General features: G+C 45.5%; 1 long non-coding RNA gene across 1 annotated transcript; it reads right to left on the reverse strand.

Annotated features, from left to right (window-relative positions):
* Window positions 1–27,497: 27,497 nt before the first annotated feature.
* LOC107309254 lies at window positions 27,498–81,304 on the reverse strand. The gene is made up of 5 exons (XR_001553131.2): window positions 81,086–81,304; window positions 80,001–80,052; window positions 35,165–35,313; window positions 30,197–30,284; window positions 27,498–28,219 (listed from the first exon to the last, which is right to left on the reverse strand). It is a non-coding gene; the product is annotated as an uncharacterized LOC107309254 (long non-coding RNA).
* Between the last annotated feature and the right edge of the window lie 54,348 nt (window positions 81,305–135,652).

Consider the following 135,652-nt stretch of genomic DNA (forward strand, 5'->3'; position numbering starts at 1 on the left):
ATATGGTTTCTGAATGAAAAATAGATAAGTAAATAAATAAATAAATGGGGGAAAAAGAAGAAATTGAAATTTGGTGGATCAGAGCTAGAAAAGCCACGGAGTTAGAAATAGTAGTGGTGGAGTGAGAAATACGCAGAGCATAGTAAAATAGCAAATAACACAGGAAAAGTAAATTGCTTCAGAATATCACCCTTAAAAAGAAAGAGTGGTGTGGTGAGGACAGAATGTGGTGGGAACTTCTTTGTGGTTCAGACTGACTGAAGAAAACATGAAGGAACATCTTCAGCTGTACTCTTAGGGAAAAAAGTACTTAAAAATCCTTGAACTTTGGATGGTGACACTGATCAATGGCAAACCAGAATCCAAATCCGAATCCTTATTAATCTTGCTGCTGGACATTGAACTAACCTCAGTGACTAGCTCCTAGCTTCAATTTCTTGTACTCTGGCCACCCATTAAGACCTTACATTGAAGTCTACTTAATAATGTCAAGGTGGCTGACATACATGGAGCCTTACAGTCAGAATAGCTGTCTGTGTCTTTTTTTTCCCCTTGGACGCTTCATCCATAATCATCAGATCACTCCTCATCTATCAACACATTCTACACTCTGTATTGCTTTTGAGCCTGAGGAGTTTATTTGCTGTTACTATATGTTTTCAGAACCTGAATGGGACTTTTTCTGAGCTGCAGATCAAGGAAATGACTGCTGCTTGCCTTTTTCTCTTTGGAGACAGTATTACTCTCTAACAATGAAAATACCTTTTGCAGTTGATGAAACATAATTTTTTCAGTCCTGCTGACTGAATTGAGCAACTGACTGATTATAAAGCTTGCCCCAACAAAAGCAGCATACAACCATTTTAATGTGCTGATTTGACCCCTAAACATTACCCACTGGCACAACCAGGGTAAACTATGGAAAGAGATTCTCTTTCAAAAGTTCCCTCTCAAAAGCTTTCTATTCAGAAATAAGGCTGGCAATAAGTGATTACTATACGTTAATAGCAGTGTCACTGCTCAGTAGACAAGTCAGAACAGTAGGACAGTTAATTTCTTTCTTGTCTGCAGTGCTGGTGTTGCACTCGGTATATGTGTGCCCATTTATTTCAGTCATTCCTTTCTGGTTGCTGAGAAGGTACTGAACGTTGGGCTGTTTCATCTACATCTGACTACGGTGGGACGGAGATCACAGAGACTGCAGCCTTCCAGTACCTAAAGGGAGCCTATAAACAGGAGGGGAGTCCACTCTTTACAAGGCTAGATAATGACATGACAAGGGGAAATGGTTTTAGGTTGAGGGAGGGAAGATTTAGGTTGGATGTCAGGGGAAATTCTTTACTAAGGGAGTGGTGAGGTGCTGGAACAGGCTGCTCAGAGAGGTTGTGGATGGAGATACTCCCTGGAGGTGCTCAAGGTCAGGTTGGATGGGGCCCTGAGCAGCCTGGTCTAGTATCAGATAGGGAAGTTGGTGGCCCTGACTATGGCAGGGGGGTTGGAGCTTGGCGATCCTTGAGGTCCCTTCCGACCCAAGCCATTCGAAGATGATATGATCCTTGTGGCCAGAGGGCCCTCAGTGTTGTTGCTAAGGGTTTCCTGATAGTTAGGGGTTATCCTGCTAGGTCAGGATAATAAAGTCCTGGATAGCAGCTGCCAAATTACATTACTCTTTGCAGCCTGATTAAGAAGTGTGTCTGTTTTACTGGATTTCTGAGGAAGCTGTGAGGATGTAAAGGTATCTCCCCTTCTGGTGGTAACACTACTGCACCTGTGGTTGCTTCTGCATTTTTGCCACTGAAATTTGACATCAGCAAAGTAACCTCAGCTTTGTGGAAGGGATTTGAATGAACTGGCTGGTACTGCCTTGCTCTGTGCTTTGCTGTAATCTTGGAGCAGGCTGAAAGAACATGAGGATGCAGGGAAGTGATGAGATTTTTACAATACGGTTTTTTTTTGTCTTTGTTTTTAGTAATTTCATGTTTATCCCCACTACCATTAAAAAAAAAAAAAAATTGCATATGCTCCAAATGTGTGAAAGGTTCCTTGCTTAATCAACAAATCCCTGTGTTACTTATTATATTGGGCTCCTCAGTTAATCCAGATCTGACAGGAAGAAATGCCTTGCTTTGTAGCTGGAAACACTTTAAAAGTGGGGAATGGACACTGATCACAAAAAGCATAAAGACAAATCTAACTTGGAGCTTGACTCCCAAATTTGCATTTAAGGAAGCAAAAATACAGCTTCATCTGAGACAGTATGATTCAGTGCTAGTTTTACTTACTTTTGTATTAGCATGTAGCTGAAAGAGCTGCTTTCTGACCTCTGTTTCCTTCTGAGCGTCATGGGAGACATCTTTTATTCTGGCCACAATTCTTCATCCTTCCTGTCTGCTTTGACCTCCTAGTAAAATTGTTCCTTCCAGTCTCTGCTGATTGGCATTAACCTGCCTGCTGGCTGAGCTGCTGTGAGCTCTTGTTGCTCATAATCGGCCTGCAGCTGATGAGGACGCCAGGAGGGGCACTGTTAGAGCGCTGAATAATTTTGTCCGTCTTGTGCTCTTGCTACCAAAACGCACTGTGCATTAAGAATATGGTACACTGTCTTTGTGTCCTTCTGGAAGCACACAGAAATGTTAATAAAACAAAGTAATATCTCCTGCCCATTTTTGCTAGTCAAATCTTATTAACTGCAGCCAAGCTAAGCTGGAAGATAAGATGAATATAATGTTCATATTCCAAGAAATCAGAATTAAGATCTGAGATATTGGAAATGAATTGTTGAAAACGGGAACAATTAGAGAAGAAATATGGTTTCTAGTTTCTGTTGTCTTTTAAGCTAATGAAATATATCCGTGCGAAAGGGAAGATGAGGTTAGTTTAGTTTCCTCACTATTCTTTCCATTTTAACTTACAGAACTGATTCCTTTGGAAAATATCTCAAGACTTGACATCCACACAAATTTACCATCACAGTTATTTAAACCAACAAACTGTCAACAAAAGCTGCATTCCTTACTTAGGCTTAGAAAGTAATAAGTCTGAAAGTCATCAACTACAAGTCACATGGCCTTGGGAATTCTGGGGAATCACTGCTCAAAGTTTTACCTGAACCCAGCTGTCAAGCTTTTACCTGTTTAAGGGCACAGCTTGCCCTAGCAAAGGAACAAGGATTTCTATAGACTGAAATCCAAGTTGTACCTGTAAACTAAAGAGGAAAGCAACACAGCTCCAAAAGATCTAACATTATTTCTTGTCTGCAGCTAAATTTGACATCAAAGTCGAACATCCAATAATAACCATACATGATGTGTCTGAATTTTCAGAATTGTTCCAATAAATGAATCTCCTCCTTGACCTGTATGGATTTACAGCAAAAGCATTCTTATATGTAGTTTATACTGTGTGGTAAAACTTCAAATAAATGTAAATAACATCTTATTTACATTTTTTACACGTTGTTCTTGTAAATATAAATGTCTTTAATAGCAATGTATGTTTGCAGCATATGTTTGTTCTTCATATTTTGTTCTAAACCTTGAAAAGAGCCAGGTGATGGTTTGCATTTGTATTGCATACTCAGGCATCTGAGAAAACATAAGTGAAATCTGCTTGTTGCCTTCTGTGAGCTAAGAACGATGCCTGAAATTATTCAGCTGATCAGGGCCAAGCCAAAACTGGCCTGAAAGCACTACCTGTGGTGGGATATATTTGCTGCCTTGTCTCTCCCAACACTGAATAACCCTTATATCTCATTTTCACATAGCAGTTTGCTTCTTAAATGTGTACTATGGTCTCCCCATCTTGCCATTCCTAGCCATTGAGCAAATTCAAAGGTATACCCACAGTCAAATGATTATTTCTAATTGTGATTCTGTTTGGGTATTTCTATCTTTAGAAATTTTACTTTGGCTTAATTACAGACTTCTGTGAACACACAGTATTCCCTTACTTATTTGTTGAAATGGGAAGATGAATTAACACATTGCTGTCTCATTTGAAAGGTTGGACACTGTGCAGTATTTATTTCTAACACTGCTTTTTCAGAGGCCTGTTTTCGGACATCCTTGTCCTCCCTTTTGCTTAACTAACTGTGGAGTGGGAAAGAGGTAGATGTCAATACTCACCCGCCTCCCGGCAATCGGCTGTGCAGATTTCAAAATGACCGTAGAGCTGCCTGAAGTCAGTGGCAATTTTCATAACGCCCATGTCATCTACTTTACTGTGAGAATAGATGCTAAAGGAACGCCCAATGTGAATGAAAACTGCAGTTCATACAGCAAGCCCCAAACCTTAGTTTAAACTCCCACCTCAGGTTTTGTGTCTGTTGTCTTTCAAAGCAACACCTACGTCCATCTTTTGGGCACCTTTTAAACTGGAGGTGTTGGGGTCAGGAACTGCATTATGGCTGTCTGATTCCCACAGAGCAGCACCGACTAGTGGAGACTGCAGGTTGCCACTGTGTACTTTGTGTGTGAAATAGCAGCAGGAATGTGTGCAGGGCAACCGAAGGAAGAATTTAATCATACATGGCCTTTAAATATTGACTAATTGATTTAGCACTTGAAAAATATTTGGGGTGTGCAGTTCTGTCTTCTAGTACTGTAAATAGCTACTGCTGGTAGTCTCCAGCTGGATTCAGGGAACACTGTTGGTCAGAATGACCTTCCCTCCTGTTTGCTGGAGCTGGAAACAGAATTAATCAGAAATGTCATTCAGATTATTCAACTATAGTAATCTTAATATTAAAATGTACCTTCTATGAAATGAAACCATTTTTATTTTGAGGAAACTAAACTATGTTGCATTAAAATGCCAGAAGCTCTTACAGTTAGGAATGCATGTGACTGATGTGCTCAATTTCTCCTGCTATTTTATGAAATTCTTGTGATATAAATTGTTTTCCAGAATCATAAAACATTTTAGGAGAAATGCAGGATGTGGAGACTAGATTGGATTTTTCAGGAGTGAACAGCAAAGCTGCAGACAAATAGCGTTGAAAAAGTAATATTTTGATATGATAATAACTCTAGACAGAAAGTATTTAGCTGAAGAACATAATGGGTGACACTTTCTTGATTGCTCGAAACTAGTATTAAGTTAGTTCTCTCAGAAAGCCTGAAGACACAAGCAGCTCTGTCTGTTCTAACTCAGTCCACTGGGGTAACCAGGAAAAGTGGAAAATGGTTTCTTTAACAAAGTGAATTAGGTCTCTTAACTACATCTGCTCTCTCTGTCATCTTGAACTGCTTTATGGCGTGCACAGCACTTAGCTGATACCAAATAATGCCTGCAACACAGTCAAAGGGTCAAGGGAGCCTGTGCTAGATCTTTCAGTCGGTATACAGCTTATACGTTAGAATCATAGAATATTTAACCTTGGAAAAGCCCTCTAAGACTATCTAGTCCAGCTGCCAACCCACCCCCCCATGCCCACTGCCCACGTCCCTCAGTGCCACATCCACACGGTTCTTGAACACCTCCAGGGACGGTGACTGCACCACCTCCCTGGGCAGCCTGTGCTGCTGCATCACTTCTCTTTCTGAGATTTTTCCTACTATCCGGCTTGAATGATAATAAGATAATATTGTTTAGTTCATCTCTCTCATATATTATTCAGGGATCTTTAGTTCTTGCAGATCTTGTTTTGTTCCTAAAAGAGATCTAAGAGGTAAGGTTTTGCCAAACAAACAAACAAAAATCCCACTAAACCCAAACTCTTGAGAGTTTTACTAAATAACCGCATTTTGTTCTGCAAGCAAAAAAAAAAAGGCTAATTTTTCAATAATGTCTTTCAGGCCCTGCCTGTACCACGCATAGGGTGAGGAGATCCCTGAGGAAGGACAAATGGAGGTGTTTCCCACAGCATAGAGGTATGGTTATCTCAGCATGTTGCCTGTGTTCCTAGCCTGTGTTTTTAGGATGCAAAAATTCTGTCCTGGACTACACTCAAGATTAAAGTTTTCCCAATTGTGTTAAAAGTTTGGGCTCCTCCAATGGATGTTTTTCTGAACAGACAATAATTTCTGGGTGAAAAAACCAGCCTGCCAAAATCTTCCAGCTGGCTCTTGCTGTTCATGTGGAGAGGAGGCATGAAGTTTTTCATAGCTAATAAAGATGTTGATGTCCTACTTTATCAGGAAGCTTAGTTTTGGCTGTGGGAATGTGGCTAATTCTTCCATGGATTTAATGCTGGCAAAGTAACACAATCTGTGCTAGCTTGCTAGCTGAGATCTCTCACCTAGCACCACCTTCTGCTGAATTAACACTTGCCTTCTCAATAGCCTAAATATCACCTGCAGGCCCCACCTCACATTATCAGGCTGGTTTTAGCATCAGAGGCTTCTTGAAAATTCCTGCCCATGAAGTCAGCCCACAGAGATTAGAGTTCATTCTAACAAAATGACTTTTTGGATTGGACTTTAAATTGAAACTTGCATCAGGCTGCACTCTGCTTTTTTGCCAAGTACTCCCAGCTGCCAATTGCTAGTGACTTGCCATGATTAATCACTTTATTTCAGCTGAAAAGAAGAGAGAAGGAGCAGAAAGGTGAAGTTTTTCAGGGTGTCTGTGTTGAAAAGGGTGGGTCTGGCCATTGGCGTACCTTGTTCAAAGTGTGCTTGTCCCCAGCAGCTTGTGCTGCACTGGTGGCCCCAGATGAGGGATGGAGTTTGTCCAAGTCCTTTGAAAGGACTTGGGCTGGTTGTCTCTCTGGTACTTGTCCAGTAGTTTGTGATATACAGGTCCTTGTCTGCTGGCACATATATATGCTCTCAAGGGAAAGTGTTAGAAATACTGAGGACACTGCAAATTCAGCCATGCACATGCAGAGTGGAAGTATTCTGTTTGCACGTAAGCATAGGTAGCGGGCAGTCTGAATTTCCCTTTGTGGCATTTTGTTATGGTTGCTTAAATCTTTACACTGCTTTTTAGGGCAGCCTTCAAATCATCAGCATGTTTTGTGTGCCTTATCTAAACTCCCTTCACAGTGCTTAATCTCTGAGCTTTAAATACGTGTGAGGAACACATAGTATATGCAAGACACACTGGATTATTCTTTGCTTTGAAATAGGACCTGATTTTAAAGACCTTATTATCAAGGTTACAGTAACAATATATTAGAACTCTAAGCATTACTTAGTAGGAGAATTTTAACCCTGGAGTCAAAAGACCTGATTATCAGTGTTGAGTGTAATCAAGTAGAATGAGCATATAAGAAATCTTTGCAAGCAACGCAACAAAGCAGCTCAGTGTTGTTTCCCTTGCAAGGCCATGGCCTTTTCATCACATTGACTGCACAGATATAGCTGGGCTTGCAGTGTTTTCTTCCCCGCCTTTGTGATTATCACTAAGCAACTGGCCCCTCACTGTTTCTCCACTCAGCTATTTTATAGAGATTTGCATCATTTTGAACTTTTTCTTTTTTTTACAAACTGTATTACAAATTAATGGGCTAAAAGGAAAGTGCCTTGGATGAGTGACATTGCTTTGTAGAAGAATTATGGATTATATTATCTTCTCCAGCTCTCTATGGAGAGAACATGAAAAGCTTCTCCACAGCCCCCACAGTCCCCTCCTGCTGCTGAAATCTTGCAGGTTTGGAGGTGTTTCAGAGGTGTCTACTAAGAACGCATCAAATGGATGTGCTTGTACATAAATCTAGACATCATAATTCAACAGCTGAGCAAATCATATGCTGCCAGTGAAATTTAAGACCTGAGATATTCCTATGCAGAAATCCAATTAATACGACCCATTTGTCCTCTGAGGTTGAAATCTACTGCAAAGAAATATTTCTGTGCTGCTTCTTGTAGCTCATTTCCTGAGAGAGGATCTCTCTACAATCCCAGAGTACTGGGTTGAACAAGAGCAAGCACTGGATTCTGCACCTGCCCCAGGCCATCCCCTTCTCTGAATCCTGATACCCTCAGCCTGCTTGTCTGCTCCTGAAGTTCTGTCTGGAGGCTGAGCACTTCTCCCCCCAGGCTGCGCTCACTGTTGCCATTGAGCATTGACAGAGAGCTGGACCTGCCCTGCAGACGGAGGCCAGGGCTGGGCCCTTGGATGTTGTGGCAAGTCCCACTGCAGATTCTAAAGTATCAGGAATGTAGAAGAACTTGCTTGTTTTGCTTGTATTATATATATATTTTTTATTATTGTTTTGTGGCTATTTTATGTTGTCCTTTTCAACTGTTTATTGTCCTGACTTTGAAAAGAGTCCAAACGGAGCAACTGGAATGGACCTTCATGCTGAACTCGAGCCCTTCTTCCCATCCAAACCGAAGTCTTCTGCTTCTCCAAAGGCACAGCTTGCCCTGTAGCTTCTCATGACACTGCCTGGAGGCTGCAGGGAGCTCGGGGCTGTCTGCTGGACTCCTCCTGATGTCCTGGTTCAGCAGCTCAGAGGATGCCAGTCCCTGCCCTTCCCTCTTCCTCAGGACTTGCCTGGAGGTTGCAGGGAGCTTGTGGCTGTCTGGACTTTTTGTGTTATCCCCGTGCAGTAGGTCAGAGGGTATCAGTCTCAGTCCCCATCTTTCCCTTTTCCTCAGAGCTTGGGAAAGAAGAGGTGAGAGGTCTTGGGGAAGGATGAGGGATGGGGAAGAACGGGTGACAGAGAGCAGCAGCTGGCCCAGGGGCTCTCTGGCAGATGGTGACAGTTCAACACCAATATTAAAACTGAGAGCCCCTGGCACACCACGGAAGGATGTGGCAACGTCTTCAGGCAAGCATGATGTTATAGTGCTTGCCCTGCCCTGATGGGTGTAGCGTCACCTCCATCGGCTCTGCCTCTGGAGGCGGATCCACCTCCATGGGCGAAATGCCGTCTTCAGGTGGATCAATTTCCATCGGTTCAATCTGGCTGCTGCTCCTCTGAAGCTTAAGCTTCTTTAGAGGAGGAGGATCCATCCTCCTCCAGAAAGGCTCCCACAGTGGGAGGGAAAGCCACTCTCCAAAGTGCTCCTTGTGTCAGTTATTGCTGCCACCAAGGTGCAAGTTGCTGTGCAACTGGTATTTTGTTGTCAGGGTCCCCTTATGTATAGGGGTCATCAGGGAGGTAGCTGGTGACATACAGCCATGGCACTGTGACCATAAGAATGTCCCACCATGACCAAAATATGGCTGTGCCGGGCAATGGGAGGCTTTGGGCTGAGAGTTGTCTTGATTGTGACTAATGGGATTCCATAGGGCCTCCTTTTCAAACCAGTATTGTTTAATGTTATTACTGATGACTCCAATAAAGACCTGGAAGTTACATTAAATACATTTGTGGAAGATGCTAAAAGGGAGTACTGACAAATTAGGGGGTGGTCACTGTCTGCATGAAAAGCAGGCGCTGGTTCTGCACCTGGGATGGGGCAGCCCTGGCTCTGGGTACAGTCTGGGGGACAAGCAGCCCTGCAAAAGGGACTGGGGGTTCTGGCTCGCTATAAGTTGAACCTAAGTCAGCAGCATGCCCTGGCATCCCAGAGGGCCAACCATACCTTGGGGCAGTGCGTCAGGCCCACACTGCCAGCTGGGAGAGGGAAGGGCTTGTCCTACTCCACTCTGCACTGTGAAGCCTCACCTTGAGCACTGTGTGAAGTTCTGGGTGCCACAACATAATAAGGAGATAAAATTATTACAGACTGTACGAAGAGGGCAACAAAGATGGGGAAGGTCAGTAGGGTCTGTAGGGCAAGACATATGAAGTGTGGCTGAGGTCCCTGAGTTAGCTCAGTGCAGAGCAGAGGAGCTGATGGAGTCCTGATGGCAGCTGCAGCTCTGAGCTCTGTGCTGTGTGACAGCGACAGGGCCCGAGGGAACAGCGTGGAGCTGTGACAGGGGAGGGGCAGCTGGGGGTCAGGAACAGGGTCTGCACCAGAGGGTGGTGGGCATGGAACGGGCTGCACAGGGCAGTGGGCATGGCCCCAGTGCTGGAGTTCAAAGAGCATTTGTACAGCACTCTCAGACACTGGGTCTGGGTTTTGTGTGGTGCTGTGTGGAGGTGGGGTTGTACTCATTGATCCTTGTGAGTCCTTTCCAACTCAGGACATTCTGTGATTTTGCAAAATAGACCTTTCTGGCACACTCACTAATTGTGTTGCAGAAATTGAACATCACACATCAGCTACAGGAGTGGTAATTTTCAGATATATACCTAGATTTCCATTCTAAACACTGGGTGTAGAAATGAGAGTAGCAAGCAGTGTGTGCCCATACACTGTTCCTGTCTTATGCTTGTTGAATCTGCTTAGAAAGAGTGGCAGCTTCCTGTAAAGATCTAAGCTCTTAGTAATTACAGCTTAGATTGTTTCAGGATATCACAGGATATCATCTGTATAAAGCTCTTTATTCGCTGTATCAACAAATAGAGGCAAGAGAAAAGGATGTCCTGGAGATTTTCCAGTGTGGATTCCATCCCTTTTTATCCCACTATGAAATTAAAAATTTTCCTAGAAAGTCTGAAGCAACTTTGCTACAGGAAGCATTGAAATGATTTTTAAGAAAGCAGCAAGATGCAAAAGAGATATGCAACCTTGCAGCTTTGTAATGACATGTACCTGGTGTTTATTAAATGGCTGTTGGAGACATGAGTTACTTGCTCGATCCCTGGGTGAAGCTGACCACCTTCAGCATCAAATGTCTTCTGGGATCCAAGAAAAAGCGAGTGATTCTCATCTCCCCCTTTTTGTGTTTTAATCCACTACTGAATGTCCTGGATATACTGGTGGGTGTGTAGCAAAAGTCTGTATTTCTAATTCAGGATTTAATTCAGTAACTGGCCAGGATTATGTTTTTGTCCTTATAGTGCACCTTCCTGAATAAGAAGCTGGAAATTATCACATTTTAGTTGTCTTCACAACTTCCGATAGTTTCATTTGAAGAAACCTCCTTTTCCCCATGGACAGGAGCCATTCTGCAAAGACTGTGAGAAGTTCCAAGTCTGAGCTACAGGCATAGCAGAAACACCATTCTCACATCAAGCAGAAACACCAGGGCGAGCATGCTCCTGCCCCAGACATAATAATAGCTTTGAAGCTCCTTCTTGGAGCCTACGAGGTGATTTTCTTCTATGTCACATGCTTTCAGTATCCAGGTCTCTCCCTCTTGCCATTCCCAGTGCTTTGTGCATGCCATGGACTAAGGTAGCTGCGCTCATGCCTGGAGTGGCAGAACTTCCCTTCCAGCAGCGCAGCAAGCCTCCATTTATTTTTAATTGCTCCCCACCGTGTAGGCCAATTAAGGATGAAGCCAGCAGGGCAAGGATCACTCACAAACACTTTGAAGGGAGCAGACCAAGCATTTGCTTCGCCGGAAGGCTGCCATTCACACATTTGTGCAAGAATGCAAACAATTGGGCTCACGCAGGGGGATGGAGCTGCCTCGTTCAGCCTGAACCACTTGCTAGTGCAGATGGCAGTGAGAGTGGCAGCACCGCTGAATATTATCCCCGGGGTTAGAAACTTTCCAAATGAGATTTACATTTGTGACCCTCCCCGTTTCAGCAGGAAGCACTGCTAGGGCAGCTTTAGGAAATGCCTCTCATTGTCAGCTTCTGTTTGAGCTCAGGGTTTCATAGCCCTTGAGGTTCAGCAGGCTTAAGTACTTGATCTTTTGATAGTATGAAAGGGGAAATGTTCGAGGATAGTAAGCACTGCCTCCATTTTTGCCTCATGTGTCATGCTCCCATAATTATCCCTTTAAAATTCTTGTCTGCATTTATTTTCCTAGCTTGAGAACACGGCAGAACAGGGACTTGCTGGGTATCCTGAATGGGTTTCCAGGAAATCCTGGATGGGGGCTTTTCTGGGTAGATAGGAATTAGCAACCAAATGTTTTAGATGCTGCTGGAAATGTGTCTGCAGATGCAGCTGGTGACGCTGTGAGCTCTGAGCCCTGTCCTGGTTGTGGAAGAGAGCTGGTTTTCATTGCCAGGTTTGCTCAAAACTGGGAAATAACAGCGTATGCAGTATCAAGATGTGATGGTTAAAGTGGGTCTGCATCAGCTTCTGACCATGGCTCGTGCTTTATTAGTTGTCAGTTTGTAAATTATCTTTGTAATGTTCATTTGTTTGTTTATATGGAGGGGAAGACCCTAGAACAGAAATTTTACTAGCAGTAAGCCTCTTGTGAATGGGTTAGAAACCGTGGCTGCAGCTCATATCCATCTGCAGAAGGCTTTTCTAGGGAAAGACTTTCTCCACAAATTTTCATGATGCCTCTCACTGGGCATTTGTTTGGGGAATCCCTGTGCGCCCAGAAGGGCTCGTCCCATGCTGCACATGCTCTTCTTTGCACAGCAGAAATATAAAATGATGCAGCTTGACTGAAGCTGCAGTTCCAGTGTGTGTGGCTGGCTTCAATTTTACATGTAAGCCGTGCAGCCTTGTTCTCCTGCATTACAGAAACCTAGCATTCTCACTTGTGTGTAAATCCTGTTTTTCCCCCAGAAGCTCCTCTAGATGCCTGTGAGGAGGTGTGAGTGGGGCCATTCCCAGGTGTCGGGTCACCCCCAGCTCCCTGACCCCGCTCTGCTCCTCCTCACTCCTCTCTCTGCTGGCAAGGCAGCAGAAAGGCAGAGTGCCGATATTGGGAAGGCATTTCCCAATGCGTGGAGCCACAGGGTTGCACTCCTTAGGGGGAGATGCTGGTGCTGCAAAAGAGAGAAAGGCTCTGCTGCTAAAAAAAAAACCAAGGGAGTTTCTGCTGTTCCTTTTGCCCCGATCCCATTTTGTTTCTTGCTGTGTGACTGCTTTATAAGATTTCCCTGCATACAGGTTTCTGGGGACACTGCAGCTTCCCGCAGAAAGTCGTTGTGAGGATCAGGGAGCTGAGAGCTGCTACGGCAAGCTACCTATTAACGTTGCTAAGGGTATGAGTTTTGTTACGTTACACATATTTCAGCAGCCAAGTACAATTTCAGTTAAATTTCATCCTTCACAGCACCAAGAAAAGCGCTGTTATTTTACAAAATATCCACATCTCTGATGGGTGCAGCTTTGTGCTGGCTTTTAGGGAACTCACCATTCTGTGCCAAATATGTATAACATGAATTGCTGCTTTTTTGTTTGCTCGGTGTTTCCCTTTAGATGCCCACAACATTACTATAAGTACATAGTAATTAAAAAATCAGGATTCGTAAGCTGTCTTTTCTGGAAAGAAAGGCAGTATCTTAAATAATGTCTGAAAGGAGGTGCATCTGTACATCACACATATTTCATTCGTGTAATGAAATCATATAATGCCTGCCTGTATTTTAATCTGGCATTCGGTCACTGTACCGCGTTGAGATAGAGCGGTTTTCTGATCGCAGAGCTGGGATTCTCCAGCAGATGCAGAATTGTTTTCAACGCAGCAGAGAGCTGTAGCTGGGGAAGAGACAAAGCTGTTCATTGTCAGACAAGGGTTTATCTCTCTGGTTGCCTGTAGCGTATGGTTTGTAAGTTCGGATATGACTGAGTGTCTGTTTGTAAGGCTGCTATAGAAATCTATGCGTGCGCATTTGGAGTGCAATTTTTCATAAGAAAGCTGGATGTGCGCTCCCATATGCAGTTAGTCATTTCACTATGATGCTTGTATCGTGAAAGCTCAACAACTGTGATACAAAAGAAACAGTATTATGATAATTTGTCTTGTTTTCCCTGGGACTGACAAATCTGTGGTGTATCAATACATCAAAAGAAGTTTATATGGTAGAGCGGGAGACTCTTACATCAGAGGAAAAACAAAACATTAGATAAAAGGAAACTGCTTACCTATATTCATGAACACCTAATAGCGTTTAGGGAGACAGCATCCAATTTAGACCAAACCCTATAAACCGTATTGTATCACCTGTGTTATCTCACACTGGGGATTTGGCTTGTTATATTTGCTTCCCATGTTTTTGCAAGCTTTGAAAGACAAGTTCTGTTCAGATTTCTTAATAAGATGAGCATCACATTTCAGTGGACAGAGAATGTCTGGGTTTGTAGTTGTTACAGCAGTCCGAATATTTTTATTGAGAGAAAAAAGCTTTTGTCTGTGGTTTAGAAAATGCTCCGTTGCTTTTCTGTAATCTTGAATATTCTGTGTAGTAGTTGACATGAGAAAGCAGAAGAGCCTGCCTGCCAAGACAATCCATGCTGCTTAAACAGCATGGAAAACACAAGACTGGCACCGAGCTTCAGAGCCACCCATAGCAACTGGTCATCTAGGGAGAGAGGATGGTCCGAGCATGTAGGCAGGAGTCAGTTGGGAGAGAGGATGGCCAGGCTGCAGGAAGGCAGATGGAAAGTCAAGAAAATTTGGAAACTTGTGATGGGAAAAAGAGATGGCTTTAGCTGAAAATGTGAGCTGGGACTCTGAGGACCTGGGTTCCATATTCACTTTGGCTTGGAGTCCCAGCATCACTGTAGGTGAAGCAACCTCAATATTTATGTCTTTCTGTTGCCTTAGAGGTAGCAGTTTATCTGTATGCAATAGCCAGTAGATGAGGTGTTATGCAGAGTTGGAAATACAAGTCAGAGTACTCCTCCAGACTGTCTTTCCTCAAGATGATCATAAAAGGTCTTTTAATCCACAAGCTGCAGAGGTCTTTGTGGAGTTCTTTGTTTAGAGAAAAGGGTCATGGAAAAGTGGTCATGAGAAAGTGGTTTAGGGAAGTGCTCACAGCACTGAGCTTGCCAGAGTCGAGGAAGCATCTGAACAGCACTCCTAGACACACGGTCTGATTTTTGGGTGATCCTATGTGGAGCCAGAAGTTGGAGATTGTTATGGGTCTCTTCCAACTCAGGATATTCTGATTCTATGAAATTTCCATGGGAAGTTCCCTGGTATCATTTCTGCCTGCTTGAGCCTCTATTACTGTTCCCAGAAACTTTTGTCCTGTCTTGGCACAAATATTTTCCTTTTATTTTTCATCTGATTTCAGTATACACGCAACATCCACTATCCAAGAAATGTATGTTTTCTATTACAAGAGGAATTGCTTTTCCTTCCCAAATTGACATCAAAAGATGCAAAAGTCTTCCTTACCCTGTGAGGGCGCTATGGAGCTGCAGAACCAGCATTGCAAAGGGACTAATGGTGTTCAAAGTCTGTATAGACTCCAGCGAGCACAGAGGCACTCTTCTGCTTTCATTTTCACTCCATACTGAGGGGAGAGACCACCAAACTGGAACTACCACACCTCAGCAAGTACCTGGAACAGCATAAAGGAGGATGTGTGTTTCAGAGGGGACCTGAACACCTAAAACTCCATTGTTTTGGGATGTACAGATATTTCGATTACACTGAAAAACAGGCATAGAAGGGATGGTCTCATCTTCATGCTATGCTGCGGGAACATTCCCATGAGATCTTTTTTATCTGTGTATTTTGAATACACACTTTTATGGTCCAAACTCAAAAATAGTGGATGTCTTCTCAAAAATCACTGCACCCAAAATGCCAGCAGAGATGACTTCTTACCAAAATTATGGTGTGCTTTATTCCTCTAGCACAGCCCATATTATCAGCCCAAAATTGCAATTGAAGGAACAAAGATTTTGACACCAATTATCATTATTATCAAGGGAGGATGCTTGTGATTTGGGCTGAAACACGCTAATAACTGAAAACCCTCTACAATTGAAGAACTCAGCACTTCATCCTCCTCCCCACCCCCCAGGACCAGGCAATGTGATACACTGCCTACCAGGCACTTGCAGAGGTAAGGTGGATGTTCTACAGCATCCCATGGAGAGAGCGATGTGGGTAGCAAGGTGCTGGAGGACGCGATGCTGCTGCTGCCTTCATATACCAAGCTGCCTGGGGATGTGGGCTGGAAGGAGCTCTGCTGCTGATGTATGGAGCAGCTCGGATCAGCTCTGCAATGCTTCCATACCAAAGTGAAATAGTTTGCTTGTGGATTTCTTTGTTTCTTTAGAAATCTATCCTTGCAAAACAGCAGCTTACACACACGCGAGAATAACAGAATTATTTTCGTAGTGCTTTAAAAAGATTGATAAAGAGGGGGACTGCTGACTGCTAGAGTGATGCAGAGCTGTTGCAACCTATTCATTTCATTCATCCCAAATACCCAGTCGCAGTTTAATTCCTAGATGCACTGTATTCCCTTTCCTATATAATCAGCCTAATTTGTCTTCAGCTGCAAGCAAGCGAACCAAGCTTCATTTAGTTAAGCAAGCTAAGCAAAAACATTCTTTGCTCACAGATGGGTGAGCCAGCCGATATCTTAAGATAAATGACGGGAATTTTGTGTCCTTTTTCCAGCGAGTGGAAGGAATCCTACGGACGGAAGAATGACAAAACAAATTCTGTCCCTCTCTGTTTTTAATTAGTTAAACAGAGAAAGACTAATAGATCTCATCCTGGAATCTGGAATCCTAATTTGCAATATTGGATGTTGTTTTGACTTAAACTGGCACTTTTAACAAATAGACTTTTCACTGGAGGTTTTCAGAAAGACCATGTGTAGTATTAGATGAGAAGTACTTAATTAACGTAGGAAAGCGCCAACAAACTATCAGCCAGCTCTGACTTGTCTTGGATTTGAAATAAAAGGTATTTGCTCTGTGCAGCCTGCCTGGCAATTACCACTAAATGTGTATGGAGTTAGGCCAATTCTTAATGAAAAAGGGGCCAGCTAACAATAAATGTCCCCCATGTTGCCTTGGGTTGCACTGATAGAGCCGTGAATGAATCAAGCAAAATGCAAACGTGAAATCTGGCTGACCCCAGGGCACCCAGGGGAGGCCGAAGGTCAGCTGTGGCCCCCCCTCATCCTCATGCCCTGTCCTAGGACACCTGCAGTACTCAAATCTGCTGTCACTTATCACTTCCAGATAGCCAGGAGATGTGCAGAATAGCTGTGAGAAGGCATCATGTTGTCCAAATGAGCATATGCAGAGGAAAGCGCTAAGAATTCAAACCTTTAACCCCTGCAGTCACAGTGAGCACTAGCAGAGTGAGATGACCATTTTTTAGAAATACCCTTGCTCCTGATTGAGTGCAGGGGAAAGTGGGCAGCAAGTGGAGAATGACGCGCCTTGCCAGGCTCTAGCATTTTCCTGGTGAAGCAAATGCTTCAGAACTATCCATTGTGCCTAAGCACTGCATCCCAGTGCTGTGCTTCCCCAGCAGCAGAGCAGAACTAGAACCACAGAATTATCCTGAGTTGGGAGGGACCCACAAGAATCACAGAGTCCAACCCCTGGCTCTACTCTGGACCACTCAAAATTCAAACCAAAGGACCTCAGCCACCCCTCATACAACTTGCCTTCCAGAACCTTCACCATACTCGTAACCCTCCTTTGGACACACTCTTGTAGTTCTATGTCTTTCTTATATTGCGGTGCCCAAAGCTGCATCCACTGCTCAAGGTGAGGCCACACAGTGCAGAGTGGAATGGGACAACCCCTGCCCTCGAGCAACCCCTGCTGCTCATCTCCATCTTCCCAGGAGGAATAGAAGCAGGTGGAGCAATTAGGGACAACTTGTTCCCCCTGCCCTCAGCCCTGGGATACCAAGGGCACAGTGATCCATCTGCCTAGGGCTGCAGAGAAAAGAGGCAACATTCACTTTACAGCCTCTGGAGAAGAAAACTTTGCAGAGATGAAGTTTAGTTCTTCCAGAGGGAACACAAATACTGTGAAATGCCCAAACATCCTGCCAGCCCTTGGGGAAAGACTTTTGGTCATTAGAAGGAAGGGTGACTGCCCTGAGACTGGTGAGGAGCCAGGCAGCTGGATCTCCCTTTTCTGGCTCCCACTATCTGTTATCATGATCTCCATCTCCACTGCAAGCTCTTCTGGGACTTTAAGCAGCCAGAAGCCAAAGTGTATCATATCAGTACATACTGCTCCCCCCAAAACACAGGCAATGCCTGAGCATGTTCTGAAAGGGATAAAGGGAAGAAAGGATGGGTTGGCAGCTCACAGTGGCTGCAAGGAGGGCGACAACTGCTTGCCAAATAAACCAGCACATGGCAGGAAATAATGGCACTGGAGGAAGTGATGGCATCTTGCGCTGGGAACGCCTGTCTGAACGTTACAGAATGTTTGTTCTCATATGATGTAAGGGATCACTGCCTCTTTCATTTGTCTCTGAGATTTACTTCTTCTGTTTCTGTCATAAGTACTGAAGTTTCCTAATGAGTCCCATCACAGGCATTGAATGAAAGCAAGCAAACAATGAGTCTATGCCTTCGGATGCAAATAGAGCTTCTTGCTCCTGCACACAACTCTCACTGCACTTCTGAGCATTTGCTAAAACGTAGAGGTCGTGTCAATACAAAAATAGAGTCCCAGGAAGAAAAATGGGTCTTGTCAGGCTGTTGTGTGGTGTGAGCGAGTCCTCCTGTGAGGATTTTGTCCAGGCTCACCCTGAATTATCTACTTGGAAAATAAACTCTGGCTAGGTTAGCTGAGCATGGCAGCCAAATGAGGATTCTCCTGCCATAATCTTCAAGACCGAGGAGTGGGATAAACTGCAGGCCTGGGAAGAGCTGGTGATGCTCCTTGCTGGCCGCATAGTGGTGGGATCATAACATCACCTGCAGCCCTCAGCTTTGCCATGGTAGCTGAACACAGCCAGCAGCCCTCTTACTGACTGACTTGAGGTGCTCCGGGGGAGCATTGTTCTGCTTCCTGCCCCTATTAATGCCCCCTGTCTCAGTGCCAAAACTCAGCCCACTGCCATTTGGACCAGCAAACTGCTCTTCTTCCTGTTTTGTTTTTGAAGAAGCAAACTATACAAAATGACATTTTCAGGTGCCAGGTAGTGTGTGTAACTGAAGGAAGTGGTTAATTTTTGAGCACAGAGTATTGTGCACAGTACCAGAATTAGTCTTGCTTTTTCAAACCAGACATCCAATCGGCACTAACACAGTGCAGGCATGAAACAATACTTACACCAGAGGAAAAAAAAATAAAAAGCATCGATTGACCAAAACCTTCTGTGCCTCTGAACACCATCAGCATTATCATAGCATTGGAATTACACACACGTAGTGGGAAATTCTTTTTTTTGTTGTTCACAAAAAGACTTGATCATATGCCATTAGCTGAAATCTCTGCAGGCCTTTGCCGTGTAATCTAAAAAAGCCCTTTGCTTTATACTGTCGCCGGCTTTGGCAGCTACAAGAAAATGCAAAATGATGGCTGTGCTTGTATCGATTATCATCCTAATTCTGCTTCCAGTGAAGTCCATCACAAACCCGCTGCAGCCTCCCATGGGAGTGAGCGCAGGCTGTGTATAATTGCGGTTACTTTAATATAAATTTACTTACTTGACGCTTGAAATTCTGCATTCCTGCTGCAGTTATGCTGTGAATGGCATTGGATTAACTGACTCTCAGGAAAAGGCTGAGACCCCTCTCACTTCTATGCTCTGATTTCTGCCCGAAGCGGGTCCTGCAGCCCTGCAGGAGCTTTTCTCTACTCCCCCTGTGCCCTCTCCATTCAGTCACCTGTGAGATTCCTCTGAGGCGTCACATCTGTGTGATGGATGTGCTGCCCGCTGGCAATTGCTCATTTTGATGCTCTGCATGACGTCTCTGCTTCATGTCTGGCTCCTTACCCTGTTATTTATTTTACAGCTTCTCTGATGACTTCAATCGTCAGTTACTCCAAGTTCTCTTTGCTGCCCACCACCTCTTTGGCCTGATTTGCTCAGCTTCTGCCCCTGCTTCTGGTTTCTGGGTCACAGCAAATAAGCATTCTTTGGTTGGATACCTCTATTTTCAGGAGGAGGAAAAGGTTATGTCTCATATTCCTAAAGCTAATCAGTGCCCTTTATCAGTTTCTTCCATTGTCCAAACACAGTAGGTATGGCCATTTAGTCTTGCCAGTAAGGCACTATCTGCTGTGACTTTCATTCAGTTGGCACAAAGGGTGGCTGCAAGGCCATGACTTTATGCAGGGCCTATTTTAGGTTTGTGGGCTGGGTGAAGAAACAGAAATGGAGATGTTTCTACCATTGCTAAAACCTGGAAGATCCCAGTGCTTTGTTGTGCAGAGGAGCCCAGACCAGGGAAATACACTTCCTCCCAGCTCTCTTACAGAGTGTACCCTAGAGCACAGCCTGTGAGCAATAACCTGCACATTACCTACTTCTCCTGCAAACCTGGACAAGCTCAGAACCCCAGTGAAACCTGACATGAGATCCTAGGTGCCTCTGCACACCTGCTAATTATGAACTGGAACCATCAACCTATGCTGCATACAGAATTAATTCTTCTGTCTGCAGATCAGCAAGAGCCAGTCACCACAGCACCCAAACTGGGCAGAGCTGCTAAGGGAAGAGGAGGAGCAACACATCATCTCTGCCTTGCTTTTCCTTGCAGAGAAACAGTACCGCACTAGAAGAACTGGAATATTTCAAAGCATCACTTGCAAACGCTGAAGTAGGGAATTATGGGTGCTGGGTGAGTGCAGGTGTCCAGGTAAGCCTTTAGAAAACACGTATCCTCAAAGTAGAGAAGTCTCGAATTTGAGTTTTAGAATAAGGCTTTTCTCTCAGCTGAGCTGTTGCAAATAAATACATGAACAATCTCCAGCTAAACATCAGAAAGTTACATCTATCCCTGCAAAATCAATGGTAATGTGAGACCGCTCTGGGGGAGGGCTGTGCAAGCCAGCGGATAGGGATGTTCAAAACAGTGATCACAAGGCCTCCCCTCAGCTCCTCTGCTCTGGGCTGAGCAAACTAAGAGACTTCAGCCACTCCTCATACATCTTGCTCTCCAAATCCTTCTCCATCTTCCTTCCTCCCAAACCAACCTGCTGGAGGACCAGCTGCCCAGCGGGGAAAGAGGCACTGACACTGGGGTAGGCAGGGGCTGGAGGCACAGTGATCAACCGTTGGGTCCAGAGAACCTTTCCTGCGTTTCATTCCACTAACAAGAGATCTTGGAAGTTCATTTGCATAGCAAGCATGCATTAAAATGCATGAGGCATGCAGGGCTGTGGCTGGAAGAAGACAGACATGTGCAATTTGTGGAAATCGTAGATTGTTATGACTCCAGAATTGGCATATTTATATGCTTGGCTGTTCTTAGATTTGTTATTTTCTATTTGTCAAACTGAATGCGTGTGACATACATATCATGACAGACCTTCCTCCCTTTCACTGAAGATCTTTCAGTGCAACCGATGCCACACCATTGGTTTCAAAGCGATGACTCCCAGGCAGGGACAGGATGCCCCGAGGGAGATCCCATCCAGCCTGAAGGAGGAGTACACTTGCCAACCTAAGAGATTTCTTGAGAATTCATTGCACCACAAATCACAGCCAGGGAACGAATACAAATCCTCTGTGACGTGTCCAACTGAGATGGTATTCTTAATCCTTTTGCAGTTGTCTAAACATAGACAAAGAGAAAGCAAGATTAAGACCTGCTATGCAAAGGATCAAAAAATGCTTACTGAGGCACAGCATAAAGAAATGAGCCTTGTGAGTTTGTCTGCACAAGGTTTTCACTGGCCAACAGCTGGTTCATTGCAAGACTCAAACCATAGGGCAGGTTCCGCTCTGCATGAAGAATGAGCTGATGTAACATCCTGTTGTTTCAGTCCCACAGAGGATGGGACAAGCTGCTAAAGGATGCATTGATTAACCACCTTTTACAGTTGGTGTTACAGCTGGAAAGATTAACATGGGAAAAATGGGAAAAGAAACAAATGGGGAAGGAACACTCACCTGTATCAGAAGATGTAGGTTTGCAGACAGACTCCACAAAGGAGCAATCCCCAGAAAGGGATCCTTCCCCATTGGCAGTCAGCCCTTAAATGGGGTCGAGGAGAGGTGCAGCCAGGCTTCACCTCTTCTGGTCACACAGCTGAATTGCCTTCATCTGTGCTCCCATGGCTGACTCAGTGCTCACCTCAGGTGGTCAATCAGTGGTTCAGGCCGTGACACAACAGTTCCCATACTGATGCTGTCAAACATGAGGCATGGGCCTTCAGTGGTCAGGAATGTGGTGGGTGGTGGGTGCATGGGAGCTGTGGATTTTTGGGGAGAAGCAGAGAAGTGCCTTTTGTCCAGAGTATGAGGCCACAAACTGACAGCCTGTGACTTGGCAGAGGTGTGATAGAAGAGCCTCATTTCATGTGTGGGATAGTAGAAAGAGAAGCTGTAACAGCTTCAGGCAAGAAAGAGCTCGTTCTGATAACAAAACAAAACAGAAACACACAAGAAAAATGCTGTGTATTTTTAATGTTTGTGTGGCAGTCGGAAGCTGGAAATTGTTATAAGTGCCAAATATTATGTTCCCTAATGTGTAAAACGGTGACTAATGCTATTACATTCTGTCATACAGAAGCCCTTGGGATGAAAATTCAAAGAGATGCAACAAATAACCATAAAATAAAAATTAAAAAAAGAAAAAAAAAAAAAAAAGCATAGGGAACAAAATTCCGCTTTCCATTTCAGTGTGGATGTGCTGACTGACAGCTGGCTCACCTGGGCTCTTCTCCCTGCCTTGTCCTATGCTGGAACTGCCCTTTCAAGCTCACCTACTAGCACCGCTCTCAGCATCACTCTACTCCAGCACCTGCCGGGCTCCATCCCAGGGATCCTTAATGTCTCCCACAGATGGAGGAGCCTTGACAGGCCCTGGCGGAAGGAGCTGGAATGCAGAGTGGTATGAAAAGCCCACACGACGAATAGGAAAAAAAAAGCCCTAGGATTTTTTTCCCCTAAGCCCATGTATAATAAGCTGGGCTTGATGAAATGTGCTGGATGAATGCATCCTTCGTGTGGCTGTTTCTAGGGGAATGCATTTTTATTTTTTTTATTTCTCCTTTTAATTAGCCAGGCTTAAATTAGCAGCATCTACTGTTGATATTCCTCCGTGAGCAGCGAGAACATTTTCAATCAGGAGCCTTATTAATATGCATAAATGTGATTTGTTTTGATTTCAGTCTGGAAGGGCCTCTTTCCCCCCAAGTTTCCATTTCTGCTCTAAACAAAGGTGGAATCACAGTGCCGTCACATACGTGTACACATGTATGAGAGCTGTTGTTACCCGGGGAAACCCTTTGCAGGGAGCTTCAGGAACTCCCACCTAGGCCAGCAGTTATTCTGTTGTGTTTTTCCATGCTGAAACAACCTCTGTTGGGACAGAGTAGGCTTGCCCCGGCTGCTGTGCTCTGTTGATGGGTTATTAATATCAACACAGTAAAACTTTCTTTTTGTTGTTGTTGTTTTTTTTTTTGCTTCCCAGCAGCTCTGGGACTCTTCTCAGTGACCTCTTCCTCTCCCAAATGGTGGTTTTGAACAAGAGGAAAATAAATATGAGTGTTTTTCTATTAATTCCTGAATTGCTCCCCCAGCATTCATACACTGACGCTGCAGAGGACCGATGCAGCTCTGTATGTAGAAACACACCCTGTGTCTTAAACAATGGAGGCCCCTCACCATGCAAATGGAAACAGGTCGTGGGTGCAGACCACCATAACGTCCCCAGGTACGGGATGTGGGTCCCACTCCCTCCTGGCCCCATTCTCCTTGCCTGGCCCCAGGCTCATGTACAGAAATGCCTGTAGCACCTACCAGTGCAGCCGGAGGATTTGCTTTACGTTCAACAGATGTACATTTTAATTTCAGTTCATCAGAAGTTTTCCGCACTCACAACTCATGTCAGTTTTCATGTGAAAAAATAAAATGCAAGTGGCTTTGATGTTTGTTTTTTTTGTCCTCTCTGAGCAAATCCCAGCATTTCCCACTGTTAATCTCAGTTACATTCAGTAACAACGCCTGATTCTTTTTATTTATTTGTCAATGAAAGTGTTTCCAAGCCTGGACCTTTTCTTCCAGGAATTTATGGGAAAAATTCCACTCTTATTTCCTAACTAGAAGACTCATTGGACCCTGGTCACATGCTTAAATCAGAAGACGTAGGTGATGTAGATTACTCGGATTCATGCCAGGTTTGACCCACACGGGTTGCACACAACAGTGATTCACACTGTGTAGATCTGCAGTAGGCTGGGTGTACCATCAGGAATACACCATGGCTCCTCCTCTGGGCCAGTGGTGCATGGGCAGAGGGTGCTGCCTTTGGGGGTTCCGTTCCATCGCCCATCACTGCAGAGCAGTTGTGAGAGACCTGAAGACAGGAGCAATGGATGACAGGTCATAGAATTAGAATATCCTGAGATGGAATAAACCCATGATGACCATCAAGTCCAGCTCCTGGACTGATGAGCTGCCTATGGACAGAGCAGTGGTTGTTGGTTGGCACAATGACAACACACTGTGGTGCTGCAACCCTTGGATGTGGTCAAAAAGCCTGTGAAGGACGGACTCCCCAGACACTGCCCTCAAATGGAAGAGTCTTGTGATCATGAGGACAAGAGCACTGCCTCCAAGTGACATTTGTTTCCATGAATTGGAAGGATAGGCTTTTGATGTGTGTTTCCAATGTGCCTTTCTTCTCTTGCATCTCCTGCCCCCAGGGTTTCCTGGTGAAGGAACTGGAGCCCTGCGTGTCCCCAGAAATTAAAACAAAAACTGGCTTCTATATATCATTTCCTGAAGTGCATTTTCATCTTACGGAATCTGTCCTAACAGCAGCCCTGAAGCAGCAAAGAATTCATTTTCATCTAGTAGTGATCAGAAGCAACATCAGCAGGGAATAAATACACAAAGCCACGCCGCAGGGATATTAGCTCACATGACAAGGCGGTGCCATTTGGTTTATTACAAAAGAGAGCTCATGTGTGGCTTTACTCCATCGCTGTGTTTTGGGCACTTTGTTCTACCTGTGGAGAAGCAAGACCCAGAGCTGCCTAGGACAGAGCGGCCTACTGAAACCCAATGGGAATCTTATTTGGGCTGCCCTGGCTCCCCTACCTCCAGCCCACACATCTTCAGGCTCACTTTCACATCATGGGGGATTTCAGGGCTACGTCCACCAAAACACACACATTCACCCCCACAACAGGACATACAATGCTGTTTCATCAGCATGGGAATGCGCAGGAGCAGCCATCAGCACTGCTTCCCATCCCCAGCGATGAATCCAAGGCTGGAGGACAACACGCCTATAATTCACACAGTAAGACTAGAGGGGCTTTTTGGGCACCACAGCTGTCAGAAGGCAGTGAAATGCTGCTGGGTGCAGACTAGCTCAAAGGGGGGAGGGCTCAAATCCCACTCCTGGAGGAAAGCAGCCGCTGCTGTCACTGCGGAGCTGTCATGGGAGATGCTGCCACTTGTGCCCCTGAGGTGGGACAAGGCAAAACAAAACAAGTTCAGGTGGAACAACCAAATAATGAATGAGATTTATTGGAGTTTAATAAGGAGCATGGCTGTGTGGAGTGGGAGTGCTGGCCATGGAAACGAGCAGTTGCAGCACAGGGGCTCCTGGGGCACACAGGGTTTTTATTCCCAGGGGTTTTCCATAACGCATCTCTGGAGTTGAGGTAAGTGCTGCACCACGTGGATGTCACTATGGAAACGAGTATTTTTACATGGTAAAAAATAGTCCCATCAAACTCCTGTAAGCTGTTGGTTCTAAAGCCACTTGGCAAGCCACGTGGCTATGGGAGAGCAAACCTCTTCCAGGAGGGTGGTGATGGTGGCACCAGTTCTGCCACATGTGCTGGAGCAAGCGCAAGTTGTACAGAAGGGACTGTGAAGTGCTGGCCTAGCTCTTGTGCTAGAGTATGTGAACAGGAGTTTCTTAGGATATCTAATCTGATCAGCCTATCAAAGCCCTGCTTTGATTCTTAAGATGGTAGCTGCCAACAAACCCTTCTTCCTCCCTCATGTCACCTCAGGGTCTGTTAAGATGCCTGAAGATAAGTCTTTGTATTTTCTCCCTCCTACTGACATGCGCATACAGCATTGAAACAAAACCAGACTCAGGTCTGTGGGTACAATTCAGTGCCACCTCCTGTTTATTTTCCAATGCTGTGTTGGTCTGAAATTCCATTTTTATTTTGTACTCGTTGGCAAAAGTGGGTGCCCAAGGAAAGAATTGAAAAATAGATCTGTTAATGCCCTATTTCATGAGAAACCCCACAAGGAGTTGGACCCAATGATACACAGGGGTCCCTTCCAACTTGGGATTTTCTATGACAACAAAGCAGCATGCATGTGAGCACATACTGTGGAGCTGCATTGCCCTCCTGTGCTCATCAGTGTGGCTTCTACAGGCAGGAGGAGAAAGAGAGCAAAGCACACAAGGATGTGGCGCTCTGAAGCACTGCATGCTCTGCCGGTGAAGGGGGTAAGGAATGGAGCCAGCCCTTCCATAGAACCCAAGGGCAGCTGCAGTGTTGAATGGATGTGCTGAGACAATAAACCCATCAGGTCTGAATTTTAAAAGGGGTGAAATGAAGTAAATGAAGTACCATTTTCTTAAGCATAAAAACACATCCAGAGTAACAACCCCTTATAAATAATACAGTCCCCCACCCCGCATGATATTACAGATTGTTTCAGTTTTGATTGGCTTTGCACTACTTCTAGATGCTTTATTGAGGGATATGGGTTAGGCAGTAGATACTGGTGGTAGGTAGACAGTTGGACTAAATGATCTTGGAGGTCTTTTCCAACCTTGGTGATTCTGTGTTATGGTATTTTTGGGGGAAACTACCCAAACAGACTGCAATATTGAGCAGTATCCAGAAGGCACAGGAAGGTCTCTGGATGTACCCCCCGACTCCAGCTTTATGGCTGCCAGAAGCCTGGTGCAGCACATGTTCTCCATCCCAGCAGCCAGAACTCCAGATGAACAAGAATAGCAGGCACTTGCTTAAGCATTAACGCTCACACGAATATAAAACTCAGATTGAGCCATTTATTCTGTGCATTCACCTTTCATTGCAGTACGTGCTAAAATTAAGTACTTCTAACTGCTGAATGGAGCAAACAGAAATTGCTTCCATCATCTAAAGCTGACAGCCAGCTATTCAGCCCTCCATCCTCCCTACTGGATGGCCAGGATGATCGGGTTCCTTAATGACGAGCAAGAGCATTTGATTTTCAGCAGCAGTGCCACATTATGGCATGCATTAATTTTCTAGGAAATCATTTTAGAAGAACATAAAGTGTGATGGATTCCAGTTAGAAACACAGAGTACAATAAAGGCCCCCTCTGACATGTCACATCCCAAGAAATTCCTTCACAAAAATAACTGAAAATCAGCCATCTTATCCATACCGTATCTCCACACCGCATAGTTAAGAGAAGGATGGAGATCATCCATCAGGTCATCTGTCAGCAGATATTAAGCATTAACCTATTTCAAATGTTATGTGTGTTTGTAGACAGAAACTGAATAGGTCAAAGAGGCTTCTGGTTCACAAAGGAAGATGAAATGGTATTTAATGCTACATCTGAATAGCTGTCCATGTAAATAGAGGATGTGTGCAGGGGTTACATTCTTGTAACCCTCTGCTTCTAAAGGCTTGCATTATTTTATCCTGTGAAACAAACCTTACAGTGAACAAACCTTGCAGCCACCTTACAGGTAGTGAGCTTTAAAACAAGGTTACAATAAACACAGAGGCCAGGACACAGAGGACACATTTTCTGTTAGCAGAAGACAAGTTTAATAAAACAGACTTCTTACATGTCAGGTTGACAATGTCATACTCATTCCTCCCATGCCCTTCATGGTGTTGGCTGAGAGCTTTTCACCATGGACAGAACTCGGGGTTGCTTCTGTAGGAAGCTTTACTGAAGGGGAAGATGAGGATGTGTGATGCAGCCACCCACATGTGTCTGTGCACGTGCATTTCCAGACTGTCCCATGTTATTTCTGATCTCGTGTGTATTCTGACTCTCCGACTCTCCCCTCCATCTATCTTTCTGCCTGCATCACATATTCAGGATGAGACTGAGGTAGTTTATAATAATGGCTTCAACCATCTCTGCTGGGAGATGTGCCTGGCATACAGAGACTGCTCACCCCACTGCCTTCCATACCTCTTCCCCATTCACACAGCACACAGAAGCCTAAGGATTGGACCCACAGAGATGTTTAGAGGGCCTATTCCAGACTTCCACGGGAGGCTGGTTACCTAAATAGGAGTAGAGCACATGATTTACCTTAGCAGGTCTGGGCTCCTGTGGCTGTGCCCATCTGGGACCCTCACTGCTCCTCTGGCTGGCGATGAAGTGTGGTGCAGTGCCACCCTGGTGTTGTGAAGTAGCCGTTCTCCAACTGGTGACGGCCTGATTCACAACACCAGCTGCTGCACGGCACCTGGCAGGGCCCTGCGTCCTCTATGCTCCATCTTCATCCTGGAAAGCAAAGAGAGGGTTAGATCTGTCCTTCCCATAGGCTGCGTGCTCCCACCTGTTGTTTACAATGACACCGAAGTACTACAGTGAATTTCTTCCCCCAGAAATGGCAGACAGGCGCTGCGCTTGAGATCTGCTGCACTGTAGCACTGGCTGCTGTAGTGTGATGCAGGTTCAGCTACATCCTCACTATCTACATCCTGTGGATATTCATCTCAGGAGGGATGGAGGCTCACAGGCAGGGGACGTAACCTAGAAACTCAGCCAAGCCCCAGGAGACACAAAGAAAGAGGCTGCTGCTTTCTCACTGATGCCAGGATGCTGTTAGAAGGAGAATGGGGCCATAGGGAGCTTGTGGCCTCCTGGGCACTGTGCTGCCATTCAGCCTCACACCCCTCCGCATGTGCCCTGCCTGGCGTGGGTAGGACACCAGCACGTGCATGGCCTTTTCCCAGGAGCTTCCCAGGGTGGTGGCACATGCAGTACTGCCCACTGGCTTAAGGGTCCTGCTGGAACCCAGGGAGACCCAGTCTGCAGGCCCTGTACTTCCCTGCATGGCCCCATCCATCAGGGATGTGTGGAAGCTGAGAGATGCAATTCACTGCTGACCAGCAAAGATGGCATGTAAACTTCAGACTGATTTCCCTCAAAATGCTACACCTGAGGTACAGTGACTCACTTGCAATGGTCAGGTCATTCTCAGTGGGATACCAGCATCACCTCATGGGCTGCTAACTTGTCTACACACAGGCAAACAAAAGGCAAACACTTGACTTTAGTATGTGCATTAAGGACTTTCCTCAGCAACCAGAGCTCAAAATGAAGCAGAGTTTCTGCCACCCAGCTTGGGACTGTCTCTGTGATGAGGACCAAATACAGCAGTCTTGAAGGAAAACAGGGATAAAGCACACAATGTGGAGCCTGGCACATCTCTGGGGAGAAACCCCTCCTTTGATTAGCTCTGAAGCAGGTTTGATGTGGAGACAAAACTTCCCCCTTTTGTGATGAAGGGAGTTACCCCTATGCTTCCCTATTTAATCCAACGGAAACCTCGTGCACTGACTTTCCACTGAGATGGGAGATGGGGTCACGACCAGTCTCTAAGCAAAGAAACTACAAACAAGTGCGGTAAGGAGAGACCTCCCAGGTCCTACAATGTAGCTGCCGCATGAAATGGAGATGAATCTGACACTTCTGCACGTGCATGCACTTGTAAAGTCTCAGCTATGTCACGCTGACAGAGCTTTTCTTTAAAGAGCAGTTCCTGAAATTTTAATACACCATGCTACAAGAAACAAAACAGCGTATTCATATTTTACGCAAATCTATTATTCAGCTTCAACACGGAAAAGGAAGAGCCATGCTCTGGCTGCTCCTGAACAGCAGTGACTCAGCAATGCTGACTGAAGGTGACCAGATGCTGCGAGGTCCCCCCCTGTGTGCTGCAGTGCTGCACACACCGGCAGGAGCACACTGTGTCGCACCAAGAATAATGCCAAATGCATTCTGCACATTCCCCGTTCCATGGGAACGCTGAAGTCTGACAATGGTACTGTGGGTGGGAACAGAAAAACAAATGATACGAGTTTCCTTCAAGGTTGTTTAAATCCTTATGAAACCTTTCATGCAATCTGCATCCAAGTACAGCGGAGTTCTAAAACGAAATCAATCTCCTGTATGCATCGCTTGCTGCCCAGAAGCCAATTTAAAAGCCTTTTCCACTAAGAACCAGCATTACGCACTCTGCAAGTGAGAAATGAACACTTAACCCAAGCCTCTCTCTCCACTCGCTGCACCAGAGATGGATGCTGCCTTTCTGCCTTTCCCTCGCAGTCAGACAGTCCAGCACGTTCTTAGAGCACATCTGATTTGCAATTTCCATACTCTCCCATTTTCCCTTAGTACAGTTTTACAATTTTTAGCCGCCTATATGGCTATAGTTTTCACGTTCTCTACGTGGTTCAAAAGCTTTCTTACCATTTCCAATGGTGCCCAATTTCCTCAGCAGCTGAGTAAGTGGCAGAGCAAGCGCTGCACTCTCCCGTGCCGGCTGGTGCTGCGAGCCCTGAGGAAAGACAACAGAACACATATTTACTTTGGGATGAGGCCAGTATGTGTATGTTAGGAGAAGAATCTCACCTCCTATAAACAGGAAAACAAACTTCTTTGTTTGGTGGGGGGTGACGGGGGATGTGAGATTCAATAATGCACATCACCCTTTCTAGGAATTAACATTTTTTTGGGGGGGGGTTAGAAACAGGAAAAAATAAAGAGAAACCAAAGAGCTGCTTTCTTCACTCTGAATTGCTGCCTGGTGAGCCCGGTCCCAGGTCCGCATAGGACAGTAAGTGCAACTCCTCCAGCACAGCTCTGCTCTCACTGCTAATATTCCATGCAAATAGATTTCCTTGCTTTGGTCACAGCAGTCTATTAATTCAGCCCGCTTGTCTGGTACATCTTTATCCTCCGCAGGTTAATCCTGCCAAATTCCTTTGCTGTAGTACATGTCACACAGCATATAATATCCAACAATGCAATTTTGCTAATCCTGTTTTATCAGCTTTGTTGCTCTGTCTGGTCAATCCAACAGTGAAAAAAAAACACCTCACTGAGGGTTTTTTGCCAACATCTCCCCCTCTTTCGCCCTCCCCCCTCCCCAACTTTGCATGGTTTCAATTAAATGGTTCGAGAGCAGAACACACTGTTTGGATACCCGCCAATGTCCTTCAGACGCAGAATGTCAAGGCACTTAATTATATAGGTCTCCAAACTCTTTCAGCCGCCCCACCTACCCAGCCTGCCGCATTTACCGAAGGCAAGTGTAAAAAATCAGCTCAAATCTCTTTTTAAAACACTCTCCACGCATTAAGGACTGGAAGATGGCTGAATAGCGACGTATTTATTGCCCATTATCTTACCGAAAAGATTACACAAATGAGTAAAGACTGTCTCATTAACAGTTCTTTGTTGTCTTGTTTACTGTTTAGTGGACTCATTAACATTAATTATTAGAAGAGGAACATCAATTATTGCAATAACCTTTGTCAAGCCCACTAAACTGACTCAAACAGCCAATGAGCCGCGCTTGTCAAGCAGGATTTGCATGTGCAAAGCCAAGAGAAAGGACAGCCGAAACGAGCGGCCAACGCGTGTCAGCGTTCATTGGGGCACCAGCAGACCTCGGGAGGAAAATAAAAGGCGAAAGCAATGCAGGGCTGGACTCCAGCAGGCCCAGCTCCACGGGGATAGATGCAAACCGAGACATCCCTGCTTCCTCTTGCTCTCGGCACGCCGTATTTATTACGCTAATTATTTTAGTGCGGGGACTTTCTGGCCCCCGGCAGTGCAGCCCTATGCTGTGTAATGGGGAGGCAGGATGCAGGGTGGGTGACAAGGGACATCCTTACACCTTATGGGATGCTATGGCTGGGATACCCTGCTGGTTTCTTCTTCCTTGAGGAAACCAGCCCCAGGTGAGGATCTCCTCTGCATGAGCCCAGTTGCGGGAATACTTCAAATCCTCCATTTAGTTCAGCAGCTCTGGCACGAGTTAAATATCAGCAGTAGCACATCTATAACTCAAAATACTGCCAGGATAGGGCTGAGTCACTAAGCTGGATCCAGCACCTCTAACTCTGTTTCTCAGGCTAACTGCAAGCACTCGCCTGTGCCCAAGAACGAAATGAGCCTTTTCGGAAGGACCCTGAGCCAAATCCATGGCTCGTGAGATTGTATTTGTACACAAATAGAAACAAGGGCAGCTAAGCACCGCACTCCTTGCAGATGCTTCCACAGCTCCACGCTGCGAGCTGCTGGGAGGGAATAAGCTGAGCGTTCTCTGCTCCAGCTGGGTTTTAAAGGGAAAAAAGCTTGTGATTTCGGAGAAGTTGGCCCGTGACAGTCACACTGTGTGCACTATAAGCAGGAGCCTTCCTCTGGGTCTCGCAGTGCAGCCCCACCTGGCCCAGCGCTGCCCCCACCAGCACCGCTGCACTGGCTGGCTTCGTGTGGGTCTCCCTGCTAATGGCTGCGTGCAATAATTAAGCTGATTGCTAAATTAGCGATTCTGGCCTCGCAGCCCCGTGGGCAGGGGGAGGTCCGCAGGGATGGAGCCGGCCCTTCCCCCGGCAGGAATTGTGCTGACAGGACAGTCCATCCGTCTTGGAGTCTTTAGACAGCTGTGCTTACCTAGCAGAATGTAAACATCTCTGAACTTTGCTTACTGGATAAAAGGAAGCATTAGTTTCCTATTGCATTTCCTCCCGTAAGATCAATCATACATGCAGGCTAGACAGAGCATCCCTGTGTTTGTAATTAATCTCATGAAGGAAGAACATCTCCCCTCCATCGATTGCTATATTTGTATGCAGCCTTCCTGCGAGACAGAGAGTAGAAGAGGAAAATAAGGGCCGGTAGCAGAATAATAATCAGCCGATCCCTTACGAAGGGCCTCGCCTAGTGTGCTATACAGACACAGCAAGATGCTTTTGTGGCCAGCCAGTTCTTTGTTGGAAAAATCACCTTGTAACAGAGTGACTGGGGACCTCAGCATTGTTTCTACATGTCCTGAAGCCAGAGGAAGGTGAGGTTCACAAAGAGTTTGGGGCTCTTTTTCTCACTTCTTTTTCCCAATCCCATACAGGTTTACTGCAAGCAAGTCCTCTGCCTCCTGGATGTTCTGCTGCCTCTTGCCACGTGTCGCTGCCTACACACCACAACTTAAGGCCACAGCGGTTGTACACCAACCTCTCTGCACACAGCAGACTCCCACCAGCAGCTGTTCCAGAAACAGGTATTATTCACATTCTCCTTTGAACATATAGAAATGTTTAAACCCCAAACTAAGGAAATATTAGCTAAAAAACCAAAACCAAACAAAAAAACACTGCAACCTGCTAGATCACAAAGAATCACTTCCTCCTTTCTGAGCACGTACAGGTGCTGCACTCCTGAGGATGACGGCCTTGAGCCACTCAGATGCAGATGGAAATGGGGCAGCAAGCTCTCTCCTGCAGCTCCTCAGCTCCGGATCTGACCCACTGCTGCTTTAGATCTATCCGTTTCATTGCACAAAACACACTGAGCTCGCTGACATTTACAATGGGCCAGCACACACCCAGTAATGAGACAACAAATGGTCTCCCAGACATGGTCAGAGCGAATGTACTCTTCTGGTAGGCGCCATGCTAGTCTGGGCTGTCACTGCCTGTTGTGATTTAAAGGAATAATACACACATTTGCTTTTTGAGTGCAGCACTTGGACGAGTCGGAGCCTTAACATGACTAACAGCAGCAGGACAGTGCTGTTACAGTTCACTGCAGAGCCCACCCTGTGGTACCACAGGGAATCTTGTCTTACAGGTTGGGAGATGATGGCCTACTGCCCGTGTCATCAAATGTGGAGTACTGAATGGCGCTTCCTGACAATTCTCCTCTCCATTTGAACCACTCTTTCTCACACAACACTCTCATCATATGCCAAAACGAGCTGGCTTTCATCATGGAAATCGACAGCCCATTACAAGATCGCCTGTTCACTGTTCAGAGGAATCATCCTCAAAATCAAGTGACAAACGACCAGTCTCAACCTTTCCACCTCCATCTCCCTGCTGCCTGCATGGCTGTGCACCTCACCTGAACGAGGGGTGCCAGATGAGCAGAAGCAGGGTGCCTTCCCTCTGCGGCTCCTGACCCAGGGGCTGATGCTGAAAATCCCGGATGGGATTAAAGAAGCATCCCACCCTGCCTGCCTCTTGTCCCTGGCACTGCTCAGCACCTGCCCTGCCCGTGCAGGATGCAGCTACTTCCCCCTTCTACCCCACTCAGCTGCTGCGATTCAACAGTCCGTACTATAAAGAAATTGCACTCTGCTGCCCTTTCTCACAAGATGCCATTTGCAAACACTGACTGCTAAAACTGAGCCGTTGTTCAAGCGTTCAGTGTGAGGGAAGGTGCATAAGATACAGTCTGATATAAGACAGAATCACCGTGAATACTTGGCTAAAAGGAGAATGGTCTATTGAGGGCTGGGCACTGGCTGTAACCCAGGAAGCTCAGAGGAGCCAAACGTAACCCATTTAAGATGATAATAAAGTCACTGCGAGTTCCAAGTTAAGACTTGCACAGAGCAAAAAAGGAATTTTACTGTTTGTTTTTCCTTTCCATCCTTGTGACAGCCGCTGGCCTTTGCTCCTACACACACTTTTCTCAAGTCCAGACAACCAAGAAATGCAAACTGCTCTTCAGGCTGCAGTAATTTCTCAGTGGTGCTGACTGAAAAGAGGCTCCTGCTCCTCCCCCCTCCGCCTTCATAAAACTGAAGACAAATATTAATGTTGGTTCCTTCCTTCAGCCAAATGCTGCAGGTACCTTCGGTTCCTTTCTGCCATATGTTTTACAGCCAAATCGTAGCTGCGGACAAGAACAAATAAAAGCGCTCCTTCTTAGGGAAAATGGACCCCAAACTCCACATTCTATCTGCTGTCTGTCAGGCTTCTTTCACAAGCAGATACCCTTCTGTTCTCAGACTCTGCAGAGACTTCAGACAGGCATTTCTCAGAGCAGGCAGGAAGACAATAACAACTAACAGAATTATTCGGTTCTGGTGAAGCCAGATAAAGACCACGCTCAGAGCAGGAATTCAGAATTACGTCCCTGATGAAATGTAGTTGCTGGTCGCGGTCATTTCCTCCTTCAGAACAAAACAAAACAAGCAAAAAGACAACAGCACAACAAAAGGAAACGCACCCGCAAACAAACCAAAGCAGAAAAAAACCCAGCTCCGAACAAATCTTAAGAACAAGCATGCAAGAGCTTTCCCTGTGCTTTGCAAAGAGTGCAGCGCGACCTGCATTAGTGCAAACCAGCTGCACAAAGCCACCTCTTATTTGGTGACCAAAGTGGTGGAAAAGCATGAATCAAAGTGCAAATACTTCAGAGCTTTACCGTTAAAGCTGCAGACGTGACAGAAAATCACATATGGTCAGCCGTACCGCAAACACGACGCCGCAGTCCTAAATCCAGCTGGTCTCCTTTATCACAACAGGATGCGTCTGTCTAGCAGTAGTCACCCAAAGAACAAAGTCATCTCGTGTCTGGAAGATAACAAGTTGGAAGGAGTCACGTTCAAGGATTTCAGCTTAATTAATAGCCATAGATGTTATTATCCTCTGCCTCTAGCTTTGCTTTTAGGTTTTTTTCAGACACACTCTCGTTTAACGAACAGAAAGCAATCAAGAAAATTAAACACAGTAACTAAATTAAGCATTTTTTGGGGAAACAAACATAGCAAACATACATTTTAGATTTTTACCGTACAATATTTATGTCTCCACAGGGAGACGGGACTATTATGGCACTAATTTGTTTAAGACAAACAAGCACGAGTATTCTGAAAACGAGAACTGCAAAGCGATGCATTTTTAATCTGTACCCAAAGACAGAGCTGACAAAACACACTCACATGTGCAAAAGGAGCGCCAGGGAACGAAGCTGAGCTCGGGTTATTTGCACAAATAGGTATTTTTTCCTCCAGCAGAGATGACAATAAAAGTACTCCTGTCACCATCACAGGCTCCTGCAAGGCTAATGCTGAATGTCTGTGTGTGTGCATGTGCACAGGCAGCTTTTGTTAACGTTTGTCTACAAAATTATCATAGGTGTCTTTCCTTGTGCACTGGTTTGTGTGATAGAGGTTTCAAAGACAAAACCGAGCCCTGCCTTTAATATAGTGTTATCAGAGGCATCTCCCTCAGGGAGGTGTTATGGTCATCGTGCTGACACCACAATGAGATATGCGCTTCTTCTGAGAGAGACTGCCACAAAGCGCTTCAGAGAATGGCTGCTCAGCTAACGGATGTGCATAATTACTGCTCGCGATGGCAGGTTTTGACAGGCAGACACGAGAGGTAGCACAAAGACATGCAATGGTGCTGCTGAGCTTGCAACTCGCTCCCTTGGCATCCTCCCAGCTGAACTTCTGCCAGAAATACCATTTTTTTATGGCACGCCCACAGGTATTTAGAGGCCCCAGCCTGCAGCTCCCCTCCCAGATTAGCGTCAGAAGCAGACAGGGATGCTCAGCCTGCCTTTGCCCATACCACAAATGGATGAAGATGCTTCTAGAGGAGGGAAACTGTTGGAGCGTGCCCAGAGAAGGGTCACAAAGATAATCAGAGGACTGGAGCTCCTCTCGTAAGGTAAGGGCTGAGAGAGCAGGTTTGTTAAGTCTGGGGAAGAGAAGGCTGTGGGAAGACCTCACTGCAGCACTCCTGTACTTACAGGGAGCCCCTGCACCCCCACACAGCTGAAGACAAGGGATGTGAATCCATCTGTTCCTGCCCTGCAGGTACACCCATCTCAGGAGCTTCCATTCAAACTGACCAAAGCCATCCATGAAAAAGTTCAGAGAACAACGTGCGTGGCACATCAGCGTGCACTGGTTCTGAAGGGGAGATGGAGGTGTGGGAATCTCAGAGCTCAGTGCGGGAGAGGCCAGCGTGCTGCTGGGGGGCAGCAGGAGCCCCGTCACACATTGCAACCATGTTTTGAAAGGTTTTATAAACAAATCCAGAGGGGACTATTAAGCCTGCCATTCTGTGTACAGAAGGCATGAAAAAAATATTGTAGATGGGGTTAGCAAATAGAAATCAAACAGCAAATAACGAAACTACATAAATAACACAAGAACGATGATTAGATTGCTGTATTTTGAGTGGATTTGAGGCAGATGTGAAACAGGTGGTAATTATTTGCTACAGAGTAACTGCAATTTACTTGAATTAACTGCATAATACATTTTGGCCACAAATGCTTGTATTAACGTACTGCTTTCTGAACTTCTTTGGGGAAAAAAATTAGTAGCATATCAGGTTGCATTTTACCACGGCACTTGCATTTTCTTTATCCTCAATAAAATACAAACCTCCAGGCAGAACCTGAGGTCAGGCAAGCTGCCAGGGCAGCAAAGACAAGCAGGTCCAGGCAGAAAATGAGCGTTGGCTCTGTGCAGGAGCTCTTTTCCAGCTGGTTTCACCCCAAACACCAACACCACAGCCCATGCTATAGTCAGCCACAGCCCGCAGGATTCCTCAGCACTGCAAGGCTGGCTCTTGGCACCCATCTGCTTGCAGGGTGCTTCTCGGCCAATCTCACCTTAGCCCTACAAATTAACACCAAGTGAGCATGAGATCCTCGGGCAGTGGGAAATGGCAAACACACTGTTATGCTCCACTGGAAACATTACCACGTTGGCAGAGGAGAGAGGCTGAAGGGCGACAATTAATTATCACATTAGAGATGGGCACGCACCTCCTGCTCGGTTTATTTTATTCTTAAAATCAGTATCTGGAAAGCCTTGCTTTAGATCAGGCTGTGCCAGAAGCTCGTGCTGCTGTGGTTCAGTTGCCCAGCCGCAGGCAGGCCCACTCCACCTCCCCTTCATCCAGGGCCATAAACTAATTACAGCCGTGCTCCAGCGGAAGCTTCCTGTAGGGTTGGCATGCCATCCTTTTAGCATGGAACGATGAAAAATCTTAATTTGCTTCAGAGGAGTCTGCTAGCCATATTAATAAATTACGATGCTTGAATAAGAATAGCACCGCCTGGAAAAAAAAGAAAGCACCGAGCAAAAAGCATTACAACCGCTGCACAAAGCACATATTTGCTATATTTAGCTTTTCACCCTACAGGCTGATAATCCCAAAGTAGAATGGAAAACCTGCTGAATCACTGCGCCTATAAAGCAGCACTCTTTCCAGCAGCACATGCTTTCAGTACACGCCTTACATGAAACCCACACCTGGCTCAGGGGCACGGTGCAGGGCAGGACTGCGGGAGCGCCCCTCCCATGTGCAGGGCTCAGCCTTGCTGGCCCCCTACACACTGGTGACAGCTATAGAATGGTGGGGGGGAAAGTGCTGACCCTCACCAGAACTCCCAGCACTCCTGGTATTGGGCTCCTGCTCACCCCAATGACCTGCGGTCCCATATGGCCATCCGCAGCAAGGCTTTCAATAACGCCTTCTTAAAAATAATACCCTTTTTCTCTAAACAAGCTTTACAAATCAATACAGAAAAAGAACACTTGAATTAAGCAGATGCTTACGACGTTCCTCCTGGCAATTTACGTGATTTATTGAGTTATACCGCAGTCGTCCTCTTTGTTTTTTTTCCTTTAAACCAGATTACGTCTGAACAGCAGCCGGCAACTAAAACATTTTTCCATCTTTTTATTTATGTTATATTTTGTTATATTGTTAGTTAAATAAAACATAGGGAAGAGCACAGAAGCTACAAGACCTAATAGCCAGGATGTGCAATTAATCAGATTTGAGAAGCAAGCACCATTTATCTCCATAAAACAAATAGAATCTATCCTATTAAGAAAATCCATTCAAATCACAAATGTGACTGCTGCTAGTGAGAATATTTTGCTTGGCCAAGGGCCAAAAGGTTCTAAAATTATGTATTCTATTTTTATGTCCTCCCAGGATTGGATTAGTTACTAAGGCAACTGAAGAGTTCCGTCCTGCTGGTTAACAGCTATACTGTACTCCATAAAATCAGCTACTGTATAGGGTCTAAGTGCCTGCAAAGCAAAGGCAGCGTGCTGCTCTTCGGAGGCTATTTGCTAATGAGTGGCTTCATACAACCGACCTCCCCTCCTTACTTTTTAAAGGCAGGTAATTATATCTGGGCCATGGGCTTTTTCAAGTTTCTTTTCTGGGTTGTACTTTTAAGAAAAAAGAAGAAGGATGCAACCTCTCCAAATGAGCATCCTCCTTGACAAGGGAATTTGATCACTTTTCATTTCCTAAAGATGCCACAAGTGAATCAAAGAGATGTCAGTACAACTCACGCTCTTTGGTGCACTGAATAGAAATAGGACATGGTTTAATAGAAAAGTGACAAGAAAGATAAAGAAGATGCCCCAAAATAGCTCTCACTCCTGGAAACATACAAGAATTTTAGCATAAAGACAGACTATCTGCAACACCCTTTAAGTACCACATAAAGGTTATATTTTTAGCTGATCCACTGCCCTCAGGTTTAATTACACACTTTCTTCATATGGCCATACCTTTGTCACCAGGGAGAGTAAAGCATTGCAAGCCTCCGAGGACTGTATTCTGTTTACTGACGCAGAGGCCCTATAAAAGCCCCACTGTAAAACTTCACAAGCTATCTGCCAAGCCCACCCTGAACAGCATAAAATCCAAAGCTGATGTGCAGCTCGAGGGTCAAGTCTTTTGGCTTGGGTGTTCCTTGTTCAGACAGACAGCTAGACCCAATCTCCTCCTTTCCTTTTGCAAACTCAAACCCACTTGAAGATAATATTATTCTGAAGGACAAGAGCACGTTTGTGTAACAGCTGCCTCATTGAACATTCTGGGATTGTTCAGTCTGGAGAAGAGGATGCTCAGAGGAGACCTCACCCCTCTTTATGACAACCTGAAAGGAGACTGTGGCAAGGTGGGGGCCAGCCTCTTCCCCCAGATAACAGTGACAGGGCAAGAGGTCAGCAATAGGCCTCAAGTTGTGCCAGGAAAGGTTCAGGTTGGGTATTAGAAAGAATTTCTCCTCAGAAGGAGCGGTGCTGCAGTGGCACAGGCTGCACAGGGAGGTGGTGCAGTCACTGTCCCTGGAGGCGTTCGAGAACCATGTGGATGTGGCACTGAGGGACACACTTAGTGGGCACGGTGGAGATAGGTTGATAGTTGGATTGGTGATCTTAATGGTATTTTCCACCCTTAAAGATCCTGTAATATTTCCAGCTCAAGTGCAACGAGGTCAGATTAACTTCCTTCCTAGACTGCAGCAAAAAAAACCCACAAAACCTGATAAAGCTGGCAAGTCATTTCTAGCTCAGGATGTTCCACACAGCCAGGCCTCTTCCCCATGCAAACCACTAGGAAACACCTGGTTAGCAAACAGACACACTGGGCCACACAACAGTCCCACATCTGCCTATGCAACCTTATTATTTTACACAATGTGTTTAAGCTCATACCCATAAATAGATGCTACTGCATGTTGACAGGGGTAATTGGAAGTGCTTAAATCAGCTCCTCCATAAATCATTTGCATTCACTGGGTTTCACCCGTGCCCTTGCTGTGCTCTGCTTCCTCTGCTCGTCTTGATGGACAGCGCATGAACTGGGGCACTTTCTGTTCCCTTGAATGCTTCATCACCAAAAAGAGAGCAGCAGTAGGTTAGCACTCAAAGGGATCCCTCTGCGCGGCTGGGAGCAGCCCTGTCAGAAGGCAGGCAGACCTCTGACAGCACCTCTGCCCCAGCACCACAGCTTCCTGGCACATGGCCTCTTGATGCCTCCAGGCTGGCAAATGCACACAGCTGCTGGGAGGTTCTGAGGCTGACCCACAGCACTGAGCATGCTATTCTGGGAGCTGGTTCAGGGCACTCAGCCTCTTCACTCAACTACAGTCAGTTCTACGAGCATCGCTCTCCTAAAGCTTCTGTGCATTTTGTGCACAAAGCACATTCATTTTAAACACTGTGAGCACCCAACCATTTCCAGCAGGAACTCCTGCAGGGTCCCCCTGCATCAGCCAGGAGTGGGGCATGAAGTAAAAGACCCTGAAGGCTCAGTGCTGGGAAGATGTGAAGGGAGTGAGCAGCATGAAATGAACTCAAACAAAAGGGGCAGTTAAAAATCAAAGGAAAAATTACGAGATGCTGACCTGCAGCTCCAGCAATGAAAAGTCAGCATTACCAGTAGACGTGCTATACCACAGAAACTCAGAAGTGAGTCAGTGTCCCAACGCAAAAAAAAAAGCATAAAGCAAGACCTTCACTATTATTATTTTTTTGTGGTCAACTTGTCTTGCTTCAGCAAACCCTTGCCTTAATGTGCACCAATGCAGCAAAGCTAACCAGAGCATCATGGCCAAAGGTAACAGGACTGCAATAACAGGCATTGTTACCCAAAAAATAATAACACAATCAGTATCAGGAACGACATTTCAGCACTGGAACCACCACTCCACAAAAGAACTGTACTATCACTGCCTATTAACCCCACAGGCACACTGTGGGAATGTCCTTCAGAGACACCCATCCTTCTACTGATAACAATTCTACCAAGTTTCTAAACAAGACCAAGTTCTTCACTGTTTGGCACAGGCATGGTCCCCATAACTTTGCAGAGCTGCCCACACCCAATCTCCTTGATCCAGCGCTGAGCACTCAAAAGTGCTCACTTCAGAAGAAATGAAGCAAGGAGGCTGAACCTCACAATGGAAGGCATTCAAACAGAAATGCCCCACCAAGCATAAATTCTTCTAGACATCTATTTTATTTTCCAGCACGATGCAAGGCCACACTAATGCAGCCTGCTCCTATGGGGTGCTGTGCGCCTGTGGCCCTCCAGGACTTCCTCACACACTGAGTCTCATGCTGCACAAGGGAGTCCTATTGGCATTCTTTGATATTCAAGTTAATCCATTCCTCAAATCACACAGACGAGAACCAGGCTGCTGATTTAAATGGGAGACTTGCAGGTTTGCAAAATCAGGTCATGAGGGAAAAAAAAAATCCTGTTTTGCAATGCCTGGAAAACCTACTTGTGGGAGAGATGAGGTTTCTTCTCTAGGGAAAGAAATATGCAGCAAAAGTCAAGGAAAGGAAAATGAATCCTTGCTTCTGAATTGAAACAAACTGCTGTCTTACTGGCATAAGTAAATTAAAGGTGAAGGCTTTGTCAGTGGCTGTGCTCTGCAGAAGACAGCTAGAGTAAAAATGTAAGATTTCTGGGACAAGAGGAGTCACAAGAGATGAACACTGCATGATTTAATTATCCATCTGGAGGGAGAAATTAAGCTTTTGACATGGAGCTGCATATAAAGAAAGCAATTAGACTCCCTTTAAGAAAATTAAGAAGGGAGTAACAGTTTAAAGTGCTACTATGAAATCGTTACTTATATGCAATGGTAATTTATAGAAACAGCAGCACACTGTGCAGACTGATCTAGATACTCCATGGTTTTCTAACAGTTTTGCTTTTCTAAAAGGGAAAAGACCTTGTGCTGGTGGGAGATCTGCCAACAGAGAGAGGTTTCAGTGCGGACACAACTTTGACATTTTACATGGAAGTCTTCTCTATTTCAGAACCCTCACTGCTGCTACGTATCTTGGACATGTATTATTCACTGGTTATTAACCCCCCCCCCTAAATCAGTATGTGCCATGAATCTGTTCTTCATGTTAGCTCAGCATTTACATGAACACCCTTAGCTTAGGTTCAAGCCTTTGTGACTGACACAGTAGTACACAGTGCTGGCAAAAGAGCAATCCACTCTTCCCCTTGTTAGTGAATACACACATATATGTGCCTTGGCTCTCCAAGCTCCACTGGCACCACATTAATTCAACTGAGATGAAGTGCTGAGCTTCCAAAGCAAAACAATAATAATAATAATAATAAAAATCAAGTAAGCAAGCTTCAGGTTTTCCAAGAGTTTGAATCAGTATGAGATCTTTGACCAAGACAGAACACTGCCACTTCAGGAAACAAGCCCTGAAGCATTAGAAAGATAACTAACAACAGATTTAAGACTTTCAAGATCAGGAGTGTGTATAAGTTAATTCTCAAGATAGTGCACCAACTTCCTTTAAACTGCATTCCCTGGCTTGGAACGGTACCAGCACTTAGCGAGCTCTCATCAGTATAGAACAGAGGACTGCTGACCCACTGCATGGTTTTGTTGCGGTATCCTTATTTGAACAAGCAACAATTTTGAGAAAGTAAATGTTTTGCTCTGCTATCATTTCTATCTAGCAGCACTTCCCAGAGCCAAGAAATTGCTCTGTCATGCGTGTAGAAGCACTTGGCTTTGTGCAATAAAAGTCCCCAGAGGGTTAAAAAACGAAACCCAAACCCATACTTTCTGTAATCCTATCAACAAGCACACAATTTGCACACCGAAGAACTGGTCAGTATACATTTGAATGCATTGAATAGCCAAGGGAGGTGCAAGACTATGGCAATCATCTTTCCCTTTTAACTGTTTGCCCAATAATATGTATGAAAGAGTAACAATTCTTCATTAACAATACTTTAGCATCCTCTTTTATCAGATATTTAACTTCTCCAAACTAATGCAAATAAATAAAACAGCATTGGTTTTAGCACACTGCTATAACCCTTAGTTCTATTTTCTATTGCACTCACAGGGCTTTCCTTGAAGCCCTGGAACCTCAACGGCAAAAACCTAATGCGATTTGACCTCTTTTATACAGAAAATGGGTTGGCAGAAAGCAGATATTATCTGCAGCTTTACACATACATAGCTTTAGTAGTCTCTTTCCCCACAGTCAGAATGCATGTTCAGAGTGGAAAACTGCAGCTTTCCCTTTTGTAAATCAGATCTTGACTGACTTAGTGTTGGACTTTCCAGCTTTTACAAGTGTAACTTCAGAAAGCACCGCAATGGCTGAGGTTTCTGTGCAAACACTGCCTGCAGGAACTGCTCTCACTGTCCTCTCTCTGTGCAACTCATATTGGTCCAGTGGGAGGAGGACTTTGTGCTGCTGTCCATGGTGCCAAGTCAGTCCCGTCACCATGCCTGCCTCTCGTTTTTTGGTTTAGCTAAACCACATGTATATCCCATGATAACAACACCCTGCAGGAACCCTGATGTTGCAGCTTGCACGCACATCTCCCTGCCAGCTCCTCAATTCCTGTAGGCATTGGTCATAAAGGAGGAACAGTATGCCTGAAGAACTGAAATGTATTAATGCAGATCTAATAAAGGCTAGTTTGGCAGTCTTATAAAAACCTATACATTCTTTTGAATAATTAGTGCTGGCACTAAGCCCTTTAATCCAATAAAGCCTCATTATGTCAATAGGAGACCTCACACAACATGCAAATTGTACTGCTCCCAGAGAACAGCCCATGTGAGTGTGAATAAGCTGTCAAGAACATAGGTAGGGACCAGAATCATCCCCAAGCAAAGCATTTATTATACCACGCCACGTCTCTCCCTTGTAACATCTATGGGCTCGTAGCTCACTGCAGATAACAGGATGAGCACCGTGAGTGGGTAGTCCCTAGAAACTCAGGATACCCTATGTTACGCACTGCATTGTACTGCCTGGTAAAACAGAGCCTCTTCTGTTGTAATAACCATGATGACTACGCAGAGAAAGGAGGATGATGGCCCTTAGAATGAATTACCAACCAAAATGCCCTAAGGCAAGTGGTCTCCTACGTTACAGAGGCTGTGTTCAGTGAGTAATGGGAGTTGTAGCAGCTCTGGCTTCTTTATCAGAGCTCTGGCCAGAGGTAAGAGAAAAACAAAAGCTAGGAGAACATAAAACATGAGTATTCCAACATCCTGGGCTTCAGAGGGATGTTAAGGATACATGCTGTCCCCATCAAAACAAAGCCCCTTGCACAGAAATGAACAGAAGGGAAAGCCCTGTCATCTCCTAAAACGAATCAACTGCCACAGGCACACACAGAAACACCGCAGATTGAAAAATAAAAGGGTATTGCTACTGTGCTTTTAAATTGCCATACGTTGACCTGAGCACCAATCTTTTGGCCAGGTCAATGAGACTGGTGGGCTTCAGTCATTGCTGCAGTTACTCCTCATTGTGCTTTGCAGCATTTTCCTCCTCACCCCATTTCATGACCCTCTCTCTGATTGATTGAGCTGCATGGAGAAATTCTACATCAACAGAGGTAGAATTCTGAAAAAGGCAAAAACAAAAAGAACCCCAAACAAACAAGTTATGAAGAAATTCAGTGTTTTTAACACCACCCTTCTTCCAGCCATTCATTCCACACAGGTGATAAAGCCATTTGTTGCTGGAAGACCTCAGGGGTTCGATATCTGATGTAAAGCAGATGATTGCTTCCATCGATTCAGCCAAAATACCCAAGTGGAGCTGCATGCTGTCATGACCACAGTGCATGCATGATTTTTGATGGTTTAATAAATAAACCATTGATTACAAAATGGAGCCTGATAAATCCTGACAGGGCGGATTTGCAGCTGTACCTCTCCTCCGACTCCTACAATTAATGGGCTAGTACTGTGCTCTGGTTAAGCAAGGACCAGCTCATACAGCAGCAATAGCACATTAGCAACATTTATGCAAATGTGCAGAATTACTGCACCCTATGTAAAAGACAAGGTCACTCCTTTTTTGGCTAAAATTTTCTCATCTGGGGCTGTTTTGCCACAGAACAGAGCATTTCTAACAGTGGGGCTTTAGCTGCCCAACAACAGGAGATGCTGAGATGGGGACCAGATGGGCTCCAGGTGTGTGTGGGCTGCAGCCTGAGGAAGGGATGGTCCCACTCCCTGTCACAGGTTCACAAGAAAAGTGCCACGTAAGGCACACCTTGAGAAGTAGTACCTTGATACATCAGAAAGATCTGGACCTCATACGGTGCGCCCTTCTGCTAAGCAAGGGAACTACTGCCTTGCCGTGAACAGTTACTCAGATGTCCTATTTCTTTCCCTGAAGTGCTGGACTTAGAAGACCTCAACCAGTGCAGTCTTGCTGATGAGAGAGAGAAAACATGCTGAATCAAAAGCTTTCATCCATCCCCACACACACAACTCCCCTAACAGGGATGCAGAGCTGGAGCCCAGCAATGCACACAAGTCTTCAGCCCCAGTCCCCACCACTGCACCTTTCTGTAACTGACAGATACGTTCTTGAAAGAACGTATCTATTTAGTAAGCCAGGCTAATACATGTCAAGTGACCAATGGAACTGCTTTTGTATTTACCTACTAGAATCACCAGACTATTTAAACCTAGTATTCAGAAGGTTCTAAATACAACAGCCACTTACACTGGACTCATAGTTAACTTCACAGTGTTTTAACAAGATTGCAAGCACTCGATGACATTCTTTTACAGTTTCAAGGCAAAAATCAGATTCTTAAAACAAATATATTGCAGAGGAGATTGGCAGAGAAAGGAGAGAAACGGGGATTTGATATTTATTTTTATTTATTTTTAAATTGATTCCCTCCAGCCTTTCTGGAGACAGAAATACACATGATGATTAAAAAATAAATTAAAAAAAAAAGCTGCATTTTATCATGATAATTTTTTGTAATTTAAAAAGGTGGCTTTGCCTATTTCAACTCAAATGGAAAATGAGCTTTCGCTGGAAACATAATGCATATATCTACACCATATGTTAAATAACATGGGAGGTATCACTGAGTAATGTCCATCACAGACTACTCATCTGAGTTAATTCTGCTTCCCTGATGAAATAAAGTGCAACAATAAATAATGGCTAATACATGGTTCCATATAAAGTCAGGACCAATCTTTTCTTTCATTAAATTTGGTACAGTGTACGTGCCATGCATTTTTAATACCTTTAAATAATTTAGGAGAAACAGTGCAGACTAAGACTGACAGGAAATAGTCTAGGCTCCTAATTTTAGGAAACAACCTATAAATGAAATTTCAGGAGGATGTAACTTCTTGATTAAAGTGAACTGCTATTGTCACACCCAGGGAAAAAAATGTACTATGTCCTATTACTCTAATTTATTACATTTATTGCTATAATTTAAGAGAGTACTACAAAGACAACCAAAGCATCACAGCGCTAAATTATACTCAGACACTGCGGAAACTTAGAACTGGAGAAATTAAAGCAAAAAACAGCACCTTACATAAGCATACATCAGCTTCTGATTTTTTACAGGCAAAAGCAGCAAATGCATTTCTGACTCCTTCCATTTTTTTTGCTGATGGTTCTTAAGCATCTCTGTCTCCTCCCTACCCGTCACTCATGACCCTTATTTCTCGCACGCCGGATTTCTGTCCTGCTGGTGAATCTGATAGAGCAAGAGTGCAGGATGCTGATTAGCTCCATCGCCTTTAAAGTTTCCCCAGCCCATTCCTCAGGCAATCTCATCTGAACGCCTATCTACTGCTCACACATGTGGCTCACCTCTTACTCCAGGAAGACCTGCAGTGAATCAGGAAAACTCTCAGCCCAGACGTTGAAAAGCAAGGATGTAAAAATCCACCTGAGGCTGGAAACAAAACCCCAGCATATGTTTGTATATCTCCTTGCAAACTTGTGGTGGCGAAGGTTTGCTGCCCTGATGAAAGTGCCAGGCAGGAGCTGATCCACAGAGGGAAAGTTACAGTGCATGAGCTTATGCCGGCAAATAGTAATGCAAATGAGTAACTATATTCACACAAGCAGCCTCCATAAATCCAGAATCATATTTGTGTTCAAATACTCCCTCCTACGGCTGCAAACTGCGTGGGGAGACTGAGAAAGTCAGTGCAAGCACAGAAATTCATACGACTTATAAGTCATCCTTATTAAAAACAAATGGTATGTATTCACCAAAGAAGCCAACAGTTCCTTCAGTCGGTACACTGAGAGACCAAGCTGCTCCAAAGCAGGCCAGCAGTTTTCCACCTGGGCAGACTCTCACATGCTGCTCTAAGCATCTCCTACCCTTCATCCTCCTCAACTTGGCTCCATTCTGCTTCTCACTTTCCACTTCACCACCGCTGCGGAGCATCCTCAGCACCTGAAGTCCCACAAAGCATGTTCAAAACCACAGACAGAGGGCTCTCTGCAAATAATACCTCCGTTAAGTCACATCTTACAGCTTGCGTTAATGCCAACTAAGTTCAGTAGTCCCTTCTGGCTGTTAAATCTCTCAGTAAAGGAAACACACCAAAGGTTCAAACAAGTGCACAACAAGTAGTAAATTCTTCTATGCAGAATGTCTTCTGTCCTCAAAAAACACTGCATTTTTAGTTTTTTTTTAAAGACTAAACAAAGTCCCATGTAAGCCAATGGGCGAGAAGTTTAAGTTGTTATGAAAGAAATTAGATGAGTTACGTAAAACCTTTGAGTCTGGAACTTTTAATCAGTTTGTACAACATTCTAAAAGATTATGTAAAATTACTTATCTTGCTACAAAATGCAAGTATAAGTGAAGAAGTAATCCTACATAAGAAGGAATAGACTATAGTATGAATCTGAAATCTAGAAAAACCTCATCCACTCCAGCTTTTACAAATTGAAGCCCAAACGTGAGAACTGCAGCCATTATATTGTGTCCTTGGAATACGTTAAAAAAAGCTGCTGCAGACTCAGCCCAAGGGGGATGAGGGTTTTGAAAGCAGCATAGCTAGACTTTAACTCAGGTTAGGATACTACTTACACAGCCACTGGATGTGTAACCAACAAAGTCATGGACATTATGGGTTCTAACTCCATAATGTACTCAGGCAGGATTGGCTCACGTACAGGTTAGGCATTTTTTCTATATCTTATTACAAGCAAACCAGTGCCCTGTGCATTATCTTCCTCTGAAGCCACATTGGCACAGCAGCCTTCCTGTGCTGCAGGGCTCACAACCAAACCTCAGCCATGTCTCACAGAACAGGAGCTCCTCATGGATGTGCACACACACCTGTCTTCTCCTCCAGTCTTCAAACAGGTACACACTTCCCTTTGCCTCCACACACACAGCCCCTGTCTGCCAGCCTTTGCTCTAACATTCTGTATTTCTCTGCAGTTGCAAACCTTATTAAGAAAAGTCTGCTTAGCAGAAAGAAGCTTCCCTCCTTTCCCTGCCAAATCTCCCCCTCGTTACCAGCCTCAGACACAGTGCGTGGTAGTGAGGGAAGCTGTGACAGATTTAAAGCCCAGCCCCCGTTGCCCACGCAGTGCTTCAGACTAGCACTTTGGGACCAATATTACTGGGAGGTTCACAGTTTTCCTAATTGAACATGGAAAAAAACGGCGTCTCTTTTTTCATCTGAACTCAGCAGCAGAAGGCATCCGACTTCTGGGGAGAGGATATGTAAGTACACCCTGCAAGTAACAGCAGAGCTTCCTAAACAGCTTTCCTATGAGCAATATACAGCACAGAGCTAAATAAATCCTTCTTTTTTGGTTCTTGCTTGAGGCGACCTGCGTAACTTGAATCACGGCTTTATTATCTAATAAAACCTCCCACCACACTAACTCAGCCTGTGCGTCCATGCACAGAGATGAAATGTGTGCACATGGGTGCGCGCACGCATCCATATCGCATATTCCTGCGCCTCACCATCTGGCATTGTTCTGGGGATTAACAAACACAAAGTTAGGTTTAAAATACCACATACGTGCCCAGGGAAGGAGCTCTCTTACTGAACACTTTAACAACCTACATACAGGAGCTGCAAGAGATGAAGAAAGCTGGGTAAGGCACAGAAAACACACATCGATCAAGTCGGCGGGCACAGAAAGTTACAGTGATGCGTTTCATGTGGCAGAATTAAGTTGCAAAACAGTACGATTGATTGAGGCTTGTGCAGGTTCAGGGGAATGGAAATATGATAAATGCTAATGCGACAGAAATGTCAGAATTGATGAGGAATTACACATGCTAGAGACTGAGCAAAAAGTAGCTGAGATTAAGTCAGACAAAGATGAAACACCAGATTGCCTAAAGCTAATTATCTGGACAATTAATGGAATGCCTGCGACTCGTTCTGATTATTGAGAGCACAGCCTATTTGAGAAAGGACAAAGCTATTCGCAGAGGTCCAGGCTGATTTCCTCAGAAGAAGATGCTGGCAATGAAGTGGAAGAAATTCTTACCCTGGAGATCACTAAGCCAGCTGCTAAAGTGCAGCATGGCCGCATCACCTGGTACCAAAACCACACCAATCAGATCCTTGGGCTGTCATTAGCATCAAAATTCAATGCACAGCTCATTTTGAAAGCTGAACATTTGACAGCGACCCTAAATAAGGAAAAAAAAATATAAGTGCCTTTAACACATGCAAAGCAAGGAACATCTAAGTTGCTACTTAACTTTGTTATCTACCATTTTAAGGAGATCCCTATATGTTCTTCTACATATATGCACTTAAGAGCTAAATCTGGTTCCCAGGCACTCTTTTTTTTTTTTTTTTTTAAAATGATTACACTTCTCAAACCAGCCAGATGCAAATATCTGCTCACTCATCAGTTAATACAAGGAAATAGTAAAGATGCTTAATAAAAATATTCTATTTGTCTCTCTTCAGAAGAAAACAACCAAAAAAAAGCATCTACCTACTCAGGATTAGCCTATCGTTGTGGAGTTATGTGAACCTTCCCCTACACTCCTGGCCCAGGACTGAGTTGGTGTCTGTAATGAGTAATACCCAGTGTGTTTTAAGCACCATGTGTGTGACAGTAATACACATGGGGATCCACATTCTGCTGAAGACACAGTGTTATATTTTAGCATTTTTCCTCTTTCTAGTGACATCTCTGGAAATACTACACCTTCACCACTGCCATGAAGCATCACATCCATCAGCCATGAGCCTCTTGGGCAGCAGAGTAAAATGGCCGTGGTCCACTCTGGTGTTTGGCCAACAGGTCCCCCTGCAGGCAGCCTCTTCAGATACCAGAGGTAAAGCAGAGCAGCCATCAGGCTGAGCAAGTGTCCAAGCACGAGCTTTGCCAGGGCTGGAAGGGCCAGCAGCAAGCAGCTCCCACCAGCCAGGAAAACTCCCAGGGCTGGGTTTATTCATTCGGGCTCTGGCACAGATTGAAGCAGTTCACGCTGCTTTCAGCCCTTGGCTAACACCTTAGTGCTGTATATATTCATTTTGGAGGTCTTTGCATCATTTAACATCTCAACATGTAGGAATTGCCTTGATCCCCAAATGAGGATATTACTTCAGCACAGGGATCGAACAGTTGAGCTGCTCCTGCTGCTGATTTAAATGCAGCATTGTTCCCCTAAAAAGCCAGCAGCCACAAGACAGCACTGCCACACTTCTTGGGACAGACCCTTTGTGGGGCTGACACCCATTTAACACACCATGCCTAGATTAAAACTTTTTTTTTTTTTTTTTTTTAATTACAATCTTCATTCCAGAGCAGACAGCAGATTTTAGCAGAGGGGAAGACATCCAACTTTGCAGCAGGGAAACTTGCTTTGAACACATGCAGGAAGGGAGAGCCTGTGCCTTCCAAACATGTTTAATCTGTCCCTGGATGGCAGTGGTATGAAGATGCACTGGAGAAGCTGTGCTTCCCATTTTATTGTCCGCAGAATAAAGGCTGGAAAAGGGAGCAGAGTGATGCTCAAGGCTGCACAGCTGAGGCACCAGCTCAGCAACTGGTTTGGCATGCAGACACAAAATTTGGTGGTGAAACAGTACTGGGCACCGGCCCAAACTCTGAACTGAAGCAATTTTGGTATATCCCCAATGAGCTCTGAAAACATGCAGAATAGGCTGCACATTAAGCCCTGACTCCAACACGAAGCGGTGACAGCTGGCATGAGAGGGGTGACAAGCACACGCTTATCCCTGCAGTCGCCAGATCTTGGGCTGTGCTGGATTGTTTGGTGCCTGTACCTAGTGCTATGGGAAGAAAGCTTGTGATACATACAGTTAAAAGGAATTCTTTTCACCAAGATGAAAAGCACCCTGAATGCTTTTGTTTAATCATTAAATAACATTCTTTTCAAAACATTTTATCCTGCTAACAGTTAAGGGTTTTACAGGCCCTTAAAAAAAAAAAAAAGTATTTCAAACTTCAGATGGGTCAGGTCTCTCTTTTTTAGCTATTTTAACCGATTCTCCATTTCGGATGGTGATTAACATCTAGATCAGAGACATAAGCACAGACAAAAGCTTCCAGCTTATCAGGCCACACTGGTACTTGAAAAACACCCTCATTCTCTTTGAGCTTTCATTTCAGTTTGCCAAAAACCCAAAGTCAGCTTTTTCCCAAGGGAGAGCTGAAACAGAATTTCAACAGATACAATGGAGGTGAGGACAAACACACAAGCACAGTGAAGCCACCACCCTACAATGAAGTCATGGCAAGGAGGTGGGGAACAAAGTGCACTGCAGAGTTTCAAGGGGGAAAAATAGCTGGTAAGTCTCTCACAGCCAACAGAGTAACCACTTCTGCTCTTCGCCTGCAAGAATTGAAGCTCTAAAAGAATTCTATTTTCCTTCAAAAAAAAGGATGTCAGAATACTGCATGCTCTGCTGACCCCAAGGGATGCAGAGTAACCACGATGATCCATCACAGCGATGCCACTGTCCACCACTATCTCCCACATCTGTGCTTTTAAAGGTTAAAAAAAAAAAATCACGGTTTTGAGAATATTTTCCCCTTATCTCAGTCAAAGTAGTTGGAAATTCATGCAATCTCTACACTTCCAGAGGTAAGGCAGAGATGGATCATTGTTGGACTCCAAGTTTCTTTAGAGACTTGACAACTCTGACTACAAAGGACAATCTGTATTCTTCAAAGCCTTCAGGATGTCAACTAGAAGAAGAGGAAACACAGAACAGAAGTTCCATCTTCTCTAAAAATCCTGCCAGAGCAGGCTTCAGAAAGCAAACATTTTTAGACAAGGTACGTTTTAAACCTCTGAATGGGAGAAGAAAGAGGTTACAGGCATGTTTTTGATTTAAATGATGAAATCCTACTCATGAAAATAAATAAGGTACACACACAAAAGGTGGCCCAAATTATACTCCTGTTGTCCCATTAATCATATTTATTGCAAAAGTCTAATAATGTTATCTTTGGTCCCAGCTCTAGCAGCCCATAATTTAACATAAGCACCTTTTTTCAGCATGTGAATTGGGTACTAACACTGTCTCTTCCAACCTCTTTTGTGCTTCTAAATTAGAAAACCCAAATGTCGCTCTTCTTCAGATACGAAACGCAGTCAAGGTCACTGTAAAATAAAAGAGCAATTAACTTCACAAGCAAACTGTTGTACAGGAGTGAAACGCAGTACTTGAAGAAGTAGGTAAAGCCTAAAAATATTCTTAAAAATTACATCTCTTGTTCAAGTTAAATGACAAAAAGGCTCCAGAGATTCATGTCAAATCATGGAAGATATCCCACACCCCACAGTTTGTTCGCTACTCTTTTATCGGTGTGGGGTATTAAAGCCTGCAGCTCAATAGCTGTGATACAGGAGAAACTGGCTGCCTCGCATCCCCCCCCGCCCCCCCCTTCCAACCTGCTCCCCAGATGAGCTCTAAGCAGCTAAGAAACATTAGAGGAAACAAAAGGAGAAATTCTGTGCTATCAACTAAACAACAGAAGTTTGATGAATTCCCTGCATAAAATTTCACAAGAGATAGCAAGGACAATGGACCAGGACAGAGCTGCCCTATCTGAAAACACAAAGAGAGAGCTAACTTTAAGGGTTTGGATTTGATAAGTGTATTAAAATACAAAATTATCTTGGCTCTAACCCTTCTCTAGAATCAGCCAAGATTTTATAACTCAGTAAAATTAAATGCGTTATCAACACACAACTGCCTGCACAACCCAGCAAAGATAAATTATCTCATTACTGCCATAGAAATCAGATGAGGCATGCATAGTAAGTGACATATTAAATGCAATTATAAAACCCTACTGAAGTGATGTTAGTGACCTGACACATGACAAAAAAAACCAAACCAAGGCAGTGCAGAATTATGGCTGGAAGACGTGCAAATATTATTCCCACACAGTGTACACCAGGTATAAAAATACTGCCTAGACTAAAGTAAAATCCAATAGTCATAACAGCTGGAAAAATATAAGAAGTGATTAACAGGTAAAGAAGGAAATACCTTAAAGAAGCGTTACTTGCTGATGCTGTGATCCACAACTGCCCTAATGTGAAGTGGCCAGCAAAGCCACCTTCCCAATGTCACCTGCCTCCGCTCCCTAGTATATAAAAAAATCACACTCAGTGTGTGTTCTCTAATTTAACACCACAAAAACAAAGAGCAAGGTAACAACACAGCCAAAAGACCTTGGGGAGGCCCCCACTCTCATGACCTGTCAGTAGTACAGCTGACCTGAGCCCCTTCTGACCAGCACTTGTCAGAAAGGTGCCAGAAGCCCCAGTGCTATCACCAGTGTCAGTTTCTCTCTGTTCTGTTGTGAAGTTTTCCTTAAAACCTAACCTACATTTTCCTTGCTGCAGTGCACTGCTATTTCTCCTGTTCACAACACAGATTACAGGTCACTCCCTTCTCTCCAGCACTTTTGCACCTGTCAGGGTCACACAGTCTAGCAAAGAGACCCGATAACAGCTTGGATTGTTTCACCTTCTTGTCCTACATCATGTTTTCAAAATTCCTCCTCGTTCTCGTTGTTAACCTTTGCCTCCTCCTGTATCTTTCTTAAGTCTTGTGACCCAAAGCAGGCACACAAATATTCTTGCTCAGTTAGTGCTAGGTTAGTACTATATGCTTGATCCAAGACACAATTGGGAGTACACAATCCACCATTGCTAACTGGTCTCCAACTCAATGCTCAGCAGGATCAGAAAGCACACATATCAATAAATATCTTTCTGCCTTCCTCTTATGAGTGAAGTGTGCAGTGCTTTAGTCTCCTTCTGCAATAGGAAGAGTGTCCCTCATTCTGGTCTGAGCAAAGCAGTTGTCTGCTCTATGTGGTACCTGCAGACAGGCATTTGTGAAACATTTTATTAGTGTGAAATCTTAAAAGCAGTAAGAAACCCATTCAGTCTGATAAAAACTAAAGGTCAATCAACACACGCTTGCTCCTGATTCAAACCCACAGCTTTCCATGCTCTTTGAGAGTACTCTGTTGACAGCCTTGTACATACAGCCTTGTACATCAGACATTCAGATGGAGAAAAGAAGCTGTCATCACCCGCAGGAAACAAGAGGTCCGAAGTAAGCTCAGGCACTGCCACATCACGTATCTTCTCCCCTCCTTGGTCTGGGTCATTGAAATAGAAGGGTGGAAAATGTGTGGGGGAAAAACTTGTACTACTACCTACATTGATAGCAAAGGAGAAACACAAACACGCATGTTCTAAATGCCAGTGTCAGAGGATCCAAGGTTTTTGTTCACTTACTGGAATGAGTCAGCTTGAGATGCTTCCCTTCCTTTTAATGCAGCTTTCAACTGTCATAAGCATCTTTGTGAGTGGCAACAGTAGGTGTTAGATGTGGAAACAACCATGCCAGAAAAGAGCGCAATGACTTTGAGCACATTGCTTTGTTCTGTAATAAAATAAGCCACACTGTTCACAAAGAATTACTCTTTATCAATTGCTTTACTCAACAAGACAGGCCAATGCAATTTCTGTTCTTTTCCTTCCTCTATACAGCTTGCTTTCATTCCTCTTGGAGGTTAGGAAACAAATTACAAACTGACTGGGGCTTGAGACTCCCATCATACAGAGGAGGCAATGTTGCCTCACTGTAGGCATGTTGCTGGGTCTCAGCTCTTCAGTTTAATACATTCATCGTAACCATAAAATTAATTACTTCAGTATTTCCATTTACTAGTGCCACCAATACAGATACTTTTATTTAAGTGTACATTAATGTGTGAAAATAAAGTTAAAAAAATTAATTTAGCATGCTCAATTCTATTTGTGAGCACCGTCAATATCCTTGGGTTTTAGCTTTTGAAGGTTACGAAGTTTAACTGGATCCACTTAGTGATCTACTTACATTATCCAGCAGGGATATTTTGAACCACTCCTTAATGTCTCTCGTGCTGCCCAAGACACAAGTCAATGAAATAAAGATAAGGATTTGTTACTGGCAGGAATCAGTTATTTCTGCTGGGAGAAAAAATTGATTTGTGGTAAGAATTAGAATGAAGTGACAGGTAAGATTTTTAGAGGTTTCTGACCTTATAACAAATTAACACTCGACTCCAAAAAGTTTAATTACAGATTTCATACTTTCACACGAGAGACCACCACATCGTACTGCAGGAGATGGGAACCATGGGGACACAGCCATCTACCAAGAGCAGAGCTTGTCACTTGCCACCCCCCAGGCAAGTGGTGTGCAGTGGGGCTGTGCCTCCTCCGAGCTGCTGCCCTGGCCCTACAGCACTGGGAAGGCTTAGCTGAGCCCTAGCTTTGTCTTCAAGAGAGGTTCAGCTGCAAGGAGAGTACAAAGAACAGTGCTTGAGATGATGGCAGGTCATTATGCTTCTTCCACAGCAACCAGAACTTATAGGTTGGGATAATGTGCAAGAGGGGATGATGATTGCTCCAATTTCCACCCCCTGCATCTTGCCCTGAGCAGCTTTCAAAAACCACTTCTGTCCATAGAGAGGGGTGATTGGAGGCCACTAGCTCTCAAGGGCTGCAAAGGCACAAGCTCTGGGAGCCACACAGCATGTGTTCTTGATCTGCCCAGCATCCCCTCACCTTCACCAGGTGGAAGAGAGCAGGCCTGCACCTTCCATGCACAGACAGCTGCACTCAGCTCTGCACCACATCCCTGCCACACGCTTCACACCAGAATGGGCACAGGCTTTAAGTCCTTAATCTCCTAAGTTTAATCAAACAATCTGCAATAGGTCGACTTTCAGAGGGGAACTAAAGGCGATTCCTTAATTAGATTCAAGAACTGCAACACTTGAAGTTAAATCATGCTTAGAAACATGGAAATTGAAAAATGATAACTAATGGGATTTACAGATGATTTCCTTTAAAAGTCAAAAATTATTATAGCACACATGTACCCTAAGGACCTTTCTGTAGGTGTTAAAAATATCCCACTTAACAGCAGACAATGAGAGTATATCCACTTATACGGAAAGATGAACAACAAAGCTTCTGCCAAGACATCTTTAACAAAAATCCCCAATTATAGACTAGAGCCTGCAATCCCTTTCACCTCTTCCTCCATTTACATCTCTGCAGTACTTCTGCAACCAAAGCTGCTGTCAAGGCCAGGCAATGTGCAGCCACACACCCTTGCCCCAACTTGTGTGACACTGATGCGGGCAGCTGGAAGACATCAAGTCTGAGCCCAGGGGCAGGGATGTGGAGCACTCATACTCTCAAGTATTTGTTCCATCGTATAGTAGCATAGAACTACTTCTGTGCAAATTTAGTGTCATTTAAAAGATATAACACAAATTAGAAGAGAGTCAGGTAGTAAATTCTGGGCTAATTCTCAAGTTGTGAATCTCTTGAATGCAAGTGATGCACAGAAATTACTGATTGCAGTTTAACACTACACTACCATGGGAAATTTACAGGATTTTCAGAAAAATAAGCGCTCAAACACTTATCTTTCTATGCAGTATCTTTTGTGTGGTTCATGTTATGTGGACTCACTTTGCAAAGCTTTGTGCGCTGTGTGTTTCTTATTCATCACTGTAAGATGTTATACCTTTCCCAACTCTGGTCTGTAGAAGGTCACTTCAAGGGCTAAACTACACTAAAAAACCAAAGTACCAACATCTTCATCTCTGCCAGTGCCAGAGCCCGCCAATACAGCCCTTGTTCCACTGAAGAGCTCATCCTTCTGTGAGCCTAACATAGAAACTGCCACGGATGTGATCAAAACTGGGCAGAAATCCTACTCTGAAGTATTGCATCCCACATCAACAACTGTAATGACTTTTTTTTTTAAGCGTCTGTATACAGAGTCTTACAGGGGACTCTAAAGAGTTCTAAAAAATATTGTTAATGAACTCTCGAAAGGAAATTTAAGGTATTTCCCACATATTGTCTTGCTCAATAAATTCAAAATGAGACAAAATTCTATTTTTAAATCAACAGCCTAAAACGGAAACAAGGAATATCTTTTGTGGCATAGATATGGGATGGCACAAAATAATATAGTGGGACAAGACAGAAATGGTTACTGCTTTTTACACACATTGTGTTAAGAAGTGATGGACATAAGTGGTAAAGAAGAAATAAAAGACTGCAATTTAGCATCTTCTACCTAACAATGCAATTCTTCCACTTTACAGAATCACAGACTCTTTGTAAGAGTTGGAAGGGACCTCTAAAGGCCATCTAGCCCAGCACCCCTGCAATGAACTGGGACATCTACAGCTTCATCTGTTGCCCAGAGCCTGACCCAGCTTTGCCTCTGAGAGTCTCCAAGGACAGGGCACCTACCATGTCCTTTGGACAACCTGCTCCAGCACCTCACCACCTTCACTGCAGAAGACTCCTTCCTTGTATCTAACCTAAATTCCCCCTCTTTAAGCTTGAAACCATTCCCCCTTGATCTGTCACTACAGAGTGTGGTGAGCAGGACTAGGGAAGTCATCCTGCTCCTGTACTCAGCATTGGTGAGGCCTCACCTTGAGTACTGTGTTCAGTTTTGGGCACCTCAGTACAAAAAAGACATGGAGGTGCTGGAGCAGGTCCAGAGAAGGGCAACAAGGCTTGTGAAGGGCTTGGAAAAATCAGCCCTATGAGGAGAGGCTGAGGGAGCTGGGGATGTTTTACATGACTGCACTGAAACAACAGGAAAACCTCTTGCTTGACTAGGTAAGATGATATGAAGGATCTGGAGAAGAGATTATTGGGTAGTTCTAACAGCATTAAAAACTTTCTAGCTCTTTCTGCTGGACTCCAGTGTAAAATGTAAGCTCTGGAGTTCATTCCACAATTAATGAATTACAAACAACTTTTAGTGACGTGAAGCATCCTGGCTTTGCAGTATGAAGATGATCAGAGTACAAATCTTATTCCCTGTTTTACTGATCTACTGGACACAAGTATTGTCAGCAGCCTGTCCACAGCACTCCGATTGATAACATAACATGCTTTTCTAAGCCAAGCTACAAGTTCACTTTTGGCAGCACATGCATGCTGCTTTTCTCTTTTTTTTTTTTTTTAATTTATGAACATACAATCTGTGACCAACAGGCACAGTTTCACAGGTTACAGTGATGGAAGACCTGCTTTCTTTTGTTTTCGACTGAAGGCCCCTGGACACTACTTAGAATCTTACTCCTCTTTTTATGTCTGAAGTGCAACTTCCTTTGAATGTACATATTAAGTTACTGAACTGCACTGATACAAGATCACAGAAGGTATGGATTTGTCAACCATACATCAGTCTAATTCCCCCCTAATATCCTTCAAATGAAGCACTTTCAGATTAAAAACATCTATGGAGCCATCAGCATAACTTGTAACTAACATCTGCTTTAATTCAGCAGCAAAGATGTGGGACACAGAAGCAGAGATAACCTGCAGCTCTCAGAAACAAATCAGGTGAAACATACAAGCCAGGCAAACTTCACAGATCTTCAATATGGGAGAGAAACAAGATTTAAAACGTGCCTGAGGCCAGCCTTAAACTTTGAGGAAGCCCCAAAGAACATGGTGGGAGTAACTATGCTCCTTGTTAAATAGTTACCTGATTTCTATTAAATCTAAGACTCTACTCTCAAACAGATGCTAACACAAGGGCCAGGACCCTCCACAAAAGCAGGAAAACCTGTGTATCCTAATCCTGTATCCACAAGTAGATGTCTTTAAAGGTTACTCAAGGTGCATCACACCCACACTCATAAGCAGCTTCGGAATACAATTTGAGTTTAAATAAGGTCTTCCTAAACATGCAGGACATTCCTGCCAACAGGTTACAGCAGAAAAGGCATCAGTGCTGACGACAAAAACCCAGCAAGTTTATGGGGGTCAGATCACTCTTCAGATTGACTGCAAAGACACACAGTACCAGCCCAGACTGAGCGGAAACACAGCAATAGTATCCATTACCTCATCAACTCTTCAAGGACAACACTGAAAACAGCTCACTATGAGCAAGTTCTGTTACTGGACAGAGTTATGCAAATGATGTGGTCTTTTAGGTCTCATGACAAAAGACCGCAGCCTTCATGTGGCCATGGTGAGGGCTATAATTAATTATGTTAATTGCTGAAATCAGTCTCTTGTTTCGGGTATCCATAGTGCATGACTCATGACATCAGCAGGAAGTAGCAGGGCTGTGTAGCAGGAGGAAGGTTGATTAAGCATCAGGGTAAGGGGAAGGAAGGCCATGGGGATGACTCAACCATAACGCTCTCCCACATCAAAGGAAAAGCATGCTTTTATACATACTGACAGGAAAAAGAAGTTCCAGCACTCACCACACACCTAAAATTCTTTATTATCTTTAACAGCTAAACCAGATTTGAGTTTTGAAAATCCTTGTTTTTGCTTCCATATATTTGAAGCACAGTACAGAACAGAGCAACATGTCTGAAAGGCTGCAGATGCAAGATGAGCCATGTGTGGAAAACCTGATACTTTCCCTCAGAAAATGTAGAAATTGTATGAAACACAGCCCTACTTTATCCAGCGAGCAGCAACCAGCCATTCAAATCACTGAAGAGAATGATCTGCAATTTTCCTCTAGTTAAAGCAAGCAGTGGGTTTTTGAAACATATGCACCTAGCTGTGGCTTTCCATGAGTACAATTAATTTCTAAAGCAGCTAACAAAAGAAAATCTGTTCTACAACAAACAGCAAGGAAAAAAAAAAGGATCTGAAGCTGAGCAAGTATAGAGAACAAAGCACAAAAGCAGCTCCAACGCTTATGGCAACCCACACGTACAGAATCTGTAGATGAGCTTCTTGCTAGGAAATGCATTTATATGGATCATTATCTTCACATGATACCTATACATTTGAGAAGCATTCAGTGACCACATTATGCACAGCTCTATAAACCAGTTGCATACACATGCGGGTGGCTTAAAGAATCCTGAAATTATGTAAACAAGATGGGGAAGTGGGGGCTTCCTGTCTGAGGAGAGAAAGAATAGAAAGAATAGAGGAGAGCGTATGTAGAGAGCTGGGCCCTTCCCATCTATTGTTTTATATAAAAAGCAAAAAGCAGGACTTGCAGATGAAGTTAAAAATATCACTTTGGCTTAACAGAAGACAGATGTAGAAAACATCGACCCTGCCAGTATGCAGAAGATTTCATAACCACCTTTGCTGTGCTGCTTCCTTGATACAGGAAGAATACAGGAAGAAGCTGGGAGAAGGCAATATGAAGAAAACAAAGACTTTCATGTAGGTGTGGGAAGTGGGAGATGGATGTGCGAGCAAATCGCTTTTAAGAACTGGCTGGCTGAAAGAGGAATTTGCACAAGCTCAGTGGAGCTGCAAAAGCTTAGGAACCACAGCAGTTCCCTAAAGGCAAGACAACCGCTTCTACTGTGCAACCCAAACACACCCCTTGCAGGTCCCCAGTTTTTGTTTAGTGAGACATAGTGGTGAGCACAGCTATGCTACCAGACCCAAGCTTCCAAGGCCAACTGGCTGCTGCTGCCATCACATCCCCCTGGCCCACCCCATACAGCCTGAGGGACAGGCCTGTGAACACCAGCTCTTGGTGTCACATCTGGGTGGGCACTGCATACACTCAGAGAACCCTGAGGCAGTACCCAGGCACTGCATTATGGTTGTAGAGGGGTACTCTGCAACGTTAGGTAAGAATCCTGGATAGAGATCCCAAAAGCACTCACGGATGCTACATGACCAGCTTCTGCCTCTCCAGTGTTCTTAAATTCTATTTGGCAGAAGCCCTTTTGACAGGCTCCTTGTGCCCACACAACCACCTGCTCAGCACATGGCCGAGGACGGGGGACAGACCCTGCCCTATCAAAGGGAACTGGTTTCTGCTTCCTGCAGATAAGGAAGCACACTACAAAGTAATATCCTTTTACAATACTGCGTAAAGCCTTAATTACAACCTCATGCTTCTACAACAAATGCGTCACACGCTTAATGTGTGCACAAATGCCAGCTCTCAACATTTTTTAATGTGGCAGAGTTTGTAATCAGGGGTTTGTGTTATTCAGCAAATGAAGTTATAGGGCATGGCCACAGAACCCAACTCTGTAGCTATTTCCTGAAGGACAAATCAACCAGCTATGTGAAGAACAATCATTTGCATGGCCAGAGGTTTTGCAGAGCTACAGCAGGAACTGAAAACCCATTGTGAGCCCTAGTCAATGGATAGAGCCAGAAAAGCACTTCATTTGATGAACAGCTGGCAACCATTCCAGTCCAGGTAATCAGTAAGTCACTTGCTTCTCCTTCTTTTCTGCCTCTCTTCTTCTTACAGATATTAAAAACAACCAACAAAAACCCACCCTGAAGCAGGACCCTTGGTGGCAGCCCCTGAAGCCAAGATTTATTTATTGTTTATTATTTATTTATTTAAAGTTGGACAACAGAGACATGCAGTATGGGGCTTACAGCCACTTAGCCAACAGCAGCCTTTCAGTAACCACAGAACTGAGAACCCAATACATTTATTTAGCATTCACAAGAGCCTCCAGCTGATGTGGTGATCAGTTCAGGTGTGCTTCTCTCAGACAACCCTACAAGTGAGCTTAATTGTTTTTGCTAGGAATACACAGAAATAAAGCTGCATGTAAAATCATTTACTTAGTTTAAAACAGATGAGCATCTTTTATTTTAAGTGAAGATAAAAAAACCCACACACCTACCTATAAACACAACTGAAAAAAAAGCCTACTAAGGCACTATGGTGTTCAACCATGTTAAAACCCTTCTGGCTCTGGTTCATCTCATAGTGCATTACATTCCATCAACTTCAGAACAGCGAGCAACTTTTCAGGCATTAGCAGATAATATCCATCAGATGTAACTGCATTCCTAGCTTTTCAGCAAGCTGCTTTTACTGAGCTGAAAGGAAAGCTGGATTCACCAAAACAAAGGTAATCCAAGCTGCTATAAACACATACGACAGTCTCTCCAATTCTAAGTCTCCGGAGAAAATATTCTTACTTTAGAATGCGAATTAAATTCACTGACTAGGTAAGAAAAAAAAAACAAATCAAGAAAGATGCAAGGATAAGTTATTTGCTCTTTTTCACCTGAACACAACCATTAAACAGTTTTTAAATAACAAAGCTGCCACAGTAAGCGGTATTCTAGATGATCACACAACAATATCGAATAGACTCCATATCACACAAAGGTAGACTAAATGTGACTATTGCTCTTGGATAATTAGCCCCAGAGCTGCAACATCTTAGAGTGAACTCCCAGCATTACTGCACTGGTGTGCAACAAGATATCCTGCCCTTGGTTAGTCATCACATGTGACTTCATTCTGTCACGCTCACAGCGCTAAGGATGAGGATGTTCTAGAACGTGTATACAGAAAATATTAAATTAAGAATACAACACTATGCCTGCCTCACAACCACTGCTTACAACAGAGGAAAAGTCAGTTTCAGAATTACATGCTGTAAGAAACCACTCCATTTTCAAAATCAAGTAATGTGATGACACAAAATCTATTAAATTTCATCTCCAGATTTTGCCTTATATAATTGTGACAACAAACAAACCTGATTCTCATGAGTGACAGGCTTATCACAGGTTTAATTTCAAAAAAGTCCACTGGAAAAGAAATAAGAAAGGAATATACAAGGGATAAACAGTGTTCAACTGTTTTTGTGTAAAACCTATCAAGAAAAAAAAAAAGAAGATCTGGATTCAAAGCTATGTTGTCACACACAGTTTGGTGCACTGAAGAAGCTGGGTAGATGCATGCTCAATAAAGAGAGCTGCATTCCTTCATTACATAGATGATGCAGCACAAAAATCCAATCAAGCAAAGATGCGAAGCAAAAGAGAACACAGGTCAATGTAATCAGGTTCTTACCTAGGCTGTGGTCTTGCCAACTTACAGCATACGTTACCATAGAATTTAGCAGCCAGCTGATCAAGGTTCCATTGCCCAAGGAACACCCTGGGAAAACACAAGCTCGTATTTTTTAGCTTTGTAGACTGTTGAGATAAGACTCAGCAGGTGAAGACAACAGAACTGTGAGCAGCAGATATAGCTATCTATAGTCAGTCAGAGAGAAAATGACAGTATTTCACCTGCTTAGCTGCAATCCATACCGCAGCTCTACACAGCAAGTCAGAAACAGCACTGAATCTTTTGGTAAATGGTACCTCAACCACAGTGATCTGCCAAAATGACAAGTTAGTCAAACTACTATTAGATTTACTTTGCATCTAATTTCTTCTAATTAAGATAGATGAAAAACAGTAGTAGTAAAACAAGATCAAGACAGTTTTGAAAACTAAGCCACCTTCCCCTCAGTAAAAAATTGCCTGGAACCACTGGTCATTGATTAGGGGAATTTTGTCCCAAGTTTGATGCAGGAGCATTTGTTTATATTTAGCATTAACTTATATTCCCTACATGTTGTGTCTAGGGGAATGCCTGGACTTTCCTTAATAGATCGTTGGAATTTTTAGCTACTAAATTCTTGCTTTGGCAATGATAGTTTTGACTACTGAAATTATATAGAAACTATTTTCTATTGATAGCTGGACTAGCAAACAGTTGAAAATCACTAAGAATATTACTGTTCCAAAAACAAAAAGTATTTCAAATGCTTATATAACTAGTAATGTTTTACACTTGACAAAGCACAAGCACCTTCCCTTTCAAGATGTTTTGAAACTGGCTGAAAGACAGACCACAATACTTTGCTCAAGATCCATGGCCCGTGTGTCTATGGGACAGCTCAACCCTGGTGGCCCCTTGAGACTTCAGCACAAGAACTTGGTTCTAGCTAGGGATCCAGTCAGCTTGGTTATGTTCATGTATTAGCTAGGGACCATATGGGATGCGCTGAATGCTTGCTGCATCCCCATTCAACGTACAATCATGGCACCAGTCTAAGCATTCTTACCACATTCAGGTTTGAATGAAGCCCAGGCAGAAGTCGAGGCTCCTGCCCAAGCAGCTTCGAAATGAAACCTGCTGGAATATGAGCTCAAAAACCAGACTCGCTCTCTATTATACTGACACTCCAAGATCTCATGCAGAGCCTAGCAAACACTTGCATAACACTTTGCAGTGATGATCAAATCCATCTTGCCTGGGAGTCATCATGCTATACAGGACCCAGGGTCTGGAGAACAGTAAGTATCTAGAGAGAGGAGCTGTTCTAAGTGCTTGCACAGCAGAACTGAAAAGATATAACCAAACAAGGAGGAAAAATTTAAAAAAGGACAATGCACGGATTTTATTCCTTCTTATTCATATGCTTCTTATTCATATGCTTAGACCATTGAAACTCTTATTTATGGTCTTTACTGTGAAGAGTGGTGGTGGTTCTTCATGTTTTTGAACATTACTGATATCCAGAGTCAAGAACTACTTCAAGGTATCTTTAAATCTGAATAGATTGACGGAAATCCATAGGATTCGGCTTATGCATTACATGTCTGCATACAGTCAGCACGTGAAGCTTACCAACCATGCTCCTCCAAACAGACTATGAGCATTATTCCACACAGACACGTAAAAAAGTAATGATCAACATTCTCCCTAAAAACAAGGCAGTTCAGAAATGTCACTTCTGTTGTCACAGCTGATGTCACTGAAGTGTCACTTAGAGTTAATATTTGCCTAATCAAGTCAATTATAGAGTAATTAGGTATTTAAAAGGCTCTCGGATTTGACTTTTGATATGAAAAATCTGCATATTCCTAGATGTTTTAAGAATTTTAAATGGTTCAAAGTTCAACTCTGAGAGCAAAGAGCCTTCAACACATACTCAGAAAAAAAACTCTAGTGTTTAAGCAGAAAATGATGCATCACCTTGCTGGCTGGTATGGGGTATCAGCACAGATTGTTACTGAGATTCAGCAAGAGTTGAAAACACAAGTGCTCTAATGACGAGCTGAGAACTTCCAACACTTCTACTGCAGAGCCACGACCTTACAAAGGATTGGGCCCTACTCCATAACTTAGAAGGTAACTGATAAATGCCAGCAGACAAAACAATGCAGATACACATAACGCTCAATAAGCCTGGAGACCCAGCCCATGACTCTGGGATAGCCCATGACTCTGGGATGGCCCTGCTCCCAGTCTGGGGGTACAGTCAGAATTGACATAGCTCAGCACAATGGCTACAGGCCCCATTCAGCTAGCACTGGAAGTGAGGTTTACTTGAGAACAAGTGTGCTGCCGCTCCAGAGCTGGAAAGTACCTCAGAACTCCCACTCATCTGCTGCAGAAGCTAAGCTGGGCAGAAAAGTTGTCTGTGACATCTATTTTCTTCTTTCTTCAGTACAAAGGCTAATGAAGAGTTTCACACACACATAATTGTCATGCACAGTAGATGAATCTGCCTATGTGGCATTTGCAGTCTAAAAACATAAAGATACGTTGGTGTTCAAAGAAATGAGGATCTGGGGCATAAAATAAGCAGGAGGGAGGGTCAGCTACATTACTTCCTCAAGGAAGAAAACTATACCTTTGATATAATAGGTGTCCTTGAGGGAAGGTCACAGCAAAACGACTACAGCTCGTGTTTAATGAAACAGAATCTGCAAAATGCAAAGGCAGGTTGGTACTGCCTCACGTTCTCCTAACTCCTTCCACTCACAAGATAAGAGGGAGCAAGATGAGGAGCTCTTCCCAAAGCATCTCCCCCAGCCCTCCCAGCTCATCCCCTGGGCAGGGGAAGGCACTGCACCCCACAGTCAACTCCCCTGCTCAGATCAAACTGCTTGCAACATGCCTGCCACCTTCAAACACCTCACAAGCACCAAGGAGGCATGACCAGTGGAGGGGAAAATTTACCACTTCAGCAAGAAGCAAAACCTGCTACCTTGGCAGGTTTTATTTTATTTAAGAAGGGCTGGGGGGTTGCAGTACCCGCAGCAGTCCTTGGGGAGGCAAATAAACGGGTCATCCATGGATGTAGTGGACATGGGTATGTAACACAGGCATTTATCACATGTACATATACAAGCTACATGTGGTTTATAGCATAATTCATCAGTAGTTGTCCCCTCTTTTGTACACAAATGCCTTTCCAGGCATATTCAATAAATACCAAATTTACTCCTTTCACACAAATCCCAGGGAGCCCTCAAAGCCACTCCACCACTCTGAGCTTTTAGTACAAAGAATGAAACCAGAGCCACAACCTGGAGAGGTACTGGCCTCTTTTTGGGACTGGTTGGTCAAAAGATTGACACAAACTTTTATTTATGATGGGTAAATACTACATATACATTTCAGGATTTTTTCTACCTGCAAATATTCAGCTGTGCCATATACAAAAAGAATTCCCCTTGATGCGAGTTCCCTCTTTCTAATTATAACTTACCTCATTTCCCTGATTTCTCACTCTATATTTACTATCCTGCTTTGCTGAATACAGAGTTTCTCCCATTGCAATCAGTGTGGGTGGTCTGGAGCACGAGCTGCTCAGTTTCTGTCCCTCCCCTCATCTCCACACTGGAGGTGATCACAGGCAGCTATAGCAAGGAGCATGGCCAGACCTCTGAAGCATCTCGAAAGAGCAGAAGACTTGAAGGAAGAATGCTTTCACTCTTGGAGTTCAAGGAACACATAGACATTTTTTTTTTTTTTTTTTCCCCTGCTAAATCAGAGAAAGAAGTGCAACTTGTGGATTTCTAAGCACTATGTGAGCCTGATATATTAAAGTAAGATGTTCACTGAATCACTTTTCTTTAAAATTCAGTGAGAAAGGAATTTAGTGGAGTTGGAAAAGCGAAGACTGCCACACAGGAACGCTACGCTGCCCTAAGAACAGGGAAAAGGCGCTCCTCGCATTCTGCATGCATCTTCTGTCTAAAGATGTTAGACAAAAGCGCCATTCTTAGAGAAATATTTGTATTCTTAAGTTTCGTATATTTTTCTATGCCAGCTCACAAGAGATCCTGATTTGAAGGCAATCACAGTAAGGCCAATATTTCAAAACATTAAAATTGCTTAGACAAGATTACAGCTCATATATGTATTTTTAAGTCTAATCGTGGCTCATCATGTAAGATACCACTATAATACCTCCCATTCTGCTCTCACGGACTCCTCACAAAGCCATTGGCATTTTACACAAGGACGCACCCAAGGTCTGGTAAAAAAGGAACCCTGTAATTGTCGTTCTTTCTTCAGAAAGTGTTAAAAACACAAAGCATAGAAATAAGGAGATTTTAGGGAATACCACAGAGGAACAATGCCTGCAGCTGACACTTTTTTTATGCATATTACCTACAAAATATCTGCACACACGCACGCCTCAAAGAACCTATGTAAATTTTAAACAAAGAATATCCGTAATCCCTCCAACATTTCATCTCTGCTTCAGCAATTAATGAGTTAACGATGATAAATGCCATTAACAAAGGAAAGAGGATCTTTCCTTTGTTTCCCAAAGAATGCAGAAGCCCGACTTCTAGTCGTGTTCATTTAAGGAACTTTGTCAAATAAAAAATACGATTTCATTTCTAATTTCACTATTCTGCCTTAAATGTTTTGATCATCCACAAGACAAACACAAAGTCCTTAAAAATACAATTTCCTACTACCCACCAGTGCGCATCTTCCCCCTTCTGGGAAAATAAGCAGGAAACACACACTAAGGACAGCCAGCACCACATACTGTTTTTCTTCATTCCACAGATAAACTTACTGAGGAAGAGAAATTTTCTATAATTTCAATCATTATCTGGAATTGGATATTAAAACACTAATTATTACACATCTGAACTGCAGTTTGGATGTAAAATTTGCCATTGATTATCCAGGAGTGCTCAAGTAAGCTACAATGCCACAAACAAAAAAACCCAACCCATTAAAACAAAGTGAGACCAAACAATAGGTAACCTATAGAATATATACCCTACCACCTGTATTATGCTGGTTAATGTTTAGGTCTCTCACTGTTTCCAAAGGGGTTATTTCAGAGCCTGGAGAGAAGTAATGATTAAGCACCAACAGCAGCCGTAGCATCGTGTGCTGCTTTCATGGGCTCAGCATAACGGATTGGTACAAACGCATACCAGCATCTACCAAAGCCATTATAAATGAGCAAAATACAAATGGAAAAACACTGATTTGAGTACCTCATTAAAAGCAGAGCTTATTGCTCTTCTGAACCTGTCAGCTCCGAACCTTACTGACCTCTTCCACAATGACAGCAGCGAGTGTCCTGTATTTGGCAAACAACCGCCAGAAATAACAGGCAGCAAGTTTTCCCCACGAACAATAGCTTTTCAAGAAGTTATTTGCACATTCAGCTGTATTAGAATAACAAACATTACTTAATTTAGATGTTTTGTAAACTGGACACATTTCCAGCCTGCCACACGTCAGTATTACAGCATTTTTTATGAAGTTCTACATATCCAGCATTAAAGACACCTATCTGCAAGTACAGTCTGGATCTCGTTGTAGAAAATGCATGTAAACGTGCAGAGTAACTCAACACAATATTAATTCTTACCCCTCAAAATTTCACGTATACATTTTTATAATTTATTTTTTCCACTTACATTGTTTGGACAGCGTTTAGTGAAAAATATTTCTTCGAAGGATAACTCTTAGCGGTCCCTGTGCTCGTCACACACGCCATGCAGCAGATGACCATCACGCGCACACCACCCCCAGCGTGCCGCAGCTCTGGCAGCAGTTGCGGCACAGAGCAAAGCACCCGGCATATGGGTGCAAATCCACAGGGGTGCACAGCACCTCGGGACACAGGATGCAATGCAGCAGAGCATTTTGAAAGTCAAAGGCAAATTCTATTCTGAGTTTTCCAATGGATCTGGAGAACACAAGGCCCGCCTGCCCTGCTCTGAAGGCTGCCTGCTGAAATTGCAGACCGGCTTACGCAGCACTTCTGAACAACCTGCTCATGCCCTGCTGCACCCAGTGGATCTGCCTATCTGCCAATAAAGACGCAGCCCCATTCTGTGGGTGTTACTGCAGGGACAATGGAAGAAATTGTATTTCCCTATACAATGCAGTAGCCCTCACAGTGCGAGACCTAACAGTCACAGTAATGCACAGTCACAGTAATGCACAGTAATAGGCAAAAAAAGAGGAAGGGAAAACTACTAAACTGCCATTTGTTCCTTCCTGAGGAGGTACATGACCTTCCTCTGCTCCTAAACTTTTCGGCATAGCACAGGTCTGCTGTAAGCAGCTGCAAAGGACCTGCAGGCAGCAGCAGGATTAGTCCCTCCACCCACCAACAAGCCTCCAGCAGTACATACCTCCACATTTACATGCAGACACCCAGACAGCAGCGGCATACAAGCGCACACAAGGGCGAACAGCCACAGCCCCTTTTTATTTTAAGGCAACCTTAAACCTTCACCATTCAAGTCCTACATCATCATGCTGTTCTGACAATGAACATTTTCTGCCATGCACTACAAACAGCAATATATTAGCACAGCTTTGGAGACCAACAAGCAATGAGAAAATTACAATACAATACAAGACAGAAAAGAAAGCAACGCATGGCTGCTAGGGAGGAAGAAATGCTTACCTTTTTTTTCCCCCCTACCCTTCTACAAACACAAGCGAAGCTCCCACTCCAGCACCTGAGCTCACAAGCGGCACAGAGGCAGCGAGGCTGTGCTGCAGGAGGGATGGAGGTGCCTGGAGCAGAACTGCTGCCAAAGGAAAGCGACGGGAGCCACAGCGACCCCCTCGACCCCAGTCGCTATCAAATCCGGGAAGATAGAGTGCACATCTGTTTTACGAGGCCCCTGGGGAGCACCAACTCCAGCTACTTACCCTGTCTGCATTATTAATAGATGTTAATGGCTCCATTATATCAAAAGAAGCCTCTTCCTCTTTATAATATGGAAATTCCAAGCTAAAGGAAAAACACAATGAAAAGCCTCATACTTGGAGGCAGCGGGCTGCTCCCTGGTCCCACCAACTGCAGAGCTGCGCCCCCACCTCCCCCAGCCCCAACACACTGATTTGGTAGCCAAAAATCGATCCGAGGCAGCCAGCAACCGCAGTAAAGCAAACGGGCAGACAAAGGCTTCCTGCCATAAGGAAATTCCTGAATGCATGATTTTCCTTTTAATCAGGTGCTGAAAGATTCCAGCTTGAGCATATATGCATTTTTAATGCAAAGGATGCGCTGTAAAGATAGAATAAACACATACCATTCACGTGTTCCTTGTGCTTGTAAATTCATGGCTTTATTTCTTCAGCAGAAGTTATCCGTCACCTCAAAAAGTATTATCTGGGCTGACTGGATGACAAAGTCTCCCTGTCAAGCCTTTGATTCAGTTGATGAATAAAGGACTTTGATCCCAAAGTATCCCTAGGCTGTGGTTCTGTTAATGCACAGAGCTCCTCTGGGCCCATCCGTCCTCAAGATAGGTGCAGCCATGCACCAAAGTGCCAAAGGACCTGCCACTGAAGACACTGACCTATTTTAATCTGATCCACGTGTAAATGCTACCGAGTTACCACTGGGCATGAAACAAAGCTAAGATGTATTTTAACCCCTTAATGGCCCTGCACAGGAGATGAAAAAGTTTGCATTGATAAAGAACACATCCTCCAAGATAATACAAGAATGCTGCTTGCTTTAGCTCAGTTTCTTCTGCCGATGCTAAGAGCCACCACACTGAAGGGAGCAGAGCCCTCTCCTCCTCCCCAGTTTAGTGCTGCATCCAGGTAATTCAGACAGGCGTTTATAGAGCCCCAAAATGCCCAAACAGACTCCATCCCATCTGCTATATGACCCTAACAGGAAATCAAACACACGCCCCTCTGCGCAGCACAAAGCTGCAGACCACGAGCTCTCCTTCGGGACGGCAGCACCCCACAATCAATTGCACGATGATGCTTTGGCATATTCGGGTGTGGGGAGCACGAATGTGTCGAGCATCACCTCCTTGCGCTGCAGATGCATGCCACAGCTGCTCGCCGGTGCTCGGCGTGTGAATGAGAAGTGCCGCTAATTCTTCCAAGACAAATGCAAGCAATTGGCTTTGTTGCCACTCGCCTCTGCAGCTCTAGAGACCATGCCGCAGCCACGGCATCACAGGCACTGTATTAACTGAATCACAGGCAGCGCCAATGCCATCATCTTCATCTCTCTCACGCGCGCTCTAATTACTTATCCAGATCGAGCCCGACTGCTGGAAAATTAGCTCTCTCCAGGAGGTAACCGAGCTGAAAGGCTCTTTTTACCAAGAAATGATGGGCTGGCCTCTTAGCAGTACATCAGCCAGCACACAGCCATAAGAAATGTCACAAGATGTAAATTTGTGAGTGGGATTCTCTTCCCCCCCAGAAGAAATACAACATTCTTCAGAAGACATGAAAATACACACACGTAGGTACAGACACACCAAATAAAAAGCCAACTATATTCCTGACCCTGAACATGAAGGATTCACTTAGGAAGAAGAGTGCATTTTATGTGGATCTTCCTATTGCTCTGTAGGTTCGCTCCCACTTGATTCTCACAACCAAGTTGGTAGCATGCACTTACTAAACACAGGTTTAGTTTCTTGCCATCAGCTGCAGACACCAAGTTTTTGTTTTTGTTCCAGTGCCCTGCTGGGGAAACCAACACTGCAGTCACACCATCAAACCAACTTGAAGCAGCAGAACAAAGCAGAGAGAGGACAGCGCATTTTTAAACTCAAATTGTTCCTTTAAGCTTGTAGCAACCTAAGGAAAGAAATAAACCTAAAAGGAACTTGACTTTATTTTTAAAAGAGCACTCAAAACTGCCAGATACAAGTAGCTTAGAAGGAGCAGCTTTCAAATTATTTCCTAATTAGCACGACTGTCATTATGAGCTGATCTGCTGTACTGCACACATGTACAGACACACACATCTAACACGCTTAATGCACTCCTTGAGCCAATTCCAGTCGCATGCAAGGACAGCATATATTTTAGTGCAACGGAGTTTTAACTTATGCAGCCATGTGAAGCACACAAAACATCGCCATCAGAATAACGCAGCAGCATGAAACATACAATGAATGTGATACTGATGAGCTCTGCAACTTAATGGCTTATTTTTAAAAAGGGGGGGGAGCAGACCACAGAATGAAAGCTCATGCTTGCTGCATATACGGCAGGTTCAGAACACCGAGCCTTCCCCATTCTCTTAATTGTGCTGGGTGTTCTGCATGCTAGGGATGGAGTGAGAAGAGTTGTCAGCCCACCTGACTGCAGAACAAAGAGCAGTTTTTTCTTCCATCCAGCATTTGTTACTGATGCTTGAGCCACACCCTTCAATCCTCACTGAGCGCACTCCTTACACCCTCCGCCTTCCTGCTCACACGGAAAGGCATTTTCTCTGCTGAAATAAGATATTAGGGATTCTCACGCTCAGAAATCGCTGCATTTGGGCAGCACTTTGAAACTCCCTCCCCATGTGTGTGGAAGGAAGGGATGGGGCTCTGGACCACACTGTGCTTGTCAGCACAGGGTGCCCTGTGCAGGGAACAAGGAGCCCCTTGGGATGGGGCTCAGCCTCCAAGGGTGGCTTTGCCCACCCTGAGACACGAGGATGGAGAGGATGAGCCCCAAAGCAAACAAATGCCTAATGAAGAAGGAAAGCACTACATCCCTGCATTGATGCTCAGGGGCACACACTCCCATCTCACCCCAGCAAAGCCCTGACTTGGAGAGGCCATCTCTGTGCTGCTCTACTCAGACTCTCCTGCCTCTCCCCTCACACCAGCCAGGGAGCACTGCAGGCCACAATGCATCTGCCTTCCCACTCTCCCAGGAACAGAAACACAGCCAGAACACCTTGCAAGTTAGCTGCAGAACACACCAAAGCACAGTTCTTTTGCACATTCATGCAGATGAGGTATATTACTGACCTGATCTATTTAGAAAGACATCAAGCGACACAAGGCAAGACGCAGACAATGTGAGAACAGGTACCTGCAACACAACCCATTTCACTCCTGCCCATCAGAAGCATCCCCTGCATCACTGCCATTTCCTACTCGCAGACATACAGAGGAAACCCAGTAAGGCTGCTCCCAGCAATCCCAACTGCCCTTACCAAGCTCTTCACAAGGTGGTGGCACTAATGTAGATCCCCCAGGCAAGCTGTAGGCATCCTGAAAGCCAACAGGGCAGCCCTGCGGTCCTACATTTCCTCAAGTACCACAGCTGCACCTTTTGTCCCCAGTGCAGTTCAAGAACAGTGTTCTCCACTCCCCCTACCACCCCAAGCTTCAGGGCAGGTGGGGTTAGGGAATAGCTTGACATAGCCAGGATTTCCTTCACAATACCAGTAATTCTATAGCCTCTTAGATTTGCTAAGGTTTTTATATTTAAGAAAGGGTTTTGTTCTGCTGCTTCCTGATATTTGATATGTTATGATCCAACATACACTATGATCCGACAGCCACACACACCAACAAAGGTAAGCTGCTGTGCCCCTGAGCTACACTGGGATGCTGCATCACAAAGCACAGCAAAATCCTCTCATTGCCTCAGCACTGCACACACAGAGAAATACAGCCTCCTTAAACTTCCATGATACTATTTCCAAATAACCAACAAAGCATTAAACAAAAGCAGTAAGAAAATGCACACCAGCCAAGACGCATTAAGACTGCTGTCAAGTGTCCTGATGATAATTCAGGCAGGGTGTGGGCAGAGATCCCTCCTGAAGCTTCCTGCAACTGGTGCTACTGCTGCTTGTGGAGCATGGGCTCCCACAGACCCCTGCTCCAAAGGAGGCCTGCCCTGAAGGAAGCAAGGCTCACACAGAAAGACTGAGGTCCGCACCTCTCCTGTGACATCCCAGACTGGGCAACATGGGAAGGATGTCTGCTAAGAAACACACAAGCAGCTGATTACTCTTAAGCCAGCGAGATTTATACAGTTGTTTCCATGGTGCTGAAAATACACCTGAAGGAAAACTAGGCTTTCCAGAAGGCTGCGTGTTGTGTGAGTAGACAGCAAGCCCCTGTGTTTTAACACAAGAAGTAGATTAGGGTGCACAGCGGGCACCCGACTGCTCATCACTCCTGAGTGACGCTAACAGTGAGTCTGTGCAGTTCATCCTCTGTGAGGTGACAGTCCTACCACCTTGTAGTGGCACCTGAAGGCATCAAGGGCAAAAAAGCAGCAGACTAATGGAGCAAATCAAGCCACCAGGTCAGGACTCAAAAGTTGCAAACTGGACTCACTTTTCTTACTTTAAAGCCTGCCAGCCCTGAAAGGTATTTCTCAACCATACACCGTGCTCCCACAGCTTTGTATGGAGTGCTGGACTGTCTCTGACAGTCAGAGACAGCAATGAGAAATGACAGCCTCCATAATCCAGCAAGTGATGCTGTCCAGGGGCAAAAGCCAGAGGGTTGCAGAGCCTTCCCACTGAGTGCAGTGCACAGGGAGCATCACTCACAGCCATAAACTGCATCCACCCTGCAGCTGCCCTGCTCCATGCAATGCTACAGCCCCTTCTCAGGGGAAGGAACACAGTGGTTCCCTATCACCAGGCACCGCTTCCACTTCAGAGAAAAGCCCTTTCTTCCCCCCAGCAGAAGACTGCACGTGAACCCACATGCAGACTCCAGTACTGATACCTGAGGATCAAACCTTCTCTGAGAACATGACTCTTGGTCTGTGGATGAACCTACGTGGCTCTGAGGAATAGGAATTCAAAGCCACTTCAGCCCTAAAAAGCAGGAGCATGTTTTGCATTTCTCTCTAGAAGACCACAAGCACCTTCACAAGCACCAGACATCAGAGCACCTCCAACAGCACCCCCACTGCCTTGCCTGGCTCTGAGCTGGGAGATAGTGCTGGAGGGAGGCTTGCATCTCTGTGCCCAAGGTCAGTTGTTGCACCAGGGACACCTCAGCAGTGTGGCTCCAGCAGGCTGCAGCCTCCTGATACCAGGACACAGGAGGATGGTTCACAGTGTATCAGAACACCAGCTTTGGTCCAGCCCTGCACCCTCCTCTGCATTAACCCACATCACGTGCTAAGCCCTTGCCTTCCTTCATGCGCTGTCCTTTGGTAAGGAAGATTGAGAAATCTGACCTATTCAGAAGGGAAAGTAGTTCTTCATCAATGAGGGGGGGGGGGGGAAGTAATCTCCTTCCACCCTCCCTTTCCTCATTCATGTTTTACTCCCTTCTGCTTTAAAAAGGGAAATTCCAAGCTCACACAAAACTGACAGCATACTGATGAACTGCTAAGGACTGTATTTGCTACAGAGGTTGAACGGCACAAGCCCATAAAAGCAATCGCAATATCAGCTATAGTTCAGTGAGATGTTTCATTTTGAAATAGATAGTTTTGCTGTTTAAGTATAATAAAATAAAGTGGGACTTCAGCTGGAGTAAGATTAAACCCAGGAATTCTATTGGTTTGTTAAAGCCAAACTGTTCCTCCAGTGAAACTTCAAATCAGAGTCGACTTATCTGTGAGACAAGCAATTAAAGAGAAGGAAGAACACACTCACAGCTGTTTTCCCACACAGCAAGACCAGCCTGGCAAACAAACCATCTTCACTATTTGCCTCGGGGCAGGACCCAGAGTCCATAAGCAGAGTGTTCATCTTGACATTACCCTGGTGTAACATGCACCGTATTTAAACAAAACCACACCAATCCCCCCGTGGCAGGGGGAGCGGGCCGTCCCTCCGCCCCACACACACGCTGTGTTACAATCTGCCACCTCCCATAAACGCTGCCATTCGTCTTCTCTTTAGGTGCATTGCAGGAATATTTCCATATAAGCTCTATTAGAATGAATACAACAGTGTGACAAACAGCTTTGCAAATGGGTCTGCTGCTCAGACAAAGCACAGGCGCAGCCCGCTGGTCTGCAGAACTACATTGTGCAATTCACAGTGCTACTAGCTGATGTGAAACCCAGTACATTTAGTAGCCACTTTATCTTCTCCATCACGATATGACTTTCCTAAAGGCACAGCTGAAGAAGCAGAGCATGTGCTCTCCTCCTGCAACAGTTCCCACAATCCCTCCCCTCCAATTTACACTGATTACAGGTTTCAAAATCTTACAGATTCATTTTTTAAGTTCTATTTAAAACGCTGATTTTTACTTGTTTCCTTTTCATCTAGATCAATACCACACAGATGATAAATATGTACCGCTCACCATCCACACTTCTTCATCTTACCACTGAGTATCCTAGAGTGAGCTCAGAAAAATCAGTTCCTGGATAGCACTTGTGCTTCCCTCCGTAGCCAATTCCCCATTTAAATTTCTGAGTGGGCTCTGTTAGCGCAGACACCCATTGTAACATTCAGATATAAAGCTCAGCAGAAAGAAGCCACCTCCCAAAACGTTCACCGCTCATTTTAAAGTTGGTCTAATTTTATGATGACACTCCAGCGTGGGCATTATTCCCTGCAGAACAGTGCCTCAGCCTTAGGACGTCACCACATCAGTTTCCTATTCAGCCTCCGAGAGATGCGAAGCCACCATTTTCTTTTCGATGCATGCAAATTAAATTCTGTTTGTCTCCGCTGAAAGTACGAACCGCAGATCTCTGCACTTCGGCGGCGAAGCTGTCACCAAGCACCAAAAGCAACTATCAATTTCTAGGGGAAACCCCTCAATCCTGTGTAAAGGAAGTGATTAAACATTTAATGGACGAGCAAGCTGACACGATTATTAGTTTTATTATTCGCAGGATACCTTACAATACATAAGATCCCCCTCGCACTGATGATCTTCTCCGTCAGACTCCCACACAATGCGGTTTTTCAATAGGTGCAGGCTTCCTCGAGCCTTGCAGAAGCTGCACATTTTATATCGCCGCAAATTTAGCGAAATAACTAGCTGCTCGCACATCTGGGATTATTTCACTCAATTCTACATCCCAGAGCTTTAAGACAACAGCACCTCGTAAGCACCCAGCTTACGGAATGCGACAAATTCCTCCATTACCATGCAGTATTTTCAGCATTTAGAAAAGCCCCAACATTTTCCTAGCGAGAGCATTTAGCAGAGCTTTACCCCATTAAGTGAGGTTTTTAAACAATGTCCACATTTAACTCAGATAATGCACGGGGTTTGGCTGCGATTCCCCAGCAATTCCAAGTATTCAGTAATACAGGAGACTTACTGCGCAGCTCAGGAATTCCTATTTTCCAGCAACCCCGTGAAACTCACAAAGTTAATTCACTGCACTCACAGGCAAAGGAACCTGAAGAAGCAGCAGGGAAAGCAGCCCTTTGCTCAAGGCTTTAACAGTAATTTCATCAATAAGCTCCGGAGCTCCAGGCAGCCGTGCTGCGGCACAGCGCAGGCGGACGAGTTGTGGCTCCCCGGTACAGCATCGGGCCGGCAGAGTGCAGGGCAGCGATGCCTTCATTAACTTTGCTGCCTTTCGGAGGTCAGGCAGATGCCGGCCGCCAGACAACCACTTCGTTTCAGGCATTTTTATGAGACAAAAGGCACACAGTTAGCGCTGCATTGTGCCCCACCCAGCTGACTCAGGACTGCCGTGGTTTCACTCCATCAAGCTGCAGGGCTGTATTACTGTCTCCTAATTAAGCATCCCTTCTAATACACGCGTGCATCTCAGAAACGTGCTCTTTTCCTCCCTCCCCTCTCCCTCCCAGAGAATACCTCGGCAAGTCAGATGAGAAGGAAAATCGCATGAATGAAACAATGAAGGCATAGAACGGCACTGACCTTTTCTTGCAATGACACCTCCCACCCCTCCCTCCCAAACTAGAAAACCTGCTCTCAACAAATGATGAATTACCAGCAGCAAAAATAACCCTCCTCCAAAGCACCCGCTCCCCCACACCCTAAAACGTGGATGCATACATTAGTTGTTCTTCCTGAGAGTATCTTCGGCAAGGATTTTCCTCCCTACCTTTGTCAAAGCACAGCCTGCTTCCATCTCCGTGTGACATACTGCACATCGTGGTCAAAATAAATTAAGTGTTATTGTTTCCTCTGCCAGCACCATGCATATATATTGGCACCGCTACACAAAGGCACAGTATGTGGAAAGCATGTTAAAAAACTTCATGAAATTCAAGGTATAAAACTTTCATTAAACACGTGAATTTAACCTTCTAATTCATAAGAGCAGCAAATTCCTCATGGAAAAACATCGAGATTTGCTTAATTGCTATTTATGTGAATGATTACAGGCAACATTATCTTAGCGTTTAATAGCAAATACATCCTATCAGAAAATACCACAGACACTGACAAAGTGCAGATAGCATGTTCTACTCTCACAGCAATTTCAGGTAGTACCACGCTCTCCTTGGACTATGTTACCCAGTTTAACTGAAAAACAAGACACGTAGCCCTCATTTGTCCTTTGAAAGGCAAGCTTAAGAGAAGCCAACAACGCCATGTTAGCACCAGTCCTACAGGGCATCATTCAGCTGGATGTGCTGAAGGGAAGGTAACCAGACGGGCCTGGCCACCCCTGCCATCAATTCCTAAGCCCACCTGATAGGTTACCCCTCAGTTTTCCCCTTTGCAGTGTCTTTTAAATTTGAGCTTGCATCTCCAGACATCGCCACGCTCCTCTGCGGAACTGAGTTTTCAGGACCATGGCTTGTTGTGTAGGCAGAGATGCAGGCACAGCGAGGAGTTCCTTGTTACACCAATACTCCATTGTGTATTATTTGACGGAGTCCCATTAACCCGCAACGACTTAACCTGCAGTGCAACATGGCCAACCCTTTGCAGACAGGCAGATGCTTCTCTACGGTAAGGTGATCTGCATTCTTATTTCATGAATGCCATGATTTCCTCACAAAACAAGTGATATGTGTTACCATACCTTGGTTATGTGCTGTGATTTGCCCCCAGCAGCACTGAGGCCATCCCCAGGTACCTACCTGCCACATCCCAACGGCTCAAGGAAGGCCAAAGCGCCGCCACAAGTTAATGGAAATCCATCTCACTTGTGGTTTTGAAATAATAGGGGCTGGTGATGTGAGCACTGGAAACGCGGGTGCATCTTTGCTATTCTTTTATGGCACTAAGCGTGGAGTCCTTCACACGCTACCCACCCCAATGCCAAACACCTGCAATGTGCCGCAGTCTGGCTTCGTCGCAACCAACCCACCTAGTTAAAAATGGACAGAAATCCTTCTGCTGAGACCCCCTCCCCGACCCCAAGGCACCAACAGTAGAGCTTGCCAGGTACTCACACGTTGCAGTAAAACGCAGGAGGGGGCCAGGCAGCGGCTGCCATCTTGGGACCTGCAACAGTAGGAGCAGAGGTGTTACTGCGGCCCTGCAAACGTCTCCATCAGGCACCAGACCCGCAACCATCCCCAATGTCACCTTGTTTTAACAGGGTGAGGCACATAGCAAATCAGGAGGCGCACGCCGAGCATTTTAACATTAGAACCATCGAGAGGAAGGAGCTGAAGCAACACCTGCAATGCGCATCCATGAGTAACCACTCCCTTCATGCTAGAGCTTCAGGGGGGAAAAAAATGAAATAAGAAAGCTTTAAAGCAGGTATTTCACACCTTGGTGAGGTGTGGCGACTAGGAAGGAGGGCAGCATCCATAAGGTGATGCTGGAAATCTACGTGCTCCTCCAACACCCCATTTCTCCTCAAGCAGGAGGAGTTCCTGGTTTGTCAGAGAACTGCACAGGGCTCAGTAACAGCAGCGCTACACACGCATCTCTCGCTGTACCACAGGAGGAACGACTGTTACAAGCAAGCATCCCCACCTCTGCTTCTTTTTTTTCCCCTTGACTTCCCAGCCGGCTGCTTTGCTTGGCAGCACCTCGATGAAGCAGCACAGCCCGACGCCGCCCGCACCGCACCGTGCTCGGGGCTCTGCGTGCCACCTCCCGGGGCTGCCGCACCGCAGCCATGGCCGCAGGAGGTGGGCGCATGCCGCACGCCCACGGCCACGCCGCCTCGCTTCTGGAAGCTTCCCGCGATGCAGTGCCCCGCCACGGATGGGGCTCCGTGGGCAGCGCGACCATCCCGCGGCCGTCACGGCGGAGCGAGCGGCGAGGCGTGCTCCGCTCCGCACCTCGCGGGGCTGGGAGCGGCGGGTGCGATGCTCGCTCAACTTGGGGGATTATAACTTAAGAAATAACACTCCGACAGGAGCCGCCGCGGAACACAGCGCCCGGGGCACCTCCGCAGCGCCCGCCCCTCCCGCAGCGCGGTGTGGCTGCCCGGCCGCCCCCCGCCCCGAGCCGCCCCCTCCCCCCGCGGCACCTCCGCCACTTGCGGAAACTTTTCCCCCATCCCCAACGCGCTGCTCACCGGACCCGGTGCTGCTGGGGGGGAGAAGCGGAGCCGCCCGCAACAGGTCCGCACCCCGCGGCGTAGGGGGGCCCCGCTGCGGCTCGCCCACCTGCGGGGCCGGGCGCGGCTCGGCGGCGAGCGGCGGCCTCCCCTGCTGCAGGAGGCAGGAGGGGCGGGGGCGGCGGGGCCGTATATACCGGGCACCCCCCGCCCCCGCGGGATGGGAGGGGATGCGGGGCGGTGCGGTGCGCGGTGCGGTGCGCGCGCACGGCGGTCAGGTGACGGGGCAGCGCTGCCACTGCGGAGCCGGGCGGGACCGAGCCCCGATTCCCCCCCCGCCCTGCGCAAAATGGTGTCCGTAGGGCTGAGCCGGGGGCAAATGGGGCGGGAGGGGGCCGGGAGCATCCTCCCTCCCCCCCGACCCCATAGGTAAAAGCCGGTGATGGGGGTTGCGGTGCGCACGCCCCGTGATGGAATGAGATGAATTAAAAGATGGACCGGCCGTGCTCGCTCTGCTCTTTAGGAGCTCAGTGCCCGGAGGGGGGGTCTCGGGCCGCTGTGCCCCTCGGGCTCTGTGCTCCTCTTCTGGGACTGCCGCCCTTCTGGATGGGGGCTAAGGGGCCACGCACTGCGGCCACATCACCGCCTGCCAGCAGAAATCCGTGCGAGCCCCCAACTCCCCTGTGGGCGCTTTCAATCTTCATTCCTCGGCTGCAGCCTTTCTGCCCGTGTGTCGGCTGTCACTCGGCTGCCTGAGGCTCGCGTTGCAGTGAGGCTTTTCCCCTGACCTCGCAGGTTCCCCTTCCCTCGGTTCTCCCCGCAATCCTTTAACTACAGTCCCGTAGCTCATTGCCATCCCGAAGCTGGGTTTTTCCTGCTAGAAATTTCTCACGAGAGCGCGTCTCCCTGACATGATCCACTTACTGCCTTTTCCTTGTCAAGTGCGGGCTTGTTTTCCAATAGAAATAAAAGCAAAGAGCTAATTCTGCAATCCTGAGGCAGGCAGCGCTCGCGCTGAAATCAAGGGGAGGCTCGTCTCGGCGCACAGATTGCAGGTTCGGCATCAAAATCGTTGTAATAAAACGCTGTCACAGGAGCAGCGTCTCCCACTTTGAAAATAAACCATCTCTGCTCCAGCGAGGTGTTTGTGCAGCAACAGGAGGCTATCGATTTGGGAGAGCACTCGGAGGCACGGGCACTCCCAGCCCTTGGTGCTATGGAGAGCAACGCTTGCTGCTGGCAAAAGTGCAGAGGCAAACATCTGTCTGCAGTGGGGACCCTGGGGCTGGTGGCCTGCAGGATGCTGGGGAATAAGGGCTGCATCACAGCCATTGCTGACCTGGGGGATTCTTACAAGAGGGAGGACAGAATTGTTGGAAATAGTGGTAAAATGCGAACAAATCTACGATACAGGGCAGAGTGTGTGCGGGAGAGAGGGAGCATGCACAAGCATGAGGAGGAGGAAGGTTTAGCACCTTGTTTATGTACATTTCCAGGATTTCTGTAGTCATGCAATCATCCCATTATACTCATGGCATAAGAATACTCGCTGTTATTTCTGAACAAAAGCTTCCAAGCACTTAAATGACATAAAACAGAAAATTGAGTCTTTAAACAGTGCTAGAAAGTGTTTCCAAAGAATGTGACTCTAATCCCAATAAATACCAAAGCTGTGAAAAACATAAGGAGTTGATTACTTTGGAGTCTTGTAACTTATGGTTCATAAAGAAGTGCTCTTTGCCTGACAGAGCTCGTTTTTAGGAGTTGAGTCGCTGAGAGGGTCTGAGCCACAACTGCCTTAATCCTATAGGAGATGGTGAAGTCCTTCCCACTGTATCTGCCCTGAAAGTCGCCTTACAAAGCATGGAAAGAGTTACGGGTGCTTTAATAAGTAATGGTCTCACAGCACCAACCTTTTCAGCCCCTCACCAGAGAACATCTCTACCATAACAAAATTAGTTCAACTTGAGTCCATGAACATTTTGTTTCCCCCAGGGGAATGTGAGCACGGTATTTCCTCAATTGCGCAAACAAATTTTGATGTAAAGGAAGCTGAAACAACGCATCACTCAGAGAAAATCTAACGCGCTCAGCCTTTAATCTGTTTAACATAAATAGCTGCCATAACTGCTGTGAATGGGGCAGTTCATCAGCGGCCCCAGGATGGAGGCTTGGAAGTCATGGTATGAAATCTATTCATCTTGCATCCCACATCCTGAAAAATGGCAATATACGTGTCTGGTGCTCTGAGATGTGCCGATAAGGCACGGCTCTGTTAGTGCCATTTATGTGGGGAGCAGCTCGCTGATCAAGTGTCAAATATGGTTTAAGGGTATTTGGAGGGCACAAAACAAGTCACATGGTGCTGGGTCTGTACACCAGTGTCCAGCATCTCCCAAGGGCTCAGGAGAAAAGGACTGAAGGGACCGTGACTTTTCCCACCTGCCTTTCAACATTTGGTCTAAGTCTGGTCTAAGAACTTTCAACTTTTGGTCTAAGACAAAGAGCACTTCTCCAGCTTTCCCATGATGTACAGTGCTCACTATTCCAAAGAGCCTTTTTAAGCAAAGCACAAAGCAAATCCCTCACTGAAACTAGGGCAGTGGGCAGCCTGCATGACACACAGCAGGGCTTGAGAGCTCCTGGTGTCATAAAATGCGGTGCAAGCTGGCAATGTTTGCATCTAAATTGAGTGCTCTGAACAAACATTTTGGAATTGCTCATAAACAACAGGTTCCAGTAAAGATGTGAGTAATGCCATTAGTCATCACAATTGGACCTTTTGCATCGCCATGGACTTTGGAGGCAAAGTTCCCATTGACTTCAGCAGGAATAGGTTGGATTTCTGATAGATTTACTGCCCTTACCTCACGTGTTGAAAACTTCAGGGTCCATCAGAATACCACACTGTGTGATTGTTCTCATATTAACAGCAGAACAGAAAACCATCTTGGAACACTAAGAAGCTGATGCGAGAGTGTTAATAAAAGAGTGCATTAAACGATGATGCCTCTTTTGAAAGGAAATTCAAAGGCATATGGGGCCATTACCTTTCATATCCTGGCAATTGGGAAATTAACCTTTAGCTCTTCTCCGTTGACCTTCTCTTTTTTCTCTGTTTCTGTCATTCATCCTTGTTTCCTAATGACTGGAAAAGATAGATGAGTTTTGTGATATATGCTTTCTTAGATACACGCTGCCTCCTTCCCATACCTTCGCAAATGCTGTAGCGCTTGTGTTTGCTCAGCTATTGGTACAGTTACAGCATCACCCGGATTTACTTCCACCTCATCCTTTTCAGTACCCCAGATGAACTGTTCACACTACATTTATTTCACATCCCATGCTATTTGAGTGGGCATGTTGGTGATGGATTGACATTTGGACCAGGTGATCTCGGAGGTCTCTTCCAACCTTGGTGATTTTATGATTCAGTGATTTCATGGGGCCTTTCCAAGGTATAAATCTGACACCCATCTTCTGCTGTCACCTGGAGGAAGGTAAAGTCCTGGAGGTGCTGAAAGCAGTGGGTAGTCACTGCTTTCAGGAGAGGTTGGACCTTTTGGATTTGCGTGGGGTGATGTTGCACAGGTAGGACACGGAGGTAGAAAACCAGATACTAGGAGAAAGGAACCTGTAACAGCTGTACCCAATGGGTGGAGGCCAAGTTCCCCTGCTGTCCAAGGAGGACATCAGATCAGCGAGTTTCAAAGGATATGAAAACACCACAGCTAACCACAGGAAAGGTGGCTAGAAAGCCAGCAGACAGTGATCACGGCTCTTTTCAGGGCAATGACAATCGTTTACAAAATTCCTGACGTTCCACTAACAGGCAAAATTGGCTTTATCAGAACAAGACCCAAGAGAGCAAGAAGTGGCCTTTTATCCCGAAAAACGGAAACTCTGTCTGAGCAAGGTCTGGGCTGCCTTTGCCTGCAGAGAAAGCGAAAGCCCTGAGTCATCACGCTGACTCGGCTGCAAACCAGGCTCTGAATTCCCACCTATGTTCACTGCACATATTGCAGATGAAATGCTGCTGACACAGCTGTGTTTCACCATGTGCCAAAATGGGCGATTCTCCTGCGGTTTTCTTTTCTGTGGGGGCTTCTCTCTGCCTTGGGTTGTGCCTGCGTGTATGTTGTACGCCGAGAGCAAAGTCTGGCAGAGCTTGTCCTCTCAGTTCAGGGAGCACTTGGTGACTTGCTCTTAGCCAAAATGTTTGTTTGTTTGATTGTTTTTAAAGACATTTTCCCTGCAGAAGCTGAAGATGGGTTGAGTTCCAGGTTTCATCCTCTCATGAGGTGTGTCTGGGCCACTCCAAAGCACTGCTGGGTGCTCCCAGACCCTTGTTCTGGTCACACCAAACCCCTCAGCATCTCTGCAGCCACCTACATGGCTTTGTTCTGCTCTGGCCTTTGCTTTGCTCCTCCGGCCATCCCTCCTCAGGTCACAGCCACACACGTGCAGGGCAATGCTTGCCTTGTCCCTGGGCTGCTGCTGCTTGCAAGCAGGAGCACTCAAGGGACAGTGTGTCACTGAGCAGTAATAGAAATAAATGCAGGCAGAGCCCCCTCCTGTTGCCCACAGAGGCTATTTTTGGAGGAACTATTTTAAGGGTTGTTCTGGCGTTCCACATCCTGACATTTCAGCACTTTTACCTCACCTACTGTCTGCACTAATGGGTTTTCAGCGACAGATCATCCCTATCAACCCACTGCAGTGATCCTTTATGCCCTATCTGCGCTATACACACCGTGTCAGCAGCACCTTTTATTTATAAAACAATAACTCCAGGAATAAAGGGACATTCCCGCCCTCCCACTGTCCCCAGAGCCTTGGAACTCCTGCATCCTTTTAGCATTCACTGTGTGTGCAAAACACACTTTGTGCAGAAACTGGTTAATAAATAAAATTGAAAGGTGCTCCAGAGTGACCCACAAGGCGGGGGTAATCTTGTATTCTGTTCCTCATGCTTTCTCACTTTACTTCTGATGTTTACAGATATTTTTTTCCTCATCTGTTTGCACGGGGAAGAGATGCTGACATTGCCCTCTTCGTGAATAAATCTCTTCTCAGCATGTTGGCCAGCACAATAAGAAATTATCAAACAAATTAGAGCCTGAACCAACAACCTTTTCTCATGAAAGCAAACCTATCCCTGGGCCAGCTCATGGACTGCAGGAGGCTTTCTCCATAGCAAGAGCCACTCGTGTGCTTCACATACAAGGACTGGGGAGTTTTGTGCTGCAGAACTTGACTGCCAGCCAAGGCTGGATGCAGCTCAGCAAAGGGAATCAAGGTGGATGTCAGGGACCAGTCTCAATTTCCTTTTCTTCTGCCACCTGGCACGGGCATTTGTTGGAGGGGCCAGAGGTTGCTGTAACTTGTGCCGCTGCTTAAGGTCCTTGTGGAAATATATGCTTCCAAATATTGTGTGTGTGAGATGCCTTGCCTGCCACACACAGATGGTTTGGGGCACTTATCCAGGTGTGGCCCATATTGCCATGTCTACCATGTGCTAAGCTTCCCTCTTGCCTCCAGTGCAGAAGCGATCAGGTGCTGGGGTACTTGCACAATACAAGTTGCTTATGACCTACGTCCTCACCAACTCAGCTGGACATGGGTGCCCTGGACCCTTCCCCATGCAGGAGAAATGCCTTCCCCTGAGTTTCAGTCTGAAGAGCACCTCACTCGCCAGCTCTGAAGCAACTTTGGCTGTGGCAAAGGATGGCTTCATCTTCTTCTGCTTTTTGGGAGCCAGAAAATTCTGCTCCCAGAGATGGTTCCCAGGACTGTAGACCTATTTGGGCATGCTTGCCCTGCTGGAGCACCAACCAAACTTGTGGATTCTGGTGCCCAAAATTAGAAGTAAAAGGATAGAAAATACATATACTAGGAACTGTTTTTTGTAAATGGCTGAAGTGTATTGGGTGCAATAATAGAGAATTAAAAATTAATAACACTAACTCAGGCTCTCAGCAGTCCTGGTTCCCACTGTGCTGAAAATGGTTTCAATGTAAGTCTTTCATGTGCTGGAGCCAACCAGATAAGCAAAACTCTTCTTGGTATCTTCCTCTACTCAAGCTAGAATAGTCAATAAAGCCTTTGTGTTATGCCTGGCGAAGAAATGACCAAAACAACAATATCTCAAGCCAAGAAAAACCTTGCAAGGGAAAAGATGATAGGATTTCAACTAAACAGCAGAAGTGTGCTTCGGTGTGAATAACTCCATAGGCCCGTGCACACAGCAAACATGGTGCTGCCAGCCAGTGTCTGTCAAGTGCACCCAGCAACAGTGAGCAGTGTGCAGACATTTACTTTGCCATGGCTTCTTGGTTAGTAGGGTTTGAAGGTTAAATAAACACATAAACACCAGTAACAGTCCCACAAAATGGTGCCAGTTTTACAGAGCTAGGGATGTAAGGCAGAACGTACAGAAGAAAAAAGGAAACAAAACCCACTGAATGATAATTTAAACAGTCACAGCTGATGGATGCATGTTGGAAGGGAGGCTAATTAAAGAATTATTTATGCAAATATCCAAAATGTAAACAATGAGAAGTCCCCTCTGGATGCACAAGCCAAATGCTTTTCACTGCCTCCTCTTCCCAAGTACTGAAAGACCAAAATCTTGTGGCCGTCTTTTGCATTGCTGCCAAAGGCCTTGGAGCACAGGAGTCAGTCCAGGAGCAGAAGCATTAGAGCCCCTGTATAGTAGAGAAAATGGCCCTCGATTCTGGCCTGCTGACTGGAAATAGCTGTCTCCTTCCTGTGAGGGACAACCGAGACGAGGGCTTTAAAGACATTTGTCTTAGTGGTGATGGCTAAGGGCAGAAACTACTCTCATCTCCCCTTGCTTCCTCTGCCCCTCAGCATAACACACGTATCTCAGTGCAAAGCACAGGATGTTCACGTTAGCTTGCAGCATATTGTTCAGAAAGGCTTTAATAATTCATTGGAATAATTAAAGAGGAAGAAATCCATAACTTTCTGTGGCAGTTTGCTCCCAGTGCTAAAAACGTGCACCACATTTGCCATTTGAGTGGGCCTGAACTCACCATCCACTCTTTGATGCTTTCTGTCCCTTTCTTCCAAGAGGTTAAAAGAGCTCTTTAATACCCAACATTTTCCCTCCCTTAGAGTGCTTATCTGTTCTCTCTCATCACTCCTCAGTCCTATTTCTGATGACCTAAACAGACTGAACTCCCAGCCTCTGTCAGGGAGCAGCAATCTGGTTGTCCAATTGTTTTGCATCTCCTTTCTTGATGTGCTTGCTGATTTTTCAAAATACTTCTGGAAACATGGATGTCAGAAGCACACCACACTGTGTATTCTCCATTTGGTTTCATCAGTGCTGCGTGCAGATGTACTTTGTAACAGGTTTTTTGTTTGTTTGTTTGCTCATTTGTTTTTTAATAAACAGCTCTTTCTTAACCATTGGGATCCATGGATTTCACTTAAGGACTATTTCCAGGCTGCAGACTTCTACTTTCTAGGTGTAATCAGTATTTGGTGTGGCATTTCAGCTAAAGAGACTCTCTGTAAACTGTTCCACTGGAGTTCACATCACTCTGCTCATCCCTGTGGTCACCTCATCTGTCTTGCAGTGCAGATTGCTTCTCCTCAGCTCTTGAGGCTGGTTCATCCAGGCTAGTTGCCCTGGTATTTATTTAATCTTAGTGCTTTTTAGTGTCTGCTATACTGTGAAAGACAGGAGATTAAGGAGACAGAGGTAGAAATTAGTTTTTTCTTTATTCCTTTTCATAAAGCCATAGAATTACAGAGTGCTTTGGGTCAGAAGGGTCCTTAAAGCCCACCCAGCTCCAACCCCCCCACTTCTGGCAGGGCTGCCACCCACTGGATCAGGATCCCCAGGGCCCCATCCATCCTGCAGGGATGGGGCACCACAGCTTCTCTGGGCAGCTGTGCAGGGCCTCATTGCCCTCTGAGTGAAGAATTTTCCCCTAACACCTAACCTAAATTTCCCCTCTTTTATTTTAAAGCAGTTTTCCCCTTGTTCTATCACTGTCACTAAAAAGTCAGACCCCATCCTGTTTATAAGCTCCCTTCAAGTACCGGAAGGCTACAATGAGGGCTCCTCAGGGCCTTCTTTTCTCCAGGCTAAACAAGTCCAACTCCTTCAACCATTCTTCATAGGAGAGCTCTCACCCTTTGATCATCTCCACTGCCCTCCTCTGGACCCACTCCAATAGCTCTACATCTTTTCTGTACTGGTGGCCCCAGGCCTGGATACAGTACTCCAGATGGGGCCTGTGAGGGCAGAGCAGAGGGGGACAACCCCCTCTATCTTCCTGATGGCCACCACTCTATTGATGCAGCCCAAGATGGTGTTGGCCTTCTGGGCTGCAATTGCACACTGCTGGCTCAGGTAATTTGAGATCACAGCAGTTCTCTTCTGGAAAAGAGAAATAGTTTCTTTCATGGAAAAACACAAGATAATGAGGAACAAATTTTGAAAATTTCCATATTTTAAGCTTTTTAGATTCTACTGATTTAACACAAGACATCTCTTCCAACACAGAGGAGATGATTTGTGTGCACATGTTGGTGATTACACAGTCAATGAAAGCCACACTTGAAGCAAAATCTTTGCTAGTGCCATTAGAGATAATGGCATTAAGAAGAAATCCCAAGCAGGGATAATTAGTCAGAGTTCATCAGGCCTGGTTATGCAAGCTACAGAAGAAGTAGTGAGGGTGAGTACCTTGAAGGAAGGACTTTTCTTAATGATGGTTTTGTTATTCTATCACCATCATACAGTTATTGGTTGTAAAAGAGATCTGTGCACTATTTATTTCCCTGAACTCCACACAAAAGGAATAAATAAAGCTCATGGAGCTGAAGTCAGGAAAGACAGACAGGTCAATAAATCAGAAAGTCATTAAGAGTGGGAAGCAGATTTTGTGCTGGATTGTGAAATGTACAGGAAGCTACTGAAGATTCTGCACACAGGGATGAGTTCAGTCAAGTGCATACTAAGAGATGAGCCATTGCACTTTAAAGATTGATATTTAGTGAGGGGACATCATAAAAGAAGAGTTTACAGGAGTCATACTAAAGGCAGTGAAGAGGTAGTTGCTTGGCCTGACTGCTTGCAGGCTGGTTTCCAGAAACAGTGGGGTTTGCAGTTCAACATTTTCTAGGCTGGGGTGCATCTGTTGCACATCCTGCTGCAGCTGAGGTGATGGAGAAGGAGGTGAGCGGGCTCCCACTACCCAGCTATGAAAGTGGAAATTCTCCTTGTGCTCTGAAGTTCCTGCCAAATGGCTCAAGAAGTGTAAGCAAAGAGGAAGGAGTCTGAGCTCAGGTTTTTTAGCAGATAGGTCAGTTGTCAGCCCTACTAGAGTTCCCTACTGCCTGTACCACAGTTGGGTGCTGAGGGAAGATGGTGTTTGCAGCTTGTGTGGATGTGCTGCTTGTCAAAAGGAAATTGTAAGTGACAGCCAAGAAAATTGTTGTGCTGTGGGGGTTGTCTAAAGACAACCTGAAAACAAACCATGGGAGTCTCAGTAAAGATATTATCAGATATCAGGAAACATTTTAGAAAGGAAGTATAGCAGACTTATGAAAGATGGGTGAAAGAGCTGTCAATGAAGTACAGGTTGTGTCTAAGCTATTGAGATCAGGAAGAGCACAAGCTCTGCAATCAGATGCAAAACTGTAGTAAAACAGGCCAAAACAGATGGAAGCACTTAAGAGAAAAGAGGGCCACATCAGTGGAAGCAAATGAGCCCTTTGTGCTGAAGAGGAGATTTGGGAAGTTTCCCATGCAGAGCATTATGTTACCGGGGGCTGAGCAAGAAACCACCTCAGACTGAACTGTCAGTAGAGATTTTAGAGCAAACTTATGGAATGAACAGCAACAAATCACCAGGGCCAGCTGAGATTCACCCTGGGCTGCCCTAGAAGACAATTACAAGGCTGCTGAATGACTGGGCGTAATGTGCAACCTGTGCCTTCAACCAATCATACAACAGGAAATGGATTGGTAAATAGGCACAGGTTTTTTTTCAAAGCAAATTCTGGGAAACCACTGTTTAGTATGGCTGCCTTCCATACCAAGCAAATTGCTGCATGCTGTAATGAAACAAAGTCCGGGCATATTGGTTGGATTGATGCAGGAGGGATGTGCTACTCTGCAGATTTGTTAGGAACCTTCAGAAGAGTCTGTAAGTCCATAGATGAACATGACCATCTCAACACTGTGTGACTGGCTACCCCAAAAGCTGATGACAGATCTTATGTCACAGCGCTTAGTAAAGAACCATGCAGTCTGAGTTCTACTCTCACTCTTGTGTGTTGGCCAAGCTAAGCTCTGCAGGGACTGGAGGAGAGATGCATCCTATTTGCCCCTTAGTGCACTACTTGTAGGTCAAACTTCACCATGGGACTTCTGCTGGGGCACCAGGGCTAATGCCTGCGTTGAAAGACCTCCTGAGCTTGCATCCTTCTCTGCAACTCTGCTGTCTGATGACATTTTTGCTTTAATGGTGTATTATTCATCCCGTGTTCTTGTATTTATTGGATTGCATTTTCTTCTGGAGGAAGGATAGCAGGCTTACTAAGACATCCATTCTAATTGCAGTTTGCAACCTACTTGTAAGCCCATTTAGTTTACGTAAATTAAACATCTAAGCTCATGAAAACATGAAACGTGACTGGATCTGGGACACACCTCAACAGCACCCCAAATCTGAATAGCCCTCTACCTGGTAGAGAGTTTTCTACAGCTGCTATTTGAACACAACTTTCTAAACCACCCTTATCCTCAGCATGCAGAAATCTCCTCATGTTGCTGATGATCCTCAGTCATCTCCGACAATGTAGTTTCTTTGCCTTACTCGTTGCCATACACAAAATGACCATTTCTGTACTGACAGCCTGGGCTGCTGTGCCCCAAATGAACTGTGCTGGCAGATAAAAATTGGAATTATCCTTCTTTTTGGGGATTTGTTTTCTCCCACTTGGTAATTAGGGTTAAAGCCCGTTGTTCAAGGTTATAGAATCAGCTGGTAACTCATTTGCAGGGTTTAAAGAGATGAAATCATCTAAAGAACCTGGGTGTGCATTTAAAACTAAAGATCTGTTTTTGCATTCAAATGGTAGTGATATATAATGTGATTATTAAAATGGAAGATGAGAAAATACGTTGCTTTGAAAGTTTTAATCTGTTATTTCCATAGGAACATGTCAGGGAATCAAGGATACTTGATTTTCCTACGTTGTTCTGTGTTACTGAATATACTTGGGTCATTATATCTGAGTAGTCATAATGACATTCTTAAAAACAAAAAACAAAAAACAAAAAAAAAGAGAGAGAGCATATGATTAAGTGAGGCTTCTTTCTAATCTTCTGCAAAATCAGATTTAACAATTTTTGGAGTCCTTTTTTCCCATTGATGAACTGCAGATTTACATGACTAATGTCTATTAACACATGTAAACACCCCTTGCCTCAATGGGAACCGGCAGTGAGAAAATAAATCCTGCCCACGGCCCATTCTGTCAGATGAATCAAGTCTATGAATGGTATTTTTTCCTAGTGAGGTATTGGCTGGGTTGGGAAACACAGCAAACGTTTAATCTAATAGGTTTTCATCTCTGAAGGCAAATGTCAGCATCAATTTACCTCGGGGCTAAGTGAGACCTCTGGAAGGATCTTGGCTCTGAGCAGGGGGTCGAGGCATGAAGCCGCTGTAATGAGGGTGAGAACGGGCTGGCAGACACAAGGCAAATGGCCAAGGGGTGCGAGAATAGGACCTGCTCCAAAGAGGGACATTTCCTGCATGTGGAAGAGAAACTGAGCACCTGGAACTGTAGCATGCTCACCTGGATACATGGAGATGCTTGCAAATAAGTGTCAGTAGCTGTGTTCTCTTTTAATAAAGCCAAAGAAGCACATACATCCTGGACGGCAATCCATCAGACGTGTTACATCACATATGTTTTAGGAATATTAGATAATGGAGGAATGTAACAAATAGTCATTTTTATCTTTCTCTTGACTACCAAATAATGGCTATCAGTATCTGTCAAATAAATAACGTGAATAATTTAACAAGACATCATTATTTTGCAAGAAACGATATCCTGTTCTATTAAGCTTTGGAGTCAGCTATTGTGCAAAGATAATAAATACATGGAGTAGTTACAGCAGTTATGTCCTAGAAATCTACTTCAAGTGGCATGCTGCGTTAAGAAAAGCAGACCGTTTGGACTCTCAATGCACCATGCAGATGAACAGCTAGAATGCATAATATGGGCACAGCCTTCAGCTCTTGTCAGCTGGCAGAGCTCCAGCTGGTTCAGCTGCGCACTGCTCATGTACTCTCTTCAGGCACCCGCCTTCTCACTTCCATTTCCTTAACAAAACCCTGTATGACCATATTGTGCCAATGTGCCCTCTCTGCTATACTTTGAACTTCTTCCAGAAAAAAAACCTGACATTCTTGCAGATAGGTTCTACAAATTCTCATCAGAACAGGTGAAAAAGAAGGGGAGGGGAAGCCTGATGGTGAAGGCAGCGTCTGTCTGTGCCTGGTGTCACATCAGCTAGACACGGCTGGGAAATCCAACTTAACTCTGTTGGTCAGAGAGACACTTGTTAATAAAAAAGAAGAAGAAAAAGAAAAAGCTGCAATACTGGATCAAAAGGATGCCAGCTATCAGCTTCAGTTGGTGCTGAGAGGAGGTGTTGGCCTCTACACAGAACAGGGAGCATTCACCTGTAGGCAGGATTGGGCTGCACATCAAGTCATTAACAGCTGTTTGATTGATCTTTGTGGATTCCTGCATGCAGCTCATTATTGAATCAATTAAAATGACATGGAAAATGTTATTATTTAAAATGGCTGTTTAGGGCTACAGAAATCATTCTAATTACAGACAGCTTTGGGGGTGCTGTCTTTTGCAAAAAAATCAGTAGCAAAATTCTCTTTTCTGTTTGTGAGAAGTTAGGAAAGTGTTAACTATTTGCATTACAGTTTTCCATGCTGGCTGTTTACTGCTCACAAATCTTTTTCTCAGAATCAGGCTAGGGAAAGACATACATCTCACAGCTGAGGTTTGAAAGCTGTGCACTACCCACGCATCAAGGCAGGGGCTGGGAATTCCTTTGCAGCCAAGACCTTGCGCTGAGGACATGATTTTAACCATCCCCATCCCAGCCTTCTCTTAAGTACAAGAAAAGAAAAAATAAAAACACACACACACACGCACAAAAAAAAAACAAACAACAACAAAAAAACCCAAAGAAAACAACCACCAACAAAAGAAAACCCCACAGTGGGCTGCATGTTCTTATTTATGACTTGTCCCAGCTGAAAATACACTCCAGAGACCTTCCAGACTGCTTCCTCTGTGCTGTATTATATTTCCATCATATATTGGGGAAGCTGAATTCCCCCATGAGAACGAGGGTTGGTGATCATGTGGCTTATGCCAGCTGCTCTTGGAATGCTTCGTCCATTTCTTCATCCTGGTTGGGCGGTCCATGACAGATCCCCACCAAGATGTCCACCTTGTAGGCCCTCACCCTGATCTTTACCCATAGGGATTCAACTTTATCAGTCCCAGCCCCAATCTCTACAACATCAAGACACTCTCTAGAATTGAGAGCCAAACCACTGACCCTCCTTCCTTGCCCATCCCATCTGAAAAGCTTATAGCCACCCATTGCAGCACTCCAGTTGTGGGAGCGATCTCACCATGTTTCAGTAATGGCAACTAGGTCATAGTTTGCCTGCCACAAGATGGCTTCCAACTCCTCCATGCGCATGCTGCATGCGTTGTTGTAGATGTACTTCAGCTGAGCCATTGCTCTTGACCTGGACCCCAGGGAGGCAAAACATTTCCCTATGAGTAGGGTCTAGTTGACAGTATGAGGCTCCCTGTCCCCCTCAGAAGGGAGTTGCCCACAACAATTGCCCTTCTTTCCTTCTTGGCGGAGACAGCCTTGAGGTGTGGAGTTGACCACCTTACCCTAGATAAACCATGTTGTTAGAAGCAGTGGCTTGGCATAGACTATGGTGCATGGGTTTCCTTCTGTACTGAATCAGAGCTGTGGAGCAAGTCAAGCAGTTCTCTGCAGCTCGCTTCTTACATCAGCTGAAGGGTGCATGGGTAGCACACTGGATGTGGTGATATGCTAGCAGAAAAAGCCTCTGCTGTGGTGCAGTTAATCTCCCTTGAGGGATTTCACCTTAGCCTCTCTTTTTTTTTTTTTAATTTTATTTTTGTTGTCACAAAATCCGTATGTGACGGTGGAAAGCCACAGGAACAAAACCTCTCGGAGATAACCATTTGCATGTGGCAGTACCCAGCTTCAGACCTTGGGAGTATTTAGCAGGCACAGTCATATCTGAAATCAACAGAAGCTATTTTCTAAGTATGCAAAGTGCTGTGGAAAATATTATATACTATGAAGCCCTAGGTATTTCAAATCTTCCACCCTGAATTAGTGGTTAGTTTTGACCGTACACTTCCTGCGTCTCAATTCTCTGTGCATAACCATCTCTACGGATAATACAACTCACCAGAAGCATCCTGGGAGTATCTTAAATGCTTGTGAAACACTGATACCACACACTGCAGCAAAGCCCGGGAGGTGTGAATAATGCTGTTTTCAGAGCAGGGTGTGAACAGTGTGCAGTAAATGAGACAGTCATGCATCGAAGATGAGGAGAAGAAGGATTTTGACCGAGCAGTTAATGAAGAACGGGTCAAGTAGAAAACAGCAGTAGTATAGCAAGATAATTAAGGATGTTTCATAACCAGCATACCTATAGGAACTGGTAACAATTGCTTAGAAAAGCGTGCAAAATTAGTCACGAGATCTTATATAATCACTTAACAAATTGTTCTGGCAACTGCAGGAGTAAGATCTGAGCACACCTCATTTGTCTAAGATGATGCAACTGCATTGTGAAAATCCTACGTGCCCTTCTAGCATTTGTATTTTGAAGAGCACCAAGACTCCAGTTCTGGCTCTACCAGACAGTGCCAGAGAGTGTCCTGGAAGCACTGTTCCATATGTAGGTTGTTGGTGTGGAAATGGGGAAAAACCTGAAATCCGCACTGAGAAAAAATGTCAAAGCTCTGTGGAAAGTTGTTGTACTACAAAGTTGTTGTACTATTTGCCTCCAGGCAGCGATGTTATCATTGTTCAGCTCCTTTTGCTCATCTCATTTAACCTGGACATTCATTAAATGTAAATGAAAGAAAAGTTTTAAAAAAATAAAAAAGAAGAAGAGAGTAAAAGTGAGTGCTGGATGGATGTCTTTACTGAGATATGGTGAAGTTGCGCCATGTTCTTTCCCAGTAAGAATTTCTTGTAGATTTGCCCACTGTCTTGATAACAGGCAAAAATTGAAGCATGTAGAGGACCTATCAGAATAGCATCTTTTCAGATCAGTATTTAGGGGGGGAAAAGAACTACTGACTTAACCCAGCTGACAGTCCCTCTCCAGTCACATATTTATCCCACCCAGAAGCAGATGCTGCAGACCCGGGAGGGCTGTGGAGGCTGTACATTTCCACTCTCACATCAGATCTTTCCCCACACAGAAATGCTATGTGAAAAAACAACAATAATGCTTTCTGATATCTGCCCAAAACATACAAAATACAAATCATTTTGAAAGAGATGTATAGTGTGCTGAGAAGCAGCATTGAGTTAAGTAATTGGTTGCGGGCATCTTTTCTTATTAAAATGGAGCAATTGCAAATAACAGAATGATATTTAAATTGAATGGTATGCGAGGGGAGTAAGAAAGATTTACAAGGAGCATTTGTAATTGCATTATCTCTAAGTAGAAACCGTACAAATTGTAATGGAAAAATACAAATGTATCTTGATATAAAATGGGAATGTTTGATCAAGAGGATGAATATGTAAAGAGTAAGTTCTTTTTATTGAAGAAGTTTCTGCTGCCTGCATGCAATATTCATAAAATGTGTTAAAAGTTTATAAACAGAAGGATATTTGCTAAAATACAAATTTAATATAGAAGGTGTATTTTAAATATTTAATGAAACAATTGCACTTTATTAACAGTATGCTCTTTATTTCTCGGATTAAAAATTCACAGGGTGTTTTTTTTTATCTGTCCCATCTTTATTTGACGTAGCTTTATTAGTAATTTGCTACGTATTGCCAGAAACAGCTGAGGAGCGCTAATTATTTCTATATACATTAAAGAATGCTGGCAGTTTGTGTTTCGAAGGTATTACACACATTTTGTTAGCCTCACCACAGCCTCCTTTCAGGCAGTTTTCACTTCCCTCAGCCTCCTCCAGACTGAACAATCCCAGCTCCTTCAGCTGCACCCATAAGACTTGTGCTCACCCATTTAACATGTGGGAATGACTCTGCCCCCCTTAGGCAACAAACCCAACAAAGGGCACCGCTGTCTTTGAGATGACACCATCTGAACGGAGCTAGAAACTTACAACTTCAGAGACTTGCTGCAGATAAGCTTTTAGAGAAAGGTTTAACATAAAGCCAGCTGGACAATCACTGCTGGGAACCTTCAGGTAGCGCCCAGATTCTGCATTCAAAGGTCATGTTTGCTGAAAGCTCCACAAGGATGTTTCTACTTTTCTGGTTGCCCAAGACACCTATGTCATATTTAGGAGGAAACTGTTTCAGGAAATGGACCTTTTCTGATGCCTGCTGCCAGTGCTGGGAGAAGAACCCCAGCTGATCACTGCTATGTGTTTTCTGCTGCACAAAGAGAGGGACTCCAGACAATGTAACTCTGTGTTTGCCCCATTCATACAATTAGTTTAAGTATAATTTTGTGGAATAATTATCTGAAAGTAGCATGACTTAACAGAGGAGTGCTTTCTAGAACTGAGTGAGTTGAGCACGAAACATCATTTGTGCTAATCTGCCTGAAACTGGGGAAGTGTGAAATGCAAATGTACAGAGGAATTATCTCTTCTGCAGTATTATAAGCCATGGAAAAAAAAATCTGTTTATTACACACACACATAAAAAATGTATTTTTAACAAAATCTTGACTAGTTCCTGGCTAAGGTAATGTATTATTAATTGTGCATTTTTGGATATAAATTGAGAGGGAGGAAGACAAACTATCTCTAGCACTGCAGCCACTTAACTGTAACAATCGCATTTTCTTTTTAATACAGTAAGTTAATTTTTAAAATGATCTACAGAGGAACAGATGGGGGAACAAATTCTCTGTGGATCCACCAACACACAGACCACGGAGCAGTGCCTGGTGCCAGGCTCGTCCACCTTGCAGTCCTTCCTCTCTGACTCCCCATTATCTTGGGTCTGCTGACCAGAAACGCAAACATCCTCTGAAGGTAAAACCCCTGTGGTTTTTGAGCTGGCATTGGTTGTCATAAACAGCTTCCTAGCTGGGCTGCAGCTTCCCTCTGTGGGGCTGTCTCAGGGGTTTCTGTGCATCTGCAAGCATAGCATGCAAGCATCCCCCTCCAGCAGCAGTGGGAAGGTGGGTGCAGAGAGGGGACGCCCTGGCCCACAGGTCCCTGGGAAAAGCTCTGGAATAGAATCATAGAATCACAGAATGATTTCCTACTGCCTCATGCACACAATTTGTTTCCCTATTGTCAAATGAACTCCTGCCACGCAGGATGCAAAATCCCCTCTGGTATCAGTGAGGATGGGGTTTCACTCCAGGCTGCATCATCCTCATATTTTCTCATTAATTATTGCTCCTGTGCTTTATCTGTAAAAGCACCAAGAAGCAGCACATCAATTACAACACAAGCCTGAAATACGGCTTTTCCATGTTGTGCTATTTCAGCAAATGCAGATTTCCAGGCTGGACAGTGCTATTGCAGCCAATCCGGTGGGCAGGCTGATGCTGCCTATGCACTGCAGCACGTCCTCTCCTTCCTACACTCTGGCTGCAGCCATCAGAAGGGTTGGGTGTTAATGTCCAACATTGTTTATCCAAATATTTGAACTCAAAAGTGTGGTTTTGGGTGACTAGGAAGAGTATACTGTCAGTCCAGGCTGCTGATTCTGTTGTCTCAACACAGTAGGGACAGTCCTGGTGGGTGGATGCAGCTTTAGCAGACAAATCTGCACTAGAAATGAAAAAAGAGTCCTGCTGGTAAAAATATTTAATAATGGTAATGGCAGCATAGCAAATAGGAAGAAAAGTGAATGAACTCCAGTCTTTGTCTGAGTATTATCTACATCTGCTACCAACCTCTGAAGCCTAGAGTGTGCAGAAGATACAGGAATACATGCATCTCAGCCATTAGTCTGTGATGTTGGGAAGCATCCTTAACTCTTCTACTAAAGGAATTTACGTCGTAGAATCATTAAATTTTAGAATAATTGGGGTTGGAACAGACATTCCATGACTTGTTTGAAGTCCGCAGGTTCCCCATAGCATCTGCCTGAGTCTGGAGAAGGAAAGGCAGGGGCTGGGGGAACTGGTTCCCAGGAAAGCCCTGGAGGACAACATGCTTCTTTACCAGGCAGTTTGTGCATGTGCATCACCCCTCTGCAGCTGGATAGTTTAGCAAGAAGTGGATCACTGAGACAAGAGGTGACAGTGTGCTATTTGGCATCAGCAACGTTTCTGGGAAGATGTTGTGGGAGACGAGCATCAGTGTGACAGTCACCAATGTGCTCAGCCCCTTCTACCAGGAATGTCCCTGTAATGTGAATACCACATCTGCTGGGAAGGACGCTGGCCATGCCCCCAAGCTCTGTGTCACAGCACCCACTCCTTTAGGGATGGCAATCAGGGATCCTGAGTTGGAATCATCTGAAACCACCTCCTTCAAGGTTGCCCAGAGTGCAGTAAACTGGGCTCCACCACAGTACGCTTTTCCTCCAGCCAAGGAAACATCATAAGGTCTGTTTTGGCCCTGAAACCACAGAGTCTGAGCGAAACTGAAACACCCGCTCTGTGAAAAATGTAGCGATCTCAGCATCTTAGAGCTATGCAAAGAATTTCATACACGTGTTGTGAACTCGTTTCAGTTTCATCTGTATTTCAAGAAGCATTTTGGTTGAATTTACCACCAGTGCTCCATCTTCACTATGCGCTATGTGCATGCATGGCAGCATCTCTTGCGGTACTGCATTAGGTTGTGCTTTATGCATGACCGATCAATATGGTTGTGTACATAAATAAGTAAAACTGCATCAGTTCTTGGCAAACACAAAGCTGATGGAAGTGTGGAGCCACAGGTGCATCTCCCCATCTCCCCTTGGCCAGAACAGTGCTTGTGCTAAATATGAGACCAGCAACCTCATGCCTTGCACCTCAGCTGCCCTGTGGTGACATCCATGAGGAGAGCAGGGAAATCCTGATAAAGTCAACATGAAACAGTTTGTCTGAAAAAGGAATAAATGAGTGCTTTTATTCTAATCAGTGAACTGAGCCTTACAAAGGAGCTTGCCACAGGCCTTGGAGTGGAGGACTCAACAATGGCAAGAAAGGATTTTTTGGGCAGCTGGGAGGCCTTGGTTTGGTGTGCCTTTATCCCATGAACTACTCTGCGTGGAGAGGGTTTAGGGCTTTCTGCTGGCTTTGTTATACTTCCTTCTTGAAATAAAGCTTTCAAAGTGTGATTTTTCTGTTAGTATGCTATTTTACCTGCTGCACATAGCACTTGCCTTTTCTTTCTAGGATGACTTATCCATCCTGTGGCAAAGCCAGACCTGGTTCCTCTCTCCTCCTACTTCTTGTGTTGAAGAGAAGGGATTTCTCTCCAGCCTCACACCAGCCTGACTCCTTAACCCAAGGCAGTGGAGGGGAACACATCCCTGTTTGCATCATTTTTTCCATCCCTCTTCTCCCTCACCCTGCATGTCCCTGTGTGCACATAGGAGATGGGGCTTTTCCCTTCCTTGACCGAAGCAAGCAGTAGCAGTAGGGTTCAGCCCTGAGCCCTGAATGCCTGGGGGTAAGGTGGTGTTGGTTGCTGCCTTCACTTGTGCATCAGCCTGAAAGTGTTGGTCCTTCCAACACAGAAGTTAAGAAATGTCAATTTAACCACCCAGATGGATGTACACAGAGATAAACAGGAAATAGGCATCTCATAAGACTTCTTTGCCTCTGTAAATTTGATTTCTGATGCTGTCATGTCATGAGTCACCACAGTGCAGGTCTAGGATTTTTCTCACCACTTTGCATCACTCTTCCAACTCATCACTAAATTATTTTAAAAGGCAATTTTGTTTGTCCAGTTGCCAGCAGGAAATCCAGATTCCAGGCCCTATCGGTTGCATCCCGCTTATCCTTCATGGGAGTTAAAGAGTGAACCTGTGCTATGGGTGCCAGATCTCTTAGTTTATCATTAAGCTGATAATGCACTTCACTCTCATTACTATTCTATCATTAGGATCTGAGTGTTTTGAGTGTTTGACTAAGTGGCTGTTTTTTCTCCTCAGAGGGATATGAGATGCTGCCTCACAGCAAGGTGTCCTGAAAACCTTTTCTTAATGAACAAGTGATTAAAAGGCTTAAGTGCAAGCAGGCATCCAAAACACAAGCTGCATTATCACAGAGTGAGCCAGAAATAGGCTAACCCCCAGCGCCACTGGGAGCCCACAGGTCCTTCAGCCAGATGCTCTTGATGCTCCCTGGCTTTGTCTCAGCGGTGAGCAAGATCCTGTGTGCTACCTGAGCTACGGCCTACTCTCCATCATGGATGGCTGGCTTGTCTGGCTTGTCCTCTGCCATGCACATCAAAGCCACCCCAGGGCAGAGATAGCTTTTCCTCTGTCCTCATGCATGTTCCGGATTCTGAAGTGAGAGTCCCTGCTCTCACCAAGCCTGGGTCTCCTTTGGCTTGACTGCCAGAAAAAGCACAGCCAGCAAGTGAGAGCAAGACAGGCAGTCCTCGGTGGTTTGTACTTCTGTGCTATCTTTCACCAGGCCAGATTTTAATATTTAATGGGAGTACAAGAACATAAAACCTGGGCTGCAGCATCAGCATCCCTTTCCATGGAGTGGTGACAGCTGCAGCAAACAAAAGCACATGCCCTCTTGAAGGAGCATCAGCTAAGGAAATGCAAAATCCCTGGAGTGAAGCCTTCAGAAATCAATGGAAATTCAGACTGTACTTGCAGCAGAGCTCAGATTTCACCTCATTTTCCTAACCCAGTGTAAGTGCCTTGCTGGCATACCAAGGATCTGCATTCAGTGCTGCTTCTCAGTGCTCCATCACTGAGGCAGCTCATGCACATGTCAGCTCACTTCCCAACTAGTTACCAGGTGAAGAGCATGGAATGGGGTGTTTGCCATGCTGTGCCTGGGCCAGTGTGCCTCCAAGACCCTGCAGGGCACTCACAGCCTTGTAGGGCTCTTCTGGTGGCATAGGCTGTTTGCTCTCTGAGTGAAAGAAAACAGAGGGATAAAAATAAAATCCTCTCTCTGACATCTGGTAGAAATTTCTCTTCCATTTGTTTCTATTTCTGCACTTTTCTCCTCCCTCTTGTTCCAGTAACTGAAACAGCAGCACAAGCCGACATTATCTGTCATTATCTAAATCATTTCCAGTGACACTGGTTCAATTAAGTGCCCTCACAGACGTCTTCATGCTCCTGAGAATGATGTTTCATCTCCTTACATCTGGAGGAGCTGTCTGTTGTGCCTGCATCAGCTCTGCTGCTGCTGGGACCTTGCTTGGCCAATGCGTTGTGTGGCGGCTTCACCATTCCCTATTCCTTGCTGACCTCAAAACATGTGGGCACTTGGGCCAGCGCAATGGGGACCAGGGACTGGGAAATGAGTCCTGAGGAATTTTGGCTGAGGAGAGGGAGGTCAGTGTAATCCAGGTCATAACAGACTCTCTCATCCTGGGCCTTGGTGAACTTCTCAGGGCAGCAGCCGTGATGCTGGATCACAGGAGAGAGGATGATCCAGGAGAAATACTTCATTAACTCCTCACTCTGCTGGAAGGTGAGGTGTGGGGGGATTGGAAGCTTGGAATTAAAAGTCTGACACCTTGCCAGAGAGATGATGACAAAAATCAAAAGGGAAAGCACATTTTATTTGCAAAGTTCAAGAAGGGTATTACAATCAAGAAGAGGAAAGCAAATTGAGGCATTAAAAATAAAGCACTTGATAGGAGCTCTTTGAGATGGTGGCTAGGAAGCATAGGCTGCACACAAAGGCACTGTGTCAGATTGTCCCAGCCTCCAGCCACTGATAATAGCTTCACACACTGGAGCTGTGGGGCATCCTTTACTGTGGGTCCCACTGCCATGACCTGTCAGCAGCAAAACACTTTGCCGTCAGCCAAATACAGATGGGCTGTGGACAGTGGGACCTTCTGATTAATGCAGCCTCGGGGTGGGAAGGAGGCAGAGGAAAGCACAGCTTCAAGTCAAGCCCATTTTTTTCACACTCTTTTCATCACATTTCATCACATTCATCACATCACATGGGTAACTCCTGACCTCCTCCATACCTTCTGCTAGACATCTAGAATATTATTCAGAGGGAACTGGGGTGCCCTATGGCAAAGCTGGGCTTTCCCCACCAGAAATCCTTTTATAGTCATCCCCTACCCTCTGACAAAGGTGGCAGTATTACAGTTACATTACATTCCCTTCCAGCCAGGTACAGCTCTAGGGTGGCTGGTGTTGCGGAGCTGCCCAGTATAGCTTTGCCAAAGAAACCTCCTACCCCAGCTTGCAATCTGAGTGCTGTGTCTGAAAGCCTCAAGGGCAGTGATGCCCAGCAGTTCTGTGCTCTGCTCAAGGAGGGCTACGAGGTCCCCAGGATCTATGCCATCAGTTCTCCCCAGGGCTGACATCTTGTCCTCAGCACTTTGAGGTCCCAAAGATGCATCTCTTCTCATGGCAGGAAGGAATGGAAGAGGCACAGCTTTAAATAGTCCTCATAAACCTCAGCCTAGCAAGTTCTTGAAATGTGAGGTGTATTTCTTCAAAGGCACAGCATAAATATTTCAATGATGTGCATCGTTCTTCCAAAATTAGAGTTATCCAGATGGGCTGAAATGAAAAACAAATATAATGCTTTGCACAGCATTACCAAAAAAGCAGTAGTATGAAGGACCCCCTTGTAGGCTGTGGGGAAATAAGCAGTTTAAAAAGGAGAAACAACTTCGTTTCTCAGGAGAAGAAGTGAGGCACTGGCCCGGCTCTCAATGGGCTGCATTGCATGGGCAGGTCAGCTCACTGGGGCTCAGTGAGAGCTCAGAAGGTTTCAGGAAAAGGTCGGTGTGAAAAGCTAAGCAGGAAACAGCTTCTCTATGAGAGAGAGACATGCCAGAACGGGACTCTGCCCCATGGGGGGCCTGAGAGAAGGTGTATGGGGTGCATGAGCAGTGGGGAAATGGAATGCAAGGAGTGGTTATTCATCCTTCCAGTTCCTGGGAAGGAAGCCTATGGAGTCACCTAGTTGGGAATTACCAGTTTTAAAACAAAATTGGATTTTTAGATATCAGATCAATGATCTCTAATCTTTTAATTTAGAGAATTCGGCAGCACAAGGTGATGTGGTCTTCAAAACACAAGTGAATTAAGACAATGTGTTTAAATAAATACACCACAAATATACTCATCAGTGTTATGGCTGAATACACCCATTGACTTCAGGGGTCTTTTTAGCTTTTTAATGGTGCAAAGGGACCTGTCAACTTTGTTTTGACAAGCATAGTGTAATCCAGGGGATTTGCTGGGCACATGGGTGGCATAGGTGGGACTGGTCCAGCTCCTCAGCCCCCTGGGTGGGTAGGCTGTGATGCACCTGAGAGCAGCATCAGGGACAGACAAGACATCTACTGCCTCAGATCCTTCCTCCTAAGCAATATCTGGTTTAGTTTTCCCGTGAAGGGCCATTTGGAGTGACCAGAGAAATGGAGAGGAAGTGCACTCTCTTATGAAGAGTGATGCAGCCAAAGAGGATAGGATTAGTCCATAGTAAAATCGTTGTCCACAGTTAACCATTTTTTATCATTTAATTTGGCTTTCGCCTGTATACTTCCTGTATTTTTGCTCTTTGTTTGTATTTATAAGCATTTTAATGGAACAAAGACAGCTGAAGTATTCGTTTGTCTGGCAAATTGGCAGGTTTTTCCTGGTTCTCATAACCTGTGCACAGATCCTGCTGGGACTGAGTTTAGGAGGGGAGTTTGGGTAAATACAAAGGATTTGAGACAGAGCTGCTGCACGAAGGTAGCAGCAGAGTGAGGGGAAGCAGCTGATACAGCGTGAGGGATAGGGAAGGGAAGTGGAAGGCCTGTGGGGTAGCAACAACCTTATCATGATTTTTAGCCTCAATCTAATTAAAAGAGATACATAATTAAAATGAAGCAATTAACCGTTCTGTAATTAAATACAAAAATAATTAAGTCGAAATTGAACACGATAACATCCAATTGTCAGGACAGGATTTATTTGTACTTTAATCTGATGAATTATTTTCATTGCTCTGCTGATTGCATTCCCAAGGAAAGAAATCGGTCCTCTAGGAAGGACACACACTTCTAATTTGTGTTCTTCAAGCTCATTGAAAACCAAGCCCTGATACAACAGCTATACAGAGAGAGGTCCCTGTTTGCACAGAGAAGGCTGCATTTTTGCCAGTGCACCAAATATTTCATATTATAAGCCTTGTTTTCCATCCATTTTTCTTTTAATTTTTTATTTTTTTATTTTTTTGCAACTCTTTGGTGAAAAGCACTTTGCTCAGTAAACTTTGGTCTCGTTGCTGCATAAGTGATGTTGTTTTGTGTAGAAGCTCAGACTAGAATAAGCACATGGACACGAAGTCCATTGCAGTGCACCAAGTGAAGGAACAAAGTTACAGTCCCATTTTGATGAGTAGACTCTGATTTACCAATGTTTATGACCCTGCTTATGTTTCACTTTGCTTACCCGTAAGGTATTTATGTGCCTTGCTAGATAAGCCCACTAAAAAGTGAGATTACAACTGCCCTGTTTAAGAGTAGGTCACTTATTCTGATGCCCTTGTGGAGATTTGAGTGCATGAATTTAGACTTCCCACCTTGAAGAGGGAAAAATCTTTTTCTCTTTCTCTGAGCTGACAGTGACAACTCAGTATCACTCATCACCAAACAAGGGCATGTCTGGGTGCCTTGCCTGTCTTCGATGGAACTGCTGTGATTTATGGAGCCGCTGAAGTCATCTGGGCAAAAGACGACGAAGAACAGTTAGAAATACAGTAAGGAGCAAAATTCATCTTTCATTTGGACATTTTCAGCTAACAAATTTCCCGCTGGTGTGGGGACGTAGGACATGAGTAGTGTCCTTCATTGCTCTTTACTTGAAGCCTAGTGCTGTTTGTGTAGCTTTTGGTCTCCTGTGCTGCAAGTCTTGTGCTTGTAGCAGTGATGGAGCGAGCCTCGTCTGGCACGATCATAAATTGGAAGTGCTGTGGACTCTTCCAGATGAAGCATCTATTTCACGCAGTTGCCTTTAGCCGAAGGGAGGGGGGATCTGTGGACCTTTTTGAGATCTCAGTTCTGCACTTTAACAAAAAAAAAACCCACAAAAAAAACCAACAAAACCCACAGATATCAATACAGGCAGATGTTGAATAAGCTCTTCCTGCTGCTCACGTAACTCAGTACTCAAAACTGCGTAGGACACAAAAACCAGCTTAGTACCTTCTCCAGAACTTCCTGTCCAATTTAAGGAGCAAATTTGATTGGTGGGGGGTAATTAGCAAGGAAATCTGTACTGCAGAGAGAAATCCAGCTGTGATAATGGATATAAAAATAAGTACAATGTTGAAGAATCATATAGCTCAGAAAATATCCATCACATAGTATATGTCATCTCATTGTTCAAAAAAATGATGATCCTCCCCCACAAGGCTGAAAATATAGCACTAATTCCCTTAATAAATGCTTCTGTAAAGGATGGCAGAGAAGGGAAAGGCTGAACAAGTTGATCTATGGGGAAAGATTAGCTACCACTGAGGTGAATGGCAGTGCAGGGAACAGAATTGCTCTCTCCAGAGCCATGAAGTACTGGGCATTGAGGGCCATTGTTGTGGCCCCGGGGCCACAACAGGCTGGGAGCTGTGAGATGGGAAGAAATGGGTGAGGCTGGATAAATGTAACTCAGGTGAGCTTCATTTATGGGTAGATTACAGAGAGATTCTGGTGAGCTCAGCTGGGGTGTGCAGGGAAGGCAATGTGTGCCTCTCAGTGAGGCTCACAGAGTAAATAAAGAAGTTTTATCACCAGTGACACCAGACTGCAGAGTCATGCCGGGTGCGTCATGACGCTCAGAGCACAAATTGATCCACCACATAAAGGCTCTCCAGAGGCAATGGTTAAAAGATCTTTCAAAAGCAAAACAGAACAAGGGCATCGGGGCTGCATTTTATGCTGTAGAAAAATATAGGGATCCAACCAGTTCCTATTCTTTGTCTGATGGTAGTAGGGTTGGGTGGTCATGCTTCTCCCAGGCAAACAGAGAAACCCCACAGAGACAGAGACCAAATCTGGCTGGCAGAGGCCAGGCCAGCTTCTCTGCAACCCAGTGACAAGGACAGCGGTGAGATGTGCCCTGAGACCTGGACTCAGGGGGCTGCTTTCTGCCCTCATCTCTGGATAGGTAGAAGTGGTTTGTGGCCTTCATCTGCACAAAGTGGAAGAGAACAGCTAGGCAGTGATTCGTGCCTCTCTGCCCTTTCTGTCTGGGCTTTCCAGCTTCTCAGTGTTTAGTTGAAAATGGAGGAGATGGGGCAAATGGTGCTGATCTCCATGAGGATGCCTGCTTCTCTCACTCTTAGAGGATGGTGTTTGCTCCGTCCTCTAAGGGAGGGAAAAAAGACCTCCAGTATCCATTCAGTCTCCAGCTGAACCTGCAGCCCCCTCCTCTGTGGTCAGAGTGGATAAGTGCAGCATGGATTCATCACTTCAGGATTTGGGAGCGAACGGCCGTGCTGCACATTCCCCACGTTATCTTATCATTAATGCATTAAGGAGCTGAACAAGCAATAAGGGCAAATGGACTTCAAAACAGAGCGAACTGTCTCCACCCAGCTCAGCCTGATTTACGGCAATTCTATGTTGGCTGCACCGCCAGAGCCCATTAATGCCCACACCTGGCTGCAACTCCAGCGCTCCCCCCATCCTGGGGAGCCCAGCATTAGTCACCCTGGCAGCTGCTGCGAACCCTTGTTCTCCGCAGAGGAAGACGAGATGTAAAATAACGTGGGGAGGATTAACAAAAATGTGAGCAGTCTGCAGAGCACAAATTGATCCCAGCTTCAGGGTCGGGTGTTGTTTCAGATACCACACCACTCTGCTGGACTCCATCCAAGGCTGCAGGGGGAGAGGCTCGAGACAGGGACTGGAGCCATGGTGTTCGACTCGAGTCCTCGTTGTCTCTCTGCCTTCTGTTTCATCACCAGAAGCTGACCGATTGCCTGGCTATTAATTTTCTTTCTCCGTTTTTTGAGTTTTTATTGCTTTTTAAGAGGTGCCTGCTGGTGACACCATTACACCCGCAGGGCAGCTGGGCACCAGTTGCTGGAGGAACACGCAGTGCTGCTGGAGCCACGAGGACATCCTAAATGCAGCAACCAACTTTTTCCCGCTGGGGGAGGACGTGGGCTCAGGAAAGCTCTGTTTGGCACTCAGTGGTGTGAGCACAGGAGTCTCATGAGTGATTCCGTGACGGATCTGGATGGACACAGGTTTAGGGGGGAAGGCAGCAAAACAATTCACCACACGCCAGCATGAAAGACCATCAGAACGGTTAAAATTTACTTAGTGCTCCAGAAGTGTTTATGGCCCAAGTAAAATTTACCAGAAAAATGTCAGATGTCAGCGGATTGTATTAAATGTAAATATTATACGGCTCTTGGCTTCCGTTCCTTATTGCGGCCAGGCACATAGCTCTCGTGGTTCCCTTGTTTGAGGGAGTGGTCCTTGGGGTGCTGCTGTTGGGTGGGTATGGAAAGGTCTTGGTGTGGGGTGCAGCATCCTGTACTGCCCAGCCTCTCTGTCCCTGCAGTGCACCTCACCAGCTCTGCATAGGGCAGTGATGGGTGGGCAAGGCATGGAATGTACCCATGCTCAAATCCTACAGTGACCACTGTGGGTTTCCCCCAGCAGTTCCTGCCCAGTGGGCTCCCTGGTTGTTGTTGTTGCATTTTGGCTTAGGGTCCTGCTGGGATGGGGCCACACAGATAGGGGCACAGTAATTGGTTATCCTTGCAGGGACAAAGGAGACACCTCATCTGTCATCCTGGTGTCTGGCCCTACCATGGCTGGGCATGGGCTCAGTGCAGCTTCCTCTGCTAAACTGTCCCAAATCAGCCCAAGAGACACCTGGCACACAGACACTGCTGCTGAACCACTAATCCATTCAGTTTGCTGTTTCACCAATTTAACAAATTACTGCTCATCTGGCCCAGCCGGCAGAACTGAAAGGCTTTCCTTCACAAGGTGCACAGGCTATGACTAAGGGCTCGGCGCGTCTCTTTGGCACAACACCATCCCCAGGAGCTGCCGTGCTGTTGATGTCCCCATGTCCCACATCCAGCCAAGCTGGGAAGGCAGCTCTGTGCAGCACAGCACAGCGCAGCCCACTGCAGCAGGTGCTGGTGCTAGACAGCAGAATAGTTGCTCTGCACTGTGCTGTGCTTTGCTCTGTGGGTTACTCTCCTGGTGGGGAATAAGCACACACAGGAATTTATTTTTGCTTGCTCCTGAGAACTTGAGAAGGGAAAAAACCCGACCCCAAACACGTCTTACTGCAACTTCAGCCTGCAAGCACCATTCAGAGCCACAGTGGATTTCAGCATGCTTCACCCCAGAAGGATTAACTTTGATAATGCTGTTCCTGTGAACCATTCTCCTGCATTGCCAGGAAGCTCGTGTTGTACGCACACAAAGGCTGTGGGTCTGTCCCATTCACCATGTGAGATAAAGGTGATTCAGAGCGGCACTTCTCTGAGGAAGACCACAAATACTGTGGGCTTTAGGATGATCTGGGTGGCCCTCACAACAGCTTAAAATAAATGTTTCTGGGATCTCTTTTGCCGAGAGATAGAAATATGTTTGCTCCTTGCTTCAAGCAGTGCGTTTGCTCTTTTGAAGTCAGGTACTGTATGCTGGTATTATCGGGAAATAGCTTCTGGAAAGCAGGTTTAATTCCTGCGGGTATATAAACCAGGATGATCTTCAAACACAAATCATATCACGTTTTCCTAACACAAGAGAGACGACCTACTAAAGGATCGTTCCCGCGTATTCCAGGAAGCCGAGTAAATAAGTTGCTATTTGGAGGAGGGAGACATTTCCTGAATGAGCAGAATTCCTCTCCCGAGTCAATGTTACAGATGAACGCTGCACATTTTGCTTTGAGAACAGATACCTCTTGTGCAGATGGAATAAAAACTCCCTAGAACTGTATAATGAGATAAGCACATGCAATTCCTGCTGATATTCACAACAAGCCGAGGCTGCGCGTGCTTATCAGAGACCTCAGCCTTCGTGAGAGCTGCGGAATGTTTAGTCTCAGCCTTACTGCTAAGCACTCGAGAATACAAAATCTATCCAAAGTTGTTAAAATAATTGTAAGCGTTATTCACGTGGTTGATTTTGTCTGTGTGTGAACGTGGTTGCTTATCCTGCGGCAGCAATAGCAACCGTGGGAGAATCTCCTACAGAAAACAACGGGTCTGTGGCTTGTGTTTTCCTGTAATAGTGCACAAGCTCTTAGGCTCAGGGCTTAGGAGGAAAACACCGTGAGCCCCTGTGGGCGCCACTGCTCTCTCTGCAAAGAGAGAGCCTGTTTTCTTCTGGTCATGTTTGACATATGCAATAAGAACACTTTGCTTTCAATCTATTCAAGCAAGCGCTTGCTGCAGCGGTGAGGAGATCTCTTTTGACGGACACAGTTGAAAGGTTAGCAGTGTTTATTGATTTAATAATTCGCACGTTCTTTCTCGACAGATTATCCTTCCAGAAACATTAGCAGAGGCAGAGCCCAAAAGCACAGGAGAGCATCTCCAATACATCAGGAAGGCAAAGAACAGGGGGAAAGTGATAAATTGCCCTAGTCCTGACCTATTAAGTCTCCAGTGCAGATGGAAAGATAGAATAGGAAATCCATGCATCTGTTTTCTATAGGGGATGTTTATAAGGATGTTGTTTATGTCAGCCTTTTCCACTGAGGTCATGCATTGCCTCACGCTGCGTGTTGGTCAGTCAGTCATCAGTGTAGGAGGCAGCAGGAGAGACCTCCTCTCAGCACCTCTTTCCTTTGGGAGCTGGTGGCTCACTGGACACAGGAGCCATTTGCCCTTTCCTGAGTGAGGACACTGTGCTTTTCTAGTGGCACAAGTGGGATTGCAGCCCCAGTGTACACTGGTCCTGAGCAGCAGCAGCAGCCATGAGATGCCTGCAAATGCCCTGTGGATTTCAACAAAACAAGGAGCCAAACAAGCCCTCAGTGAGCAGGCAAGATTGCATGAATGTGGAGGAAGCTGATCACACTATCTCAGCCAGGTTGCAGGAGCAGATGGGACCTCATCTCATTACCTGAGCAGACGTGCCGGTTCAGTGACCTCACTGGATTGACCACGAACTCTTACTCTGACCACCTGAGTCCCTCTCATTGTAGATTTGTTCTTGTTCACAACAGTTTATAGCTGATAGATCTTCAGATTTAGAGTGAGACTGCTCCTGAACAGCACACCATGCCATGGGCATGCTGAGACCTTTAATGGGTTACTAATTACTCTGATTGCATGTCAAGACCGAAGAGGAGTTGTTGGATTATGAGCTCCCTGGCAGACAGGGAGATATACCAGTGGAACATTTTGATGAATAATTCAGTAGGCAGGGATGGGAAATGAACAAGTCTTCTGTCTGCTGGAGGGAAGAAAACAAGGCAGAAGGTAAAGGAAAGGGAAGATGCTTCTGTCATGGGATAAGCAGGCCCTTCCAGCAGGGAGTTCAAGCTGCACATGGAGGCACAGCCGGGCTTTGTATGGCTGCAGTGAGCACTGTGCCAATACTTTGCAGGACTGCAGCATGCCTAGTTACAGAATAGTTAGCAAAGCAGAAGAAAACCTGTTGCTCTATAGCTATTGCTGTAGCCAAGCGAAAGCTTGCAGGCTCAGATTCTCATGTGGCAGAAATCCCTACAATTCCATTCATTGGGAAGAGTGCACACATGTCACAACTAGCAAGCCACAAAAGCTAGGATAAAAATTTCACTTTGGAGGAAAGTGCTGAAAGCTTTTTTTTGTCCATTTGTTTAGTTTTGTCAGAGTTGCAAGGTTTTGGCACAGACTTGTTTGTCCAGTGTGATAAACTTCTTGCCTGTGTGGCTTTTGCTGTTTCCAAATCAAAGGGGGATGTACAAGTCTGTACTCGCGAGTCAGGTATATTTGCAGTGGAAGCTGCTCTTGTTTTACAGTGACTTAGAGGTGTCAATAGCAATGCAGAACTTTCACCCCATTCACAATGTGTGAGCCTGCTCTGTATCTTTTTTCTCTCTCTTTACAGCTTTTCCTGTTATATCTCTCTCATCTTCCTTCTTCAGACACAAATTTCTTCTTTGCTATTTAAGATCTGCTATCTCGAACCGATGTAACAACAGCAGCAAATGTTTCTGTTAAAAAACACGCTCCACAAAGCTGCTTTTTCCATACACTCTCACCCTTCCTTTGCAAGAGAAGTAACTGAGCACTATCATATGAAGGACTTACATCCAGAAAACTGTGGTTATGATGGTTACTTTTCCAGCTAGGGGAGCAGAGATTGCGTGAGCTATTAGAGCAAAGAGCCAGGGTGGAAAGAAACAAATGGAAAACAAAGTGTGCCAGGAGTGAAAGCCTTCAGCCCAGTGTCCTGGAGCATTGCTGGATCAATTCCAGGCAAACTCTCCATCTTTGAGGGCTTCCAGTGAGGTAGGCTGCAGAGGAGCAGACTCACAAGGCTGCCTTAAAGCTCTCTTAGATAGATGGTTCTGTCTGTATGAGTTTTGGCTCTTGCTTTGGCACCACAGTGTGGAGAACCTACACATCACCTGGTGCTAATGGCTCCCACAACTTGGGAGGAATGGTGGAGCTTTTGTTTTCAGCTCTATTTGCTCCCCCAATTAACTCACATTATAGTTCCTTCTGTTGTTTATTTCCTCTTCTGAAGTCAAATTCAGGTCCTGGTTCATTTGTACAAAACTGTCATAATTTCATTTCACACTTGAGGTCTTAAATCCAAGGAACGGAGTTCTTTTTTTCTAGGGAAAAGTAGCTCACATGAGGAGATTATCCTAAACTCTATGCAGCTCCATTCATTTCAACCGTAAAAAAAAAAAACAAAACAACACATTTCCCATCTTCATTTACCTCTGGAGCACTTAAAAGCCTACTGAGACAAAGACTGGACACACGATAAGATCCAGTTTATTTGGCGAACCCACTGAATCAGAGAGTCACCTCTTGAAACCTTTCTCTTCTACTGCAAATCAGCCACACTGGCCATCGAGTGCCTCCTTAGCACAAAGAAATGGATTGCTGCAGAAAGGTGCGTTGCAATCATTACTCTTTAGCAGAGCGAGCGGTGCGGATTCCTGGCCAACAGCTTCACAGGAGAGCAAGGAGGGGATGTGGATGGTGGCTGGGGGAATGCGTGGGGAGGAGCACAGCCTGCAGCATGAAGTCATGAAATTTGCTTTGTCTTTATACTTATCCAGAAGCTGACAGGCCCCGCAATCTCTCTGAAAGGCTGTGGGTCAATTTACCATCTCTTTCTGGAGGATTTTAAGCAAACTGTGTAAGAGGTTGATGGGTAAGCTGGTGAATACGTGCAGCTGTTGGTAGAACTCATCTCTGCTGGTGTCCTGTGATCTAAGAAGCAGTTACAAGGAGGGAACTAAAATCCAAAGCTTGGTTTACACCTGCAGTAAAACCGCAGTTTTTAGTCAGTGCAGGATTCTCACCCTTGCTCTATTTCCAAATACTGAAAGAACATCCATTCTTCATACAGCACTCAACACTTCCACCTTTGCTCACACCCCTCACAACGTGCATCTTGCCCAGGGACATTTGTAATTTGAGTTAGCGCGCTGCACTCAGCAGCTCTCCCACAGCCTGACCCCCAGCACTTGACCTCCTCGTACATCTCAGCAGGGCGCAGACTCCGTGAGTGGAGTGTTAGGGTGCTGAGGAGGTCAGAGCATACAGAGCATACCTCTTGTGCTCAAGAGTTGGATCTCTTGTTTTGGCCGTTATGAAAAGAACCAGGAACATCGTTCTGCCGACTCAGCCTGAGAGAAGCACAAGGATGCCATCAGCAAAATGCTGCAATACAGGTTTCATGGCTGTTTTCTGATGATGTAGTTTCTACCTGTCTCCACAATGAAATACTGTCGGCTCCACCACAGTTTTCCTTATGCCAAGACTTATTTCAGTACTTTAAAAAGGAAATGATGTTTCTTTTCCATAGACACAATCGATTGCTATCCTTCCAAACAAGGTAGGGCTGAAGCTTCAGCCCCTGATTTTTCTCAGGATATAAATAAACTCTGGATAGAAGTTCTGACATGCTCGGTTACTAAATACACCCTGCAGGATATGTCTGTAAGGATATCGGGGACAATCACACGCGCTGTCTGCAGCATCTTAAACATACACAAAAATCCATTCTGCTGTAGCTGCATAATCTTTCCCTGGTTCTGATTTTGATCAGTTTGAAAAGATTCCACGCACGTGTGTGTGTTTAAAGGAGCACAAAGTCAATTGAACAATAACAAAATATTAAAGAAAGGGCTTATGTAAAACCTGGGTGATGCCAAAGTATTCGCGATGCAAATGAGCTTGCAAATACATCCCATCTGCTCTGCTTCAATACTTTTCTGACAATTCACTGCCTTATTTATTTGCTTAAATAGTTTTCTGACCTTCCTCTTGCCCTCCTTCCCCAAGGAAATAACCTTGACCTTTTTTCTTTGCAGAGAGATCCTGGCGAGTGGCTTCTGAAAGAAAACACGCTGTAACAAGGACACCACAGGCGCTAGAAACCAAAGTAATCCCACTGCAAGAGGAGCCAAAGTCTCACTAAGGATGGCAAATAGCCCTCCTGCTCCTGAGAGGGAAGGGAGGCTCGGTTCCCCCAGGTAAGGCAGCAGGTGGAAAGGATTTATTAACTTAACTCATGGTTTCAGGGGATTTCACCCAAACCTCTGAGCGCTTTTGCCTGCTGGCTCTGCCATGCAGATAGACAGAAAGGTGCCCTGTTAAGTCCTATTACGTAGCGGAGCATCCATCCTGTGTGTTACATGCTATCCTGGCATGACTGGGGCACACTGTGCACCACAAGCAGTGGGACTGAGAGGGAAAGAGGGGCACAGCTTAGCTTGCAAAGCGGAGAGGAGGGGGGACTCACCACCCTGGCTGAAACATTTGTAAGAGTATAAAAAGAAGGAAGAAAACACTTTTAGAAGTCTCACAGCTGTCACTGCTGATCTTGTATGTGACTCAGAGGGTAGACTGTACTCTATAAATGGAAATGGGTTGCTTACAATTTGACTAATAATGTCTTCAGTTTTTGCAAGAAAAAGTCTTTTGAAGAAATACTATAGCGGAGCAGCAAGATGTACCATATGTTCTTTGCTGCAGCTGACTTTATAATACATTCCTGCTCCACTTTAAACTGTATAGCGCTGATTGCATTGTGATTCCTGCGTCCTCTGCAGATAAAGTTATGGAAATATGATTATTGCTTCAGATACACCCCAGTGCTGCCTATACTATTTCAAATCATCAGATGAGGGAAGAACACTCACTTGCTGAGGCTTCCCCTCTGTTTACTGCCTCCGGCACCAGGAAGGCTTGCATGTCCCCCAGGGAGAGAAAGCACCAAAAATAAAGTCCATGCCTGCTGAAGCTGCGATGTGACTGCAGAGTGCTCTGTGGGAACTGCCTTTAGTCAAGGCAGGGAACATAATGAACCCTTGAGTGCAAAGGAGCTCACTGCAGCCATCCAGGTATAGCTCCCAACACGGATCAGGCACTGGAGAGTCAGCAGAAAGCACTCCAGCCCTTTTGAAGCAGTATCCCTTAAAGACAAGGAAACACCTTATTGCAGCGTGCCTAATATCACCCTGAGAACTGTATATATTTGCTTTGCCTAGCAACTGGGTACCTCTCAGTCTCCTCCTATGGAAATATCAAAGCTCCGCTAGCATTTTGACACAAAGAAACACGTTTCAGGAAACGTGTGGATACGGCACCGGGGGATATGGTTAGCAGTATGATGGGGACAGTTTGCCAGTTGGACTGGATGGTCTCAGAGGTCTTTTCCAGCCTTAATGATTCTGTGATTCTCTCCTTCTAAGAAGGAAGCCCATCAGTACTCCCTTAGAATCTACTGATGGCACCTTGGACATCCACTGAAGATCAACACTCACCAAGTGTCTGCTCAGCAATCTGCTTGGGCCGTTAGTACAGAGAGTGAACTGGGGAGAGGATGGCAAGGAGAGAGCCTGGGCAATGCCTCCTCCTGCAGCTACACCAGCTCTGGGAGGGATGGCCTCTGTAGCCCAGGCTCATCTCATAACGTTGCTTTCTGCTGCACCACTTGCAAGAGCTGAAGCCCGACCAGCACCCTGCAATCATCCCCCCATTAAACTCTGGTACTGAGAGAAGGATGAAGCCACTCAAAATGCTGTGGCCTTGTCTCCCTGCTGCAGCATGCCGAGCCTGCCCTGCCTATGTCTGGATGAAGAAGCTGCAAGATGTCTATCTGCCTTGAAAGGCTGGCTGCTTAATGACATTTGCAGGGAAAACGATTTGTCACTGTATAGCTGTCTGGACAGGGTGAGCCATGGAAAATGGCTGAAAAACAACTTTCTCCTGGAAGATTTTGATGCAGTGTCTCTGGCTGCTCAGCCAGCAGCGCTTCCTCACTGCCACTTTACAAGTGATATTTCAGCTTAGAGCCAGAGTGAAGGGCTATCAGTGCAGAAAGTCTGTTTGCAGAAGGCAGCTGGCCTTAGTCCTGGGCTGTTCAGGTGCCTTGGAGTCTTTCCTGTCCCTGTGCCAGGCAGGGGACAGGAAACTCTGCATCATTACCCTGAGAGCTCATCCCCTTTAAGTTGCCAGGAGCAATAGGGAATGCTCTCCTGTGGCATCAGCATGAGGAGTCCCCAGATCCCTCACCCTTTTCTCCATCTGCCAGCTCTCACCACCGCCTCTCCACTGCTTTAATGTGGGGCTGTGTGCTGAGCCAGGTATCCCTCCTACTTCTTCCACACTCTCTGATTTTATTCTTTTTTTTTTCCCCCCCCCCCAGTTTTCCTAATTCCCCAAGCACAGAGGCTGAGTGCCTCCCAAAGGTACCAAGCTGGGTTTTCAATAAGAGACTGCACTAAGACAGAGGACTTGATCTTTCTGCATCCTTCTAAGCAAGGCTGTCCTGAAAGGTTATTGTTTAACCCACATGCTGATTGCAGGTCATTTCATGTAAGACTGATGGTGAACAAGCTGGAAAAAGTGCTGTATGAGGTAGTAGGAAGTAATGGCTTATATACTGCAGTGTTATAAGCCTCATTCATATACATATGTATCAGCCCAAATGCCTTGTATTTGCTGAAAGCTTTAAGGGATGAGGAGCACACAGGCTAGAAGCTGAAAGGAAAATTTAATATCACATTTAAATGGTGAATCGGAGACTTATTTAGAAAACTCCCGGTGTGCTGGCTGGGTGTGCACAGCTGGAGTCACTCAGAAGCATGGGGATGAGTGAGGGTCTAGGAGAGGGCAAAGCTGGGACAGGCAGTGAGGAGGAGGTGACTTTGAGCTGGGTAAGTAGGTGAACCAAACCCACGACAAGCATTACATACAGAGCAACTAAAGAAGATTCCTTTGTGGAAGAGAGGGGCTCTGGAAGGAAACTGCACAGCCATCCCTCTAGCACTCTCATGGCTCTGACCTTCTGTGGCACAGCAACGAGACTGGGTAGGAAAGACCCCACTAGATGGGATCTGATGCACTCAGCAGTGTGGCAGATGCAGCTCATCCAAAGTGCTGCTGGGGCCTGAGCACTCAGCAGTGCTAAGAAGTGACCACAATGCCACTTTGTGAGGATGATTTGCAAAGTAATTTTTTAAATATTTAGCAACTAATCTGCCTTCTAGCAAGAAAAACCCAAATGCAGTCCAAAATGCCATTCCTGCCTACTAAGGAAGAGATATTTAGGGTTCTGCTCACTTTAAACAGAAAAATGTTTCTGTCTGTTGTGAGATTATTAGCCATGATCCACTCCTGATGTACAGTAGATGTAATTTTATTGCAGATTGCCAGTAATTAATGCCCATTGCTCACCACTTTATGTGACTATGCGCACACATTTGTTTTAATATACCTCAGCCAAACAATGGTAGGGGAGAATAGTCCTTATCTCAGTATTCATCAGATTTCATCAGGGTACTTCTATTCCTGTCCTAATTTCTTTGACAGGCACACAGGAACTTGCTTAGACTGGGAAGGCAAGCCCTATATTACTGTCATGCAGGATACAAACACTGTTCCTGGCTGCTCTGCATTATTATCCAAATATTTTTCTGCTGAAGACCAGTCCCAGTAGCAGTAGCTCACCAGCAGTGAAGGGGAAAAGCCCTGGAAAGCACTGGCATGGCTCAGTTTGGAACTGACTCCTTTTGGTTAATCACCTCTTTGTGTCCCCTTAGGAAACTCACACTTTGAGAGAACATGAACCCTGCATCATTACCCTGAGAGCTCACCCCCTACAAAACCTTCTTTCCCACTCCCAACACCAAAATGCAGAGGCACATTTGCTGCTCACTCTCCTATCATTGAGACATCATTTAGTACTAAGACACAGAGGACCAGGGGCCTCAGAGGCGACGAGGGAAGATTTACAGTGCAGTTGCTGTCAGCTGCTTTGGTCTAATTAAGCGGCTCCTGCTTCTCTGACATGGCTCCAGTGCGCTGGAGCTTGACTTACTGGGGTTTAGGGAAGCCTCCTGGCCACTCGCTGTTACTAATGCCTCTGCCCTGCAGTGTGACCGGCTGAAATAAGCTATAAAACCTGTCATTGTGTTCTCACTCCTTTGCCAGCAGTTGATTCCATGGGCGCCCCTGCCAGCACCAACACATACCACAGGGCAGGGCGGCACCTGTGGGGAGCAGGATGTGGGGGCACCCTCAGACCTTCTGTGGAGATGTGGGCACTTCTCTCCTTCCCTCTTGTCAGAGCAGGCAATAGGGTGCCCAAGGTGGAGGAGTGCTCTAGAGGACCCACCAGGAGGTCTTCTCCTCACAGCCCTCTCTTGCTGGGCCAGGAGTTCCTTTCCCATTCACCTGTAGCTGCTCTGCCTATATCCCAATTCCCAAACACCTCTAAATAGCACCAACCGAACTGCCTGCAGTGCAGAGCTCACTCAACGTGCTCAGACTGCTTTTTCAAGTTGGACAGGTCACGGTTTAAGTAAACGTGTCTATTAGCCTCAGTTGTCTGAATTAGTTCTGATTACAGCTTATTATTTGCTTCTCGTTAACAAATTGGCTGCCGTTAGTCGTCAGCACACAAGCCACCTAATTGGCTGTTTGCATCATATGTTGTTACCCCCGTTTCCTCATTGGGTGAGCTAAATTTCATTAAGCAGCAACCTTCTTCCTCTCTGTTTGCAGATGATGCGTGAGCATTTGTAGCGACTTGGCAATTCTGTTGTGAGATAATAAAAGAGCTTTTCAAAATGCCAGGAAAGGAAATCCACTGTGAATACCCTCACAAATATTTACTTGTGCTTGTGTTTGCAGTGTTTTATTGTGTCACGGGTTTAATGATGCCATTTATCAAATAATCATGATTGCTCTCTTTAATGATTTCAAATTTAACTGAGTAATTTCCCCAAATATCTATCAAAATTAAAAGAAAATTCTAGTTATTTTGAAGCAGAGCTTCTGGTTGTGCAGCAGAAGGAAAAAACAAACATATTTTGTAAAAAAAAATAGGTAAAAAAGCAGTTGCATTTTGGAACTTTATTGTCAGTTCCTGAGCAGTGAGGATAAGGTGAGTGTCCAGGCTCAGTCCCTCTTGCTGGCAGTGAGGGCTGACCATCTGCCAGTCACAGTGACTAAAGAGACTCTATCCATGTGTAGATTAGGTTACTGGATTGAAAGAGAGGGGCTGCAAAAATCCCTCAATATCCAAGGGATCTAAGCCAGGTCTGTGCAAAAGAAGCATGAAGGGGCTGTACCTGTTCTGAATGGATGCTTGGGGAGCTTCGAAGTGAGGGACTGATCTCCAAAATAGCCGAGTTTCGCTGGAATTGTGCTCGCTCAGGCACTGCAAAATCACAACCTGGACATTTTTAATCATATTAAAATGGAGTTATTGCCCTCTTCCAAATTACCATTTTGACTCATATGCTGTTTGATTATGCTGTACCAGCTCATGTTCCCAAGCAATGCAACAAATGCGGATTCTCAGGCAGTCGCATTCCCCTTCGCTACTTCTGAAGCACCCAAATCTTCAAAGCAAGAAGTATTTTCTCCGGCTGTCCGTGCATGAAGCTGATTTATGACTAGTTTTCTGTTCAAACCACTGTAATTTCACAAAATGATAGCAGTATTGATTCCAGCAAGAGTTTCGCTCTGCTGAAACTACCAGGGCAGAGGGACTAAATGGAGCCTTGGAGTGAATAATATAGCCTTCCACTTTATCAATTTCATCTGCTTTGCTCCCCACCTTCACTTAACAACCTACATCTCTTCTTCCCTTCCTACGTTTTCCTGTAAGGCCTTTTGCTGTGGCTCACAGATGTATGTAGCGGAGCATATTTTCTTACCTGGGGATTCTGAGCAGCAGCAAAATGCAGCCCGAGGGATGGGCAGAGTGCTGCAATCTCAGAGCTGTTCACGTCGCTGCATTGTGGGGAGTTGTGTGCAGAATCCAAAGAAGTTGAGCTCTGGCCCTGGAAGATACTGAATTATGGATGTTATTAGTGATTTTATTTATTTATTTATTTATGGGGGGGGGGGAAGATATATTTCTGGGTTAGTTTTTCTTAAAGCAACAAGCAGACAAAAGTGTTTGCAGGGATGAAAGAAAAGGTTCTCAATCGTGAGGCAGTTTCTGTTCTCAGTTACACTAATAGGAGAGAAAATGAACTCTGTGGAAGATGGTGAAAATGTTTGGGCATAAAATTGATCTGAAGTCAGCAGTAAAACTACAAATATGCAAACACTCACCTATGTAGGAGAGAAACACACGAGTTGGGTGACATTTCTGGAACAGTAACCTCAACAACATCCCATTTTAGAGAATAAATGAAAATTATAGATTAAATACGTACACGTGGCATCTGTACTCCTTCTGTGCAGGTGTTGCTATATTTCCATTTCTTCAGTGGCACTCCCAATTCAGCTATAGGCACTGCAGAATGTCAGCATAAATCTGCAGTCACCCACCCAGTTACCGAAACTGCTGCTTCTGCATTTACTTTCTGTGTGGCTACTGACTTCAAGAAAGACATTTCAGAAGACTGGAGGGATGGAAAGGTGCTGGGAATAAACAGCAATCAGAAAAAATAACACAAGCAGAAATATTTGCCTGAACAAATTGGTTGCATAGATTTTAGCTTTTATAAACACCTTCATGTCCCTAATACCAAATCTGCAAATGGGCCGGTTGAGGCTCTGTAAGTGTACCATAAGTTCAGAGAACAAGATAAAACAAAAGGCAGTGGTGAAATCTAAGTCCCGATGCTGCCATACAATGAGCTCAGAGGCACTGTGGAGCTGGGCATCCATAAGGAACAGCCTCCAAACTGCTCCAAAATACCTGCTTGCACCGGCGTTTTTATCTCTGAGCCTCCTCAAGAGCAGAACACTTGGAAAAGGCACACAGTAAAGCCCACAGAGGCGACGCTTCGCAGTCAAGGCTGATACCACCACGGGACCAGGCGGGGAGGTGAGGAATCTCCGTGTCGCTGTGATGGAGCCCTGCATCTCCTGGCTTGGAGGAGCAGCCACATTGGGATGCAGGGTGGAGAACTCCGCTTGAGAGCCAAGCCAAGCGTGAAATTAATATTTCCTTTACAGTAAAGAAAAAAAAAAAAGACTAAAAATGCCTGTAACATTGGAATAAATGTAAACTTGAGGAAGGCTTGGAATCTGCTGCCTTGGCAGGTTCATGTCTGTCCCTGTAAAACAGCATGCCACCAAAGAGGCAAGCATAAACTCCACCACTGCATGGTGACATCCCACCTGCAGCCAAGGTGGAACTGTAGATCCTGTGTTCTCAGCTCCTCACAAGAACCTCACCCACAAAGAACTGAGAATGACCACACAGCTGGAGACAGGAGCCCCCCCATGTGCTTGGGGTCCCACTGTACCTTGGTGCACTCTCCACTCTTCTCCTTCCCTCAGTGCACCCTGAGGCCTTTCAATTCCATGAAAACTCTTTGGAGAAAACAGTACTAATTAGAAGAAAGAAAAAAGACAACAGCAGAAGAAGTGAAGGAAAATTTCTCCTTGATTGCTAATGTGCTGACGGCAGGACCCCTCCTCTGCAGCAGCACTTAATCAGCCCCCAGCATCCCTTCCCCCAAGGCATCAAGTGCCAGCCAGGCCACCTCCCAGCATCTCTTCATCACACAAATGGCCCTGATGATGACACAGCAGGGATGGGTAGGGCCAGCTCCTGGTGAGTGCTGGTAGCTCTGCAGGGAGCAACTTGACCAGGGGCCTTTGACTCCCAGCTAGTGGTGGCAAACATACCTACTTGCCATCTGAGAGTGGGAGACAAACAGCAGTGACCACCTGTAACCCATCCTGGCCTGTGACTGAACTCAACTGGCCATTTTCATGTCCTCTGAAAAGCTGGCCATTGATGCTTTGCATCCATACAGGTCTCTGTTCCCAGTATCAGCCAATCTCTCCAGATTGTGGTAGAAAGGCACAGCCCTAATGCTTTCCCCTTAGCTTTTGTACCACAAATACTAGCATTTCCCTGTGATCATTGGGCAGCACCAGAGTTAGGTAACTGCCCTCCCAACTTTCCTGGAGGTTACATGATTGCTGTCCCCATCTCCTTGGTATAAATGTCTCCAGTTGCTCAGCAACCTACACACCCGGATTCAATTAACTTTGATTACAATTACAGCCAACATAGATCAGCCTGTGCTGTCAGAAGGAAAAGTGCTGTAGACCTGCAGGATGCTGTCCCCAAAGGGCTGCTGCAGCCTTCCCTGCGAGCCAACACTGCTCTCCTTTGCCCTGTGGCCATCTAATTAGTAGATGGGAATGTGAAAATCATGGGATGTAGCTCCACAGCTCCCTCAGCAGGCTTTCTGACAGGGGGCAGCTCCAAGGACCCTAAGGGATGGTGGCTAGAGGTGGCCGGTCCCATGAGGACCAGGCCTGTGGGTCACTAAGCTGAAGGGCTATAGGCACCTGGGTGATACTTGTGGTCTTCTTTGATAAAAATCTACGTCAACAAGTAAATTGATTGTGAAGCAGCGCCCCTGGGATTGTAGGGTTGATTCTCTGGAGAAGAAGGAGGAGGAGGAGAAGGAGGCAAAAAGGGTAGCAACTTTCTTCTCCCCACAGTCCCTTGGCCAGAAGAATTTTGCCAATTTGATAGGTAGGAGTATCACTTATGGCAGGAATTGGCCAGCAGCAAATGACTGTTCCCAAGTGGGAGCAGGGAAGGAAGTGTGGAGGCTCATTATGTTTAATGTGATTACTCTGGACTTAGAGCAGTGTATGCGACAAAGCAATTTGGCCTTCCATCTTTTCCCCTCCCTGCCTCAGTCTTTGATGATAGAAGAGCCTGACTCCACTAGCCCACGATCCAAAGCAGCTCTATGCAGCTTCTCCTTGAATGGAGACACTGCTCGCTTCATACGGACAGTGGTAGCAGGGCAGAATACATATAAATCAGACCCACATTTGGGCTGACTTCCTGTTGGACTGGGCCAGGGTGACCAGGTCCAGCTGACTTTCTTTGGGGTGACTTCCTGTTGGATGTGGCCATGGGTTGCACAGGCCAATCCCCCCAGTGTTGACAATGGGAGGCTACCTGAATCCCGGGGAAACGTGTGGCTGTCATCCATCACTGCTCATCGCTGTCTGTTTTCTCTCTGTCATGAGCATCTTGATGTTTCTTGACAATTTCACCTTCCTCTTCCTTGTGTGTACCCAAGGGACCATGCCATTGACTCACACTCCTGTTCCCTGATGACATATTTTGGTTCTGTGCAGTCTGCTCTGACCGCTTTCCTCAGCATCGCATGTCAAATACAACAGATGTGGGATTTGTCTTTACTGGCTGTATTCCTTCTGAGAGAAGCCTTTGCATAATCCACCTCTCAAACAAACTATTTTAGGTCTTGCTGTCCTCCTTGTCAAAATGCTGCAGGTCCAGATGTCTTTTCTTGGGATCAAATTGGACTTAATCTTGGCTTTCTCCTGTCCCTTGCTGTACACTTCACAAACATCTCACACCTTTGCTGGGCATTTGTTCCAGGAAGTAATCTGCTCTGGGGTATACCTGAAGCTGTCCTGTCTCCACAAGTGCAGTGTTGGTGCTGCCAGCCCTCTGGTTTGCTTGCACCCCTGAGCAATCTGCCTTCACCAAAGTCCTGCTCTATGTACACCACTCACTTTCTGATGATGAAGACAGCATAGGATGCTCAGTCCTTGCAGCCTGTCTGTGGCTGATTTGCCTCCTCTGACCCCCTCTGTGCCTGATCCTGCTCACTACTTGGCTGGGAGCACCCAGAGCCTCCTGCTGAATTGGTGGCTCTTTGCTCTAGTGATGCCCTTGAGTGGTGATGGAGGCATCCAAAACAAGATGCCTTGGCTGTACCTCCTGTCCTCTCCCTTCCCTCAACACCCGCAGTGATGCCGTTCCTGGCCATGCCAGTCACATGTATCAGCTGAGACTGCCTATCGAGGCTGCTGTCTATCCTCTGTTTCCCTTTCAGGAGTGAGTGTCCCCAGCATCTCAGGTACAGATAAACCCAACTTTGAGAATATGAAGGACTTTCGGTCTATTTAAATAATTATTTGCTAACACAAAAGTGAATGCCTTCATAATTTAATATTCTTTTGGAAGTAATTGGATAGAAGTCCTTTGTTTCTTTTCCAACTGTCAGATTCCATTTGTTTAATTTTGCTGTCGTGACATAAAGTGACAGAGCCCATCCTCCATTTCTACAGATAGCAAAACTCTGTGATTCTTCTCTCTGCATGGCCAGAAATTTATGTATTCTCCCCATTCACTCGTACATCACTACTGTGGCAGATTACTGACCCCCTTAAGAATAAATGCATTTTAATACAGCTGACCCAGAAACCTCCCAAAGGGGAGATAAAGCGCAGCTCTGAGAACCAACTGAATTTGCTGTAGCTTGGAGAAGAATAAAAGAAGGGTGCAAAGCTGGCATTGTCTCAGTGACACACCATTTCCCATCAACAAGCCTTTCCTCCACATCAACATTTCCTGCTTCTCAAAGCCACCTTGTCCTAGGGTCACATCCACTGCACTCTGGCAAAAAGGAGATTCCTATGCGGGGCTCTCTACAGTGTTTTCTCAGAGATAGAGAGGCAGGGAGAGCATCCACCCTCTGCAGGGCAGCAGCAGGGCTGTCCCAGGGACAGCAAAACTCAGCTCAAGGGTAGATGCCATTCAGTGTCTGCGAGGCTGGGGAGGGATGGGACAAGGCGGCTGCAGGGAGGTGTGCTGCACGTGATGCTCCTATTGCATTAGCCTGGCTGGCAGCCTTCCTGGTGCTTCTCTTTAAAGATCATTTCTCAGAAGAAAGGAGAAATGCCATGAAATTGCAGATTCAACCCTCTCTGGAAGTGTGAAACTGCAGAATGCAGGAGAAAATATCATCTTTCTCTTTACAGAAGCGTCAAGACATTTTTCTCAAATTTCGTAGTGTATTTTTCTTAGTTTCAACAAGCTGAGGGATTTCTATAAAGTGCCTTCCAAGCCTGAAGGACCTGCTTAGCCCTAAAGACCAGGGGCCAGTAACATTTCTCTTGCTCAGAGGTTTCCAAGTTGCGTGTTTGGGCCCTGCAGATATCTTCAGTTTGGAGACAAAGTCTGCAGAGTACTGCAAATTGCTCAGCAGAAATTTGTGTGGCATGAGATGACCCTGTCTAGTCATCATGTCATTCTAACACTTCCCTGGGCACCTTGAGTTCTTGATCTCAAGCAGAGCCTGTTGCTATTGATCTTCTCACGCAGTGCTGTGGGGGTTCTCGGGAGAGTGCTTCACCTCAGTGTGTTCTGCATCCACCCTAAAAGAGACCCAGCCTTCCAGGGCAGCAGGGTAGGCTCCTCTGATCCACGCTTCCCATCCCCAGTTGGGGCTGAAAGCCAAGAGGAGAAAAAGAGCTGAGGTTTCAGATCTCAGGTTGTTTCTGCAGCATGGGCAAAAACCGCAAGCCAGCTTCCCCTCTTGTTTGTAGCTGAAGAACATTTGCTCTGGAAGCCCTTGGAAGAAAATAAACATGGTGCGATATAGCATTGTTTTTTACAATAAGTTTTCTGTGAAATGCTTCACTTTAAATGCTTGCGGAGACCTGGATGGTGTTGGTTGTGTATGTGAATTTAGGGATGACACCACAACAGGGTAATATTTCTACTGAAGCCTCACTGGGGAATAAAGGAAGCTGCAGAGAAAGGTGCTTCTGGGTGTCTCACTCCTTCTCTCCTGCACAAACAGGTTCGCATGTATGCATATATATACATATATAGATGGGAGTTTATTTAGATCTGAGGCCCATTAGACAACCTGGCTTTAAGACCCATGATGAGATTAATCGAGCACGGTAATTACACATGCTTGAAAATTACTTAACAATTATACTTGACATTACCAAGAATTTCCATGATGAATTACCTTAGGATTTCAATTCTGAAAGAGGTAAGGACAAGGTTAACAGAGGTCTAGTTGGGAATCAATTGAGCACCAGATAATTATCTTGTGCTTATACAGGAGCTGCTGTGTATTTACTGCTGCTAAGGATCTTCAGACTTGTTGCAATGTAATTATTCCAGTTTTCTATTAAATGGAAATAATTCCATATGATAGGTTGGTGTTCCCTGCTAAAATCCATGTGGGTTTTTTTTGTGAGGCACTAAGTTGTGGATCAAGATGCCAGATGTCAGGCACCTATTTGAGGAACTGCCATGGAAGTAGATTATCTGTTTTCGGAAAGCAAAGAATCTGAGATCTTTAAACACGTAGCGTATGGGGACATTGCCTCTAATGGCTGAACTATAGAGAAGATGGCCTGGAGTTGCGCTAAGGGAGGCTCAGGTTGGATATTAGGAAAAAATTCTGTTCAAAAAGAGTAGTGAGATATTGGAACAGGATGCGCAGGGAGGTGGTAGAGTCACCAGCACAGAACGACAGAATCAATGGCCCAGCTTGGAAGCGACCTCAAGGATCATGAACCTCTAAACCCCCACCACATGCAGGGCCACCAGCCTCCACATTTAATACTAGGCCAGGCTGCCCAGAGCCCCCTCCAACCTGGCCTTGAACTCTTCCAAGGATGGGGAATCCACAACCTCTCTGGGCAGCTGTTCAAGCACCTCACCGCTCTCATAGTAAAGAACTTCCCCCTTACATCCAACCTAAATCTTCCCTTATTCAACCTAAAATCTTTTCCCCTTGTCCTGCTGTTATGTACCCTTTCAAAGAGTTGACTCCCCTCCTGTCTATAGGCTTCTTTTAGGTACTGAAAGGCTGCAATTAGGTCACCCTGGAGGTGATCAAGAACCATGTGGATGTGGCACTGAGAGACATGATCAGTGGGCATGGTGAGGATGATTTGGCAGTTGGCCTCAGTGGTCTTTCCAACCTTAATGATTCTATGACAAGGTGGAGATTGGGCAACATTTTTTTTTCAAATTGGCTTCCCAAAGATGTGCTCCTGGTGGGAGTGGGGTGGAGAGATGTCTCCTGCCCTATGGGGCTTGGTGTGCTGGGTCTGCAGTGCATATTAGGAGATGTCCTGATGCTGGGACAGGACTGGTACCCTCCTCATGGGCAGAGCCAAGCCTTCAGTGGAGGTACACGAGATGGGTTCTGTCTCCAGTGCCCTGGGAGCAGGAGAGAGGTGGGGCTGCACATAATCTCTGCAGCACTTAAGTTCCCAAGCAAATATCTGATTAGAGAAACATTTGACTTCAATAATAAATGAGCAGAATATCAGGAGACACAAGTACTGGCAAAGTACTTTTATGGCAAAGTCTTGACAACAGGGGCATTTTTTGGCCTGCCCTCCTATTTAAGATCTTCATGAAAGTGGAAAACCATGTGTGCAGCTGCAAAGGGCAGGGCATGACTTTCCTCGCTCCTGCTCTAACAATTTGGAGGCACCCACCGGCAAACCCACCCTCATCAATTCTGCATCTTCCTGAAAATGTACTTTTAAGCACCTTAATTGCATTTCAGAGATAACCCTGCAGGCAAAGTGACAGGAAGAGAAACCATATGGAGCAGTTTGGCGGTTGGGCTCTTTGTTTTAAATCAATCAAACATCTGCGGCTAATGTAGCTTTGGGCTGCTCCTCAGGAAACATTAGCCCTATTAGTCTGGGCTGGCAGGAACACAAAATAATATATTTATGGACAAAGCACATGTGCATTATTGCTGGAGCGCAAGCAGAGGAGGAGGAGGAGAAGAACCGTGGTCAGCACTTTGCCTTCTTGGCAGGTCAGCTCTGATGCTCACAGAGCAGGTATGCGGGGCTGCTCCTCAGACCTGTAGAGCTGGGGTGCAAGCTCAGGACCCACCACTCCAAATCCGAAGGGGAAACTTCACCAAACAGAAGCTCCTTTCCTTAAAATTAATCCAGTGGGACAGTCTACTTGTCTCTGTACAGGCAGCAATGGTTGAGAAGCTCTGAGTGGTGGGGCTTTACCGCATAGGGACTGTGCTCATTGCTTACAAGTGGAGGTAGGTCCACGCACATGAGGACAGGAGGATGCTACTGAATTGAAACCACCATTTCACATCCTGTGAGGTCCCAAGGTGGAGTGGTTCCCCATATGGTGTTCACTTTCAAATCCAGACGGCCTCCAAGTGGCTTATCCCATTTTCTTCCCATACAGTGTCCCAGGCTGCAGTCCCAGGGACAGACAACTACATGGGCATCTGAAGGCATATGAGGGGTGGGAAGGCACATGTCAACCAACAACCAGCACCTTTCCACTGCATCCTTCACCCATCCTTTCTCCAGCTCCCCTGGAGGAAGAGCATCACAGCTAGGAGGAAGGGGAGCATGAATCCTGGGGCAATCTTGCAACCAGCCACTGCCCTCACACAGTAGGAGGTCTACACTAGGGGATCCCTAACAGCTCTGTAACGCTTTATTTAATTTTAATTAACAAATACCTTAAGCACAGTTTTAGGTTTCCTTGCTCCTATGCCCAGATTACAGGGAAAACTGAAAAGAAAAAGGATGGCATTGACATGTTTTCCTGCCACAGTAAATATCTCCTTTTCAGGGCAGACACGTGCTTCCACATTCTTATTCTCTCATGGATCCCAAATCTGTCGGTGGGGTGATGTCTGGGACAGTGGTTTTTGCCTGTCCCCTCCTGAAGGCTGACAGTGTCCCAGTGCTCAATGGCAAGGTAGGAGCACACCTACAGACCTTTGAAAGCCTGTTCATACTGCCTGTGAGAGATGCTCTCTCTGTAAGGGAAGGCTGGAGAAAAATCTACATTTCCTCTGGTGCGCTCCTGGGAAGGAATAACCACCACCTGGGTGATTCAGTGGGTCAGGTGCTTGTGCTCTGTGGGTCTCAGAGTCAGAAGGGATCCCAGACAGAACATGAGAGTTGAGTTGACCAACTGTCTGCAGCTCTCCATCCCAGCCCATGCAAAGGATATCTTCATATATTATATATGCATTATAATCATATATAGTCATCAGCTACAATGAGGGACAAGTTTTTATTTCATGACCTGACTTTGTGGGAACTCCTTTTCCAAGGAAAGGGTGTGGGAGCTCCTCATTAATGATGAGCACAACTCAAAGCAAGGGCATCAGTCCTTTGGTGTGACTGCCTGACAGCCCAAAGGTCCCCGATGTCCCCAGTGAGGTGATGCTGCAGAACAGGACACAGAGATGAATCAGTATCATTCCAAGTTGATTTTGTCCTGTCATCAGCAGCTTGAAAGAACTCAGTGCTGGACTGGAGTCCAAAATGAAGGGCATGGAAAGGAAATTACATGAGGCACTAACAGTGAAGAGGTAAGGTGGGCAGATAGGGCCCTGAGCATATGTCTCCGCAAGCCTTGCATTGCATGTTGTCCTGGCATGTCCTCTAACCCAATAAAGGACGGCACTGGGTAGTGGGGACCTGGTAATCCTCTCTTTTCTCACGGTGTTTTTTGTTTGTTGCTTCTGAACAGTGAGCTGCTCCATCTTCTCTCCAGACCTAATGGGTACGTACTGATGTAAGAGATGTAGAAATGTAACCCCCTTTCTCTTAACACACGCCTTTCAAACAGTGCTGCACCAGCAGAGGGGACAAGTGGTTGCTTTTTAATCTAAACTCTGATTAGGGACATAGGATTTTGGAGTGATAGCCTGCCAGAAACACAGTGTTACACAAACTCCCAGCATCCAGACCAGCATCCCAGACCAGCTCGGCTTTCTCTCCCAAAGTCATGTTGTTATTATGCAACTGCACCACCAAGGCAGGGGCAGAAGGGGCAGAAGGACAGAGGGTGCCCTGGGTGCCCCTTGCCATTCCCATGTCCCAGCTGGGCTGCACATGGGGGGTGTTGTGCCAGCCCCCAGCCTGTGTCCTCAGCCTCGGCCTTGTGCGTGGGGCCTAACAGCAGGGCAGTAGCCATGATGGCTTCCTGGGCCCTGTGCTGACTCACAGGGCAGCACTACGCCAGAGATGACGGGGGCTGAAGTCAGGGCCCTGACAAGCTCCCCACCAGTTATCTACTTTTTCTGCGTGCTGTATTCTCCTCCTGCCTGTTGGCAGCATGGAGGGTTCATAAATGATGGTAATAAATGTGAAATGACAGCTAATCTTAATTGACCAAAGCTTCCCTCAAAAGCCTGGGTCTTGCTGGCTGTAATGCGCTCTAAATGTAAAAATGCAAGGCAGGAAATTACATCGGTGCTCTCACTTGCCTTTAATTGCACGGTTTTCATGCTGCCAAGCAACAAAATCCAAGACAACCCCAGTGACGGGGGTGGGGGGATTTCCTCCCTGGGATGGGACCCCTAGAAATGGGAATTAAGGATGGAGCTTTGTCACCACCTCTCCCAGAGCCCCATGTTTCTTGTCTGTGGGTGCTGGGGCTCTGGCAGGAGAGGATGGGACCTCACGAGGGTGAGAAGAGTGACCCGGAGGTAGTGGTGCTTTGCAGAGCCCCAGCTTGGCCTCTCCCACACCGTGCCAGAGAGCTGGGTTTGCACTGCGGCACTTTGCTTAGAGCATCCATGCGACTTCAGGCCTCCTCCTCCTCCCGGCCCTGGCAGCATGACTTGCAGCTTTTCCTAAAACTGGCAAGCAGCCTCCTGCTTGAAGACGGGCAGAGCGTTAACCCCTTCCCACCTCTTCTCTTCCTCATCCCCCACTGGTGGGAAGGACAGCGAGGGATGGAACTGTCAGCATCCCACCCTGACTAACCCAGTGATGTGACACAGCAGTGCCCGCAGCTCTGGTCTTCCAGGGCTGAGGTCAGGAGATAAATCGTCAGCACTGGTTTCTGAGAGGGGCAGTTCTGGAGGGGCTGAGGGCTGGCTGGCTTCAGAGAGAGGAAAGGTTTGTCCTTCATGCTGTGGGGAGGAGATGGAAGCAGACCACGGGGCTCCGAGCTCTGCGGGAGCATCAAGAAGTTTTGCTATTTCCTAGCTCTGTACCCTACAGGAACTGTGTGGCAGGGAGCTGGGCTCCTGAATTGCTTCCTGCCTTTGCCTGGGGCTTGCTTTATGGTCTTCAAGAACACACAATTTCTCACTTACCTTTCAGAAATACTCTGATTTTGTGTTTTTTGTTGTATTTTTTTTCCCCACAGGAATCTCTGCAGGTACAACAGCCTCCGGGGTGAAATGCATCACAGCTGAGAACCCACCCACTGGCTTTGCACTCCCAGTGCTGCAGCTGGAGATGAGCACAGCCACTAGGTATGGACAGGAGGGGATGGTCAAGGAGATGGGGGTGAGGAGGAGGATGAGGAGAAAGGGGGGTGCCATGGGGAAGAGGGTCTGAAGCTCTGCGCCTGCTCTTAGCCACTGCTGCAGAAATGAATCCCACTCCTTTCAGATTACTGGGAGATAAATTTAGAGTAGATCTGAAAAGTAATTTAGAGACCTAAAAATACCTCTCTATCAAGAGACTGGAAAACCAGGAGGGAGGAGGAAGGGGGAAAAGTGACTGTGGGGCAGGGAAAACAGCAATAAGCAATGACTGGGTCAGGCAGCCAGAGAGCAACTCAGCAACTCCGGGGCAGATCTAACCCCATCCCTCTGCCCCTCACGATGCTCCGGCTCTCACCAGCCAGGAATGGATCCGTGACATGGGAGGAGGATGCTGCAGATGCTCCCTGCACTGAGCAGGAGCTGCAGGAAGGAGATAAAGGCACTCAGCTTGCCTCATGCCCTGCTTTCATAATCTCTGCTTTTTAATATCCTGTTGAGACACAGGTGCGTGCTGGCCCCACCTATCCATCAGCAGAGCTCCCATTGACGCAGCCCTGCCGGGGAGCTGACTGTAGGGCTCCTGGCCCCACAAACACCCCTCCCTCCTCACGGCACCCCTCTGGCTTTCCCCATGCCATGTAGCATCCTCTTTCACCCAAGCCAAGATGCAATGCGTCAAGGGGACCCCACAGTGTGCAGGATAGGCAGGGTGCCCTGAGTATCTCCCACCCGGATGGCATTGCAAATTAGTTTAAATGCCATCACAAGCATTCCAGCATCCTGCAACACTCCATGGGCACTGCAGTGCTCCCTCCTGGCAGAAGTCCCTGCTGCTGGAGGGAGGCAGGTGTCCAGCAGTGCATGGGAGCGAGGAGGCATGCAGTGCTTGTCCCCCATTCATTACAGCAGCATCCTCTGACAATTAGTGCTCGGGCTGCAGCATATCTTCAGCTTTCCCCTTGCACTGTGCATCGTGCCCTGCCTCTGCACTGCTCTCTGTTTAATAATTCTGTCATAGCTGCTTTTCCCCTTAACGTCACGTATTCTCATTCTAGGGCTGTAATAGTGTTGGAGGTCCATTTGTGCTCCCCTTCCTCCTCCCAACATCCAGTCTTTCTGTGTGGGATTCATTTTTGCCTTATGAAATGGCACCAGAGCTGGCATGATGGGGTGGGCGCTGGGTGAGGGGGGATGTGCACCCCAGCCAGGACTTGGCTTGCACTGCAGAAGCCACTGGAAAGCTTCTGCAGCCGTTTGCCTATTTGTTAGAGATGTGACTCAGTGAGGGCTCGGATTTACATCTGCTCCCGGATATTGCCAGTGAAAAAAAACAAACAAACTAAATACAGCTAACCCTTTAGGATCTTGGTAACCGAGGGCTGCGTTTAGCTCACCTCCCTGCGGTCAGCAGCACCGTACACAGGTCCCCACCCTACGCAGCCCATCAGCCACAGAGCATTCGCAGAAGGGTTATTTTTGCTCAACCCTGCATTCATCAGCTCATCTGTGGAGGGCACTCGTGAGGCAAAGCTTGTGCGGCCACAGGCAGCAGCTCGGTGTCCACCCAGAGCGAGCAGCCCCACTGCCGTGTGAGCTCCCAGAAAGGAAAGAGGAAAGACCCCTCCAGGTATGAGGCTACACTCACTGGGCTGTTTGGCTCCAGCTTTAGAACTGAGCTGTGTGTGAATGCAAATGTCCTTAAATGAGCTCAGAGCAGGAATGCTACTGGGTATAAGGCATGCGTTAAATACAGGAAGCTACAAAGCAAAGGTCTCACCTTGCTCCACGTACACTGTGACTGGCACATGAATTAGGGTAGCGCAGAAGTGCAGAAGTAGATCTGTTAATTATGGAGATCCTGCCTCTGCAACAGCTTATTGCCAAAGCACATCCAGCTCTCAGTGGGCACTTCGGGTAACACTTGGCTCAAGTGCATTCAGAGATCCCAGGGAGGCAGTCACTGTGAATGCACTGCTTGTATGCTGCCGTTCCACTAATGGGAAAGAGCAGCAAAGTACTGCAACAAGCAGGTGACCCATTACCTGTTCCATTCTCCAGGCATGAGGGGGGAGACGAGTTGAGGAGTTAACCTGTTGCCTTCATGCCTCTGGAGGCTCCCCTTGCAATGAATGTTAGCAAAATGGACATTTCTGGGTACGCCTGCCCATGTATTGATTCTGGGGGGGTTATTATACTAAATCTTGTCTTACTTCCAGTCAACAACCTGAGCGATAGTGATGCAGAGGGACCGGAAACCTGAGGAGCCATGAGGGACTATGGAGAGCACTTCAGCCAGAAGGGCACATCCACGCAGCGCAAACCTTAAACACAAGGCATACAAAGAGCTAGGAAGAAATGCCAGCACTGCTTTGCAGGTGGAACAAGAGGACAGCAATGGTGTTTCTCCTGTCTGGAGCCACAGCCAAGCTATGTGCCTAACAGGTTCATACACTCAACTGCAGTTTACGATCAGATACGAACAGGGGCTTTCTTATGACAGTTGCGAATGTTTTATTATAAAGTCTTATCAATGAATTACAGCTCCGAAAATCAGTTTTTCAGAACTAAAATCTAATCTGCCGGGGTTCAATAAGTAACAAGACAAACTCAGCCATGCAAACAAAATATTACTAAGTTACTTTAATAAATTTTTATCGCAGCAACCTTAGGAAGAGCGTGTCCTGGAGACTCAGACCGTTAATCTTGGATTTTTATTAATATGTTGGATACTTTTTGTTATGCTTATGGCCTCCAATACAAAGCTGTCTTCATATTGATGCCAGAACAGGATTTTACAGCACTCTAATGAAAAAGCACCAGCAGTTGACAGTGTTCTGCATGGAACCTTTAGGAAACTGCTCACCGTGCTGAGTCAGAGCTTCAAGAGAAACCTATCCTCAGCTTCTGGAGAGGCTTCTTCCCACCCAAAGGTCAAGCTTCCATGTCTTTCCAGTATATGGTGTTCGTTTTCTGTTCATATTATTTTTATGTTTATTAAAATGTTTTATTAGTTTATGTTGTGTACAATAGGATATTCAAAAATCCCACCTTGACAACCACTGGAGGGTCTAACAGAATCTTAGAGTCATAGAACTGTTTGAGCTGGAAAGAACCCTTAGAGGCAACTCTCCTGCAATAACATGGACACCTACAGCCACATCAGGTGCTCAGAGCCTGACCCTGAAAGGGGCACCCACCACCTCTCTGGGAAACCTGTGCCAATGCCTTACCACCCTTACTGTAAAAATCTTCTTCCTTATAACTAATCTAAATCTCCTCTTTTAGATTGAAATCATTTCCCCTTGTCCTGTCACAACAGACCCTGCTAAAGAGTCTGTCTCCTTTCTTACAGCCCCCCTTTAGATACTGAAAGGCCACTCTCAGGTCTCCCCAGAGCCTTCTCTTCTCCAGGA

The sequence above is a fragment of the Coturnix japonica genome, chromosome 2 (genome assembly GCF_001577835.2).
Source record: "Coturnix japonica isolate 7356 chromosome 2, Coturnix japonica 2.1, whole genome shotgun sequence".
NCBI classification, from domain to species: Eukaryota; Metazoa; Chordata; class Aves; order Galliformes; family Phasianidae; genus Coturnix; species Coturnix japonica.